This window comes from Stegodyphus dumicola, chromosome 3, assembly GCF_044657685.1.
Source record: "Stegodyphus dumicola isolate Sdum_Otavi_A_Nest chromosome 3, ASM4465768v1".
Classification (NCBI taxonomy): domain Eukaryota; kingdom Metazoa; phylum Arthropoda; class Arachnida; order Araneae; family Eresidae; genus Stegodyphus; species Stegodyphus dumicola.
Genome location: NC_140770.1, coordinates 2888188 through 3032366, shown reverse-complemented (window position 1 = coordinate 3032366; position 144179 = coordinate 2888188).

Here is a 144179-nt window from a genome sequence, read left to right as displayed (position 1 = left end):
TCTTCGAACTCTGATCCTAAAGTCGTTCTTTACGACGTTTAGGTTAGCTCATTACTATGGCCATAGTACGTAATGTAAATAATTGTAAATAGTATAAGACCATGGTCCATTTTGTTTTTAAATGTGTATTTGATTTGTATTTAGTATTTTATTTGTATTTGATTTGTATTTGATAGCATCTGATTTGTTTTATTTATTGCATTTATTGTTCATGTTGTTTATTATTGTAATGTAATGCTTATTAATGCATTTATGCCACAGTTGTAAGTTTAGCTTCCTGTCCAGGGATTGTACTGCCCGAGACGTGCAGTCCTTGGGAAGAGGGCAGTGTTACGAATTTGGTATTTAAAAAGATAATGTTAGATCAATTATAAATTAAATGGTTTTATTTCTCGCGCAGTGCAGCGCGTGACGAATATTAAAAGAAAGCTAAGCTGGAAAATTGAAAATACAAGAGCGCGTGCATTAAATAAATAAATATCTCTTTTTGATTTCAAGAAAGTATTGGAAAATTCTAGCGCGTGATTTTAAAATCTTGTAAAAGGAGGAAAACATCTCAGTTGGTAGGAGTTGCTTAGTTTGTTGTTTCGAAAACTACTGTTGTTGATTGTAGGGAATTCGCGGATTAGCGTTCTTTAGCTGTTTTGAATTACGTTCTATTGGACATTTGAGTAGTTAAAAGAAAATTACTGTGAGATATTGTAATACTGCGTGATAATTTGAGAAAATTTAAGCATTTTTGTTGTGATAATAAATTTTTGTTCATTTTTTCATCGGACTTGTACATTCATTTCATAACGAACCCGTACGCACGCAACAGTATAATGGATGATTAACACATTATTCTTTATACCGTTTATCAGTGCAAGTTCGGCAAGAAATCTTTTAGTTTTTCTGTTTGAGTTAAAAAAAAAAAAAAAAAAAAAAAAAGTTCTGTTATCAGGACCGGGTTCAGAAATGTTGGTGTGTGTACATACACATACATACACACGTTCATACATTTCTGAATCCGGTCCCGATAACATAACAGTACCAAACTTCATTCAATTTAAAATGTTAAGCTATCATAATCAGGAAAGAAAATTAATGTCTTTATATTTTCACTACGAGAGAATTTTAGTACCTTAAATCTAATCATCGGAAGTGCTAGTTGAAAACAAAGTTAAAAAACAATGTAACTACGAATATAACCAGCGCTGAATTTTGGCGAGTGTTCATTTTATTGTAATTATTTCTCCTGAAAAAGCTCATTTTTACTTCCTGGTACGAAGTAAAAAGGAAGTATTGTAATCGCGAAAAGTTTCAGGCAGCGTATTTCAACGAAAATATCCATTTTGACCGCTATCGAATGCAATTTTAGGATGTTTTTGCGTCATATCTGTACATAAGGACAGGATAAAATACTCTTTTCCTTAAAAAAAAATGATAAAACTGCTTTAAAATTAATTCTGAAGAGTGGCGTCTGTATGTACGAACGTATCTCGCAACGCTCAGAACGTTGAAATTTTGTATATAGGACTGCTATAACATGTAGATGTGCACTCGTATTTTGGTTGCAATCGGCCGCACCAAACGTATATAAATATATTTATATATATATCCACTCTGTTACCCGGCTCAGTGATCTCAGTTTCTTTACTCTTATATCTTGGTAAATTGTACATTTTTTGCTTTAAAAATGATTGAATTATGTTTTTATTTTCCGGTTAAGGATTTTATGCCTTTAGTAAATTTGTGTGCAATATTTTTAGAATTATCAGCAATTTTAAAGTTGTTTAATTGCCGCTAAGCCTGTTTTTAATGGCGGCCATTGATGTTTGCATTTGAAACAGGAGACTAGTGGATTTGTTGCCAATCTAGAGAAACTTAGCTTCGCAACAACAAAGATTACGTATTCATTTATTATTGCCAATTAAAGCATGCTTAATTCTTTCTGGAATTTTTTCGAGGAAATAAGCGTTTGAGATTTACTACGTAATTTTTAATATAGATATTTTCAGTTTTTATGTATTTTTTACTTCTCGCGAAGTGAGAACTGAATTAAATGAGAAATACTCAATCGTCTGTGAAAAACTTTCTGTTTTGTTTGCTTAATTTCTTTTATACATAGTTCTAGCTTTATTATAGTATTTGAATAGAACATGTGGCAACGATTAGATAATTCTTTAAATGATATACATTTTGTGCATTCTGAGTTATAATATGAATGAAATATAATACTGTTAAGTAAACCATAGCGCCAGAGTGTCGCTATGGTAAATAAAGTGAATTTTAAAGATTGCATTTATTCTATTGTGGTTTATGCGCTGTCGGCGAAGTAGGTTTAATTCAATTTAATAAGTTTAAATAAAAGGCAAGAAAAAATGCGTATAATTTAATATTCCGTACAAGGAGGTCATGTGGTGTACACATCAGATTTTTTGTGCAACAAAATATTCAATTTTAATAATTTTCAAAAAGAAATTACATTTCTTTTCAATTTTTAACCAAAACCTGACTAAATTTGATTAAGAATTTAAAATTTTTTTTAATGCACCGTGTTATATAGAATAATTTTCATTTTATGTAAAGTTTTTTGTCATATATACATCATTTGAGTAATACCCTGACCCAACGGCAGAGCGGTAAGTTCGCTGAACACTGGTAGTTCCACCCGAATTCGATTCCAGGCGAACGGGTTGGTGCCTGGTCGTTTTTCATGGTTTTCTCATGTGTAATGCGAATACGAGCGAAGAACGAAGTCCTGACCGAAGGTCTGTCTCCCTTTGATCAGATAGCCCTAGCATGTTTTGTCGCAATCAAATAAACTAAACCGAATAATACACTGATGTTAATACTGGTAAGATAAGTTCTAAATATGGCACACGCAAATACATTTCAGTTTTATAATCGTTAAATTTTTATTTACAGTAAATTCTTGAATATTCTTGAACTCTTAACTTTTAATTAAGCATTGTAGGAAATTCCAAATGCATTTGAAATGCTGTAATATTAAATTTATCTTAGCTCAAAACATGTATTTAATTTCTGCTATTTCAGGGGATACAGTACCTCGGTTTCGTTTAGTTGTCGCATACCACGAGAGGGCTATCTGCCTAAGGGGAGGGTGGTGGTGTGGTGTATTTAATTATGGCAAAGCACACGAGGGCTATCTGCCTAAAGGGAGGGATGCCTTTCGTGGAGGACTTTCTAAGGGAAACTGGCTCGTATACACGTTACACATGGGGAAAACCACGAAAACGCCTATGCAGCCAGCCCGTTCGCGGGATTCGAACCTCAGACCGAAATACCAGTGTTCAGCGTCTTTACCGCTCGGCTGCTGGTGGGCCCCTAAGGGGAGGGATGCCTTCGTGGAGGCCTCTCTAAGAGAAACTGGCTGGTATACACGTTACACATGAGGGAAAAACTACGAAAATGCCATTTCATCCAGCCCGTTTATATCAGTGTTACTCACACCCAGAATCATCACACATCATCAGTGTTACTCACACGCAGAATCGAACTGCCAAGTGTTCAGAGATTTTACCGCTCGGCTGCTGGTAGGCCCTACTGTACCTTGTACTTCTGTTTAGAAACTTACCACAAGTTGAGTTTCGATAGTTATACTTTCGAATAAAATTAAGTTGAATTAAAATATTATTCTTTACATATTACTTTTATATATATTTTATTACTTAAAACTGAGTTTTTATTACCATATAGTTGCTAACAGCTTTCCCTCTAAAAATTTGAATTAGTACATATTTTTGCAATTTTAATTTTTCAGTTATTTATTACGGTGCGAAACCTGCAAATGTAATAAGTGATAATTTGTAAAAATTATTTTCTGTGTTCCAACTTAAAATTATGATCCTTTGCTTTCCAAAGTTATGATATTAAATATTTATTATATACTAATGTTTTCTGTCGGAAAGTGTTAAGTCAGAGAAATTTCAAGTGCACTGTTAGAAATTACTAAGATAATTCTGTTTTTATTTTCATAAGTTGAGAAAAAATGCACGTTAATTATATTTGTTATGTTAAAAAGTTTCGACACCAAGGTTAAATAGTTTACTTCTAGGTACCAGTTATATCTGAAATTCCTATATTGTTAAATGTTAAATATGAAACTACTTGCCGTTAAAGGGAGTGATCGTATAGTGAAACGTGTACAGCATTTTTTGCGTTGTAAAAAAAAAATGCATTCCGAGACCGCGCCGTGAGAGGATCGAAAACATAAAACATATACAAGATATAAAGGAAAAGTTCATATTAAATATATAAAGAAAACGTACTGTAAGAGGTTCCAGATTAAATATCAGTTTATTCAATTACAACACAATAAGAAAAATCTTAACCTCATCTGAGAGTCTGTTCCTTTAAATTCATAAAAAAACTTAAGGTTTGTCTGGTGATTTAAAAGAAAGGAAAGGGAAACAATTTATGGCCTGAGAGTTAAATTTTAGATTCGACGTTGTTTTTACTGCTAAGGACGTTTTTGGAAAAACTTGCCTAAAGTTCCAACACACCAAAAAAAAATACTTATCTTGAGTGGACATCTTGAAGTGGAGGAGAGCTCATATCTTAGCTCTATCCTTACGTCACTTGGCAAATCCGCAAGACAGACTCGAACGGCACGACAATAAATTACATCAGCTATACCGTCAAATCTTACGCCTGCTACTGTTTTCCATAGAAGAAAATTATTCCCACTGGAAGCAAGAGAACAGCTTACACCGCACGGCTGTCTGCCCAGACTCTCAGCTCCACCAAGGAAAACGTAGACAATTAAGCTAGGCATTTTAGAGAACGGCTAACGCAGGCTTCCAGTTGACTAAGGTGACATAATTCCTTCTGTTTTCAAGTCGGAGTTCAGAGGACATCGTCCTGACTTTTGCCGATACAGATAGAGACCCAAGTCTCTGTTAATTTTTTTGTTATTCGCTCAACAGTTTTTTTTCGCATTTTTGAGAAAACCCGCGGCCGGGGAGCATAATTGCCGCTCCCCGCCCGAAGCACTGCTCGATGCCGACTAAATCTTTTCCTTTCTCCTTCGCAACACCCACAAGTTTTTTCTCAGTCTCCGTCAACAAGTCCGTCAAGCCCGAAAGTCAGCGAATCCAAGCAGTGAGTGCCTAAGCGAGTCAAGAGTAAGTGTGTCTCGCCTCTTAACCAAACGCGGCCGGGGAGCATATTTGCCGCTCCCCGCCGGAAAACATCCCGCTTCGTAATGACATTTTGTCTAGCAAGCCCGAAATTCAGCGAGTCAGTCAGAGAGTGCCTAAGCGAGTCCAGAGTAAGCGTGTCTCGCCTCTTAACCAAACGCGGCCGGGGAGCATATTTGCCGCTCCCCGCCGGAAAACATCCCGCTTCGTAATTACATTTTGTCCAGCAAGCCCGAAAATCAGCGAGTCAGTCAGAGAGTCAGTCAAAAAGTAAGTGTGTATCCAACTCGAATTTCCTTCGTCTCCTTCCCAAAACGGGCTCCCACTATGGCTTCACTTATCGCCCCCTTAATTATGGCAAAATCTTCGTTTTCAACTCCAGAATGCGGAAAAAAAGGTGATCGCGCATGCGCGCCCTTCTTCACTTAGCCAACAACCGGACCCTCAATCGCCAAAAACCTGAATGACTTACATTGAAAGACAAGTAGCAACCTTTGACCTTTCCGTCACGTACTTTCCTCTCTTAAGGTCAACTAACAATGAAAATTCTTTCTCGAACATTCTAAAGCGCGCGAAATCATGACTTGGCGAAAATTGCCTCCATTTCCCTGCTTCTTTCACAATGAATAAAAGTTTGTACAAGATTTACAAATAGAGGAAAATAAACAATACTCTTTTAAACTAAATAATATTTCCAGAAGCATCTGTTTTTCCCCAAAATTAAAGCCTTAAATTAAATAATTCAGAATCAAAATAAAATTTAAATTTCCATAAATCAAAATCATTCACCTAATTTTTTTATAACGCTATCAGATAATTTCTCTACATAACATTCCTTTCCCCTAAGGAATTAAATTTTGGTAAACCAAAATTTAGCAGACAGACACTTCTTGAAATACCATGACTCATACTGTGCAATAAGGCTAAAGGATAACATAATGTAACAATATTTCACACGACTCCTTGGTACAGTGACGTTACTGACACATTAAATTTCAAGTCCAAAATGTGCAAGTAAAACAACAAGATTAATCAAAGCAATTACTAATTAAAATACTCAAGGAAGATCATCAAAACAATTGATCAAAAACATCAATTAAATCACTTAATCAAACCTAGAAATACTCAGAACACATACAAAAATAAAAATAAAAATAAGGCGTTAATCACAAACAAAATATGTCCAAGATCAATCAATAATGACAAAAAGAATTTCTCTTTTTTTCAGTTCATTACATCACACTAGTGTTGTAGTCTCTGTGTGGCCACATTCCTGAACGTTTATTTATCCATTCATTCTCTTTCAGTCCATTAATGTAAACAATTTCACCTGAGTTCGAGCACATTCTACTATTGCGATAATTTCTGCTGAGCACAATCATGGAGTACATTAAATGAGTAAGGAGTTGTCAATGCAATCAAGGGAAAACCCTGTAGTTAGAAATCATTGTGTTAGCAACTCCCCCCTGCAGCCTTCAACGCGAGAAAATGAAAGCAACCAACCCCGGAATGTGAACTCAGCACCACAATACTCCTTAGTAGAGGAACTTGACCCTAAAAGAAACCACATTTCACCCTCCTACGTCTCACCTTCGACCAAGGAAGAACAATCACTCTTTCAAAGTTGAAGAAGACTTTATCTTTCAATTTTTCCCTTACGATAGATAAGCCACTGAATGTGTTCGAATACACACACCTGAAGAAAGAAATAATCTAATCCAATTGCTCACACCACAAAAAAAAAATGAAATAAATAAAAATAAGATAATTAACGCGCCGCAGATACATCAAATACATTCCTGAGAAAATAAACACACTAATAATTCAAACAATTCCAAATAAAATATGTCACATGAACGTATTCAAATAAGGAGTAAAGACCCCCTTAAGTACTACGAAATTGAATAACTTCCAGGAATGAATCCCAAACAATCACGTTTAAGAACAAAAGCGGCCTGATCAGGGCCAAGCATTAGAAAAGAAAAGAACGTTACAACACAAGGAACCTCGGAACCAGCCGAAAATACCCCACACAAAAATCAGAAAGAAAGAAAACGTGATTGTCCAAAAATTCAATCCAACTAAAATCAATTCCGAGAATGAACATAACGAATACGCTGTGCAAATACCAATTAGAATTTTATCCAAAACACACAAAAATAATAGTAATAATACAACCTAATGCATGTACAAAATAACGTTTGGCCAAAAATTTACAAATACTACCAAGATACACATATACACATAAAATGAAAATACAATTAAACTGTAAAAATTTCGTACATAATTCAAATGAGCAATGAGATCAGTGATACCTAAACAAAAAAAATTTTAAATTGCAATACCTAAACAAATACACAAATAGTCATTACGTTAAACCATATCAAGTCAAAAATATTTCACAGTAATTCAAATCAAGCCAAAAAAAATCAACCAGCAAGAGTGAAGTGCCGCTAAAAATTTCAAACCTCACGGTAAACACTAGTAACAACACCAAACTTAAGTCCCCTTAGTAAGACAACACCAAAAAAAAAAAAAAAAAAATCCAGTAATTCTAAAAATCCCTTAAGTCCACGAGAAAAAAAAATCAACCTAGTCAAAGAAATCAATCAAAGCTGGACTGAAGCACGTTACTAGAGCACTAAATAAAATATCACAAATAAAAAAAAAGTGTTCAAAAGAAACCCCCCAATTTTAGGCAAAAACTGAGATCTATTCTGCATCAGACTTCCAAAACGTTGTATAGTAACCTAAGTAGCAGCTTTCAACAACACCTCCACCCAAACAAAAGAAACAAAGTAACACTTTACCGCGTCCATGTAAGCTGAGAAAAGCGCTGTATTAAGAATGACAGACCCAAACTTTACGTATCAAGCAAACCCCCAGACACGTTGAAAGAGAACATAAGATCTCCTGTCTCGGAAAGAAAAGTGCGCTGACTGAAACGTTACAATCCTGAACCAACACAATGAAAAAGATACAACAATAGTTTTCTCAGATAACAAGTTCCTGTTTCTCCCGGTGTAAGAGGTCAAGTGCCACCATGAAGTGCAAGTATTTACAAGAAAACGAGCTTTCAGGACATTACAACTTCACGCAAGACGTAACTGCAAGCAACAAATGCAAAGTTCTCAAAAGTGCTAAACTAAAAAAAATACTCATAACTCGTAACTCAAAATCCCTAAAAATCACACAAATGAAATCCATAACTCAAATTCTACTATTTTCCTATGACCACAGAAATCTCAATTCTTCCACAGAAACCAAACATCAGAGAACTTACATTTTACGGACCTTGGCAGAAACCACCAAAACAAAACAAAAACCTGATACAACTATCTTGATACTACCAATTCAAATACAAAACTTAAGCCAAAACAAGAATTAACCCCAAATTCAGCAACAAGTCCAACCAAGAAAGAAAATTCAATAACTCAGATCAAATCTATTACGATTCACTAGCAAATTCAAGACAAACTACTTGTAATCAACATAAAATTCCCACACATGAGTACAGAGCATAAGTAACTAATCTTCTCAAACTTATTTCAAACATTTTCACAAAACAAATTCCCGTTCAAAACAAAATTCTCATTAAATTTCACTTTCTACAATTCACAAGACTAACTCTATTTCTACTGTTTAAACAATTCTCACATGACAACTCTTCACAAACTTAAACTCAGAAGATAACTAATCTCAATTACTCTGACTCATTAACTAATTAGAACTTCACTCAAGCTGAAGAATTCAATCCAAAAAAAAATTAAATATGCAAACATCACTATTGCTGATCTCAGGCAAGAATTCAAATCTAACCCATGTTAACCTTAAAACAGAATTTGGCAATTGAAAAACAATCTACAATTTTTACTCATTCATTTGTATCATTATGCCTTCAGAACTTATAAAATTCGTTGCTCAATACTAAATTAAATTTTCTAACACATTACACAATATACTGGAATCATATCAAAACAATGTAATCAAAAAAATAATAAGATACTTGGTAAACTAGATAATCATGAAAACATTACATACATTTCACAAAATATTATTCAATTAATTCAAAAAAATCAAAATTTCTCTAACGTTACCCCTCACAATTACACATTTCACAAGATTCTAGGTTAAATAAGTAGCAAAAACACAAAAAAAATTATTAGCTACGCATAGCTATGGCTTGTCTCATTCAGTAAAATAATTAGTCTTTAATCTCTTTCTCTTAGAAGTGCTCAAAAAATGAGTCCAGTTTTTAAAGACAAGCACTCGAAACTTGTTACAAGGATATACAAATAGCATAGGATTATCGTGAAATAATTCATTTTCCATCTTGTATCAGAAATCAAAAGTATACATCCAGAAAACACTCAAGGATTTTTTACAGTAAAAATATACAGTATCTATTCTCCTACATTAAAAATATATATTTTTCCTAACTTTAAAGTTCAATTCTGTGTGCCTAACGTTAAAGTCCAAAATTCCTGAAATTCACACACATTTTCAAACTTTATCACTCTCGTATTAACAAATAAGCAAACACAAATCAAAAACTCTAATTAATCCTAGCACCTAAAATTTAACACCTTCTTAAAACAGTAAGTTATACGAAATAAATAAATTCACAAAATCAGTTACTGATTCGATCCTTCACTAAGCAGAGGTCACGGCACCAATGTTATGTTAAAAAGTTTACTTCTGGGTACCAGTTATATCTGAAATTCCTATATTGTTAAATGTTAAATATGAAACTACTTGCCGTTAAAGGGAGTGATCGTATAGTGAAACGTGTACAGCATTTTTTGCGTTGTAAAAAAAAAATGCATTCCGGGACCGCGCCGTGAGAGGATCGAAAACATATACAAGATATAAAGGAAAAGTTCATATTAAATATATAAAGAAAACATACTGTAAGAGGTTCCAGATTAAATATCAGTTTATTCAATTACAACACAATAAGAAAAATCTTAACCTCGTCTGAGAGTCTGTTCCTTTAAATTCATAAAAAAACTTAAGGTTTGTCTGGTGATTTAAAAGAAAGGAAAGGGAAACAATTTATGGCCTGAGAGTTAAATTTTAGATTCGACGTTGTTTTTACTGCTAAGGACGTTTTTGGAAAAACTTGCCTAAAGTTCCAACACACCAAAAAAAATAATACTTATCTTGAGTGGACATCTTGAAGTGGAGGAGAGCTCATATCTTAGCTCTATCCTTACGTCACTTGGCAAATCCGCAAGACAGAGACTAGAACGGCACGACAATAAATTACATCAGCTATACCGTCAAATCTTACGCCTGCTACTGTTTTCCATAGAAGAAAATTATTCCCACTGGAAGCAAGAGAACAGCTTACACTGCACGGCTGTCTGCCCAGACTCTCAGCTCCACCAAGGAAAACGTAGACAATTAAGCTAGGCATTTTAGAGAACGGCTAACGCAGGCTTCCAGTTGACTAAGGTGACATAATTCCTTCTGTTTTCAAGTCGGAGTTCAGAGGACATCGTCCTGACTTTTGCCGATACAGATAGAGACCCAAGTCTCTGTTAATTTTTTTGTTATTCGCTCAACAGTTTTTTTTTTCGCATTTTTGAGAAAACCCGCGGCCGGGGAGCATAATTGCCGCTCCCCGCCCGAAGCACTGCTCGATGCCGACTAAATCTTTTCCTTTCTCCTTCGCAACACCCACAAGTTTTTTCTCAGTCTCCGTCAACAAGTCCGTCAAGCCCGAAAGTCAGCGAATCCAAGCAGTGAGTGCCTAAGCGAGTCAAGAGTAAGTGTGTCTCGCCTCTTAACCAAACGCGGCCGGGGAGCATATTTGCCGCTCCCCGCCGGAAAACATCCCGCTTCGTAATTACATTTTGTCCAGCAAGCCCGAAAATCAGCGAGTCAGTCAGAGAGTCAGTCAAAAAGTAAGTGTGTATCCAACTCGAATTTCCTTCGTCTCCTTCCCAAAACGGGCTCCCACTATGGCTTCACTTATCGCCCCCTTAATTATGGCAAAATCTTCGTTTTCAACTCCAGAATGCGGAAAAAAAGGTGATCGCGCATGCGCGCCCTTCTTCACTTAGCCAACAACCGGACCCTCAATCGCCAAAAACCTGAATGACTTACATTGAAAGACAAGTAGCAACCTTTGACCTTTCCGTCACGTACTTTCCTCTCTTAAGGTCAACTAACAATGAAGATTCTTTCTCGAACATTCTAAAGCGCGCGAAATCATGACTTGGCGAAAATTGCCTCCCTTTCCCTGCTTCTTTCACAATGAATAAAAGTTTGTACAAGATTTACAAATAGAGGAAAATAAACAATACTCTTTTAAACTAAATAATATTTCCAGAAGCATCTGTTTTCCCCCAAAATTAAAGCCTTAAATTAAATAATTCAGAATCAAAATAAAATTTAAATTTCCATAAATCATAAAATCATTCACCTAATTTTTTTATAACACTATCAGATAATTTCTCTACATAACATATTAAGCAGCATTAGATATAATTTCGATGCTAATGTTATAAAAGTTCATATGAAATTTGAATAAATTATATTCATCAAAAATAGTTATCAAGTAAATTTTCATCACTGAATAAGCTGTATTATATAATAATCAGCGAAGAATAAAGCGTTTCTAAAAGGGCTTGCGTGCGTACGGTTTCGTAATAGATTGAATGCACACAGGTCCGCGGATAAGTTGATAAAATTTATTTTATCAGTAGCATTTCATAGTTCGAGAACTTTCCACAGAAATAGTCTTAAAACTCTTCACAGTATCCCAGAGTGCAATCAGCTTTTATACTTTGAACTGCTAAAAACGTTAAACGCATTTTAACACGTTGAGCTCGGGACCGGCACTGGAATTTCCGTGTGGCCGGCGTCGGTCCCTCGGGACCGGCACTGGAATTTCCGTTTGGCTGGCGTCGGTCCCCAGGACCGACAGTATTAAAGTTAAAAAATATAGTCTCAATGAAATGTGATCAAATATAGTCTTAATGAAATGTATTGAAACATTCTAAACAAAAATGCGGTTTAGCTCGCTGCCGGCTGAACGGAAAGGACAGCAAATTCCGCCCCGCGCTCAACGTGTTAAGAGCGAAGCTAACCCGTGAACTATCAACTCTTAGAACACACTTTCTTCGGTCTTGTATAGTTTTCAACGAGCCGCCGAGATATTTCTAGTACTTTCTGCTTCTCGAAGTTACTGGAAGGGCATATGAGGGCGAAGTTGCGATTACAGCTACATAACACATCAAATATTGATGCATTAGTTATACAGCCCCCATATCTGGCCCTGTTTATCTAATTTTAATTTAAAAATTTATATTAAGTTACATTACACAGCAAAATACAATAATTTCACATACAAGTGCACTAAAATCGTCTACGTACAAAATTCGTAACAATGTAAGCTGAATATTGTCATTTTTGACAGAATCTTGCGAACAATGACCGAAACTTCATAAGACAAGGAAGAGATACTGTCAAGTAAAACATTTTATAGATTTTGATTCCATTTAAAACCCTTTGCGGCATGGTGGGTCAATATATGTCCCACCTAATTAATATTTATTTTCTCAGTTAGCAATTTCCGTTAGAAATTTTCTAATCTTTTAAAAATAATCTATTTTAGTTATTATTTTTCTCAGTAGATGTCATTACTATACCAGGGCTTAAGTTTATAAGCAAAAAATATTCAAAATAGGATCACAAGAGTGATATCCATGTATCTCGCATTTTTCAATATTTTAAAAATTTTGGTATACAATTTATGATATGTATGATTATTTTTAATATTCAAAGGTATTTTATTTTCAAAAATCTTAATTGGATTCAATATTTTATAACATTAATTTTGCAGTTGAAATAAGTGGGTTAAAATTTGTTCCACCACACACTTGAATTTCCGCTCAATGGATGGCAGCACTCACGATTATTTTTTCTTTTCTTTTTTGTATCTACTTTTTTCGTGATTGCGCGCACTTTTACATCCGTTGTATGCTCTGATGTGCTAAAATGTCTAGAAAAAAATTAACAACTCAGGAAACTTTAAATCTTTTTGTTGAATTGCCATCCGATTGCGACTCAAATGCTTCAGATGTCAGTTCTGATTCAGATGAAATTGAAATCCAAGAGAGAATAAGTGAGGTTGAAGTTATTGCTGAAGAAGAAAGGGAAGTAGTTATAATTTGTTTCACTTTTTAAAGACACAGACCCATCTATGCATGTGGCACTGTAAATATGAATCGGAAGTATCTACCCACAAATATATGTTAAGAGAATATATAGACTTTTCAGTTAGTGATGATTCAATTTATTGCATAAAATGGAAGGATAAAAGATCCGTTTCTATCCTGTCTTGCTTGGAAAAGGCAACTGAAATGAAAGAAATTAATAGGAAAGAACGAGATGGAAAGACAAAAAAAGTACTGTGCCCAAACAGCATTCATACAATAAGAACATGGGATATGTCGACTGACTGATCAACTGAAAGGACTATATGAAATATACCGCAAAAGCAAGAAATTGTGGCACATGATTTTTTTTTTTTTTTTTTTACATTTTAGATGCAAGTATAGTAAACGCATTTACTCTATTTAAGTTTGTTCGTGAACCCGATCATGATGTAAACACAATGAAAGATTTTCTTCTCTCAGTTGTAAAAGGTCTAATGGCACTTGCAGGCAAGAAAGAGCTGAAAAGAAAACTGAAATCCCCAGTTCAAATAAAAACTAAAAACCCGTTCGTACAACCAGAAAAGAGACTAAAAAATGTAAGTCACATGCCAAAGAGAACGAGCAGAAGATGTGCATATTGTAGCACATCGAAAGAAGAACGATCAACATTTTGGATGTGTGAAACATGTGAAGTGCCTCTGTGTTTACAAAAGAATGAAACATGTTTTTCAAAGTTTCATGAAAAATGACTTTTTTTTCAATTTTAATCATATATAAATGTTTTTGAATCAAGTGCCAATTTTAATATTTTATTTAGTATCATATGTACGTGTATCAAATTTTAATCTTAAAATAATATTCAAGAAAATATTTTCTTTTGTTCCTAAAATTTAAAAATATTAAATATATATATGTGCAAAATGTGCATATGCAAAATTTTACAAGTCATGCATATATGCAATAAGTACAAAATGCATTTTAGTGTGTTTATTAATATTTTAGAATGCACGCTTTATTTTGTTTATTCATTCCACATATTTTTTTTTCCTGCTATACACCAATATGCTATAACACATGTGCTAGCTGCATGGTGGGACAAACGGTATCCCACCTTTCCACGTAAAAAATAAAAGCGCAGAATTTTTTTCAAGCCTTAAAAGCACTTAAGTCCATCTGACTTATTCTAAGGCATTTTTTAAAGATTAAAATATATTTTAAATATGCGTGTCGCAAAGGGTTAAACAGAAATTAGAATAACTTAAGAGTGTTGTGAACTACTTTAATCTATAACTGTCTCTAATTAGTCGATACTATTCAACATTCATTCATTAAACATTATACTATATCCACACTATTCAAAATTTCTCAGGAATGGTTCCTGATAATCCTTCAGTATTACATAAAGAGAAGCCTGGTGATCTTCTCATGACATATGCATATTCAAGATCTATTTATATAAATATATATAACCACCTTTTGATTTGGCTTATGGTATAATATACTGTTTATTGTACTGTAGATTATGATAAAAGTATTATTTTCTCAGTTGCACAAGATTTTAAAACGTGCAATAATCTGTATAAATGATGTGGTGTATTTAATTATGGCAAAGCACACTAGGGCTATCTGTCTAAGGGGAGGGATGGTTTCATGGAGGACTTTATAAGGGAAATTGGCTCGTATACACGTTACACATGGGGAAAACCACGAAAACACCCATGCAGCCAGCCCGTTCGCGGGATTCGAACCTCGGACCGAACTACCAGTGTCCAGCGACTTTACCGCTTTGCCGCTGGTGGGCCCCTGTATAAATGAAGTATTTCGAATAACTGTTCTGAAATGAGCACTGGTAAAAGGAAATAGCGTCTTCTTGACTTATGTATGTGTTCCTATTGAAAATCCTTTTTAGAGGCCAACATACCCTTTTCAGTTTCACTCACTGATATTCAGATCTCACAGAAAACAAGTGAAAGTTGTGAACAAGTTGTGAACTACTTTAACCTAGAACTATGTCTCTAATTAGTAACAGAGCTTTTCGGTTTGCGTGCAACTTGGTGCGTAACTCAAATGCAGTTGATAAAGATCTAAATGTTCACAAAATTAGACAGAAGAGTAGCCATACATGTGTGCGTTTAACATAAAGAAAAGCCTGGAAAATTTACGCAGCCAAACATTTCGGTCACTGAGAACGGAACTGGATCCAAATGACCGCTCTTTCGCGACTTCGGCTGCTCAAAGAGGGGTCAGCCTAAAGAAAATATCTTTATCAAATTCTTTCGAAACTCGAAGAAAGTTTCTTTGAAATGCTTTAACGCAAAACTTTAAATAATATTAAATCTGTTTCGTTACCTCTCTTATTTGCTACTGCACTTTAGAAGTTACGTTTATCTTGTTAAATATTACTACGGTAGAATGTTTTATTGCCGATATTTAGTATAGAAACGCGGATGCAAGTGTGGGTGAATAACATTTTGGCTCTTTCTTGCTATACGGAAATTTGATTGGTTAACCCAAAAGCATCATGAACTGTATAGTAATTTATGGGCATGAATTACACTGACATGTACACGAATTCAGACATACACAACCCTCCTTTATTTCAAGCGCATTTTTGAATAGAAATTCATAGCTTTGTCTATGACAAAAAAAAAAAAAAAAAAAAAAAAAAAAAAAACACTTCACAACTGAAGAAATTGTTCATCACTTAACTACTTTCCACTTAAATAGTACTCGTCAGAATATATAAACAAATATTAACTGAAATCTGTTTATTCTAAATTAATAAGTGTAAAATGCTAAAATGAAACACGCGAATGTAAATGAAGTTTCAGCTTTATAAGCCTTTCTTACGAAATATTAATGCAATTTTTTTTAATCTGAAAGCTTCCATATTTTATATTAGGCCCCCATGGGCGTGTTTCTTCATTCAGACATTTATTTCCAGAGCATTGGGTCTAACGCCTCTTTGGGTTAAAAACATTTAAAAACGGCAGCACAGCTTTACAATTCCCGATACAGTCTCGCAAGCTGGAAATAAAAATGTTTTATTCCCTAAAGTTTGGCACTGCTCACTTTGATATCGTTCAGTTTCTTAACCAGAAATTCGTTAAGATTTACAAAATATGGAATAGACAATAAAATATATTCCAAATTCGGATTTTCAGGTGCCCACGTTCGGATGGAGGACTGATATTCAAAATTTGATTACTCTAGTTACCGTCGTTTTTCCATAGTGAGAGATACATACACACATTCATGCAGATTCTTCATTATTTAATTTCCTCAACTATAATATAGGGCGATAACAATACAGGCGATTGGGTGGCAACAATTTGAAAAGTGATACAACCGTTTATAGTGATTCGAAACTAAATGTTTAGAGATTACAACTATAATACAGGCGATTGGGTGGCAACAATTTGAAAAGGGATACAACCGTTTATAGTGATTCGAAACTAAATGTTTAAAGATTACAACTATAATACAGGCGATTGGGTGGCAACAATTTGAAAAGGGATACAACCGTTTATAGTGATTCGAAACTAAATGTTTAGAGATTAAAAGCCTTTCTGAGTTTAACGCCCTTTAAGATAAAAAAAAAATAATCAGAGATCAGTGGTTATTTTAAAAATCTATGATAAGAGAGATGTTTGAATAAATTCCCAAAGTTTGAAGAAATTAATTTAAGATTTAATCAGAAGAATGTGAAAAGAAAGACACAAATCTCAATTTTACTAGCTAGAATAACTGAAATTTACATCGTTTAATCGAAAAGCAACTTTCGATACGTTTCTTATGTTTCTGGCATAAAAACATCAAAAGACTGTGTAATAGAACACAAAGTAAATAACCAGAAATCTACGAAATAGGATACTCCTCTGTTCTTCTAATTTCTAAATATTCTTAAAACTCAGTTTCCTAAATCTAAATTTTCAAGTCATGGAGAAGAAAATTTTTTCCCATCAATAATTACTAAGGTGATTTTATTTCCTATGATCCTAAGTATCGCGGACCAAAAAGTGGAAAAAAAAAGATTTCCTTCCACCTCAAGCTCAGATTTTTCTGGCCGCAAGCTACGTGTGATTTATACCTTCTTTCCTCTTTATCTCAGGTTAAGTATTGTTAAGCAACGTGATTTTAGAATTAAGAAATTTATTATAAATACTAAAAATATTGTGTGAATTCTGCCATCACATTAATTAAAACTGAACACTTTGTGAAATTAAAATATGATTTTGTTTCTGAAAACATATTTGCTTGTAAAATTAAAACATAGATATGCTAAACCATTTTTCCAAAACTTTTGTTCACATTCGTAGTCTAATATGTTATCCTTAAGTTAATCTTTAAGTTATACTTAAGATTATACTGTACGCTTTGTATTAATATATAGAAAAAAAAATTCTAAGACTGTCCAAGAAGAAAACCATTCTCTTAAAATGGGTTGATGGAAGAAAATATTTGGGATTCTTTGCCTTAAGTTCTAATTTCTTAAGCAGACTAAATGATAGTTCCCATACAGTTATTCCGCCTGCTTTTACTGATGATTATTCTGCAGAAATTACACCCATTATTGAATTATATTTATTGTTCTCGTAACATTTAATATCGTTATTCAACTTAGCTGTTGAAGAACTAAAATAGAATGAAATTTTCCATGCGGATGTTTCTAGTGGTCTAACCAACTTATGAAATACATTTAATCGACCTTCTGTTTGTTACTATAATTTTCACGTGAATTGAGAGCAGTTGTATTCATGTCGGTTGCGATTTTCATTGACATCATTCAGTTGGGATTTTGAATAAGATTACTAATCTCTTAGGCATGATGCGGTACTACAGTGGCTCACTCTAGTGCATCGCCGTTTGACTTAAATGACTATTCTCTTTTGTTGTATTCAACACTTTTCTCTTTACAATGTCCTGGAACACTGTTAACAGTGTACGGAAAAAAGTATCCAGTTATCATTTTTGATACGCCAGTGCCAGGTATGAATTGTTGCTTTTCATGCGTTGTACTGCTGCATTGTTTACACGTAATTCGCGTTGCAGTTTACGTGTACGACGTAATTCGGTTCGACATTCAATAGGTTTACGTGTACGACGAAATTCGCGTTAAAGTTTACACGTAATTCGCGTTGAAGTGTGCCGTATTTTCCATGTACGGCAGGAAACTTATTTTCTGTATAAGCGGTGGCCGAGAGGTAAAATCGCTACATGGGCGTTTTCGTGGTTTTCCCCATGTGTAACGTGTATACGAGCCAGTTTCCCTTAGAAAGTCCTCCACGAAGTAATCCCTCCCCTTAGGCAGAAAGTGTGCTTTGCCGTATTCTCAATACACCACACCACCATATAAGCACCATATACGTATTTCTAATGTACGGCAGGAGTCGTGATGACAAATGGCTGCACCGAACTGTATATCTTTCAGCGAAGTTGTATAATCGCTCAAAGGTATGTGGACGAGGTACTGAAACTCTAACATAGACTGTTTAGGTGTTCTGTTGGCCTAGAAAGTTTGTTAATCGATAACAATGTTCGCCATCGTCGAGCATATGGGGTATCAAAATATCTGCAAACGTAAGATGTTATTCGAATGGATTGACCACCTTATTCGCCCAACTGGAACCCGATTGAGCATGGCGCTAAATTTCTTTCCGGAACCTCCAGGAGCTGAAAAGTGCACTTTGAAAACAATGGCATGCAGTTCCAAGAGTGCTAAAGTTTGTGAAATCGAGACGCGAAGTATGCAATATCTGTCCGAGGTGACCATACATCATATTGTTGCGTGAGTACGGGTTCGTTATGAAATGCACAAGTCCGATGAAAAATGAACAAAAATTTTTTATTACAACAAAAATGCTAAATTTTCTCAAATTATCATGCAGTATTACAATATCTCGCAGTAGTTACCTTCCAACTACTCAAATGTCCAATAGAACGTGATTCAAAACAGCTAAAGAAAGCTAATCCGAGAATTCGCTACAATCAACAAGAGCAGTTTTCTAAACAACAACAAACTAAGCAACTATTACGAACTGAGAGGTTTTCCTTCTTTTATAAGATTTTAAAATCGTGTACGAGAATTTTCTAGTACTTTCTCGAAATCAAAAAGCGATATTTATTAAATGTTTAATGCACGCGCTCTTGTATTTTCAATTTTCCCGGCTTAGCTTTCTTTTAATATTCGTCACGCGCTGCACTGCGCGGGAAATAAAACCATTTAATTTATAACTGAACTAACATTAGCTTCTTAAATACCAAATTCGTAAGAATATTTAAGAAAAATGTTTTCCGCAAGAGGTGACTCTTTTTTCCATCATTTTCCAGTTTCCATAAATTTGATTTCAATATTTTGCGAATAATCAACTGCCAAAAGTTTTAATTTATGCTAGCTAATACTTTTATACAAATTTCTATTCATAATGTTTAATTAAATATCAGTTACGCTTTACATTTGTCAATATACTTTTATTTTGATGACCACGGTGCAATAGTTTTCTTTCGCGGAAGGGAAATAATTATTTTTATTTCGGTGGAACTCTTATTTATGAAGTTTATGGGACTCAAAGTTACGTCGCTTTGAACCAGTTTCGTGTGTATAATTCCATTTATTAAAACAGGTAATTCAGATGCGCCAGAATAGTAGTAACTGTTTTTAGAATTCTCATTGGGAACAGTTTTCTACGAAGAAATGATTTTTTAATTATAGTGGTTGGGCTTATGAATCCAATCTTTAATAAATATCAGTGTCAATATACTTTTAAACGAGTTGACAAATATCAATATACCTTTAAATGAGCGCAGAGATTCTCTTCATAGTACATGTGTCGAAAGAATGTTGCAAATGGGGATTAGTTTATCTTTACAGCATAAGATGCAGAAAGGAAACTTACTCACGTTATACATATTTTGGTTCAACTGATGAAAGGTCTCACGTTTACCAAATTATATAAAAGCTAAAATTTAGCAATCGGCCTTTAATCACCATATTTATATAAATTTCTCTCAGAATTACTATAAACTTCTTTGTTTATTTTATTACTAGAGGAAGTACCCGGTGGCAATTAAGTTAAATTGAGAGCAATGCATGCAATAACAAAGAGAATGATACCGCTGTAATCCTTCTCTAATAATAATGCAAAAAATACTATTCTTAGTGATACGTTTTTCACTCTGATGCGATATGGAACCCACATAAAAATAAACTAATTCCCTCTCATATCAGCTATAATGTCATGCAGTTTTTAATGATTTTCTTCTTCCTAATCAAATGGTCATAAAAGCTCAAATTTCATCCAATATTTCACTTGCATTCAATTTTAGTCGATTAAATGTGGCATAACATTTATTATAATTATTAATCAAAAATCAGTAACGCAAACAAATACATTCTTATTTATATATACAAATTTTGCAAAACTAACAAATTTTTTATTAACAAATTATACGTTATGAAAGCGAGCAGTAGCAACGCTTTCGAAATAAAGAATTTTGTATCTCCAACGCGCACGACTGTTGCCAATCGAAGAAATGAATGCGAAAATTAATGTTTTCGGAGTTTTTAATTAATATCTCTGCTTCCCACGAATTTTTGGAATCTGGAATAATGTATTTAATGTTTGGAAATGCTATTTTTGCATTAAATTGCTTTCTATTTTTATATTTTATTTAATGACAACAACTTTCGAAATAAAGCAGATTGTCCTATCCAGCTTGCCAGACTGTTGCCATTCGGAAAAATGAAGGAGAAATTATCGTTTTTCCGAGTTTTTAATTAATATCCGACTTTAGCTACTTTTTTTGGGGAAAAAGTGGACATCGATTTTTTCCAGGACCCAGAAAAGAATTGTAGAAAGCTTGATGACGATAGCTATAGTAGTGACTGAGTTATTTGCGAACGAACCCGCACACAGACATTTTTCTTTATTTATATAGATGGATACTTTATTTTACAAGTACTTTAGAATTTTAACAAATTTATAATTGCCTGAGATATTTCTATAATATACAACATTACCCTCTTACATGGATAATTATGTTTTTGAGTTCTTTAAAAATGCCATTTTTTTTTCTCGCAAAAGCAGTCTGTTTCAGTAATACGGTATTTAAGACCAGTTTCGAAGTAAAGTCTGTAAGCTATGCAGAACAGCTCACTTTTGCAGATAAGATTCTGCTGCGGAATATTACAATCGGCTACCAGTTTTTCAACTGGCCTAGTCAGAACTGTTTCCAATTCCGTTGAACATCTCAATTAGTAGTAAAAAGCATTGGTGGGGAATACTGCATATAGTATTGAGAAGTACTGCTACAACTATTTTGTTAAATCTTTTATGTTTCAGAGGTTTAAGCTTTTATTACGGTGAAATGTCGGCAAATGCAGTCATATATAAACGATTCAGATTTTACTGCAGATAGGGATGTAAGTCATTCAGAGTCTCTGGCGGCAGTTTACCTTATGTTACCGAATTCATTAAAAGTCAATAATTGTTCATCTAGAATGTGAAATAAATTAGCCCATCACGCTTGAAAGTTCATGCGAGTCTTTAGATTATTCCGGTGCATATAAATTTAAAGAAATGAATTCTAAACAAGATGAATTTATTCACATCGCTGGTGTAACAACCAGCACTTGTCTGGACTATCAGGTATTTATAGTAATTTTCACCCGGTTTAGTTCTAATACAAGTATTATAATAAGGCACCAGGTTTTTTTTTAAAAAAGGATGTTTTAAAATCCTCAGTTTTCTAAAATTGTTTAACATCTACCATTTCTTAATTTAGATAAAGTAATAAATAACGTAGTGACAGACACAAACTAGGTATTCGCCTTTGTAAATTGCTGACATTAACTTTGAACCTTTTATCGACTACATCTTAATAAACCGGAAAGTGTACCATCTTCAATTAACTTCATATCTTCCCACCGACTTCCTTCGAAAAATGTTCTTTCAGCTGTTCTCACGCGATCTTGAGTGAACCTAACAATACAGTACTTTTCTCCGAGCAAAGTGAAAAAAAGATTTTTCATCAGTATTCATCGATTTATTTTTGCAACTTATTAATGCAAACTTGCGCCGTTGGGGTATCTCGGGGAAAATTAAGCTGCCATTATACAGCTTAAGAGAGCTCATGAAGCGGACGATGGTCGTAAAGTAATTTAAATATTCGCACTCAAAAGCGGTTCCTTCTGGGACATATGCAGTCATAAACAATCCAGATTTTATTTCAGACAGGAATATGAAAGTCATTAAGTTAAGAGCCCCTGGCGGCAGCTTACTTCATGTTGCCGAATTCATTAAAAGTCAATAAATGTTCGCCTAGAATGTGAAGTAAATTAGCTCATCGCGTTGAAAGTTAATGCATGGCTTCGGAATTTTCCGGCTCATTTCGAAATGCATTTAAAAAATGAATTATCAATATTTCTACATTCTAAACAAGATAAATTTATTTACAGTACTTCGCTGCTGTGACAGTTGTCTGGACTTGGTAAGATTTGTCATAATTTTCATTCTGTTTAGTTCTAATGCAAGCATTTTATTGATAGCAAATTGTTGGTTATTGGTCCCAGTGTTTAAGCCAATCTTTCGCAACCTAATTAACTCGTGGAACCAGTAATTTATTTCAGTATTATCGCGGATCGGTAAGGTTAGTAATTTGGACTATTGGCATAATCTTTACATGTACAAACTTCTGGAACTTAAACACAGTTGAAAAGACAGGCGAATAGTCTTTGCGAACCGGGAAGTTGAGAACACTGGCTGTCACGGATTCGTGCCAGCAAAGAAATGCACTCATTTCCTGGCCGGCACTTTGGCATGCCAGAGCTTTGTAATGTTCGCCCCCGGCCGTCACACATTCGTGCCAGTTTCCTAAATCGATTTAAAGACCACTAGATGGCGTTCTGTTTCCATTACGTTTGAACTCGATATAGTTTTAGGATCCTGACCGTCAATTTGATCATTCTGAGTAACGTTGCTGTCAAATATTGCGGGGGGGATGTAATTATAAACAGCGATATAAAAGAATTAAGTTGATACTCCCAATATATTTGTCTTTCGAATTTCCTAAACAAACTCAGCAATTGAAAAATAAGTTTTGCCCATTGACCAAATTAAAATAATTTCATCTTCCACTCGGACGTGTTTTATTGCTCAGCAAAGCATACAGTATTGAATTTTTCCTTCAAATTTATTCTATTATTAATTAACAAACTAAGCGATTTAAAGGTAATAAACGGACATCCGAACCCGTGAAACATCAGTAGCTGAGTACAAAAAAAAATCTTAAGAAAGAATGTTCTTTTTTTATTTATGTGTGTGTTAGTCTTACAAATCTACAGTTTTATTCCGATATTGATGAAATTTTGCACATCTGACTTTCAAAATAAGAGGAAGGTCACTGTTATAATATGTCTAATAACTACTCCATGAGACATTTAATTCAGAAAGCTGTGTTCATGTCATCTATCTCAGGTTCACGTCACCGTTGTTGCTTTCTTGTTATTAGTGGGAGTTGGGAATTAAGAGCAAGGAATTTAGAGCTTTTTATAAAAAAAGTAAATAATATCTCTACACAGTTTCAATTTTAAAATCACAACTTCAATTTTGAAATTTTCAATTTTGAAATCATCGTTGTTGATTTACTGCTATCAGTTCTTGCTAAAACCTTCAGATGATGCCGAGTTAATTTACTCAATAAAATGTGCAGAGCTTTCCACAACAGTGTAAAACCTTTACAGCAGGATTTAAGTGAACTGTCAGATTTTCACGAATATATGGAAAATGCTGGAAAAATCTGCGAAAGTGGATGGTAATTTTACGGAAGCTCTTTTCTTGATAAATACATAATAAAGAATAATGCTTCTTATTGAAACCGATTAATGTCGCCAAATTAGTTCTACAGTTTCATTCCAGCTTGGAAAAATTTTACACAATTAACTTTGAATAAAATAAATCTGCCTGGTATTTCGATAACAATAACTATGTGAATACTCTTCCTTTTGCGTAAAGGCCAGTTAATTATGGGTCCTTCAATTAGGGTGGCGCACTACAATGCAACATGGTACGTTTAGTCCGTCATCGGTATAGGTGTTGCAGGAATGGTGAAGTACGGGGGGGGGAAGAGTGCTTGAGAGTGAACAGGTGGTATTGAGATAAGCTCAAGGAGGAGCCAACAAATTCTTGTTACCAGAATTAAAGATGTGGTTGAGATGATCTCGAAAGGGGCAAACGTTAACGTCAGTATGCCCTATAACGTTCTATGTTTAGGTTTCATTTTTTGCACGCTGTCCTATTCCATTGTGCCTTGCACCATTATTCAGGCGTCACGTCTGCTTTGAGCATTCAAATTTTTTGAAAGTAAACTTGCCGGTCACCCAAGAAAACCGGTGAAGATCATAAAAGGAAACCGGCTGGCTGTTCAGCTCAGACAGTAACCACCGGTAGGCGGACCACCCATCAGGAACTGAGATCCAACTACGAGCTTTTTAATTGCAACAACTTTAATATACGCTATTGAAAGTGGAATTACTGAAGTTGCTGGCACCAGATTTGCTCTCCAATTGATCCTCCTTAAAGGGTTTAGGGTGGACTCATTACAATCACTGGGCCTCAAGAGTCGCTTATTGTTATTTTTCGTCACTACTTCTCGTTCTGGGAGTGGGTAATTTGCGCGACTGCTGCCTTCCTTGGATGTGTAACCGTTTCTCGAGCTCCCTGAATCGAACCCTGATTCCCCGTTACGACCGTCCACTTTTGATAAGGCAGGCACTTGAAAGATGTTGAGTTTGAGTTCCAGTTAAGACAGTTATTATAAAATTTCTAAAATCTAGGTAATAATAGACAATAAGATAAAATAATTTCATTCCAGTGAAATTTTTATATACAAATTATAAGATTCTTCTTATACAAATTATAAGATTCTTCTTATACAAATTATAAGATTCTTCTTATACAAATTATAAGATTCTTCTTATACAAATTATAAGATTCTTCTTTTATATATACAATCAAATAAATTAAGTGCTTACACATTACGACTTCCATTACAGACCACAGTTCATTGCCGGCTCTTATAAATGTAATAACGAGGTATCTTTCATTCAACGGTCCCTTCTGACGGATCTTCGAATAAAAGTGAGTTAATCCACTTCATCTATCGAAAATAGTTTTAAAAGTATGGGCCAGTGCTTTAAGGAACTGATGAAGAAAACTCCACGTGTAGCCGATCGTATTCAGTGTGATAATGGACGAAAATATGTTTAAGACTAACTAGGCTATACAATTCCACATATTTGAGTGACACATCTGTTGCTATGTCCAATCTCATTGGAATTTAGTAAGTTTTCCATCGATAAAATAAAACTCTGCTGCATAAAAAAGATTGAAAAGTCTCTAAAATACAAATGTATATTTCTCAGTCATTACTTTATTGTTTCTTTAACCTTCTTTAGTAACTATATTATTTATAATGGCGTTTGTTAAATGTGAGTAGACTTTTTCATTGGTCATCATATATTGACTTCCAATTACAAAGTATCTCAATAGGTCAGAATTTTTTTAACAGTTCAAATTTGATAATTAGAAAACTCAAACCTTTTTGTATGGCTTATGTTTTAATATGGCTCTTAATATTTTTGCACGGATCCTTAGTTTAACTTTGTATAGCTCTTAACCCTTTCCTATAGCTTCTATAAATCCCTTTGTATTCCTACTTTTTTACGGTTCTTAAACTTGTGTTGCTTGTATTCATATTTCTGTATTCCTTCTTAATTTTAATTAGTAAATCTTAATCTTTTTAAATAGTTTAACTTGAAAATTTTGTGTGGCTCTTACTCTTGAGTGTAAATTAAGTTTTCAATCACTAACATGCAAAATTAACGGAAATATTAGAGATTAAAGTTACCCATTTAAATTATTTTTCAGTGTTCAGCATCTAGACATACTGACATTTCTTTACACAGATCTCCAAAGAAAGTACAACACAGAAGTCACTCATTTTGGTGATCAATGGTTCCGTATTAAGTAAAATAGTATACATCGCTGAGTAACTGGTCCCATGAAAGTTTTAATTACGCATATCTCTCCTATTTTGGAAACATAAATATAGAATATTTTGCGCTTAACATATTAAAGCGCTTAAAAATATACAATAAAGCTTAAATTGGCAAAAATCCATAGATTTCAAGAACATTAAGACATAGGCTCCTTTTCTTCAGGAGCAAGTAATTTTTGCTTCTGAAGTTCAAAAGTTTTATTACTCCTGTAGAAGAGACCTTTTCTGACGGCCCTCGAAATGCATAAAATTTTGATTAAAATCTATGCCAATCTAAAGTTTCTTCTTAGCCTAATTTTGAATTTTGCACTTTCCGTCAAGATCGGAAAGTGGTTAGTGACTTACTACCGTATCGAAGGGCCCGGGTTCGAATCCCGGAGAAGGCATGGATGCAGTATGTTCGCCACTTCATAGGCAGCAATGGTGGCCCACCTGTTAGGTGCCTTCCTAATGAAGAGACCACAGCTTCCGGCCAATATCTATAAATGGCTAGAATCAAGTAAAAGGGTCCCACAAAGATAACTCTCTTGCGAGGCAGTCCACCTCCTATGGCGGTAGTCATTAAACTTAGCTTTGGACCCGACACCTCCCTCTTCTCATGATGCATCAGGGAAATGTATACTAGGCACCTCAATGGAGGTACGAGACAACTTGGGATTTCAGAAGTTTCAATTCAACATTTTTCTGCGATTTCACACCACTCAGCACAGGGAAGGAGGGCGAACCTCCCTCCCCGGATTTCACTATTTTTTTGTTTTTTTTTTGCCAGACGAATCTGACCATCGGTAATGATCTTTCCGCAGGTTCAACCTACGAAAATCTTGTTCCGACTTTTACTTCCTCTAAATGATCAAGTTATGTCATCTTTCCGGGACGCCAACGCGAACCGGAAGCCGGTTCGAGAGCCAGTCCGAAGACCTCACTAAATCATTCAATCGGTAGTCGCGACGGTTGGTGTGTACAAAGGGCAGGAACATAATCAATACGAGTATGAAAAATGTGCATCAATGTCTCTCGCATTGTGAAAAAACGGTGCCTTTAACCATCCAATTTTGAGTAACGTAGCCCTCCAACCGAACATGGAGACTTAAAAGCCCGAATTTCGAATTTGTTTTATTATGTATTTCAGATTTTGCAAAACTTTAACGAATTTTTTATTAACAAACTCAACGATTTCAAAGTGAATAATGGCAGCACTGTACAGAAAAAAAAATATCTCCAACGTGAGAGACTGTATATCGGAAGTTCTAAAGATAGGCTGTTTTGAAATATTTTGTGATATTGCTGTGGAATTGAACTTTATGTCGTTTAAGTGCGAACATATTTGATAAAGCACAAAACATTAAACGCCTTCTTGAGCGTAATATAAAATCTGAACTTTCAGTGTTTCTAATTTCTCCCGTTTTCTTTTTTCTTTCTTTCCCTTTTTTCCTTCCCAGAAGACTCTCTCGTTTATTCATATAAAACACCTGAAACTTTTGGTTAAAATATTAAAATTTTAGAGCATAAATGTGATTTGGGTTCATAATAATTCAATTACATTTTAAAGTTTTATAATCATTATCCTGAAAGTTTTGCATAATATACAAATATTAAACACTTATTTACGAAACCTGCATTTCTATAACTCAGTTTTTTGGTGGAAGAAATATCTCAAAAGAATGTTTTCTTTTGTTTCTCTAACAGTTTCTATGCAAAATAAGAATTTATTAAATTTCCATCATGCAAACTTAACGTGAATAATGAATTAGTTAATACTGCAGTATTTTGGGAAAAAAAAAAAAAAAAAAAAAAAAAAACGCATTTAGTATTCAATAGTTGATTAGATAAGCACATTTATTTCAAAGAAATCGTATTATAAATTTATACAGTGGGGGCCAAAATTGTGGACACTTTTGGGAATTTTTGTTTTTGAACTTTGTATACTTATAGAAAACGTTACGTTTCACAAAATGCAAACTTTTATATGTATCATTTTAAAGAGAATTTATACAAATTCAATACAAAACACAAAATTCAATTATTTGTAATACAAAAAAGTTAAACGATAATAGTTATCGATATACATTAGATAGTGGTGATTGCAGTGAGTTATCAGTACTTAGTAGGGTACCCTTTATTTTTCATTACAGCTTCACATCGACGTTTCATTGAGCTGACAAGAGTTTTAAGCTCTTCTTTCGTTATTACATGATGCCAGGAAACAATTATAGCCTCAATTAGTTCCCTTTTATTTGATGGGCGCCTCATTCGGACAAGGGTTTTCAAACGGTGGCACAAATTTTCGATAGGATTGAGGTCAGGACTGTTTCCTGGCCATGACAGCAATTTAATGCTCTTTGTACGAAACCACTCTTTCGATATTTTGGCCGTGTAGCAAGGAGCAGAATCCTGCTGAAAAATAAACGAAGCATTGTTGGAAAAGAGATCTCTGATGGAAGGTAGAAGTTTTGGTTCTAGAATAGTGTCAATGTATTTTCTGGCATTCAGTGTCCCATCGATGACATGAAGGCGACCAATACCATCTGCTGACATGCATGACCAAATCATAACACTAACTGCGTTCTTCACAGTTGCTTGAATGCAGTCAGGATGTAGCTCTTCTCCATCTTGCATATTTTTGCCCATCACTACCGAATAACGATATCCTAGTTTCATCACTCCATATAACTTGTGACCACTGATCATCTGTCCAATTAATGTGTTCCTTTGCCCTCTGTAGTCTTTTTTTTCGTTGCTGAAAATTAAAATAAGGCTTTTTTCATGGAATTCTACCTTTCAGTCCAACATCTGTTAATCTTCTCCCGATTGTTCTTGAACTGACAGAAACACCAGCATCATTCAGATCATTTCTGATGGCCGCTGACGACATTTTTCTATCTTGGAGACAGTCTTTTTATTCTTCTGTCATCAATAGATGTGGTGCACCTCTTTCAGCCATTTACTTCTTTGTTGTTAATTGAATTTGTCTCCTAATATCGTAAACAAAACTTTCGGACTCCAGATGTAGTCACTGAACCACCTACCTGACTTGCAATTTCAGCATAGGAAAGACCACTTTCTCGTAACACAATAATATTACATCTATTTCTAGGTATCCAATCTACTCTTTTATTTGATGTCATTGCTTCTTGACTAAATATTAAACATTTTTACAAAACTTCCTACTTGTAATTGCAGTGTATGAGAAACAGGTCCTCCTACAGAACAAAGCAAAATAATGAATAGTTTCAAGTGTAAACATGACGTCAGCTTCTACTGGCAGTTACTAACATTTGATTGGTTCTCGGAACAAGAACAGTGATTGGCCAGGAAAGCTAGACATTACAAACCACTTCATAACTGTGTTTTTTATTTACATTAAAGTACATATAACATTTTTGTATTGCAAATAATTAAATTTTGTGTTTTGTATTGAATTCAGTAATAAATTCTCTTTAACAAGTTGGCATTTTGCAAAGTTGGCACATATACAAGTTTTCATTTTGCAAAACGTAACATTTTCTATAAGCATACAAAGTTCAAAAACATAAAAATTTCCAAAAGCGTCCACAATTTTGGCCACCACTGTATAAATATCCTCTGTGCAGAAAAGTTTCTATTGTGTTAATAATTAATGCCTTGAGCTGCAATAATTTATAAATGTAGCTTTGGAGCTAATAAATTTTCACGCAACGCTAGTTACTAGACTCGTAAGATTTTTTCTGCAGTAAAATATGTATTTTAATGAACGTATATAATGGTTTTATTTGTTATCTTTGAAATGATTGCAAAACTATTGATAAAACTTCTGAAAGGAAGTTTAATTCTTCTGTTAATAAATGTAGCTTTGGTTTAAGGCTTCGTAACAGTTTTCCCTTTACGAGTTATATTTGAAGGTTTAAACAAAGGAGATTAATACATGTTTTTTATTCTGTATTTTATTTTCAAATTGTTATACGTATTTGAAGTTTTTAATTTTATATCTACTCCTTTTGAGTTGAGATTTTTATTGAAAAAATTTGTTAGGGCTTTTATAGGGAATAAATTATAATCTATCATATAATTCCCAATTTTCCTTTTAATCTTATTGTTTAATCCAACATATATATCCAACACAGGCATTTTTGTGTGTTTAAATGAAATTAATTTTAAAAAAATGTGTTTTTTCTGTTCAATGTTCCTTATATATTCTATAGTTTTAACAAATCATCCTGGCTTTTGCTCAAGCAGAAATAAAATAAATATATATATATATATATATATATAAATGATCACATGCAATCATTGCTGAGACATTTGCTTCTTGCAGTATATCTACAGTACCTACAGATTTTAATGTAGGTCCGGCAAAGGCTTGATCAAAATCGTCTTGGAAAAATTTCGGATCAGAAAACATGAAAAATTTGTGTCCTCTCTCAGATTCGAACTACTGATCTTTCAGTTCTTAATTGGAAGTCCTAACCACTTGCACCTGAAAAGCACGCATGGAAGATGTCTACTTATGAATGTCCTAGCCACCATTGCAGAATCATCTTAATTTTAATTTTTCCGTGCAGTTGTTCAACTAGGCGTGTATTAAAGTTTTCGTCTGTTTCAAATAGCTATTGAACATATCACCAGTTTCTTGGATCATGAAATTTCATTTGTACTTTTTTCCCTTTTCTTCTCCTTAGGCCCGAAAATAAAGTGGCCGCAATTTGAAGCGTTTCAACCCTTAGAAAACCGAAGCCTTTGCTAATTATTTGCTTCATGTACCGTGATTGGATATGGCTTCTCATGACGTAATTTCTTCTACGCTAAGGAATGCCTTGCTTGGGTTTTAGGGTACACCTCCATATCATTTGTTTACATTTTGATAGCAGTAACGAAAAGATTATTACGTGCGCTGTATTTTTGTTGCTATAGTATTACACTTCTTACAACACTGTAGTGTGGTGAATTTAATATAAAAATGTAGTGTTTTCTCCTAGAGAGAAAAAGCATCATTTCTTGTGCTAACTCCTGAAATGTATATTATGTGCACAGATTTTAATAACTGTATTCTTAACCCTTCAATGCATGGTGATGCATATATGAATCGTATCAATTTTTATTGAATTTATCATTAAAAAAATTGAAAAGCAGACGGTTTACTGGGCTGTTTTTTGTTAGTATATCCATATCAATGTTTACTTGTTCTTTTATCTAGTAGATGCTAGCATAAAACTATACTCTTTATTTCATAAATTAACTATTGGAGGCTCTAAAAGTTTACTCTATATAGATGAAATTATGTGCTTTTCATTTCTATGTTAAAATTTAGCCACAGAATTGTTTTAAAATTAAATATTTCAATTTTTCTGTTTGATTCATATATGAATCGCTATACATTTATGATTAGGCTTCACTCTAGAGTGTAGTTTTGATGCATATGTGGATCAGGTTAAAATTTAGATTGGATTTTTAATTATGAGGCTTCATAATACCTTTTCTTGCTTATTTTTGTATCAGCAGTATCCACGCAATATTTGCACGCATTATTGTTATTTAGTCATAAAATATTAATTTTCTGTCTCTAATTATGTAGTATCTATACTGTTTGTTTGTAATGAAAATTACTTTGATTTTTTTAACTTACGTTCATTTAGTGGGTAATTGTTTTCAAACCATTTTTTATATGGACTCGGTGGATTTGCTCAGAAGTTTGAGGTATACTCAGGCCAAGAATATCTACCTCACAATCACTTAGCAAATGAGGCAGAATTGGGCGCCAGTGGAAATGTTGTGATTAGACTTTGTAGAGAGATTCCTCGAAATCAAAATTTCAAATTGCACTTCGACAACATTTATTTTTCATTTGACATAAGGAAGTGTTTAGCTGATGAGGGCATTCTTTTTTTGGGAACTGTGCGTAGGAACAGTATTCCAGGTTACGAGCTCTCTACATATGAGCAACCGAAGAAAGAGTCGAGGGGGAATAAAAGTTGAATACGTTGCAAACTGTGGTGGAACTGAAATATGTAGTTTAGTGTAGAAAGCACAATAATAATGTGCTCTTATTGTCTGCGTTTGCTGGGAAACACCCATTGAACAGCTATCTAGATTAGACAGGAAGAAAAAAAATAGTTACCGTGGACTGCCCAAATGTTGTGAAATGATACAACAAACATATGGGGAGGGGCGTAGATTTGCTGGATTGCCATATAGGAAAATGCAAAACAATTCTGAGTTTAAAAAAGATGTATATGAGAAAATTTTACCATTTCTTAGACCTTGCAGTCATAAATACGTGTCTGCTGTTCAAAATAGTCTCTACACATGGAGGTAGGAAAGGGAGGAGGGGCCATTCCGCGCTAGAAGTGAAGCACTGCTTTGAAGCTTGGGTCACCAGACGGGGTGTTCTTTGTTTACATTCAGAAGCTCGCTTGACAAGATTCTGATAGTATTTCGACACACGACAGTTCCATAGAAATCGAAAAAGGGACACTCTCGCATGAAAGAAACATTCATAGTGTGATGGATAATAGCAATTTGTATAGTTTACTGACATTTACGCAAAAATCACATCTTGGTTATTTTTCCATAACTAATAACAGCGATTTTGATTAAGAATTTGTTTTATAAAATTCTAAGCTGTTGCACTACAAAAATATAGATTTTAAGAAAATTGCTAAAAGAGATCTGCCAAAATTAATTTTCTAGAAGATTTGAAAAGTTTGAAACTTGATGGCTAAATGTAAATATAAAATTATGTATGTTAAAATATTTGTAATTAGGCACATAGGTCAGATTAAGTTTTTATTAAATAGAGTAACGCATGCAAGGGCTATCTGCCTAAAGAGAGAGATGCCATCGTGGAGGAATTTTGAAGAAAAACTCACCTTTGAGTGGGTATTAAAAATAATACTTATAATTTTCATTCAAATTATATTCATATATATTTTCTATGTAAAACTTTCGGGTGTATGCTAAATTAGTGTAAATTACTTTACACGAAAAATATAGTGAATGCACAGAAATTAAAGAATTGCACATGCCGGAAATGATAAATAGGAAAAATGTACGGGTATTTATGCATGTGCTTGCAAAAAGCATGTATCTGCCTTTGACAAAATACTTAAATATTCATTAAATTATTTTAAAATGTATTTGAAATGAAGAATTTATTCACTTATAAACAACTGTGAAAGTACTGTGAAGAAATCTAATGATTAAATGTATCTAATTTATAATGATTATAAATGTTATCTAAATATATAATAACCTTAATATTGAATTGTAAACATAAATTGAAATCCTGTTGACAAATACGTTATAAAACTATTTAAGCAAGAATTTTTCGTATTGGAAAGCAATCTGTTAAAAGGAATTGTAAAGCAAATGCTATGAGATGCGCACTTAAGAACGTAATAAAGAGTTTTGGAATATGTATTGTTAAAATGAAGGGTAAAAACAAATCTGATAAGTATAATTAAACGAATTATTCCCTTTACATTTTATAATAACTCAGTTACAAGTTTTAAATAATACTTAAAAAAAAAAAAAAAAAAAAAAAAAAAACTTATTTTATTCCCCTTTCAGAAATGTTCAGAGAAAGTCAAATACTATTTAATACCTAGAGAATTATTAGGAATTAGCGAAATACTTATTTAAAGTATTTCGCTAATTCCTAATAATTAAATTTAAAATGAACCGAATAGAGCATTAATTATAAATTGACTTACATTTTTCGATTTAAAAGAAGCCAAAAAATCATGTCATATTTAAGAAAGTATTTTAGGAAGAAGCTCTATAAATAGAAAAGAAATAATGCATAATTTTAATCTTAATAATACAATAAACTTTGATCTTAATTTTTGTACCTTAATGGAATAAAATCGAATTACCTTAATTTTTTTTTTCTAATGTAATTAACGAAAACTTGTGAAAATATTTCATTCAAATTAAACCATTCTGAGAAAACTGTCCTGTGAAAAGTATAGCATTTAATTCCGTTCAAAATGAAATGTCGTTTAAAAATATGTTATTTTCACATACTTAGGACTCTGAAGTGTTGTAGAAAAAGAAAATATATACATTTATATGTATATTTGAGACGTAATTACAAAATATTTACACCCGAACGCGTCAAATCCCATAGAACTCAATGGTAAATGACCCAATGTTTTGGTCACCAGGTAGGGATCGCCGGTGCTTCAGAGCAGGGTACGGAGAAACTTGTTTAGGGAGACTCCATCTTACTTCCTACCTCCATGTCTCTACAGAGGGGAACCAACCCCAATGATTTGTTAAACGTGGCCACCTTTCCGGTTGAGCTACCCGTTGGGCTGTGTAAAATGGGTGAAAGTGGAGAAGACCGAGCGGTGTTTTTACAAAAACGATTACAATGCGAAAAGACGGAGAGGCCCTGTATCAAACATTCCTTCAACCTGCGTCAGACAAGATAAAATTCAACATTTTCTCATATGGAACTAAAATCGCAGTCATTGTAAAATGCCAAATTGCAAATTCCGAACATTTATTAGATGGGAAAAGTGCTCTGTAGCATTATGTCTAGATAAGGATAGAAATTGTTTGAAAATTTCCCATACAACATAAACTGCATAATAACTATACATGTACAAAACATTTGAGACATCATTTTTATTTAAATTTTCGTCACACTTTAAATTTTTATAAAGTCCAAACATGATTAATTAGAATTAAGGTGCAATAAAATTTTAAAGTCGATAAATTCTAAAAACAATAATTAAACTTTTTATGCCAATATTTGTTAATTATATTATTGTAAATGCTTTTTTATGCGATTTACATTTTAGTGCTAAATGCATGACGATGCATATATGCATCAAACCTAAAAATTCAAATATAACCAATAAAAAACCAATAAATATTTTTTTCCGTATTTATTTAAGCCATGACCATGAAGGGAAAAAATTGATAAAAATATAAAAAATCATGCATTTAAGCGTTAATTTTATACCCTTCATATTAAGTGTTGTGATTATTAACTATTTCATTAGAGCGATTATTAACTATTTCATGTTTATTATATATCCATTCTCTGCTGATGAAATCTGCGAAAGCATGAGACAAGTCACTTTTCGGAAATAGCAAAAAATACGCTGGGAGCTAATTTTACACAAGTACACAATAAATTTACAATATTTGTAATCAGTCTGAAAAAATAAATTTATTTTTGAAGTTAGACTAATATAGATTTGAAACAGCGAAAGAGATAAGTGTTTTAAAATGAATAATATTACTTTATGAATATTGCCCATTTTTTAATGTGTAACATTTTTGTAACTTTGCATAAAAATAGTACTTGTCAGGAAAAAAAGTTTCATTTCTTATACACGTGTATTATTAAATTCAGCGAAAGTACTGAATGTACTTTTTCATTCATTTAAGGTAGGGGTCTTAAACCAGTGGCCCGCTGAAGGCATTTTAGTGGATCCCATTTCAATTTGAAGAAACATTGAAGAATTTTAAAAAATTTTGATTTCAAGAAAAGTTGCATTGTCAGATTTTTGTCGTAAAACAAAATACATTTTCTCTTATTCTTGATATTTAAAACATTTTATTGACATGCCTGATATTATCTAAGATAAAATTTTCTAAAAATGACGAGTTTAAAAAAATTATACTTTATTTTATGTTATTTTAAAAATTAAAATTTTGACTACGCATAAAAACTCAATTCCATAAAAAGGGTAGATTCTTATCTCTGTTTTAAAAGTGGTTAATTTCATTCGGTCTAAAGGACTTAAACACAGGCAATTTCAATAGTTCTTAAGTGATTTGGAAGCTGAATATGCTTATGTTGTGTATAATGCGGAAACACGTTGGTTGAGCCGAGGAAAGATGCTTCAGCGCCTGTTTTCTTTGAAGAGCGAAGTTCACCAATTCATGTAATTTAAAGAGAAATGTATTCACGAGTTCATTGATGAGAAATGGTTGAAAGACTTGTCGATATTACAGGTCATTGCAATGATTTGAACTACCGCTTACTACGGAAAGATCTACCTTTTCATAATCTTTATTACTTTGTGAGAGCTTTTAAGACAAAATTAATCCTGCGGGAAATTCAATTCTAAATAAGAATTCCACTCACTTTCCAAAACTGTTGGAGTGTCTGAAGAATTCTACAACATGGAATTCAAATAATTATATATAATGCATTTCAAAGGTGAAAGAGAAATACATTTACAGTATGTTATTATGACTGCAGTAAAATGCAAATTTCTTGAAAATCCTACATTAATTTTATTCGAAGTACATGACTGAAGACAAGTATCTAAGAATTCGTAAACATGCATTTTTCATGTTTTCTAACTTTGGCAGTACTTGCGTATGTGAACAAAGTTTTAGTAAAACGAAAATCGTAAAATCAAAAACACGGCTACCAGACGTCCATTTGAAGAAATCTTTATAAATTGCAGCCACACGGATTAAAACGGGTATTGAAGTTTTAATCAAGCAAAATCAATGTCAAATTTCACGTTAAAACTAAAGTAACTACCAACTCCCGCCAGTAATGTTTTTCTTATTGCAAATGCATTTTGTAACATTGCTCTGTATAATCATCTTTATACTTTTTTTTTATAGTTGAAAACGTTGCAATCGATTTTAATTCGATTTCGGTTTGACGTTTTGGAACCAATGTATGTGTATATATATATATATAAATGCTAATTTTTCGACTTCGTCCTTAATGTTTGCACAGCAGTGTATTTCTGCAATGTGAAAGAAATAGAATGCAACAAAATTGCAATAATAATACACTTACTAGCACACGGTACCTTTAAAGTTGAATCGAGATCATTGTGTTTTTGCACTAAAATCTTTCGGCTATTTCTATAATCTAAGTGCTTCTGATATTAACAGCATCTTTGAAAGATTTTTTTATAATTTTATTATTTCATGAAACAGAAAGCCATCTACGGAATGCTGCAGCTAGATTGTTTCGTTTCAGAGAAAACAAACTATAACTTCCACGCTTCCGTGTAACTCACGCGCGTTGTTCAACGAAAGCAGAACCGTAAGAACCCCGCCTCCAAGTGAAAATGATGCCGTCTGAAAGTATGTTCAATCCACAAGTACGAATTTTGCCCTGTGCGCGTAGCATGGTACAGAGGGCTTATATGCTTTTCGTCCCTTACCTGTCCCATTTGTTTGTTCTCTACCCCGTCCATTAACGCACAAGCAGATGTAAAGCCTTCAAATAACATCTTTTCTATTTCCTGACAAAAAAGGTTTTCATACTTTTAGGATAAGTTATCTGCCATAAACTGATACAATGCATTTGAGGAATTACACTTGCTACTGCATAACTTTCGGGAAAGGGAAAGAAACAATATTGCAGTATGGGTTGTTTCGGGCGGTTGTGGTCGTTTGAATGAAAAATCATGTTGGTCATTTTGGAGATCCGAGGGTTAATTTGGAGTTCGGTTTTTAAAAATACCTTCATCTTCAAAGTAAATGCTCGATACTGCTAACATGAACGAAACTTTGTTAATGACAATTGCGTTATAATAGCTTGAATTAGTCAATGGTTTAAAACATCTTTTCTTTGCACAAACTATTACAAAGGTTTTTCTAAAAGAACCCTCTCCTTAAAGTGTATGTATAATTGCTTTGTCCAAACCACTTAAAACAAAAATTCAAAAAACAACTCATTTTAATAATATTCCTGCAGAAAATAGCTACCAAACCTGTGCAGAAAGGAGACAGTTTTAATAGTGTGAAATTCAATGCTCCGAGTAAATTTTTTCGACTCTCGTGATTTTTGTTTCACCTGAAAAGTGCTCTCCGTTGGAAAATCATGTTGGAAATTAAATTTCCTTTTTAACTCGCAGAAAGAAAAAATTTAAAAAATACCTTAGCTTATTCGCATGGCATTACATTCTACACGAGAGTGAAAAGAAATTTAATGCCGAAGGAACTGAAAAGAAAACTGACAAAAAAAAAGTAAATAAATAAAATAAAAATTGTAGAGTTGCGCGCCTCCAACTTGCACGCAACCAAGAGGTGACTGTTGAAACTGGATAAATGACAGAGGCTTGCTAAGGGTTTAAGTCCCTTTTTATTCAACGTAATAAACTACAAGTGCGTGCTCTTGACGCTCACAAACTACGCCAACTCGGCGGTAAAATAAAAATAAGAACTTGAAAAGAAACTTATAACAAGACTCTCTAAAAGTCTAACTACGAGGCTCTCTAAAAGTAACTAACCTCACCGCGTTTTACAATACCGCTGCTAATTCAGCAAACTTTGAATATCCCTATGAACGATTAACAATTCTCCAAGGCAAGCACACAGGCCGAAACGCGGGGTTCTTCAATTTCTGGCTAACTACCTCCGCACTCGTGAAGTAAGAACAGCACGCCTCGAACTCGTTTCCTTTCTATTTAACTCAGAATACTTCCGCTGATAATTTGAATCCTTGCGCGTTCTACTAAAATTTACATATTCTGGCATTGGCAGTTCCAGGGGAAAGTAAGGCTTGACAGGAAAGATAGTTTAAACTTAAAATAAATGTTAGTTAAAATAAATATAAACCCTAAAAAATAAATAGACAAGCAAAAACAAAATTAATCTTAAAAATAATCACTTCGTCGTTCTATAACTAGTTTATTGATTTTCTTGTTTGAGATTGCCGTTGATTACACGAAGACTTTACGTTTAATTAAAATCTAATTTTCTTTTTCATCGTCCTTGCTTCTCTTCCTATTTCCCTTCCTCTGAAATCGTATTTCTAAATATTGCGAAGGTCTTGAGCTTCTTTTATTATTCTCACGGGAATCTGGTTTAATTTTAATTATTCCCTTGCTCTTTTCAACTCTAAAGTAATGGTACGAAACTGCTTTCTCTTTTATTGGTGAATCTTATAACTCGATACCCCAACTCGTGTTTTAACTCAATTAAATGCTCGCTTGGGAATTCTGAGGTTACTTTATAGCCTGCAATCTGACTTTAACAGCGCGCAGAAGTGGAAAACATTTTACTTGACTTTCAATATAAATGTAATAGTTAAAGAAGGCACAGTATCCGTGAAAAGGTACTAAACATGTGATATTTGTCATACCTATAAAATAGGGGATGCTGTACTAATGCAATAAAATTTTAACCCTTTGACAACGAATTTAAAAAAAAAAAAATTACCTCTGTCTTTAGTCGGGTGAACAAACCCGTAATTAAGGTAATTTTAGCATTTGGGATTTTTTGACAAACGGTTTTCAAGCTAAAAACTGGGACACATATATCCCAGCTGTAGTTAACGGTAGGATACGTCTGTTCCACATGTAGCGATCGACTTACTACAGAGTATGTTCACACACTTTTCTAACATATTTTCAAAGATTTATCTATAAACAAACCTCAGAATTTTATTTTCTAATATGTTCAGTCTGATAGCCATTTTGTTGAACTATCGTATTACATCTTCATTTCCGATATAAAAATCATTTTCTTAAGGAATGAAGGCTGAATTTATTTTACTTTCTTCACAATCTTCTTTCTATTCAATGTTTTGGGATGCCGCTTATAAAGAGCTAGTTTTAAAAGTTTATATGCACGGTATTCCGTAGGAGACGCATCATTTGGGTGGAATGCATTCAAAAGGAATAGCTTCTATTCCGATTTCATTTCTCATTTTTTCAAAAAAAAAGGAAAAAAAAAAAAAAAAAATAGGGCAGTACATTTAGAGGTACGGCTTGGAGCCTGATCCTGAAGTGAAGACTGTTGGGATAAAGAGATGGAATTTATTCCTTAAATAGGTGTTAAAACATATTTTTGAGAGTAATCCGAATTAATTTTGACATTTTTTCTATATTATTTATTTTAATTTTCCGTTATAAAAGAATTCACCAATAACCATAAAATCTTTAAAATAAACTTTACTTGTTTTCTCGGAACCAATATATTAAATCGTTTTCGATGATTCGGCTGTTGGTCTTCTGGTTCTAAGCGGTGATACTTCCAGTAGCTGTTCCAATCTAGTAGGCGGACAGAGAAGCGTTTTATTTTTTTTTATTGCGATTTCTAGTTGTGATTTAGGTACTCTCGGGTACACCAAAATGTCCCTTTACAGGACACAGGCTGACTCCACGGATGACGAAGGAATGGATACGAAGAGGTCAAGGATATCAACGAAATCTCAACCGCCAAAATGGAATAAAGATTATTTTGTAAAGATAGGGAAAAGAAGACTTGCACAGATGAAAAGATGGACATTTCTGGTCCAATCGAGGAGGAAAAAGGGGAGTATTTGATAGTAAGTTTAAGGAAGCATGGAATGGATCACTTCATGGGACTTATGAAACCATGACGAGGTGAACTAGTGACGGCTCCATAGAGCATACAAAATGCTAAGAAAGCTAAGAAACTAAGCACGTTTTAACTACAGACAACAATTGCGAACGCCGACGTAACATCTTAAGCCTAATCATGCTAAAAGCATTGGGCTTCGCAGCGGTGCCTAGGGAGTTAACTAATCTTAACTAATCTTAACTAATCTAGATATAGCCGAACTTATCAAAATTCTAACAGAGTTAGCCCCTTAACGCTAACTAACGGCGAAGCTATCAAGGACCTAAAGTACGGCCGATTGTAAAAACTTTAGAGAGAGTATCGCCAAAAGGCTAACGCGCGCTGATCAGAATCTCTGGTTCTCTAACGAAGTCAGTAGAACTTCACTGTTCAACACTTCTCCTCATTTGCATTCAACCACGATTCTCAAAATGCGTTCTGGCCGGAAGTTGTAAGCTGAAATTAAGGAAAACAGGAAAGTAACTTTTAACTAAAAATTAACTGTTAGAAAAATTAAGATAAACTTGCACCTTGTTAAAACAAAGATAATTTTCGCATTTGTCACATTTAACTTGAGTAAATATTCACCTAGGGCATACGTGGCATCATGGAATTATACACTGGCCAGTGATGCACACCATCAGTTCTTTGATCCTAAAAGTAATAAATAATTGAAAAACAAATATTTTCGGTTATTATATTTGTTTGCATAAATATATATTTACCTTCGGTTGTTCATGTGATCGAGCCTTTTTTTTCACTGGTGCTTTTGGACTATGCAGGGTAGGTCTATCTGCTTTTTTTTTGCCTACTGTGATAAACATGCGATACTGTATGTGTGTTATTTACTAATTCATTCAAAAAGTTGCGAAAACATGAGTTTGCTCTTCAGCTGGTTACAATGTCGTCGATGCAAACGGCCATGAATTGGTTGTAGCCATAAAAATTGTATGCCAAAATATATATACATATACCACCGATCTGTTTATATGGGATACTTGAATTTGAATGACATCTTGTCATTTAAATCAACCCTTCCTATATTTCTGTTATAGGAAGGAATAAGTGCCGGGCATTGTATTTGACGTCGCTATTTGTTGATTTTATTTTCATTCTCCCGGTAGTCAGTGGTTCCACGCTTAGAGTGTTCGATACTAAAGTACAACATCTACTATCATGCCATATCACAGCTATGATATCCCCGTTCTTTACAGTGCTACGGAATAATCAATGTGTCCTCCGCCTTCCTTTTTTTTCAATTCCTTCTCGTTCTTTAATTTACATTTCATCATCCTGTTTTCTCTCAAAATCCCAACAAATCCTATTCTTTTCTTGGATAATTCACATACTAATGATATTCCAGAGAAAAAGTTATTCACAAAGATAAGTTTTTTGGGGTTATTTAGAGTGCTGCATAACTGCATCACAACACCTGCTTCTAGACCTAATGCGTAAGCAGTTTGACCTCCATAGTAACCTTCAGATTTTCCAGTGTGAAAATCAAAATCGTAACAAATACCTGATTGTCCACACTGGGCCTACATTTTTAAACCCCATTTGCTAGGAGGTGTTTTAGTCATATATTGTTTTATGTGGATTCTCCCACAAAATGGAATCATTATTTCGTCAATAGACTACTTGGTCTCATCTGGAACGTATAGCATGTTTTCTCAGAGTTTAAACAGCCCCTGTCACACCTTCCGACATTTATCACTTCTAACATCATCAGTTTGTAAATTATCGGCAATATGCAAAAATCTTAAGATTTTTCAAATCTGTTTTTAGACGTTACTTCTGCAGTTGGTTCATACTTGATTCCCTCTTCCCAATATCCTCTAATATGAGGTAATCCGGACTAATCCCATTCTGATAATCGTTCCTATTACTTGGTCTATTTCATTTGCCATCACCATAAGAGAAGTTCCTGTTTGTTGAACACTATACAGATTTGTTTGTTCAACTAATAATTTTATCATATCTGTTGATATGAACATCTGGAAATATGCAACAGCAGATGGAGGAGGTTCTGTAGGATCAGGAAAGTTATCAACATTTGATAAATTCATAAGATTTTTTTCCTCCAGACAATTTAAAATTTTTTGTAGCTTTTGTGTAGATAGACACTTTCTCCAATATTTGATGCATTTTGGTCATTTTCTAAATCTTCATTATGATATTGGTCTTCATCATCTGAGCTTTCTTCATGGAAGATATCAGACCTTTGTGTAGGCATATAAGTATTCATCATGAGAGTTGTCATCAGATACATCGGATAAACCACTTTCCAAATTCTTCATATATTCTATGGCATCTTCTGAAGTTTTAAACGCATTTCTTCCTCTGTGAAAAAAGGGACCTGAAGTGCATGGTTGAAAAAAAAAATTCAAGATTTTATTCAAAATTGAGAAAATTTAATTAAATTATTAAATTTTATTAATTTTTTTTTAAATTTCATTCAATAAATAAAATGCAAATACATTAAAAAGAACTTGATTTAATAGAGGATTAAATTTATTTTTCAACTTAAATCTCAAAATGAGTTTTCTAGAGACTTTTTAACAGGAAAAATATCTTAAAATATTTTTAATTAAAATTATCAATTTAAATTAATAAAATTTAAATCCATAAATTGTATTTAAGGACAATTTTTTAAATTGTATTATCTGTAAAATTACAAGGATTAAAGATCATTAACTAAATTCAGTGTAAAACCATATTTTCTTCAGAGAACTGCTAGGTGTAGGTACACGAATGCCCATGGTAGCAGATTTATTACCATGATTTTAAAAAGAAATTTTAGCATTAAATCGATAATTTTGTAAAGCATATTTTATACTGTGTGATAGATTAACTCTTTTATATATAAATAGTAATTATTAACTATTTTATTAATAAAATGTTTGTAAAACAACTTACATCTGAAACGAGCTTGCATTGTTTGCTGCATCCATGCTTCTTCTAATTTTTTTTCTTAAGGTGTTGCCACCGTCTATGTCTAAAGTTTGCTAATAATACATGAAAAAGGTTCAATTTATAACATAAAAATTACATTTATGCCCTTCCTGCTATAAAAGCATGGCGATTCACATCTTTTTCAATAATTGAATAAGAGCATTTCTCTTCGAACACAGCAAACATACAGCCTTCGATCCATTTATTTTTCAACGATGTTTTTACGAAAATAATATTTTTAATGCTGCAGACGATAATTAAATATTATTCCAATTTGATGCCAGTCCCGTTTTTATTTTAAAGTTAATATTCATGGATGGAATTAGTCTGTACAAAATTTCATTCATGGAGGGAATTAGTCTGTACAAAAAATGTGTAAACACAGTCTGTATAAACCCACCTGAAAAACATTATTATATGAAACAGATTTTACATCGCATGGCACCAATGTGTAATGTTGGGTTATGTTATGTAGAAGTGGAGGGGCCACTTAATATTTACTCTAAGTATTTAGCAGCCCCACACAATACCTAGTCTAATGTTGGGTTATGCAAAGAAAGCATTACGCAACTAATATTTGTTCTTTTCTCAATTTAACGAGAAATGGAAATAATTGACTCATTTTTGCAATTAAAAATTCGGTATTTGGCTAATCGAAACTCCTACTTATTGTCCTCTTGACGTTATTATCAACTAATATCTCTACAAACTCTGTATGCTTTGAAGTTTTCATTAGATATACTAAAGCTAAAAAATATACCAAATTTTTTCAGGTTTTTATATTTGTTTGTCTTTATATGAATCTATAATTCTATTAATGACGAGTTTTTCAATTGAAAATGAAGTATAAACCTTTTTTTCTAAATTATTGTTTTTCACGTCAAAATTAAGCTGTTTCATATTATGGAAAAAGCCTTTTTTTGGGGGGAAGTAATATGTATCCCACGATATTTGAAAATTATTGGTATCTAAACTTCTCATGGCCGCACAAAAGTAACATTTCTTACTACCGATATGGGTCCGATTTACAACTGTTAGCCATTAAAATTGCTCTCTCATAATGAAGCAGTGTAGAGGAAATTTGCGTAAAGTATAGTAGAATAAGAAAATTGTTAGCAGTAAGCAGTGTAAAGCAATTCCAAATATGTGATGCCTTGTAGCCTCACCTAAAAATTAGGGTTAACATGTGGATTTTCTATTTATTAATAGTATTTGCTTCTTAATTGCATGACTTATACCTCGACCGAGTAAGTAGTTAAAATGTGTAACGTCCGTTAATTTGCGTCCGAATTCAAACTGCTGCTACTTGCGTTAATCGAAATCCGATCATTAATATGCAGACGTGGAACCCATGAGGTCGAAACAGGACTTTCAAAGAGACGCTAAGTTCACAATTACTTTTATGCACCCTTAAGCAAAAGGATAGAGACGGCAAAGAACCCCACAGCCACACGATGCATCCAACCCAAGAAATATCAAAGTACCCCACATACGGCGAGTTGCCTTGAGAGTCAAGACTGTCTGAGCGGCGCTCTTGTTTTGCCTACTTCTAATGGCGTCTGCGCCTGCAGTGTTCTTGTCCAACAATAACATCATAAGAAACCCACGAAATTCATCGTAGTATATGTAACGAAAGTTCTAGATCAAAGTCGAATTACTCATAATCCAAAAAATGAGATGCATGGCCTGGAGGGTTTTCCATAAATTTTAATTAAACTTAATATTTACATATATACAATGTAGGCTAAAATGCCTGAATCGAATATTTAATTCTCAAAAGGCAAGAACTGAATAGTTCCAGCTAAAATCTAAATCGAATTCTATTGCGTAGTGCATCGAAATTCTACCTTCAAGAAGAAGAATATTTTTTCAAGTCACGTGTTCAGAAAGGAAAAGGTTAAGTAAGCCAATAGATGGACTCCTAACGCCATCTCTTGGCGATATCGAAGAATATTCCTTAACACACTCCCCACCTGAACTCTGACAAGAGTTCATCTAACTCAGTTATACATACAATCAAGTACATAAATCACTATTCTATAAAAATATTAAAAAATACTAATTAGTCAAACACTTCAATTCCAATACAGGTTATACACTTCATGTATCAAATAATAAATGTTATAACTAATAAATGAACTAAATTTTAAAATATTTTCCACTTAACTGAACAAACTTAACTAACGATATTCAATTTAATCATTAATAGACAAAAAAGGAAAAAAGCATAACTAAATCGTTAAAGTTCAAAATATCAAGTTAAAGAGGATATAGATGTTGAACAGTACGTTTTAAAGTCCTATTACCAGTTTTTAATTCGAATGATCGGACTTTACCATCACGTCCAGGAATAATTTTTATGATTCTACCAAGTTTCCATAATAGTTTGTTTTTATTATCTCCTTCAACTAAAACATCTCCTACTTTTAGTTCTGGTTGAAGTTGCGGATTCTTCAAGAAATGGGCAGTTCTAAGATCTAATAAATATTGTTGCTTCCATTTCCACCACAACAGTTTTAACAGCAATTCTTGATAACGCTTTCTTTTTAACAGCGTTTCTCTTGTCGTTTCGCTACCGATGATTCTAGCAAAGGTCAAAGGATACTTCAAATCAGTTTGTCCAATGTTTAAGAAGTGCATTGGAGTCAACGGTTGCGGCTCGTCATTGACGTTGTAAACGTAACTTGGAGGTCGTGAATTAAGAACTGACTCCACTTCGACAAGTAGTGTAGACATTTCTTCGAAAGTCAACAATGCTTTTCTTACGATTTTTCTTAAACATTCTTTAACAGATCTAACAAGTCTCTCATAAAACCCTCCCCACCATGGGGCTCGTTCGATTATAAATTTCCAATGAATTCTTTCTTTGGCAATAAAATTCTTGAATTTTTCATCTTTTAAAACTTTTGAAAAATTCTCAAGTTCTTTCTTTGTCCTCTTAAAGGTCTTGGCGTTGTTCAGAGTAGATGATTACGCAGTTTCCTCTTCTGCTCAAAAATCTACTAAATGCAAGTAAAAAGGATTCTGTTGACATATCTGATACAAGTTCTAAGTATACAGCTCGGGTTACTGCACAAACGAACAAAACAATATAGGATTTTCGAGTGTCTTTAGAATTCTTTACGTAAACTGCTCCGGCGAAATCAATTCCACAGACTGCAAATGGAGGCGATTCTTGGATTCTATCCTTTGGTAAGGGTGCTGTCATCTGCTCTGCTGGTTTAGCTAAATATTTTTGGCAAATTATACAACCATTTAATGCTTTTTTGACTAACTGTCCTCCTTTAGGAATCCAGAAGCGTGATCTGACTTTAGCTAAAGTTGCAGCAATTCCTCCATGCATTATCTTCTCATGTTCTTTGCTTACAGTTAGAATCGTTAGTCGAGAATTTTTAGGTAAGATTATTGGATGTTTATTATCTAGTGAGAAGTCAGAAAATTCCAGTCTTCCTCTCAACCTCATGATTTCCTTTTCATCAATGTAAGGAAGAAAATTGTACAAAGGAGAATTTTTTCCAACTGGATTACCTTCTTTGAGGGATTTATATTCTTCGGCAAAAAACTTCTTTTGCTCTGATCTTATCCAGAAATTTTCTGCTTCTTGTAACTCTTCAGCTGTGAGAGTTCCTTGAATGTCGCTCGTTTTTCTTAATTTTCTAATGAAACGTGTTGTTCAAGCAGTGACACTTAACACCTTCTCTAATTTGCTATATTTTGATATGTCGAAAAGATCATCTGCACTTTTTTCGATTGTACATTCAAGTTGATGTATATCACCGGATCCCTTTCGGTATTCCAGCTTGTTTTCATCTATTGTTTCTTTAATATCTAATCTTGGCCAAAGTTCGTGAGGGAGTTGATGCCATTGGGGACCTTGCGTCCAAATGGTCTCATTTATTAACTTGGAAATCTTCGTGCCCCGAGATACGAGATCTGCAGGGTTGTCGACACCTGGGCAATAATGCCAATCTTGAGGTGAACTCAATTTTTGTATTTCTTCGACACGATTCCTGACAAAGGGTTTGAAGGCTTCAGGTTGTTTCTGAATCCAAAAATAAGTAATTGTTGAGTCTGTCCAAAAATAGCACGGAATTCTCAATTTCAGTGCTTTCAGAATATTGCTGACTAACTTAACTGATAACAATGCCCCCATCAATTCTAACCTCGGTAAAGTAAGGGATTTTAGTGGGGCTACCCTATTTTTAGAAGAGACAAAGGTCGTTTTGATTTCTTTATTTTCTGTCGTGAGACGTAAATATGCGACTGTACCATAGGCTTTGACACTTGCATCTGGAAAGCAATGTAGTTCGAGATTTTCGACATTAATGTTTGAGTGCATGAAAAGGTAACGAGAGATGGAGAATTCAGCTATTTGAGGTAGCTCTTTACACCACTTTCTCCATTCAGAGGACAAATCTTTAGGTAACGGTTCATCCCAATCTATTTGTGACAACCAAATCTTCTGTATTAAGCACTTTATTCTAACAGTGAAAGGTCCTAAAATTCCAATCGGATCGAATATCCGATTCAACACTTGTAGAAGAAATCGTTTTGTTTCTATTGGTTTAGATGTGAAAGACAATGAGTTCCGAACATCAAAATACAGTAAGTCCTTTGAATTATCCCATGCCATACCTAAGACTTTAAATGGGAAATTTTCTCTATTAAAATCTTCAGGATTTTCATCTGGAACGATACCCTGTTTTACCCACAATTCATGTAATTGTATTGAGTTACTATGCCATTTGTGAAGCTGCATGCTTGCTTCCTTAAATATTTGGACCGATTCTAGACTCGTGGTTAATGCTTCATTGATCGTTGGTTGGCTTCCAATCACATCATCTACATATACGTTCTCATTCAAAAAGTTAACCGTTGTAGGATAAAGTTTATTATATTTTTTCAGATGATGTTTAATGGTAGCGGCTAATAGAAATGGCGTACTATTTATTCCGAATAAAACTCTAGTGAACCTATATATGTAAGGAGAAATGGTTTCATCATTAGGGAAATCGGAAAACATAAACCTGGTTGCGTCTCGATCTTTTTCATGTATGAGAATCTGTAAAAAGGCTTGTTTTATATCTACGGTAAAGGCTATTAGATTATACCGAAATCTTAACAATATTTCGAATATTTCAGGGTATAAATTTGGCCCAACATGTAGACAGTAATTTAAAGAAATGGATCCTGGGGCATGCGATGATGCATCATAAACAATACGTAATTTACTTGTAGCTCGATGCTCGCGTATAACTTCCCTATGTGGCAAGTAAAACACGACATCCTCTTCATTTGAAATTTCTGAAACTGGTTCGATAATATTTTGTTTTAACTGATCTCTTAATACGTTCCTGTATTCGGAAAATAGATTAGGATCTTTTTTAAATCGTTTTCTAAGTCGATGAAATCTTTGTTCCGCGATTTCCCTATTATTATTTAGATTTGATGTGTCATGTTTCCAAGGCAATCTAACTTTATAGCGAGAATTTTCATATGTTATATTTGATTCGAAATATTCGACGACTTCATTTTCAGTTGAATCGAAGTTTTCCCTCTTATCAATAAGTCCTGAGTTTTCCAAGTCCCAAAATTTTGTTATTTGTTTGGAAATCAAATCTTCCCCTACAACTACATTGAAAGCTAAAAAGACATCACCTTTTCGTCCATGTAGGCACCAGCCGAAAATAGTTTCCACTGCAACAAGATTTTTGCTTAAGCATTTAACGTGTCCCATTACTATGTTGTAATAATAATCTGCACCAATTAGAATGGCAATAGGTTTTTTACAGTCGGGAAAATCTGCGAGCAGCAAATTTTTTAATTGTCTGTTTTGATTAATTTCTTCTGATTTAGGAGGAGGAATATCTGTACCTGATATATGATCAGTTACTAATAATTAAACTTCTATTCTTGAATCGGGAGAACTTCTATGTTCTAAAGTTAATTTAACTACGTCATAATTTTTTTGGATGGGAGAAATATTCCCAAAAGTGTAGACAGTCAATTTTTCTTTTCTTATGACTTCGAGGTTTAACCTGTCCGCTAACTCGCGAGGTCTAAAATCCCTCGTTCCCTACCATTAACCTCTCAAGAGGAATTTCGGCTTGCCACATATTTAAAGTGCCTCCATGCCGCACAGAGACCATACATTTACATACATGCCTTCTCCGGGATGCATAATGGCAGACCGCACATTGAGTTGAATAATGTTAAGCGAATTTCGCTTACTGCACATGCCTTTGGCGCGGGGAGAAATACTGGCGACTAAGCAACGCTACGCTAGCTTATTCGTGATCTCCATGGCTGTCGAGTGATGTTTACAAATGCAATGCTGTGAAACTTTGTTTATTGGTCATTTTTACGTCCGTACCGATTGCACTTGCTTATTTTTCTAATATATTGTTGCGTGCGTACGGGTTCGTTATGAAATGAATGCACAAGTCCGATGAAAAATGAACAAAAATTTATTATTATCACAACAAAAAAAAATGCTTAAATTTTTTCAAATTATCATGCAGTATTACAATATCTCACAGTAGTTTTCTTTTAACTACTCAAATGTCCAATAGAACGTAATTCAAAACAGCTAAAGAACGCTAATCCGCGAATTCGCTACAATCAACAACAGTAGTTTTCTAAACAACAACAAACTAAGCAACTACTACAAACTGAGATGTTTTCCTCCTTTTATAAGATTTTAAAATCACGCGCTAGAATTTTCCAGTACTTTCACGAAATCAAAAAGAGATATTTATTTATTTAATGCACGCGCTCTTGTATTTTCAATTTTTCCGGCTTAGCTTTCTTTTAATATTCGTCACGCGCTGCACTGCGCGAGAAATAAACCATTTAATTTATAATTGAACTAACATTAGCTTTTTAAATACCAAATTCGTAACAATATGTTTCATTTTAATTTGTCAATAGCAGTGCATTTAATATTTGTTAACATATGTTGTGCGTAATAATTCGTTATTTAGATGTAATTCGCTTACATGTTATAATTCAGTAATGTAAACTAGATTTCCTCGCTTAGTTTGTTAACGTATATTCGCGCTTTTATTTTCTTATTTCAAAGAATTAAAGAGTAAAGTGCAGAATCGCCTACTTATTTTTTTATGTTTGTTTGGCGCTTTTTACAAGAGTAAGAAAGGTTGGATTTTGTCAATTTTCTTTGACTTTTTAAGTGAAAATAGGTCGATGTGTACATGGATAAAGTCAAGGAAGTGCGCAGTGCCATTTTTGTACAATTCTGGGATTTTATTTACGTGAAAAATGGTCGATGTGTACATGGATACCGAGTATGTGCAATTCTTAAAAACGCCCCAAGCAGTTCGTGATTCTGCACTTTCACCCTTATTTTAACACAGTAATTACTTTACATTGCACATATACTCTACGAAGAATTAAACGCCAGATTTGTTTACAATCAGACGGCTGTACATCTACCATATACCGTATTTATCTTCTTTCCAACATAATTACGCCAAAATTTTGTTTGGGCATGCGCAGTATGCAACGTTCGTTTAACAGTGTTCAACTCAATGTGCGGTCTGCCATTACACCTCCGGGATTCGAACCCGGGCCCTTCACGGCAGTCAGCGACGCTAACCGCTATATCGGTTGGGCGGCTTATGCACTTATATAAATAGGAAATAAATACGGCAAACTATTAACCCATTAACTGTCAATTTTTTCTCTCAATTTACATTTATTTCTGGATGTCTAGATTATTATTAGATTGACATAGAGACTGGAAATTGAAATATAGATGGAATTTGCTGTGAGCCCCAAATGGGGATCGACATTCAAGTAGCCCTCACCGGAAAATAAAATTCACACTGACAATAAATAGTTAGGAAATATATTCTAAAACCATTAGAGAACACAGCAGTACACAGGAGTTGGAAATGATGTACATAATAATATGACATATCGCGTTTTGAAAGTGTTGAATTTTACTTCTTCTCACAAACGATACTCTCCAGCTCATTCATTTAACAACCCATGCAAAAGCTTAAAAAGATTTAAACAACAATGTAAAAACGTAACCATTGTTGCCAACCTAATTCAAGTTACCAAATTTCCTCTACTAAGACAAATCCTCAAATGGGGATCATGGCAGTTAATAGGTTAACCATTCTATAGGTTTTCTGTAGAAATTCTTTTTAGTAAGCATTAAGCATACATACAAAATTCAATTTAGAGCAGGGGTTCTCAACGGTGGTGCGCAAGAGAAAAATAGCTGGTACGCAAAAAAATTTAACTAATTAAATTAAAAAATTAAATGATAAAACTAAATTCAAAAATTAAAGCCCCAAAATCCTGATTGAGATTTTTCTCTAAAACTCGTAAATTTATGCAATTCGAGCTTTGTTCAAGAGTGGTGGTGGTAGTAGTAATTTGTTGTGGTGGTACAGAGTGTTTTCAATTTTTGTCTAGATGGTACGCGTGAGTCAAAAGGTTGAGAATAGCTGATTCAGAGAAACTATTTTTAGTTCCATTATTTAAATTCAACATATTTAAATATTTATTTAGTATGATTTTATTTTCTTTCCCCTATCACTTTTAATCAAGTAAATGATTCCTTTATAATTTGTTCAGTGACCAAAATTAAATTTATTATTTTTATCATGTTTCCTAGCTCATTATTATTCATAATAATAAATCAAATAACTTCGAAACTTTTATCTTCCCACTTGCAGCTTCACTTTGCGAAACTAAAAACATATTTATACTAACATGAACACATAGCTTTCGGGTGTAAAGTGTAGCTTAGTGAAAGGCAGCGGACGTAAAAATCTGTCTCAATTCAAAAGGTAGCGCCTAATTCCTACTTCTTCCTTTTGTCTATTATTAGAGCTTCCTTCCCCCCCACCGCTTATGCAGCCACATGCTTTTCAGCGAGAAAACTCTTAATTCTTCGTTCGCATCTACCACGCACCTTTAATCAGCGCCTAGCCGAACAGCGGAGGATAAGACATTTATATTGTTGGAAAGAGATGAATTTTTTACCTTATACGGTGGATTTTAAGGATGTGAGATAATTCTTTTCCTTAATCTGGATGCTAATTGAGCTGAAACTCATTTTAAAAAATAAGAAGTGAATACTCCGGAAGAAGGTAGACGTGAAAACGAGATTTACCTCCCTGACAAATAGAACGGAACATCAGCTATAAAAGATACTTCAAGAAATAAACTCTTTACAGTAAATAATTATCATAAAAGGGTTCCGGAAAAATGTAGCAGTGAGATAGGTGAGAATTCTTTCTGAAGAAACATCACAAGATATTAATCAACAGTTTTATTTGTTAATTAATTCTTAATTCGCATATAATGAAAATCTCTGTATTCACGAGTTCGTTTCATGATAGCAACAAAAGAATAAAATACGTTTCTGCTATGCTTAGAAAAAGCGTTTCGTCATTCCTTTTTAAAAGCTATTTATATTTTTCAGATTCCTTTTTAAAAGCTATTTATATTTTTCAGTAGGCTGACTTACTTGAAACCTAGTAATAATGTACTTTATCGGAGAGTCTTTGTCGTATTATTTCTACAAAATTATAACGCTTAGGAGCATTACTTCCTTGTACGAAGTAAAGAAGAAATTGTCTTAGATGACGATAAATGAATCTCCTTTTACGGCAGTCATTTAAATACACCCAAAATTCATGTATACGACATGTTTTCATTTCTGTCCTGATAAGTTTCTCAAAGAATTCTGCAGCGCGTTCTGCGGTATGTTGGGGAGAAATACGACGCACATTATGTTTTTTCTCCATTTTAGGATTCAAATCGGCATTAATCGCCTTGTTTACAGGTAACTCTGTGCAATTTGAGGATTTTGCAACTGTTCTGTCACTTGGCGGATTTTGTTTAATATTAAAGACCGTACCTTTGCAATATTCGAAACATTCCGTGTTTTACTTAGGTATGTATTTGGAACAATGTTTCGTTTCTTGTAGACAATATTAACTATCGCAGTATTTGAGATTAAAAAATCATGGCTTTCACAGCGTTTTGTTAATAACTAGATGCGAATAACTTTCTTCGGAAAGAACCACTAACAAAGCTTTCCATCCACTGCTGCTTAAAAGTGCTATTTATCATGAACACAAAATGTTAAATAGTAACTATAATTCATACTTTCAAAAAAAAGTTTCGGTTAAAAAGATTTTCAAGCAGACAATTTTTTTATAGTTAACCAAAATCGTCTAAGAAATGTGCGAAGAGCCTTTGTACATCAGGGTAAAAGATCCTTTGTCATGCGGGTACGGACATATACCACATCTGCAATAACACCTTCATTCTTTTAAGCCTATCTTATTGCATTACTTTCCTGAATCCATCCCTTGTATTCATGAATTTGTTTTCACTTGTTCATCGTTATTTACCGTATATACCCGCGTATAAGTCGAGATATTTTGGGTAAAAAAAAAAGACTTCAAAGTGGGGAGGGGGGTCGACTTATGCGCGGGGTCATAAAAAATTAAAAGAATCGGAAGTTCAAAAATTTCTTTATATAATGTAGTTGTTTTCTTCCCGCACTCAAATTGGACGACTTATCAAATAAGTCACTTACTTGAAGTAATTTCATGACTTAAATTATGTGACAAACTAATCAGAGTTTCATACTTTAACTAGAGTAAGTTTCGATAAAACGTACGTATAAGTCTTTATAATAGTTATTGTTCATTCATGAAATACTTTTGTTAACAGGCGTACACGTCAAAATTAAAAAAATAGTCCACGCAATAACTGAACAGTTTTGAATATTTCTTTTAACTTTTAAAAAGGGGAAATGCAGATAGATTTTACGTACGCGAATCTTTTCCGGAAAAAATTCTAGAATTCTAGAATTTCCTGAACAAATTCTAGAAGAAGGATTTTGATTTTGTTTATTTACCAAGGTATTTTTATCGTATATTTACTTTTTTTTTCTCAGATGATTTAGAATAAATGTAGTACTTAAAAAATTTTTCGAAGTTTCTCGATCGATTTCGGAAGTGGGGGGTCGACTTATACGCGGGTTTCTAATTTTCTACGAATTTTTTATGTCGAAGTGGGGGGATTGACTTATACGTGGGTATATACGGTAGTTTTTTATGTGAATAGATATTATCTGAAGGAACGTCGATTTTGCATGAATACACATATGTGTGTGTGTGTGTGTGTGTACCTTGCACAAAAAAAGGGACAGTTCTTGTACCTCCCGTTCTACTGGACTGATTGTCAAAATTTAACTTGCGTTTTCCTTGCCTTCATAGCGCGACTTAAGATACAGGGGTTGGACAAAAATATGGAAACACCTTTAAAAAAACATGTTTCTTTGCTTAATATGGTGTAGGAAACCCTTTGGCATCCAAAACAGCTTGCAGTCTTCTCGGAATGGATAAATACAGTTCCTGCATGTTTGCCAAGGGAATATTATACCATTCTTCCCATAACGAGAACGCACTTTCCGTTCCAATGTAGACTACAAAGGTTCGATAATATTCAGGTCTGGTGACTGTGGTGGCCAGGGAAGATGGGACAACTCATCCTCGTGTTCAGAAAACCAGTCCTGGACAATGTGAACTGTGTGAACAGGGGCTTTGTCGTCTTGGAAGACACCATCACCATCGGGGAACAAAGTTTGTACCATGGGATGAACTTGATCGGCCAAAATGTTCACATAAGTCTTGGCAGTCATGTGCCCTGACACATTTGTCATGGGGCTAGCAGAGAACCACGATATGGATGCCCAAACCATAACAGAACCCCCGCCATGTTTCACTCTTGGCAACAAGCAGTGTGTATTATAAGTTTGAGATGGCGTTCTCCAGACGTAAACTCGGCCAGAAGTGGGAAACAATGTGAAAGAAGACTCGTCAGACCATATTACTCGCTTCCACTGCTCTATAGTCCAGGCTTTATGACTTAAACACCACCTTTTCCTGTTACGGGCATTAGCATCACTGATGAGTGGCTTCTCAATTGCAGTACGGCCAGCAATTCCCTGTTTATGAAGCTCCCTTCTAATTGTTTTGGTACTCACAGGGTTCGGTAACACAACATTCATTTCAGCAGTAACTTTTGCAGCTGTGGTCTTCTTATTTTTCGTCACAATTGCCCTTAATGATCGTCTGTCACGATCACTCAGGACACACTTTCGTCCGCTCTGTGATTTAGCAGATGATGTTTTTCCGCTTTTCAAATATGCGGAATAAATCTTCGATACAGTACCTCTTGAAACACTAAACACCTCGGCTACCTTGCTTACGGAAGCACCTACCGTACGTGCTCCAACAATTTGCCCACGTTCGAAGTCTGGTAACTCTGACATAATGCAATGACAATCTCACATAGCAGACTCCGACAACAACTGTTTAGCACATTTACGAAGTTGTATAGGTGGCGTCAGTAGTCAAAAACGCTGGCGCCACCTACATATTTCATTAAAATCAATCTTTCTTTTCAAACATGCATTTCACAAGGTGTTTCCATATCCATCCACTGTAGTAATACAAGGGAGGAAAGATTTATATTTATTGTAAAACGTTTTCACGGCATTGCACGTCTACAGGCAGGTAAACTTTCCATTGCTAAACTAACTACGCTTGTGGATGTAATTCATTAAATCATTATATTACTTGCGCTGTTGAAGTTTAATAATTTTATTTCAAAGAAAGGTAAAGTTTGAAGAAATGTAAACCGAAAGGGAATGAGAATTAGAATAATTATAAGACGTCACAAAGAAGAGAGTATTTTCATCAATCAAATATATTTAGTTGATTTTTGTCTTGCAAAAATCACTCGCGATTGTCGTCTGTATGACAATATAAATTATTATTTTTAGAGTTGTACCGAAAATGAGATAAAGAACTGAAAATTTCAGTTGTTTAGAAAGAAAGAAATGTGGCTGTCCATTTACTACAAACAGTAATCTTAATACAGGATGAGCCAAAAGTTCGATAAAACTTTGAAAATTCATAAAAAGAAAGAAAAAAGTATGAGATGTTAATAATTAACAGGACGAACCAACGATAATTTTAATTATAGACACTTTACCAACAACTTTTGTAATCCAAGTTTTAGAGTTTGCAATTTAATATCTGGGAATTTTTTATAGTTTGTGACCCATTTTATCAGCTAGCAAGCATGTAAATAATTTGGAGTAAATCTTCGGTGAAAATACCAAAAACGTTTCTAAATAATTCTGATAAATGACACTAGGAATTGTATTACATACGTAAGTTGTAATGCTTACCATCATATAGATGAAAATTTTTCGCTTATAAATGAAAAAAATCATATATATATAGTTATTTATATGTGGAATTTTATATCATTTTAAAATTTGTAATCGGATCTTATTCATATTCAAAAAGGGCTGTTAATCTGATTTCTTCTATGGTAGTTTTTCTTATAAGGGCTTTGCAGTATTCAAATAACCCAAAATAACAATCGCAGTTCTAGATATTAAGGGAAAGGTTGGTTTGGTTTATGTGATTGCGACAAACCCTTGCGGGAATATCTGCCTAAAAGACTTTGCCGAAGACTTTCGAAGGAAAACTGGTTTGTATATAGGTTACACATGGAGAAAACTACGAAAGCGCCCATGAAGCCAGGCCGTTCGCAGGATTCGAACTACCAGTGTTCAACGACTTTACCGCTCAGCCGCCGGTGGGCTATTAAAGGAAAGAGTCGAGCTTGCTTTTTTCCATACTTCTGCTTGCGAAGTAGTGCCCGTTTTCAAATACGGGCAATTTCCATTTTTTTTAGTGTAACGCTCTCGTGAGTAAAAGTACGTTTTAAAGAGAATGCAATGTACCTTTAAGAGATAATATGTATAATCATCAAAGTATGGAGCGTCGTTTTTTATCATCTTCTAACTCAGTTGGTTCTTAGACCTTTTCACTCGTAGAGCTTTGTAGAATCAGCTTCTCTACCTTAGGCACGTCCTTTATGTTACAAGTTAATGATGTTTAAGAATTATATTCCATGGGTAGATTAGGTGTTTTGAATATGGCAAAACGTACAGTTGGCTTTATTACCTTGGTGGGTAAAAGGTACAATTAGTAAGGGAATATAAAGTAAATAGATATCTAAACTCCAGTATCCTTGAAACGAAATTATATTTTCAACTGTACTCTAATATCTCAATTTTTACTCAATGTCATACTGTCCAAATTTAGCCGTACATAAAGTTTCTTCCAAAGTTCAATGAAACGCGACAGTTTACCGTTTCAACAAATATTTGACACAGCCCCTCAGAACATTATTAATTTTGTTACAATAAATGAACCGAATCAATTCGGTTGCTGAAATTGTATGGAGTTCAATTCAAACACTTCGATATTTACATGTTATTTTAAACTATTTTTACTCATTAAAGAAGGCTATTTACATTTTAATTTTATCATTATACAACTGTAGGGCACTGTAAGCCTATATTAAGACATAACGTAACGTTTAATGAGACACCAGCTGTCGCCATTTTGTGCCCATGTCAAAGTCTGCACACAACCAACCTACTTCAGCGTGCAGCTGGAAGAACACATGAAACCATTACGTAATGCTTTCCGTTTTCATGGTGGATTCACATATTAGTACATAGAATCTGCTTTTAAGAAATAGCAATTTTATATCGTTTAGTGTTTTAACTATCAGCTTTATTAATGAAAACTTTCTAGTTACACAACTAAACTAAAGAAATCAAATTCGCCGAAGTCTCAATCAATCTTTAAGTTATTATCATTTGCGGTTTTGCAGCTGAAGATGGTGGTTCGGTAAAACCATCGAAACTAGTCCTGTGAAAATTTTGTAAATATAACGCTGATTTTTGTTGTTTGACTTCTGAATTAATATTTAAAGAAATCAAATAATGAAGAATCTGCTAAATGTATGAATGCTTCTCGTATTGTGATAAAACAATGGTACCTAGAACCATCCAGTCTGAATAACGTAATCCTTCTGCGAATATGGGCAATCTGGAAGCCTTAATTTAGAATTTGTTTTATGATCGATTTCATATTTTGTAAACCTTTAACGAATTTTTGATTAACAAACTCAAGGATTTCAACGCTATCCATGGAAACATTGTGCAGAAAAGCATTTTTATCTCCAGCGCGTCAGACAGTGTATCGGAAATTCTAAAGATAGGCTCATTTTATAATTATTTTGCGATATTGCTTCTGAACTGAATTATATGGTTTCAGTGCGAATAACATGCTATTTAATAAATAAAGATAGCACACAAAAGTTTAAAAAAACGGCCCTTTGGACGTAATTTAAAATCTGAAGCATTTGATTTTTTCCTTTAATTTTCGTTTTTTGTTGAATCATTCGTTGAATCATTTCGTCCGTCTTATATTTTGTATTAAAACTGCATTAATTTACAAAATATATCTGCATACTTTATATTGCCTAATAGAAATTGAGCACAATGAACTAAAGTTAACGCAAAATGTTGCTCTGCAAGTGTTGGTGCATATACATGTATAATTTCGGTTCAAGTGTCACATTAGCGTCATGAAGCAGTCCTGGCAGTCGAAAAATGTAACAGAATCAACGGTCCTTATTTTACAGTGTAACAAAAAAAAATGTTTGAATGTCAAGGTTGTAATCGTATAGTGTCTGCGCGGCAAAGGGGTAATCAAAGTGAAAATCCTCTGTAAAGTTTGGTGGTAGAGTAACAGGAGTAAGAAACCCTTCGATCGCCCTCCTCCCAGAGTGTTCTTTCGCGAAATTCGAAGCTGGGGTGAAAGTTCGTAAGGTGTATTCGATATGCCTACATATGATATACGTACAGGTGCCGCCTTGCTTCAACGTGTATCTGTTTACAAATTTCAAGGATGCGTTCAAGTAAGTAAAACAAAATATTCCTTTATTTAACACTTTAAGTCATTTTTTTTATACTTAATACCAAAGCTTAATTTCTAAAATGAGGAGTGCCGGAGCCCTATGGAAGATAGTCGGCAAAGAGGAATAAAAGTAAATAAATAAATAAAATGGCTATTAAAATCAATAATATTCATCAGTTATTTATGGAAGATGGTCGGCAATGAGGAACAAAAGTAAGTAAATAAATAAAATGGCTATTAAAATCAATAATATTCATCAGTTATTTATGGAAGATGGTCGGCAATGAGGAACAAAAGTAAGTAAATAAATAAAATGGCTATTAAAATCAATAATATTCATCAGTTATTTATGGAAGATGGTCGGCAATGAGGAACAAAAGTAAGTAAATAAATAAAATGGCTATTAAAATCAATAATATTCATCAGTTATTTATGGAAGATGGTCGGCAATGAGGAACAAAAGTAAGTAAATAAATAAAATGGCTATTAAAATCAATAATATTCATCAGTTATTTATGGAAGATGGTCGGCAATGAGGAACAAAAGTAAGTAAATAAATAAAATGGCTATTAAAATCAATAATATTCATCAGTTATTTATGGAAGATGGTCGGCAATGAGGAACAAAAGTAAGTAAATAAATAAAATGGCTATTAAAATCAATAATATTCATCAGTTATTTATGGAAGATGGTCGGCAATGAGGAACAAAAGTAAGTAAATAAATAAAATGGCTATTAAAATCAATAATATTCATCAGTTATTTATGGAAGATGGTCGGCAATGAGGAACAAAAGTAAGTAAATAAATAAAATGGCTATTAAAATCAATAATATTCATCAGTTATTTATGGAAGATGGTCGGCAATGAGGAACAAAAGTAAGTAAATAAATAAAATGGCTATTAAAATCAATAATATTCATCAGTTATTTATGGAAGATGGTCGGCAATGAGGAACAAAAGTAAGTAAATAAATAAAATGGCTATTAAAATCAATAATATTCATCAGTTATTTATGGAAGATGGTCGGCAATGAGGAACAAAAGTAAATAAATAAATAACATGGCTATTAAAATCAATAATATTCATCAGTTATTTATGGAAGATGGTCGGCAATGAGGAACAAAAGTAAGTAAATAAATAAAATGGCTATTAAAATCAATAATATTCATCAGTTATTTATGGAAGATGGTCGGCAATGAGGAACAAAAGTAAGTAAATAAATAAAATGGCTATTAAAATCAATAATATTCATCAGTTATTTATGGAAGATGGTCGGCAATGAGGAACAAAAGTAAGTAAATAAATAAAATGGCTATTAAAATCAATAATATTCATCAGTTATTTATGGAAGATGGTCGGCAATGAGGAACAAAAGTAAGTAAATAAATAAAATGGCTATTAAAATCAATAATATTCATCAGTTATTTATGGAAGATGGTCGGCAATGAGGAACAAAAGTAAGTAAATAAATAAAATGGCTATTAAAATCAATAATATTCATCAGTTATTTATGGAAGATGGTCGGCAATGAGGAACAAAAGTAAGTAAATAAATAAAATGGCTATTAAAATCAATAATATTCATCAGTTATTTATGGAAGATGGTCGGCAATGAGGAACAAAAGTAAGTAAATAAATAAAATGGCTATTAAAATCAATAATATTCATCAGTTATTTATGGAAGATGGTCGGCAATGAGGAACAAAAGTAAGTAAGTAAATAAAATGGCTATTAAAATCAATAATATTCATCAGTTATTTATGGAAGATGGTCGGCAATGAGGAACAAAAGTAAGTAAATAAATAAAATGGCTATTAAAATCAATAATATTCATCAGTTATTTATGGAAGATGGTCGGCAATGAGGAACAAAAGTAAGTAAATAAATAAAATGGCTATTAAAATCAATAATATTCATCAGTTATTTATGGAAGATGGTCGGCAATGAGGAACAAAAGTAAATAAATAAATAAAATGGCTATTAAAATCAATAATATTCATCAGTTATTTTTGGAAGATGGTCGGCAATGAGGAACACAAGTAAATAAATAAATAAAATGGCTATTAAAATCAATAATATTCATCAGTTATTTATGGAAGATGATCGGCAATGAGGAACACAAGTAAGTAAATAAATAAAATGGCTATTAAAATCAATAATATTCATCAGTTATTTATGGAAGATAGTCGGCAATGAGGAACAAAAGTAAGTAAATAAATAAAATGGCTATTAAAATCAATAATATTCATCAGTTATTTATGGAAGATGGTCGGCAATGAGGAACAAAAGTAAATAAATAAATAAAATGGCTATTAAAATCAATAATATTCATCAGTTATTTATGGAAGATGGTCGGCAATGAGGAACAAAAGTAAATAAATAAATAAAATGGCTATTAAAATCAATAATATTCATCAGTTATTTATGGAAGATGGTCGGCAATGAGGAACAAAAGTAAGTAAATAAATAAAATGGCTATTAAAATCAATAATATTCATCAGTTATTTATGGAAGATGGTCGGCAATGAGGAACAAAAGTAAGTAAATAAATAAAATGGCTATTAAAATCAATAATATTCATCAGTTATTTATGGAAGATGGTCGGCAATGAGGAACAAAAGTAAATAAATAAATAAAATGGCTATTAAAATCAATAATATTCATCAGTTATTTATGGAAGATGGTCGGCAATGAGGAACAAAAGTAAATAAATAAATAAAATGGCTATTAAAATCAATAATATTCATCAGTTATTTATGGAAGATGGTCGGTAATGAGGAACAAAAGTAAGTAAATAAATAAAATGGCTATTAAAATCAATAATATTCATCAGTTATTTATGGAAGATAGTCGGCAAAGAGGAACGAAAGTAAATAAATAAATAAAATGGCTATTAAAATCATTAATATTCATCAATTATTTAATTAAATAAAAATTAATTACTTAAGTAATTAAAAGATTAAGGTAATTAAAAAAATGCAAAGAGATAAACTAAAATTTATTAAGAGATTTTTAATATAATTTTATTGCAAAAAAATTAATTTTAGAAGTCAAATGTCTATTGAAATTGATGTTCAGTTACATAAAGAAAACACCGGAGTCTTCTTTAGTGCTCCGTTGCACTTTGCCTAGAATTATGATTTATCCCAAAAAGTAAAAAGTACTGGCTCCGGTGTTCTCCGGCGCAATTTAAGCTTTGCTTAATGCAGGTAAAAAATCTGATGTGTACACCACATGACTTCCTTGTACGGAATATTAAATTATACGCATTTTTTATTGCATTTTATTTAAACTTTATTGGATTGAATTAAATCTACTTCGCCGCAATTTAAGCTTTGCTTAATGCAGGTAAAAAAATCTGATGTGTACACCACATGACTTCCTTGTACGGAATATTAAATTATACGCATTTTTTCTTGCATTTCATTTAAACTTTATTGGATTGAATTAAATCTACTTCGCCGCAATTTAAGCTTTGCTTAATGCAGGTAAAAAAATCTGATGTGTACACCACATGACTTCCTTGTACGGAATATTAAATTATACGCATTTTTTCTTGCATTTCATTTAAACTTTATTGGATTGAATTAAATCTACCTCGCCGACAGCGCATAAACCACAATAGAATAAATGCATTCTTTAAAATTCACTCTAGTATTTGCTTACCATAGCTACACTCTGGCGCTAGATTCACTTAACAGTATTATATTTCTTTCATATTATAACTCAGAATGCACACAATTTATATCATTTAAAGAATAGAATTATCTAAGCGTTGCCACATGTTCTATTCAAATACTATAATAAAGCTAGAATGATGCATAAAAGAAATTAAGCAAACAAAACAACAAGGAAACAGTTTTTCACAGACGATTGAATATTTCTCATTCAATTAATTCAGTTGTTACTTTTCGAGAAGGCAAAAATACATAAAAACTCAAAATATCTGTATTAAAAATTACGACGGAAATCTTAAACACTCATTTCTTCGAAAAAATTCCAGAAAGAATTAAGCATGATTTTATTCGCAATAATAATTGAAGGCGTTATATCTTTGTTGCGAAGCTAAGTTTCTCTAGATTGGCAACAAATCCACTAGTCTGCTGTTTCAAATATAAACAAGCAACGGCCGGCATCAAAAACATTTATAGGCTTAGTGGCACATAGACAACTTTAAAATTGTTGATAATTCTAAAAATATTGTACACATATTTACTAAAGGCATAAAAACCTTAACCGGAAGATAAGAACAACATAATTCAATCATTTTTAAAGCAAAAAACTAAGAATTTACAAACACTGAAACTGAGATCAATCAGCCGAGATCTGAGATCAATATATATAAATATATTTATATGCGTTTGGTGTAGCCGATTGCAACCAAAATACGAGGTGAACATTTACATGTTATAGCAGTCCTATATACAAAATTTCAACGTTCTGAGGCTACTCGTTTTTGAGTTATGCGAGATACGTACGTACATACGTTTGTATAGACGCCACGAAAAATTCTCTTCAGAATTAATTTTCAAGCAGTTTTATAATATTTTTGGAGGAAACGAGTCTTTTATTCTGTCCATACGTACACATATCACAAAAGACATCGTTAAATTGCGTTCGATAGCGGTCCAAATGGATATTTTCGTTGAAATATGCTGCCTGAAAGTTTTCGCGATTACAATACTTCCTTTTTACTTCGTACAAGCAAGTAAAAATTTTTAAATGTCACGCAAACTGGACTGACAAATATTGGTCTGGTATGTAACCGGCTTTATTTTTTATGTAAATTTCTCATCTGTGTTTGAACCCTTCAATCAGCTTATAAAGAGTAGCAGAGAGTAAAAAGTGCCCTTCACGTGTATTGCCAATTTCCAGCTGTTTTAAAAGTACTTGGGAATGAATATGTAAGGCTGTGGACACAGGTCTTTCGAAGTCCAACTAAACAATTTCAGTAAGTTTGATTTGCGAACTATGGTTTGACCACTTCTTGACAGAACGACCTTGGCTTCAAAAAGAAGTCTACCATTATTTCTGTTCTAGTTGGTCCAGCTGTATATCATCCACTGTTAATCTACACTCATGGTTGTAATATGTAGGATCGTGCTTTAAAATTTCAAGCACTTGATTTCGAAACCTTTTTGTTCTGTGAATATGTATATTTTTTATATCCCAAAGTAAATCGAGAACGTAAAGTTTGCATTGCCACGAATAAACACGTGAAGTTACGGATGCAATTTGGTTGATCGCATTGCTCATCCTTCTTTTGTTCTATTATTCCTTCACATTTATTATTTAAGCTGCCAGCAAATGCCATTTATTCATTAATGAACAGTTTGCAAAATCCAGTGCATAAATTCGCTTTTGTTTGAGCCCTATGCTAATGATATCACTTTATATCATGCTTTTAGGGTCCTACAGAGAATGTTTGCCCATTTTTAGACGATTTTTCTTTGCTACAAAAAACAGCCGTCCTCCTGGAAATTTTTAGTCATTGCAGCTTTATTTTTGAAGGCATAAATTATCGTCTGCTGCTTGACAGTTTTCTTTTCTTGCGAAACAGAGCGTTACAAAAAGCAATGGATGGAAGGCTATGCTTGTGCAGTTTCCAAAGAAACTTATTGGCATCTAATTAATAACAAACGCTGTGAAAACTGTGCGTTTTCGATAGCTAAAGCTACGATAGGTAATATCGACAATACCAAAAGCGGGGATATCAAATTTGACTTCAAGTGGAAAAAGTGTTTCATATACATATCCGAGGGAAAAACGGAATGTTTCGAATGTTGCAAAGGTAAGATCTTTAAAAGAAAATCCACCCAATCAAAAGACAGTAGCAAAATCATTAAAATGCTCAGTGTCAACTGTAAACAAAATGATTAATGCCGATTTGAATATTGAAAAGGCGGAAAAGGCCTCTTGTGCCTCGTTTTCCTCTACAGCACATTTCTCAACGCTGAAAGCGCTGTATAATTCATTATAAGAAACATATATCCCTGCAAAAATGCAAAACTATTGGGCCAATAGACGAATCTTGTTTGTGTAAATAAAAAAAAAAGAGAAAGAGATACTGCAGAAAAATAGGATAAAGCTTAATAGCTTTTTCTCTACTGAATTAAGTGACTTTTTTAGTAGATTTTTCATGTTTTCTTTTACCTTTCGAGGAGAAATGCAAATTTTAACTTTTTCGGAGCCTAATAATGCATTAAGCTACGAAATTTGTAACTGTTCTGCAAAGAAAGAAGCTTTATTTTTCGTTTAGTTGGGTTTAAATTGAGTAATATATAGGGAAGATAGCCTAATTTGGACTGTAGCCTTATTCGGACAGCTATGATATACAAAGACTGATGATATCTGCGAGATTTGAGATAGGTATTTTGTTATATGTAGATGTAAAAAAGGTTAATAAAGAAACGCCTCGTGGTTACATTGAGAGAAGTGTTATCCGTTTGGCTAAGTAGAAAATCTGTTATTTCGACATAAGTGTGAAAGCAGTTAATTCGTCTAAACGTAGGTAATTGCATGTCTTATTATACCGTCACAAAACTTGCTTATTTATCTACAACTTGAAATTATAATTTTGGGAGGTTATGTTAGTTTGACGTTTCTGTACAATATCGAGCATTAAATATTCAAGTTTCCCTAGTTGGACCGAAAACAGTTGCCGAAACTGAACCGGCCCGATTTCGGCAACGTCATTTTTTTCATGGATAAATTATAATTAACCCTAGAATGCTACACTTCGAAAAACTTACGGCAATGGCAACCATTCGTCTGCGAGACGAAGTATGCGTAAGCGTGCTAAAAACTTATTTTAAAAGCTAATTGCAGAAATATTTCCGCAAGAAGGAAAGTTCTTATCTGTAGTATGCAGAAACATAAAAAAGAAACTGGTGATACATGTTATTGTATATTATGTGAAGAAACCAAGGAAGAAGAAATGATACAATGCATGAAATGTCACGCTTGGATACACACTCGGTGTGGTGGAGTTAATGTTGCAATTAAAAGGTTCTTTTGTTGTAATTGCCGTTGAGAAAGCTCACGGTTCAATTTAGGAAACTAGCGGACCAAATATGGAAACCGGTTTCCTAAATTAAACCGATGACATGATTATTTTAATTCATTTTTCACCTTTATAAATGATTTTTAAAATTTAATAAATGGTTCTATTTTGCAGGTACACTTAGTGAGTTTATTTTCTACTAAATTTTTATTGGCACTTCTTCCGTCCTTCTATATAGTGAAAAATACAAAATTGGTGCAAATTAATCTACTCTCAACTATATGTACTTTCAGAATTTAAATGATATTGTAGATTAGTTCACAGCAATAATTAATCACTTATTTGTTTGCAATTAAATTTCATTAACTTTTAATTTGCTTTTTACGAATAGAGAATGTTTGTTAAATTATATATATATATCAGGATTATAGAAGGTAAATTGAATTGGAATTATTTTTAAATAATCTTCTAAATTTTTTAAGCGACATTTGTTAGTAAGGAAGGGAAAGATTATATGTGAAGTCATTAATTTCACCTCATCACATTTTGACTGCAATTTTCCTCTTACGTGCTTAACATATTTACGTTATAATCCAAGGTATAAAATAAGGCCTTAACATTTCTCCCTTGCTTTAGAAGGGGGAGCGATATTTATGACATTTAATAAACTTGATTACATATTCTTTAATTCTTTCTGCTTATTCTTTCTGATATACCGCTAACCAAAGGTTGACCGGTAAAGTTTCTGGACACTGGTAGTTAGGTACGGGGTTCGAATCCCGGTGAACGGGCTGGCTGATTGGGCACTTTCGTAGTTTTTACCATGTGTAACGTGGGAAACAGTCGCTCTTACAAAGTCCTCCAAGGAGGAGTCTCTCGCGTGCTTTGCCGTAATCAAACAAACGGGAAACTTTCTGCTTTGCCCAATCAGTGGCCAAATGGTTCAAGATGATTGAATGCTAGTAGTTCGATCGAGGTTCGCATCCAAGTTAACGGACTGACGTAGGGTAGTTTTTCGTAGTTCTCTCTATGTGTAACTTGAATATGAACTAGCATCCATTAATCTTTTGATGGTTATTAAAGTGATTAGCTGATATTAAAGGTACTCGCTATAGTCGGCGCAAACGAACACAGCTTGCGTTACAAAATTACGACTGACAGATATCGCATGTATTTGTGAAGAAAGAACAGTTTAATCTATTAGTTGCCGATTTCCATTTTCTGAAAGATAATATATATACAGTTAGTCACAAAAGTCTGCGTACAGCCTAAATTTTAAATTAAAAAAAAACACTTACAGCATAGAAAAATGTATTTTATCATTGCATTTTTTTTCTTCTATTAGCTAAAATTGTAAGCTTAAATAAAAAGTAAATAATATCAGTGTAATACTTTTCACATTTTTTCAAAAATATATTTTGTCAAAAATACTCAGAAATTCCCTCCAATAAGTCTGAGTACACTTTAAAAAAAAGCGAAATATAAGTTTTTTTACATTACTTCAATACTTTGTAGGATATCATTTATCCTTCAAAACAGCTTGCAGACGTCTGGGCATTGACTGAACTAGTTTTTCGGTGTCATCCGACGTAAATTTCGCCCATTCTTCCTGCAATTAACTAATTAGCTTATTTCGCGACGTAATATTGTTTTCGAATTCGTTTCTCCAATTTTGCCCACAAATGTTCGATTGGATTGAGGTCTGGTGACTGTGGAGGAGTACGCAACTGTCTTGGAGTATGATAGAGGAGATATTCCTTCACAATTTTAGCTGTATGTTTCGGGTCGTTGTCTTGTTGGAAAATAAAGGTATTAGAAAGGTTTAAATTTCGGGCATTGTCTCGTAGATTTTTCTTCATAATATCCAGATAAACATACTTATCCATGACTTTATCAATAATGTGAAAATTTCCAACTCCTTTCGACGACATACACCCCCATACCATCACACCGCCAACTCCATGTTTGACAGTTGGATTTAAATTTCTCAGATTCAGTTCTGTTCCTGGTTTTCTCTATACAATAGGGTGGCCATTAACTTGAAATATTGTAAATTTACTTTCATCTGACCAAATTACATTGTTCCAGAAGTCCTGCGAAGAGTTTAAATATGTTTTGGCAAAAGCAATTATTTTCTTTCTATTTGTCTCGGAAATGTGTGGCTTAGACCTAGGTTTGCATCCATGATAATCGGACTTTCGCAGCACTTTTCGTACAGTTTCAGGAGAAATTTCCTTGTTGCTAGTTAAAAAAATGTCTTTTGCAATGCTTGCAGCAGAAAGTTTAGGATTTTGTTTAATTCGTAAAAGAATTTTTCTTTCTTCTCTCTGAGTTAGCTTCTTCGGTCTCCCACATCTTGGTTTTACAGCAAGACTACCAGTGTCAAGATAGTTTTGAATAACTATTTGCACACTAGAAAATGTTTTTCCAATGGTTTTACCAATATAACGAAGAGTTTTACCTTCATCTCTCAATTTGATAATTAGTTGTCTCGTAACTAAAGGAATTTCTTTATTGGTTGTCATTTTCGTCAAAGAAAATAGAAATAGCGACTTCCAATCAGCGTGAAATTTGCTTCGGAAGTCAATGACCTTCAAAGCGTAACCTACTTTGCATTCTCAAATTTGAAGTTTAAAAATTAGATAAGAAATCCCCCGTCTCCTTCGCGTTGTACGTAAACTTTATTGGCTTTGATTTCTGGCCATTTATCTTTTAAAAATTAGTGTGCATAAATTATTAGATTGAAATTATTGAACTGTAATATTTTCATAAGTCCCTTATTGAAACTAAACATTTAAAAAATAAAACTTTAAGAAACTACCCTTTTCGCACTTTAAAATTTGGATTTGATATTACTTTTCTTGATGTACGCAGACTTTATTGACTAACTGTATATAGGCATGTCTCTTTTCATTATGGTTTGCAGATATGGTCTTTTTTCCAAATCGAAAAACGCGAGATATTCATTCGTCGGACCATCGTACGTAGTGAGTTTATTGGTTAACTAGCGAAGTTGTACCATTTATAGAAATAAATGCACTAATTAAGTAGTTATAATAACCAGGTGATAATTTTAATTACTTTGTCTTTAGAAACAGCGATTCTAGTTTTCAGCAATGGAAAAAATCAGTCACGGCAGAATAATATTTCGAATGCTAAACGTAGTACTGCGAATGACAAGAACAAAATTTGTAATTTTGGCAGGATAAAATAGTTTATTAGTCCAAAGGGGCAATTTGCCCAGAAGTACTATTCATTTCGTGTTGGCATTCTGATAGTATTTAGAAGCAACTTCCTGATGACCCACCAACGGGTGCGTGGTAAAGTCACTGAACACTGGTAGTTTGGTATGAGGTTCGAATCCCGCGAACGGGCTGGAATAGGCGTTATCTTGGATTTCCTCATGTGTAATGTGTATGCGAGCCAGTTTCACCTCAGAAAGTCCTCCACGAAAGGCATCCCTCGCCTTAGGCAGCTAGCCCTCGAGACTTTGCCATTAGTTAAATAAACCAAATCATCTTCCTGATGTTTTTACCTGAGGATCTTCTGTTGATTAAAAACTGGGGTAATCACTGGCCGGCTGACACTCTTATGCAACTGAAAGAAAACACATAGAAGAAATTCGTTAAAATTTTAAAATTAGAAGGAATTTAGATGGCGTTTATTTATTTCTTTACATATTGACAGTTTTCGTATTCGTTTATGTAATTCTTAATGAATCTTTTGTTTTATATGGAAAAAAACGTCTTGTGTATGCTACAAGGATAAAAATGATCGAGTGATAAAAGAATTTGTTAAAATATTTGTAATTGTAACTGTACACTTATTTTTAAAATCTCAAGTAAACAATCTCGGAAAAAATTGTTATGATTTCAAAGTTAATTTCTGTTGACCGGATTTTCAATTTTCGATGGGATTACAGCTTTTGTTACTTTCATGAATCCAGGTTATACTGTACTTTAAAGCAAGATTAAACAACATTATCCTCAGGATGTCCTATTTAAATCGAGACGTTCGGGATATCCTGAAAGTCTAGTTTCTCATATGTACTGAGAGTCCGTAATTTAAAATTCTGATGATGTATTGCTTAAGTCTTTCCCAAGAAGCACCGGAACGTTCCGAAAACGTTCAAAACCCGTGTCATACCGTTCTATAACTGTGTTAGGTTATTTAGGACATTCTACGTAACGTGCTAAAGTGGTGCGTGTAACAACCGTGTGTTTTAGAACGTACATTTCGACGTACAACACTGGTGTTTTTTGAAACGTTCTCAGAATGTGTTATAAAATGCGTTCGACATAACGTGTGTGTTAGAAGTGTGTGTTAAAACCATGTTCTTTCGTCGTACTTTCGGACGTACATTTCAACGTACAATACCGGTACTTTTCGAAACGTTCTCAACATGTGCTATAAAATTTTAACGTTTCTAAACGACGTGCTAAAGCGGTGCGTATTATAACCGTATTCTTAAAATGTTCATTTCAGCGTACAATCCTGGTGCAATTCGAAACGTTCTCAGTATGTACTATGAAAGACGTTCTAAACGACGTGCTAAAGCGGTGCGTAATATAACCGTGTTCTTAGGACGTACATTTTAAAATACAACATTGGTACTTTTTGAAACGTTCCCAAATGTGTTATATAGTACGTTCTGCATGACGTGCTAAAGAGGTGTGTGTTACAACTGTATACTTATAATGTACATTTCAACATACAATACTGGTATTTTTCAAAACGTTCTCAATATGTGCTATAGGGCTCCACAGCGGCCGAGCGGTCAAGTCGCTGAACACTGGTAGTTCGGTCCGAAGTTTGATTTCGACGAACGAGCTCGCTGCATGGGTGTTTTCGTGCTTTCCCCATGTGTAACGTATATATGAGCCAGTTTCCCTTAGAAAGACCTCCACGAAAACATCCCTCTTCTAAGTAGTGCTTAAGAGCGTAAAAACGCAAATAATAATAAAAAAAAAAATGTGCTATAAATTACATTATACAGAACGTGCTAAAACTAATTACACGGTGTTACTTAGGATGTTCTTTTTAGAGCACCCACTGGTAATTTTCGAATAACTCACAGCATGCTATCAAGTGCATTCTACGTGACGTGCGTGTTTCACCTGCTTTCTTATGTACATTTTAATGTATAACATTGCAGTGTTGTTAAAACGTCTTTGTTAAAAAATGGTCTTTGTTAAAACGTTTGGAGCATGTGCTTTACATGCTACTTGGGTTACAATTATGTCTTGTTCAATTATGTCAGGTTATAATTATATCCCGACATATAATTGCTTCTTGGGATATGTTCGGACAATTACGTGTACGTGTATTAGAGAAAAATGAGTCATTGGTTCTTAAAAATTATTAAATAATTTCTCTTATTTATGTAACTTTGAGTAAAATTTTATTTAAATAGAAAACTGATTTTACAGTTGAAGGTGTGGGCATAAATACATTTTGTGCTTATCGACAGATTTTTTTAGTTATTGAAAGATGATTTTTTTAAACTTAAAATTGAGAAACTACAAAGTTTTTCCCGTAGTCTGTATTTAAGGGTAACCTTTTCGATGATCGTCAATTTGTTATTTCATTTATCGCCAAGTTGTTTCACTTATGGTAACCTGAGTATTTTACGGTGAATGTTTTAGAAACCCTATCATAACGTAATTGGTTGAAATGCATAATCGCGCTGATTTTGGATTTGGGTGAATATTTCTCAGGACTTGTTTCTGCGTTGGATGTTAGCTACAAAGTACGTCGTTTATTTTATGCTTTACACTGTAAAGTGGCTGTCGGTGGTAAGATAATCTGAAGTTTCAGTGTACTTTAGAACGATTTGGAAAAGGAAACAAGTGAAAGTTAAGGATTTTGAAACCGGAGCTCATAAAAAAAGGATTTTCGAAAGAAACGCCACCGAAACATTTTTTGGATGCTGTAAAGAAATTATGTTTGCAACACATAGGAAGATGCAGAAACTTCTGAATAAGGTAAGTCGATATCTCCTTTTTGTAGTGCGCTGATTAAATGAAATGCATTTTCATTTTTATGCTATTTCCTTTTTTGATTTTGATTTAAAAGCCAGTTGATTGAGCTTGTGATTTTTTTGTTTTCTAGCATTATGTTTGGACGCTTGGGAGAGCGTTACGCGAAATAACTTTCGCTTATTTTAAAATTTTCAGCTAATTTTATAACCAGAAATATATTTTTCCCGTTTCTCCTAGTAACGTTTTGTATTGTAGATTTACTTCAGTTTTGTGCGCTTTTGTGAATATAAACTGAATTAGAAACTGGAATTCAAATTAAAGAATCTAAAAAATTACTTAAATTATCGCACGTTCATTAATGTTTCATAGTAATCATATGAGGAGTATTTGAGGGTAATCCTCGAGTTGAGTTGGTAAATTCAAGAACTTGGGTTGGTAAGTAGGTCTTTAAATCTTCCTTGTATCCCCGTACACAGTAAAGAAGTATTCGCGGATGTCTTCAGGATATCTTAAGTAGGAGTGGCAAGGAAGTCTAACGAGGACCTCTTCTAAATATACCGAAATGTGCATTCGGCGAGGTGATACATTCGAATGTCTGAGAATATGTGCTGAGGAGGAACAATACTCTGAGAATACCTCGAGCAGTTATCTGTATTATGTGATTAGTAATCGCTTACAAGTATTCTTTCCTCTTAATATATTGCTATGTGCTAGGTCTGCGTTCATGGAAAGAAAACTTGGACCTTTATTTCGGCTTGAGCCAATAATAAGTTTTACGAGTTTTCTTTTTAACGACCTGATTTTACACGTTAACTGAAAACAGCAAGCTTTTCTCGAAATGCTGATAAGAAATCTACTACGCATTTCTATAAAATGAGATAAATTTTAAATCTTAAAACATTACAGGTTACAATGTATCTCCAAACGTCAATGGCGCTTTTCAGGGGGTAAACCTTTTTAACGTGTTATTTAAAGTGAGAGGAAACTTATTACGCAACATGCTTTCGCGGTTATTGAAAGCTTTTGAAACTTCTATCAGCTGATTAACTTTACTGGAACGAACTATGAAAGGCAATCTGTTGCGTTTGGCGGTTTTAAAGAAAATGGCAGTAGTAAATCGAAAAAAAAAAAAAATTACGCAACATACAAAGTATATATTAGTTGGATACCATCCTATCGGACTGATACACCGCCAATCGATCTATTGGTAAATTTTGGTCTTCAAGTATATTTCGGATGTCGTCAGATTTATTAATTTTTAAATCTTCATCAGATATTGTTTCACAATAGGGTACTTACGTATTATCCCGTGAATCGTTGACAGTAATTTCACCAACGGGAGTCATTACAGCGAAATTCTAAGGGCCATCCGTATTTGGGGCTAAATCGCGCTACTTGGCTGGCCAACGTAATTCAAAATCGTATTAAATAAATTAAATAAATTATTCTATATTTTCGTACGAGTTGTGCTTAATGAAGGCGGGTGAAATTCCAAGAATGAGTTCTCGTTACAGTAGTTGTTAAAATTACGTTTCTGCAGTACGTGCTCCGTTACGCACAGTTTAGTTGCATAAGAATTACACTGGTGTGCAAAAATTAAGGACGAAGTCGAAAAATTAACATATCAGCTGAACGAAGAGGCAGAGCGGACAGAACGACCAATCAGGAGATTAAGTAAGGCGATGTACGGTAGCACATGCGCAGATATGCAGGTAGACGTAATGGGGGAGTGTCTGAGTAGTATAAAGCATGTTGTCGGTGTAAGATCAGTATTTCTGGCAAAGAGATTGCACGCCGTATAGCAGCCGAGTTGCTGCCTCAGCGAGAAATGGCGAATAATCAATCTGTTACACGACATCTGGATGCTTTTACCCGAGGTCGAATCATTGGGAAGTTGGAGGAAGGCCGCAGTGTGACAAGTGTGGCTGCAGAGTTCGGAATTGCCCACAGCATCGGTTCAGGACTTTGGAGACAATTTCAAACTACAGGAACAGCTATCCGGGGGTTTAGTAGTGGTCGTCCACGAGGAACCACACCCGCAGATGACCGGTACGCAGATGACCTTACAGGCCAGAAGAAACAGGCGGCAGACAGCGGGAGAAATCGCTAGACGCACGACACAGGCGACTGGACGACCGATATCGCGCTTTACCGTGGCCAGAAGACTGCACGGTGGTGGTCTGTTTGCACGACGCCCTGTATACCTCTAACGCTTGCCCATCGGAGAAGGCGTTCTCTGTGGTGCCGGGAACACTGGAATTGGAGAGACAATGAATGAGGACGAGTACTCTTTACAGATGAGAGCAGATTCAGTCTGAGTGGCGATTCTCATCGCATACTCATCTGGAGAGAGCGGGGAAGCCGCAATCATCCCTCGAACATCATTGAAAGGGACAGGTATGGAGGTGGCAGTGTTCTCGTTTGGGGAGGCACCATGCTTGGTAGTCGTACAGACCTTCACATCTTCGACGCAGGTTCAGTCAACGGGACCCGTTATTTTAACGAGATTCTTCTTCCATAAGTGCGTCTTTTTAGAGGCGCTATGGGTCCACAGTTCCTTTTCATGGATGACAATGCACCAAGTCATCGCACAGTAGCTGCCGAATAGCTCTTAGAGAGTGAGGATATTGAACGTATGGATTGGCCGGCACGATCTCCGGATCTCAGTCCCATCGAGCATGTATGGGATTTTCTAGGCAGACGCTTGGCAGCTCGTACCTTACCACCAGTAACGATTACGGAGCTTCGATTGGCGCTGCAAGACGAATGGGCAGCAATGCCTCATCAAGTCATTGACACCCTCATTCTCAGCATGGGCAGACGCTGTGAAACCTGCCTAGCAGTCAGGGGAGTAAAGACCGGATGTTTCTTGCTGGACACCCATCGCAGGGATGTTTCGGCCTTCGGTCGCATTGCGCTCCATGCTACTTTTTCAATAAAGCTTCTTTTTATCCCTCTGATTTCACTTTTAGTAAGTGTTGCTTACATTACTCATGTCCTTACGTATTGGGGATCTTACGGTATTAAATGTGTTGATTTGGAAAGCTTTTGTACAAAGTTATATTTAAAAAACCGTCTCGTCCTTAATTTTTGCACACCAGTGTATATCGGTAGCGAGTTTTGCAAACTGCGAAATGTCTGTAAATAATGGAGTTCGTTTCCTTCATCTTGGCATAGTAGAAAACTTGTTGCGATATGTAGTAAAAATTAACACGAGGCACACAAATTTCCTTTTCTAAGTACTGACTGCATTTTAAAACGGTTATCTCACAAAATGTAACAATCCAAATCCGCGCTAGATCTAGGGTTTCAAAGTTGACGTTAAAGTAAAAAAAAAAAAAAAAAAAGTAATCTCACTCTCTTCAGAACCTGAAAAGATGAAAACTCGCATCTATCCAGAAACTCACCAGTGGCAAAGTTCGATCTGGGTTCGATTCCATTCCTGGCGCATGAGCGTTTTCGTAGTTCTTCCCATATGTAACGTGCACATGATCCAGATTTCGTTAGAAAGATCTCCCCGAAGGCATTTCTTCTTTTAGGCCAGAGTTTCTTAAACTGTTGGTGGCGACCTCCACGGGGGTCGCGGGATTTGCAGTAGGGGGTCGCAAAAATTTTAGCAGTTTTGATATTTCTTTAACTTCTTATAATAATTTTACAGTTACCAACTATTTTTACACAATGTATCTTAAAATAAAGATAAGACAATACAGACAAAAGTGGTGTGGTGTGGTGTGGTGTATTTAATTATGGCAAAGCACACTAGGGCTATCTGCCTAAGAGGAGGGATGCCTTCGTGAAGGACTTTCTAAGGGAAACTGGCTCGTATACACGTTACACATGGGGAAAACCACGAAAACTCCCATGCAGCCAGCCCGTTCGCGGGATTCGAACCTTGGACCGAACTACCAGTGTTCAGCTACTTTACCGCTCGGCCGCTGGTGGGCAATACAGACAAAAGAAAAAAACAGAAACGTTTTGACACACTCTTTTTATAATATAAACGTTCATTTTACTTGCTTTGCACGTGACACTGTCCTTTCGTCGTTACTTATTTAAAATTTTCACATTATTCGGTGTCTTAAAATTCGAAATTAAAGTTAGTGACCTAAAACTGCAAAAGTATATTACAGTACAAGTGAAAAAATTGACTGTTTCACTCACGCGTGTGTCGGATTTGCGCAATGCTTATGGGGTCAAAATTTTCGTAAATATTATGGGGTTCCGGGGTCGTGACTGAAAAAGGTTTAAGAAACCCTGTTTTAGGCGGATAGCCATGCTTTGCTTTAATCTAATAAACCAATAAAAGTCTTTCCAGAAAATGTTTAGAACAGCATTTCCCGTAACGCTTTCGCGAAAGCAGTCGTGGATTGTTATGCTAGTGGTCTGTTGGCACATACCGACACGGTAAGACAGCTGAACACCTGTGTTTTCCCGGCGAACGGGCTCGCTAAAGGAGAGTTTTCATGTTTTCTCCATGTGTAACGTGGGTACGAAACCATTCTCTTTGGAGGTTTTCCTTGAATAGCATCTCTCGTTTTAGACAGGTCGCCCTCGCGTACTTTGCATAATACAAATAATTCTAATAACTCTGTAATAATTAAAAACTGCCTTCCGTAGGTAAAAACAGCATTTGTTATACAAGTAGCTGAAACATACAAATGTTAAATTATATTGTATAAATCGTTTTAGAAAATCCTTCACGGGGTTACTCTTAGGCGTGCTTCGTCATAACCAAATAAGCCAGTTATTGCACTTTTTGTTTATACATTAATATAATTTGGCTTCGAATTTTATTTAAAATTCCATGTAACACGTATTTACAGGTGTCTGTGCAAAGTATTAAGTTGTAGAATTTGCAGAGCTTTTAAATCCGAAATAAGTGACACTGGAATTGAAGGGATAACACTAATAGTATGTAAGATATAAGTTTTCTTTTCGGCAAGCTGGAGACATTTGAAATGTTTCGCCAACTTAATGAATTCCCAGTATATTTTATAAAACGCTTAACGCTTGGTCCTTCACTTCTGTATCCCTTTCGTCCAAAGGTTCACCTTCTAGAGTAGGGGTTCTTAAGCTTTTTTAGTGTCGTTACTCCCTTAAATCTAAAAATATATTCTTCCGCTTGAAAAACTCAAGAAATTACATTTTTTGCAATTTATTATTGAAAATAAATGTATGCATTTATTGAAAAATAAGTGCATACATTTACGTACATACGCAAAACAATATATCAAATTTTAATGGCTACGCTTTTGATATTTATTCATAATACTTTTGCAGTGAGGTTCCTTTTTTTTTTTTGAAAGATTCATACGTGTGTCAATATTTGCACGCGAAGATTTCTAGATTTTGTATGCGCGAAATTGATGAAAATCCTGTTTGACGGAGGTTGTGGGGAGTTGACGGGCTTGTGTAAGAATTTACAATGCTGCTTTTGCAAGGTTTTAACCGTGTGAACGAAAATTATTCTAAATCCAGTGTTTCAAATTCCATTTGAATACGTCCGTTGACTCATATTTATGCAAGATCGTCTTTCATCGAACTGATGTCAACAAAAATTAATCCACCGTACAACTCTACAATTTTCTAATATTTCTCTTGGTAAAGTATTCACAAAACGAGTCATTCTGTGTTTGTAAATTTATTGCAATTTCAGGTATAATTAATATTTTCTCATTTCACAGAATAATCTAATTAAGCATGGAAAAGTTTGCAAATTTCCCCCGTTCACCTGGAAGTTTCAAAATTTTGGTTTTACTCTCCATAATGTTTCGCTGCTATTGTGTCCTGTCAAATAAGTTAGACTTTTCAAAAGCATTAAGTAAATTACAGTTTTGGTAATTAGGGAGCTGCAGAACGAAAGATACGATGTTTAAACTCTCGTCCTCTGATAAACTTCATTGTATTTGCTGCAATATTTGGATGTTGTTTTAAATCATCTGGCTCAGATTTTGATGTCAAATTTGTGATTAGGCAAAAGGTTTGAGTCCAGACCTTTTGCCTAATACTGCAGCACTTGGAGACTGGCCTTTTTATCTTCTAATACTTGTAGCAAAATCTCAGCACTGCAATCTGACTCCATCGTTCGATAACGAAATATGATGATTTTCTTTTGTGCTTCAGACCAAACGTAATTTTGAAAATTTAACACTATATTCCTTCATGAATTCCTCAGCTACTGTGTTACTTTCTGCCATTAACATATATAGTTGCCAGTTTATAAGAAGATTCTGATAGGGCTTTCGAATTGCTGCAACGTCAAAGTTTGTGATTGCCGCTCGTACTAAATTCTGGGTACTTTTCCATTTCGCCTGCGCAAATCTGGCCAAGCAGAATTTATTGGCGACAACGTATAGTATACACATAAAAAAGTTAACAAATGTTAGTTCTAAGAATTTTTTATTTTGATGGCATAAACATTTTAATATCGTTTAAAATTTTGTAAAAGGCCAATAAATAAAGACAATAAATTTGTAAAAAGACATTACTTTAAGAATTTACTATGCTTTCACGGTTCTACATCCTGATTCGCCGGTTCATATCAGGTTATCTCAAGTGATCTCACGTAAACTACACTACAAAAATCTAATTTTCTCAGTAATTATCTACATTAATTTCAAGTTAAATCTTAATTAGGAATAGAAATTTAAATGCTAGAATTATTTCAATTCGTACGAATAGCTTACTCAGAAATTATGTAAAACCGCAATGCTTTACTTCGCTAGTGCATTCTCATTAGAACTGATGGCCTTTGCCTTTTCTATATTTCCGCCTTCGGGTGAGCGGTGTGATTGCATCTTTATTGATTTAATTACAGCGAATGGATGAACTATGTGGTAAACACTCTATATAACTGTATGCCAGTATTGAAAGAAACAATCAATCTGATGAGAAATGGCTGAAAATGAGGTGTAAAAGGTTACGGATTATCCGTCTGGCATCAGTTGTAGCATTATTGGCGACTTTATCGCCTGCGCCGGTAAAACGGAGAAGTACCAAATTCTGCTTATTGCTGTTGCTAGTACTGAAATGTGCTGCAAGATGTTAAGTCCTGCAGATTCACTATTATGCCGAGTTCAGAAAAGCTCTAACAAGTTCGAATCGGGATTTGAAAATATCTTGCAACGTAAAACTCATTGTGATCGCTCTGCAAGCGAAACCGTGAGAAACATAATCATCTTTCGACCTTGGAGAGTTACTGTAAACAATAATTACAGTTTTCCGAAATTTGCAAAAAACCTCTTATGTTGTAGACAGTAGGTATTTTTAGTAAAGGTTTGAAGAAGTATTTTTAGTAAAGGTTTGAGAAAGCAGGTGTGATGAAAATGAGCAACGCCTTCGCCTGGAATCGAACCACGGACCTCTGGAATACGCTCCCAGCGTGCAGACCACCACACCACGAAGGCATGCTAAGAAGTCGGGGAGAAATACCTTATATACTCCCCCTTTTAAAGGGCGACTGGGGTTTTTAGAGGACCCAATCTACAAATCCTGGATGTTGAGAATCAGCATCCAACACCCTTTTAGTTCGTGCGCCACTGTAGAGATATTAGGTATGTTTTTGGAAGCAGGAATCATGAAAAATGAGCAACGCCTTCGCCGGGAATCGAACCACGGACCTCTGGAATACGCAAAGCGTGCTGACAGTTACACCACGAAGGCACGCTAAGAAGGCAGGAGAAATACCTTATGCAATCAATTGTTCGCATTGAGAATCAATGTTGAACTCTTCACGAAATCAAATTCGTACATAATTTCGGTTCTTCTAGTAAGGATACACTAACAAGGAAAAAAATTAAAAATTTCGCTGTAGAAATACAGCAGTTAAAATGCGATACAGAGCAAGAAGAAAACAAGTCTCCAAAACGAATGAGGAAAATGACCGCAAACCACAAAACCTATACATCGGTAACTCGTCGCTCATGGTATTCAAATTGTTTTCGGAGACGCAAGAGTAGAGTATACATTGAGCTCTATAAATAAGATATGCCCCAAGGAGGACAGAAGGCATGACTTTCTGTTTCCTTCAATCACACATAATTTACAGTGTCGCATTTCATTTCTCTTTTTCTAAATATGTTATTTATGCTTATCAAAAACGCGTATGATTCTTTCTACTCTTATCTTATAATTTGGTAATTTATATTCCCCGAGACGGACATAACCCCGATTAATAATCTCTGCTGTAGAGCAACGGTATTCTGGAACAGAGCCATCGGATTCAAACTCGATGTGTTGTTATGGTGGCTTGTTTTGCTTTCTTTACGTTTGTACTCCGTGCAATTTTCTCACATGTTAAATAGGTTTTAGTTCATCTATGCATTCTTCTCTTGGTATAATTTTTAGTCCAAAGGTGCTTTGTTCCTGAAGGACTATCGTTTTCGTTTTGCGTTGAAAACTTTAAAAGGCTGTATCACTCTTCAAACTGTTGCCATCCAAAACTATCGCCCTGTATTATATATGAAGAAATTAAGTAATGAACAATCTGCATGAATGTATGTATGTTTCTCGCATTGTGATAAAACAACGGTACCCAGAGCCATCCAGAATGACGTAATCCTACTGCGAATATGGGCATCAGAAAGCCCAAATTATAAATTTGGAATTTGTTTTATTATCGATTTCATATTTTGTAATACTTTAACGAATTTTTGATTAATAAACTCGAGGATTTCAAAGCGAGCAATGGCAACGTTGTAAAAAACATTTTTTTTTTTTTTTTTTTTTTTTTTTTTTTTTTTACATTACGTCGATTTATTTTGGTATCATTTACTAAATCATTAATTTAAATTCAAATTGTTCTAAGAAAAGAAAAAAATGATTTCTCTTTATATCTAATAGAAATGAAAGCATCACCTCGGTTCTACAGCGTCGTACAAGGCTGTAATATAGTAAGTACAGTAATACAGTAAGTGAAATTAAGGCAATATAGTAAGTACGATTTTCCCGAAATTAGTACGAAGCGAAAATTAGTACTGGACAAAGAAATAAGCATAAGTAACTAAATGGCATGAAAATTAATCAGAAAGTATAACAAGAGTAAAACATGAAAAAATTGATTTCGTAGTAAGTTACAAATTTTATCGTTTTAGTATAATGAAACGAAAACGTAAACATTTCTTAAAGAAACACACATTTCAGTCATGTATCTTTAGTTGTTCCCTTCGAATATGATAAGACTTAATAAGAATATGATAAGACGAAAACGATAGTCCTTCAGGAACAAAGCACCTTTGGACTAAAAATTATACCAAGAGAAGAATGCAGAGATGAACTGAAACCTATTTAACATGTGAGAAAATTGCACGGAGTATAAACGTAAAGAAAGCAAAACAAGCCACCATAACAACACATCGAGTTTCAATCCGATGGCTCTGTTCCAGAATACCGTTGCTCTACAGCAGAGATACTTAATCGGGGTTGTGTCCGTCTCGGGGAATATAAATTACCAAATTATAAGATAAGAGTAGAAAGAATTATACGCGTTTTTGACTCATTAAGCATTTTGACAAAACAATGATTTTTATTCTCGCAGTAGTTTAAATCAAAGCAATCTTTTTTTTATGAGGATTACATATTTCTTATGAAAGTAGGTACAAATGTTTTCTTAAAGTCAATGGAGTTTTTTCTTAAAACAAGTCGGTGATCATGATTAATTAAAAAAATAATTATTCAGTGTCTATATAGCTGTGTTAAAAATCTCCGTTATCGACATGCGACAGAGAAGATTAATTTTTCACAGTAGTATACTATGATAATATTCCATTTCTTTTCTAAATCTCTCCTTCAAAATTGCAATCTTGTTGATGTTGAATCTTTAAAGCATGTAACAAAATAACATGCAAGTAAAATTTGTTCCCAACTCTTCAGACGACACTGTAAAAGAGAAATTGAAAAATATTTGAAAATTGAATGATTTGCAATGTAAAAAAAGCTAATGTATTCAAAGTATTCAAAAGTTTCTCCATAAAGTTCTTCCCAAACACAGTTTATAAAACACGATAACACCGCATTTATCCGCAGATAATTTGGGTCATAACTGAAAATTTTAAGTCCACAAATTTACTTAAAATGAAGAAAAAAAAAGGTTAAGAATGAAGATACTCGTGTAAATTTTCTGAAATGAAATGTACAATACTTCACTTACCTTTCTAATTTCTTTGCAGCTTTGTTAAGATGTCATTGTAATGAGCATATGTTAGAGAGGAAATGCATCCGGATTCGAAAAATAACAAACATTTTACTATTTGAAAATGAATCGAATGACACTGGGCTTGAAATTTTACGAAATGTAAGAAAGAAATATACCTACACGGAATATTTTGAAGATAATTTCTGCGTTATTTCGTACAAAAAGAAATAGGTAGTTTCCCCGATTAGTAATAAACTAGTGAATCCCGTCAGGTTTCATTGAAAACGCAATAAAAAGTTCTGCTTACTGCTAAAATATTATTTAAATTTTCCAGCAATAGTGATAGATGACTCGCACATTGGCAAGAGCAGATTCTGTCCAAGCAATACAGGATAACTATGCGTTTAATTGATTACTTCGAAGCATTAAGGAAACAACGCTTGGGAAATAATATGGGCATTTAAAAAAAATGTTTTTATATTCTAGTACGAATAAGTAAAATGCAAAAAATGAGTAACTACTTGGATAAATCTTATGAAAAACAGTAAATGAACAGGAAAGGTTTTTCTTTTAAAAACATTTTCGATTTATAATGTGAATACTTCTTTTCTTTAAAATAGAAACTTTTTCTGAAAAATAAAAACGTTTTTTAGAAAGTCAATGTAAGTGGCAAGCGGTAATGTAATAAATTTTAAATAAATGTTGGTATGAAATAGATTGTAATTTTGACACCGATTTGCGTATTCATAAAAATCAGAAAAAAATGTAATTTATCATGTTCGCTTGTTTACTCTATAGCAGCGGTTCTCAACCTTTTGAGTAACGCGTACCATCTAAACAAAAATTGAAAACCTTTAGTACCACCACTACAAGTACTACTACGACCACCACTACTCTTGAACAAAGCTCAGATCGCATAAATTTACGAGTGTTGGAGAAAAACCTCAATCAGGATGTTGGGGTATTAATTTTTGAATTTAATTGTTAAAAATACTTTGCTTCTTTGCGTACCACCTATTTTTCTCTTACGTACCTCCAGTGGTACGCGTACCACCGGTTGAGAGCCCCCTGCTCTATGGAGTCATGAAGTGTTCTTGAAGCAGGAGAAATATGCATTGCCCTCGCCTGGACTCGAAGAGTGCACCTCTCGAATACGTATGCTTCCAGCTAACACGCGGAAAGTAGGGAGAAAATACCTTATAAAATCTGAAGCTAAAGAAAACAGAATCACTCCGATTTAGGAATCTCTACCTAAATGCAAAAAGGAGTCCTCGAAACGAAAGATTTTAATATAAATAAATGTGCTATAAGCCGAAAACTTCAGATTAAAATGTGCAGAGAATGAAACTGATGAAGGTTCTTATCCCCGTTTTATCTCATTCAAAATATAAGCAGAAAAACATTCATATTTTTTTTTTTTTTTTTTTGCTTACACTGGGACGACGTTTTCTCATAGATATTTCATTAATCCTCCTATACGTCTAGAGATGTTTCAATGATACATTGTTTACATATATCTACATTTGAATTGATATGGCTGGTTTTCGATCACGGGTGTATTTTAATCGATGAATCGAAAATGAGAAACACCGGCACCGAGTGGTTCCGAAATGCTCATATTGACGGTCTTATTCTTAGGAACAGAAAGAATTCTTAATGATCGAAAGAGAAGCTTCGTACTATACTGTAATCGTACAGCACTGATTTAGAACCTCGTTGTTAAAATGATTAAATATGATTGGGTGTTTGACCCACGTATGACAGGTATTGACATGGATATTTAATTTAAAATTATGCAATTTTTGATGTCATTTTAAACTTATCTGAAGACATCGGTTAATTAAATTAATTCGAGGAAATAAGTCAAATGAAGTGTAGCCCCCCCCCCAAAAAAAAATGTGTGTAATTTATTAGGCCGTTTAAGGAAGTGTACATTTGCGTACTTTCCAAATATTAGAATCTTTTGAAGTGCTGCCAAAAATGGCACGTTATTTCTTTAACAAAACATACCATTTATAATAACGCTCATGGTGCTAAAGAATATATATAAGTTTCGTAAGGAATTCCAAAAATACGAGATTTTTACAAATTATAAATAAGTTATTAATTAAAAGAAGGCCACGTGTTCCATAAATTTGAACACGTTAAAAGAAACACTTATGAAATCAAGAAATTGAAGAATCAAGAATTAGAGTATTTTTCCATACGGTATATTTTAGTTCATATTTCCAATGACAGATGGTGCTGTTCGGTGGTGGAAAACATTTTAATATATATCCTTTTAAAGGAAGACTTGCAAGGGATAGTTCATGCTAAAACTAATTATTCAAATTACTGTAATAAGCCTTGCAAAGGAATAAATGCAGTATAATACTAATTCTAGTCTTCTAAATTTGAAGTCTTTCACATATCGTAACTCTGTAATTAATATTAGAGAACACTACCTGAAATTCTTAACAGAGTAGCACTTGATAACCAATCGTTCTTTGGTTTAAAGAAGTACCTGAAATCAAATTTTATGAAAAGAACATCTAAACTGTGAAATGTTTAATTAGACTTTAAAGGTATTATGTTAACTTAAGTAATTATTTCTTGTTACTAATCTTTGTCACTTCTTTTCCGTTTTCCCGCCGAAACGTAAATTTAGCTCGCGTGTATTTAAGTGACGGTTTCAGGTTGTTTTAGTCGATGCGTATTCTCGGCTGCTGAAGGCCAGACTACTAGTTGGTATTTTATGATAGCATTCGCGAATACCTTGTTGCTTTATTCTTGCAGACTGTGCTGTTACGCCGCTGTAGGGTAAAAGTCAACTTTTGTACTAAACACTTCTGCGTAGCGTTCCCGCTAATTAAGCCTTAGATTTCGTTTTAATTTTAAATTCTACTTTTGGGTTTACGCCATAATTGCTGGCTGGTTTGCAAACGCCGGGAGTGCTTTCTGTTCAACTTATTTAAATTTCATTTCTTAATGAAAGTTCCCTTGGTATATTTCTGGCTGCTTAGCTAGACAAATGGATAAGTCGCTTAAGTCTACATCACAGTCCTTGACTTAGAGTTTATGTTACTAAAACAGTGAGGCTGTACAAGTTTTAGTGAGATTGTGCATTTAGAAAGATGGCATCTGAGAAAAATAGTACAGAACATCAGAAAACTATCGCGCCACGACATTAGAACAACGATTTACTTCCAGTTCCGTTGCAAATGCTGCAGAATGCCTCCAAATCATATGTACAGCTTTAGGTACTAATGTTGTATCATACGACACTGTGAAGGTTTGGTACTGAAAGTTCAAAAACAAGGACTATGGCATTCAAGAACCAAAGCACTCTGGCCGGCCTACTGATTTTAATGAGGCCCGCCTGCGAGAATTTGTGGAAGAAGTTTGGTACGTAAACACTGGAGAGAGTTAGACGTTGGTGCCATGTCCTTACTAAGGACAAAACGAGCACCAACGAGGTTGGTGCCATGACCATTAGTCGCGCTATGCATCGATTAATGTGACGTACAAGTTCAGTCGCTGGGTGCCGTATGAGAAGGGGGTTGGTCTGTGCCCGACGGCAGCGTCCCAAAGCGCAGTTTGACTAAGAAAAAGATCTTGCTTTGTATATGGTGGGATTGCCGTGGTATAATCCACAAACAGTATCTGGAAAGACTTAAAATCTTCCACAATAGGGTGCAAAGCTAGGTGCTAGTTCGTGTTGACGCTGCTGTTAAGGAAAAACGTCTAACTGAATTCCGGCGTAAAAAGTTAATTTCCCATCAAGATAATGCAAGACCACGTGTGTCTGTGTTCAGCGACTGGAAGTCGAATGGGAAATTTTGCCCCGCCCATCATGTAGCTTGATACTACTCCTTCGAGCTTTTACCCTTTTTCACACCTGCAGCTACGATTTGCTAAAGCTATCTTCCCTTCTGCACAGGACGTCCAAAAAAGAGGTTGATCTGTGTTTGGACTCGCGGCCACCAAGTTTCTGGTCTTTGAGAAACAACTAAAACGTTGGCAGAAAATCATAGATTTGGGGTGGTGATTACTACCCGCACTACACTTGTTACTTGGGCACTTGTCGCTTCGGTACAATACTTTTTATACTAGTTTTTTCAAGATCTGAAAATGATCTCAAACGTTTTACGATACGCATAAAGAAAAAGATCTGACAAAAAAGACAAGTTTTAAATTGATGCGTTATCACGTTGTTTTCCTAACTTTATTAAAAACGTTTTTTTTTGGGGGGGGGAATTTAGTTAGAGATAATTTTTTATCAAGTATTAGAGATTTATAATTCTATACTTAATCACTTTATATTATTATTTTCCAAGAGAATGATACAATATAGACATTACTAAAAACTCTAAAAGATATATATTAATACAAAAATCTTCCCATTAATTTCAGATAAAGTGTGAACAAAGGTCTCTCACAGTTAAAGCTATTCATAGCTTCCAGGCATGATAGTAACTTATTTTTATTCAAACAAAGGCACAAGATGTAAATATTTAACATTCTCGAACTAGTTGAATCGGAGTTAATTTTCAAAATATGAAGTTAATTTATCACTGGAATATAATTTCTTCAATCATGAAGCAAAAATATTTACTTATAAATTATTTTCTTACTATATTTCGTAAGTAAAACGTTTCTTAGTACGACAAAGGGGAAAATAAATTCAGTTGACGTTCAACATTGAGTTAAGTTGCATTAGTTTTTTTAAGAATTGTTTTTGTGTTTCCTAGTGTCACTAGTGAATGATTCGTAATCTTGTAGGAAAAAGCAATTCGGAATAAAATTTCAAAACGTAACAGAAAAAAAAGTCAGTTAAAAATTTAATTTTAACTATTATCACTAAACTACAAATATAATTAAAACATTTTGATGTATTATTAATGTTCCGTATTGTAAGGTATAAATTAGGAAGTGTTTCTAACAAAAATTAACTCTATTCTTAACCTGAAAATTATTTTAATAATTTATAAAATAACCAGATTTACTTTTTGATAGTTTTTGCTAGTTATTTTTAGGCACAGAAAAGAAATGGTTTTAACTATTAGCCATCCCAATTATAAAACTTAGTTGAAAGTACTCTCGATTTTTAAAGTCGTTTAATTTAATGCGAGTTTGATATTTGTGCATCCATTTAAAACTTGACTTTTTTGTCAGATCTTTTTCTTTATGCGTATCGTAAAACGTTTGAGATGATTTTCAGATCTTTAAAAAACTAGTATAAAACGTATTGCACTGAAGCAACAATTCATTAGGATTATTTTTGCAGCAGTATTCGTATTTTGAATTGGAATAGTTAAATAATTGAACTGAGTGACAAAGAAAAACTTTTAATATTTTATACATAATTTTTTATCTGATTGTTTTGACTGTTTTCCTTCCCATAACAGCACAGCTTCTGAAAATGGGAATCATGATGCCATACTAAATTTGATGATGAAATTAGAAATCATAACAAAACTAAAAAATTTCTGGACACGAACATCTGAAAATGAATTCATACCTAGCTTGGCTATTGTTATAGTATGTGTATGAGAGTGCAAAGTGTGCGTGTACCATCTCGCAAGCTGCACCTATTCACTGCGTCCCTCCATGGTACATCCGTACGATGATGTGTGTCGTCATTATTTTCATAGTATTCAGGTGGTGGTGTTACTTATACTTACTTGTCTGAGAATAACATCAGTCCAAGCCCACGAAACACCACGTGGCAAGGAACGCAAGTGTACGCCTGTCGTTGGCCACAGCCTTGAGCACCAACCATTAGGCAGTGCAGTTTGGCTCAGTTCCGCCTCCAATTTTGATGGACAGCACCCCGGGCTGACGGATACGACGATCTCTTACACCTCTCCCTTTCCATCAAACCACATGAGAGGACTGTTTGTTTGCTGCATATTTAGATTGCCGCCAAGTCTACACATTTGCAAACGTCCATACCTTCTCCGGGATTCGAACCCGGGCACTTTGGCACGGCTATCAGCGACTATACCTGTTGGGCGGCCATAAATATATAGTTACAAAATATTATTGGAAATCTGTTAAATGTAAAGTTATTTGTAATCTTTAAGAAAATTAATAATATGGTTCATATTTATGACATCATGAATAAAAAAAATGTTTTACTTTCTTAAAAATATGTACGATAGATTTTTAATATTTTTACTACATACATTTATAAACATCCGTGCCTTCTCCGGGATTCGAACCCAGGCCCTTCATTATACCAGTCAACGAGGCTAGCCACTGTATCGGTTGGATGGCTTACTAAGGTGTAAAAAAGTAATCATCAATGCCATTCACACCTGTGGAAACGGGTTTTGAGTAGTAGTCTTTGAAGATACATGACTGCGCAGCCTACTCTGCGCAATCGTAGACCGAAAGTCAGTTCACGTGTTCTTCGTTGTGAGTAGTCGGTTTTTAGACCACGTTGGCATTGATTCCATGCCTGAAACAGCTGTTAATGAACCTCTCCAGAGCAAGAATCTGCGTAGTAACCAGCGGACTTCGACTGACCAGGCCACTTTCAACAACACGGAACATTGGATGACTGACCCTACAAGCGAACAGCAGACTGCGTCGGCGGCTCGAGGTCTAGCACACTGGCAATTTCGACTCCTGGAATGAGTTCGTCCAGAACAGACTGTCTGACTTGGACAAACGAAAGATAAGTGAAAATGACTCTATTTGGGTATTTAGTTTTACTTAATTTTAAGTAAATTGTGCTAAAAGATTTTCTTTCAGTCGTTGCTTCGATCAAGGAGAATCGTATTTTAGAACTATACAGAGAAAGATGCTCTTTAACTTAATTTTTTGTAATTATCACAATATTTTAAGTTTAAAAATGAGAAGGAGATGTTCATTTTTAGTCTGAGAGACTGACTGCAGGAAGTTTTGCTGAGGTTTCTGTTAAATGAATCGGCAAATTCGTTACTCATTAAACTAAAGAATTTTATTCAATGTAAATAAATGATTTAAAACTGTTTTCAGGAAATTGAATTTAAGTGACTGTAAATGTAAACGTTTTTGTGACATGTGTGTTAAAACTAAAATTATTTTTGCGATGCTAGTAAGACAGAAATGTGTGTATATATGAAAGAGTTAAAAGTCAATAGTGAAATTTAAGTTAAAAATAAAACTAATTTGAGAATGTGTGAGTTAATTATCAGAATATTTTAAGTTTAAAAATGAGAACGAGATGTTCAGTTTTAATCTAATTAAGCGAGTTTAAGGGTTTTGGAGTGCTTCCAATTAAGTGAAATGCTCTTAAATTACACTTTAAACTAAAGAATTTTATTTAATGTGAATGATTTAACATTGGTTTCAAGAAACTGAATTAGAGTGATTGTTAATGTAAACGTTTTTGCGAGTATATGTTAAAACTAAAAGTACTTTTGTGATGCTAGTAAAACAGAAATATGTGTTTATATGCGAAATAGTTAAAATTCAAGTTAATAGGAGAACATAAGTTAAAAATAAAAACTAGTTTGAGAATGCATGGAATTTAAAGTTAGCCTTTGTAATTATCAGAATATTTTTAATTTAAAAATGAGTACGATATCTTAATTTTTAGTCTGAGAGACTGAGTTCCAATTAAGTGAGACGAATTCGTTACTCTTTAAACTAAAGAATTTTGTTGAATATAAATTATTTGAAATTGTTTTCAGGGAATTCAATTAAGGCGGATTGTAAATGTAAAACTTTTTCTGAAATTTGTGAAACACAAAAAACTAAATGTACTTTTGTGTCTGCTAGTAAAACGGGAATAAGTGCGTATGTATGAAAGAGTTAAGGTCAAGCTAACAGTAGAATTTAAGTTAAAAATAAAAACTAGTTTGAGAATGCATGACATTTAAAGCTAGGCTTCACTTGAATTAGCACCTCAGGATTGAAAATTTAATGTAGGATTTATTTTTGAGGTTAAACTTCTAACATGCAGGCTGTTGGTTAGGCAGTAATGTTGAACACGCTTTACATTAAACCGTTTTTGAACCAGTTTACCACAAGAAAGTTCGCGTATTGTCAGACAGCAAAGGATACTGGTTATAAGTTTTGACAAATTTTGCATGTGAAAAATAAGTACATGTGTAAATAAAACATTTAAGAATGTTCGCATGTGTATTTGCTAAATCTGTTTCTAAAAGGTTTGGCAAGATTCCAAGTTGTAACTGCTAAGCCTCATGTCTTGATTTCTTTTTAAAAAGCGATTCGTAAGTTATTTCGTAAGGTTTTGAGTTATTTTCTACGTGAAACGTTTTTATGCTATTCACCTCATAAAAGAACGGTTTTTAATTGTGTTTTCAAAACTATCTTTTATAGCTACTCGTGAAATGTTCTGCGTTTTCCTTTATGCGGTCTCTATCTACCGCACAAAAACAAGTTTGAGTGTAAATCTATTTGTGTTAAAGTGAAAATTATTTGTTAGCGCTCCCATTTGAAGTGAATATGTTAAATCACTTGCTCTAAACTATTTTCCAGCCAAAAGACAGGAAAGAAAGAGTATGGAAACATATTAAGAAGTAGGATGTGTATGTAGAGGAAGTGGTAAGATATTTCAGCTGTGAAAAGTAGTTTAAGAAATTTTAAGACTTAAACTTTGTAAAGGTTAACTCAGTGTTTCAGTTAGGATTTAATTACGTTTATCGAGGTAATTAGACCTCTTGGCTTAATCCTAGTATACGGTGCACATGAGATTTGGCGAAATTCGGGTTTAAGAGACTAATAAGCGCGCCAATTGTGGTAACCACGCCGATTTTGTACGCTCTGGAGGAGAGTGCATTTGGGAGCATTTTCGCGCATGCTGAATATATATTTTAAATTGAGAAGTTTTGATTGGTGCAGATGGAAGAGAAGAATTATTTCAAACCATCGTTTGAAGTTCTGTTAATCTTCGGTCTTCGGCTGAACTGAATGAGAAAGGATAACGTATGTTCAGGTAAAATTTATTTATCTTTTATTTTTTGTATTTTTTAAAATAACAGTAGTGGTTCCGCCGAGTTTCTGATTGGTTAATATTTTTTAATTAATCGGTTATTGGTTTTTGGTCAGATACTGAACATGATTTGAGGTTGATAACGTCTTTTATTCTACAGTTCGAGTTGCTAACGTATTTTGTTCTAGAGTTCTATTTATTAACGTATTTTGTTCTAGAGTTCTATTTATTAACGTATTTTATTCTACAGTTGGATAACGTTACTTTTCGATTTTGATGTGGAGTGCTATGAATAGCGAATATTTAAACACGAAATTTTTTTGGAAGTTAGAACTGGAAGGAAAGCTTGCTGTAATTCAATGGACAGTAGATGCCGGATTGCTGCCGAAGGCTTTCCGTTGTCCCAAATGTGGGAACGAAATGCAACTTGCCCCACGTTCGGATGTATCTGATGGGTTTAACTGGATTTGTCGGAAAACAGGAGAAGGTTCGCATCACATAAAGCGATCTCTGCGAAAAGGCACTTGGTTCGACGGATCAAATTTAGAAATTTCAACTATTATGCACTGTAGTGTTTTCATTATTGAGTGTGCACGTTGGTATTTACGTACTATATAACAACCATGGAAGTAGGAAGTAAGATGGAGTCTCCCTAAACAAGTTTCTCCGTACCCTGCTCTGAAGCACCGGCGATCCCTACGTGGTGACCAAAACATTGGGTCATTTACCATTGAGTTCTATGGGATTTGACGCGTTCGGGTGTAAATATTTTGTAATTACGTCGCAAATATACATATAAATGTATATATCTTCTTTTTCTACAACACTTCAGAGTCCTAAGTATGTAAAAACAACATATTTTTAAACATTTCATTCTGAACGGAATTAAATGCTATACTTTTCACAGGACAGTTTTCTCAGAATGGTTTAATTTGAATGAAATATTTTCACAAGTTTTCGTTAATTACATTAGGAAAAAAGAATTAAGGTAATTCGATTTTATTCCATTAAGGTACAAAAATTAAGATCAAAGTTTATTGTATTATTAATATTAAAATTATGCATTATTTCTTTTCTATTTATAGAGCTTCTTCCTAAAATACTTTCTTAAACATGACATGATTTTTTGGCTTCTTTTAAATCGAAAAATGTAAGTCAATTTATAATTAATGCTCTATTCGGTTCATTTTAAATTAGGGAATAATTAAATAGTATTTGACTTTCTCTGAACATTTCTGAAAGGGGAATAAAATAAGTTTTTTTTTTTTTTTAAGTATTATTTAAAACTTGTAACTGAGTTATTATAAAATGTAAAGGGAATAATTCTTTTAATTATACTTATCAAATTTTTTTTTTACCCTTCATTTCAACAATACATATTCCAAAACTCTTTATTACGTTCTTAAGTGCGCATCTCATAGCATTTGCTTTACAATACCTTTTAACAGATTGCTTTCCAATACGAACAATTCTTGCTTAAATAGTTTTATAACGTATTTGTCAACAGGATTTCAATTTATGTTTACAATTCAATATTAAGGTTATTATATATTTAGATAACATTTATAATCATTATAAATTAGATACATTTAATCATTAGATTTCTTCACAGTACTTTCACAGTTGTTTATAAGTGAATAAATTCTTCATTTCAAATACATTTATAAATAATTTAATGAATATTTAAGTATTTTGTCAAAGGCAGATACATGCTTTTTGCAAGCACATGCATAAATACCCATACATATTTCTTATTTATCATTTCCGGCATGTGCAAATCTTTAATTTCTGTGCACTCACTATATTTTTAGTGTAAAGTAATTTACTCTAATTTAGCATACACCCGAAAGTTTTACATAGAAAATATATATGAATATAATTTGAATGAAAATTATAAGTATTATTTTTAATACCCACTCAAAGGTCAGTTTTCTTCAAAATTCCTCCACGTTGGCATCTCTCTCTTTAGGCAGATAGCCCTTGCATGCGTTACTCTATTTAATAAAAACTTAATCTGACCTATGTGCCTAATTACAAATATTTTAACATACATAATTTTATATTTACATTTAGCCATCAAGTTTCAAACTTTTCAAATCTTCTAGAAAATAAATTTTGGCAGATCTCTTTTAGCAATTTTCTTAAAATCTATATTTTTGTAGTGCAACAGCTTAGAATTTTATAAATCAAATTCATAATCAAAATCGCTGTTGTTAGTTATCGAAAAATAACCAAGATGTGATTTTTGCGTAAATGTCAGTAAACTATACAAATTGCTATTATCCATCACACTATGAATGTTTCTTTCATGCGAGAGTGTCCCTTTTTCGATTTCTATGGAACTGTCGTGTGTCGAAATACTATCAGAATCTTGTCAAGCGAGCTTCTGAATGTAAACAAAAAAACACCCCGTCTGGTGACCCAAGCTTCAAAGCAGTGCTTCACTTCTAGCGCGGAATGGCCCCTCCTCCCTTTCCTACCTTCATAACAACCATCTTAGTGAAAGTAGAAAAATTTTCCGGAAGTACCGAACTCTGGCAACCATTGCGCATGACCATTCTTCCGGCAACCATGCTCACAGCAATCGTTTCAGTCAAGCTACGCTCCCGTTTTCGTATGCGTTCTTGTTTTGTTGTATTTAAAGTTCCAACGATTTTTGTACACAAATTGTGATATTTTTTGCCTTGAACTTAGTTTTAAAATATCAGCTTATAGAATTCACCAGCGATGGAAGAAACTACGGTAAAATTTCGGCAGTAATAAAGTATTTTGCCGAAAGTTTATTATAGGGAACAACGAGGAAATGAGTTTTCCACATTCATTATTCATTCATTATAAGGGAACAGTCTCAGTCCGACAGAAGCCGGCCGTATTTTTAAAAAATGGGACTGACCAGAAAAAAATAAAGTTCAAAATCCGAGTCTCGGTACTGAATTAGAAGTCTTTGTCCGTATTTATAATATTCATTATTGTCTCTGCAAAATCTTTCAAATTTGAATAGCTCCTTTTAAAATCTTTCTTAAAATTCTTTCTATATTTCTCCCTTGCACTCTAGGTAAGCGTACATTCATCGACGAAGTGCCTGGCATCCCCAAACTTATATTAAGCATTTATCATTCTATAGATGGAACCGGAAAACGCCCATGATTAGTCAGTACCTGATTTATATCAGCATTATTTATAATATTCATCTTCTTGTTTAAATTCATACGTTTCATTAAGTCTTTTTTTTTTTTTTCTTGTTAGCCGACTCCCAGTAAAAAGTCCATTTCAGCAAAGGTTTTTATTCTTGAATCCTGGATATCAAAATTATCGGTTCCATCCCCCAAGTGCCGCCATTTTAGCAAGGGTGTCTGCCCTTTCATTTCCGACAATTCCATTGTGTGCTTTCACCCAATATAAGTTAACAATACGTTTTCTTTGAGCCTTTTTAAACAAGTCTTTTATTTCATTAATCGGTCAATTTTTATGATTTGTTTGGGTGAGTGTGCCTGTAGAATTTTTTTTTTTTAGCGGTGTTGCAGAAGATTGCACGAAGCCGAGTCTCAGCAATTTTCTAATTTTTTTAAGTGAAAAAAGATCGCTGTGTATCTCGGAAGAATAGTGAAAATCAAATTGCAGAAAGTTTGGAAAAGGTACGTAAGCATTTTATTTTTTAATGTATGAAATAATCGTTATTTAATGATTCAAATTTGTATTTTAAATTCCTAAAGTATATTTACTTTTCCTACGTTGATATCGTTTACCGAACTTACTACAAATACTGATAAACTGGGAACCGTTCTAAGAACAGAGGCCCCAAAACTAACAATTTGCACGTGCTAAGTAACGTTTACATTTTCATCCGTAAAAATCCTGCTTATCGCCAACAGGCCATGTTTACATTCACCAGTTCTTTTGCCTACGCATTGTAAAATACTGGGAAAAATAGAATTCTATTCATTTTTCCCATCCTCTTTGCACGCTTTTGAACAAGATACTTATGAAGGTTTGAGATAGATCCCGGGTGTAATTTCGCCCGTGGTTTGTAAAGAACAGTATAATTCATGCAGAATTGGGCATAGCATAATTTCGTGCTTAATTCCACAACTGGCAAACAATTTCCATTTAAATATTAGGATATCAAATAACAGCATTATTCTTATCTATAATTATGATTACACTTCTCGTAACTATGTGAAGCGGCCACTCTTAAGTAATAATTCACAATGCTTCTATATTTTGTTTCCTGCACCATACAAATTCTGTAACTTTATTTTTTAGCCCAAAGGGGATGTAATTCCGTTTTGGCATTCTGGGTCGAAAACTTTAAATGTCCGTTTCACTTTTCAAACTGGCCCCACCAGCGGCCGAGCGGTAAAGTCGCTGAACACTGGTAGTTCGGTCCGAGGTTCGAATCCCGCGAACGGGCTGGCTGCATGGGTGTTTTTCGTGGATGAAGAATCTGCATAAATGTAATATTTTTGCGTGATTATGATGTATTTTCTCGCTTAGTGATAAAACAACGATACCTAGAGCGATCCAATTTGGAATAACGTAATCCTCCACCGAATATGGGCATCTTGAAGCCCCAATTTGGAATTTGTTTTACTATCGATTTCATATTCTGTAACACTAGCTCAGCGATTTCAAAACGAGCAGTGGCGTCACTGTACGGGAAAAGAAAACGCTTATCTGTAGCGCGTGAGACTGTGTATCGGATATTCTAATGAATGCTATTTTAAAATTATTTTGCGATATTGTTGTTGAATTCAATTTTATGGTTTAAATGCGAATAATATAGGTAATACACAAAACGTTAAGAAAACGCCCCTCTGGGCTTAATGTAAAATCGGAAAGGTTTCAGATTTTTATTATTTTTTTGCTTCTGCATTAAACGTCTACATTACGATGACATTGCGTCGGTCATAAATAAATTAACCGAATATACAATATCTGTAGTGTGGTTTCAAACCTAGAATATACCGCTATTTCGTCTTCCGAGTCTCGTTTTAATGTAATGATAAGTCTTCTTTTAGCCCAAAAAGGGCATTATTACTCTCAAAACGGCATTATGCGTCGTTTCACTTTTTGTATTCGTTTACTTTCCAAGCTGTTGCCACTAATATAATTCCCATGTATTATATTTAAAAGAATCCGCATAAATGCGTGAATGTTTCTCGCATTGTGAAAAAACAACCGTACCGACAGCCTGCCAATTTTGAATAACTTAGTCCTCCAACCGAACATTAGCCCTCGGAAGCTCAAATTTCGAATTTTTTTTATTATCTATTTCAGATTTTGTAAACTTTAAAGACTTTTTGATTAAGAATCTTAACGATTTCAAAGCGAGGAGTGGCAACACTGCAAGAAAAAGAAATTTTTATAGCCAATGCGCGAGACTATGTATCAAAATTTCTAAAAATGTGCTTATTTGCTGCTTTAAAATATTTTGTGATATTGCTGATGAATTGAGTTCTGCGTGGTTTAAGTGGAACATGGTATTTGGTAAATAAAGATAACACACAAAACGTTAAAAAAAAAAGGTTTTTTGGGCGTAATGTAAAATGTGAAAGCTTTCAGATTTCCTTTTTTTACGATCTACTGTGAAATTATTAGCATGTATTTAATTTCGTATTTCCTGCTCTTTTTTGGAAACCACTTCTTCTTTAAAGAAATATAAAGAATGTTTTCTTTTGTAAATTATAAATGTCATGTTATTAGATAAAAACTGATTATCTAAAATTCGGAAATTTCCAAATTTGCTGCTTGTTGAAGTTTCGACTATTCCTTAACGTGGACTTTGTACTGTAGTTCCAGTACAAAGTCAGAAGTTTCAGAACTCTTCTTGACTAGATGTCTTTTCATTATGCACTCCATTTGTTCTATGGGTACTCATCTATTATCAGCACCGGACTCACAAATATACATATATATACGTACATACTCCTGTATGTGCGTATGTGTACTAACATGCGTACTAACATGCATACGAAAAGAATATATACATGCTTAAATGAGCACCAACATATATAAATACATGCATGTACACATGCGTTTCTGAATCCGGTCCTGTTACTAGAAAAGTGCCCTTTTGTATGAGAAAAAGATGTATTCTTTTTAGACTATTGGGTGACTGTCTATTTTATAAAGGAAAATATACTTCTGTTTTCCCGCAGTTTTGCTGGCTTCTTTTGCCACATTATCCTTGTTCTGCAGGGCAATTCTCAGAAGCACTTTTCTCAAGGAAATGTTACATCTTAGTAGTTTATAATTTTATAAATTTCTGTACTGTGCAGTTAATTTATAGAAAACTACATATATACTTCTACATATTGCTTTAAATAAATAGTGGCTCTATTGTTGTGACTTATCTCGCTTGTCTCACAGTTACATCAGCAAAAGCCCATGAAATTAATCGGTGCAAGGAGTGCAAGATTTCGCCAATGGTTGGCAACAGCCTTGAGTACCATATAAGTGACTTAGTGACTGTGTTTCACCCCCCCAGTTTTGATGGACAGCACACCGGAAATATGGTTTCGAGCGTCTCCAACCTCTCCAGAAGACTTTCGTCTCGCCGCATATTTAGGGTGCCCCATGCCGCACAGACACTGTACATTTACAAACATCCGTACCGTCTCCGGAATTCGATCCGGGCATAATGGTATGGCCGTCAGTCAATAACCACTACGCGTTTGGGCGGCAATTCTGACTTTGAAGCCAAATAATTTGGTACATTTCCGTTTAGCAGGCGATAGTCTTCAATAATGGTACAACTGATGCCAAACTGAATATCCTCGCTGGTAACCTTTTACGCTTCATTTTCAGCCATTTCTTATCAGACTGATTCTTTCTTTCAATACTGGCATGAAGTTAATTACATAGAATTTTTACCAGATAGTTCAGTTTTATGTCATTAGGCCATTCGCGGTAATTAAGTCAATTCGGATGCAATTACACCGCTCACCCGAGAGCGAAAATATAGAAAAGGCAAAATCGAGGGTTAAATTCCTCAATTCTAATGAGAATGCACTAGCGAAGTAAATCACTGCTGTTTTACATAATTTCTGAGTAAGCTTTTCGTACGAATTGAAATAATTCTTGCCTTTTAACTTGTATTATAAATTAAGATTTAATTACTGAGAGAATTACATTTTTGCAGCGTATTTACGCGAGATGAGGGCACTTGGGGTTACGTGATATGAACCGGCAAATCAGGATGTTGAACCATGATAGTAAATTCTTAAATTAATGTCTTTTTACAAATTTATTATCTTTACTTATTGGCTTTTTCAAAATTTTAAATTATATTAAAATGTTTATGCCTTCAAAATAAAAAATTCTTGGAATTAACATTTGGTAACGTTTCTTATGCGTCTACTGTATGCTGTCGTCAATAAAGTCTGCTTGGCGAGATACGGAAAAGTACCAAAAATTCTTTACATTTATCTGCTAAGAACTTATACCTGCCTCATTGCCACTTAGGCTAAGACGTCAAAATATTACCATAGCTCTGTACAACCTTGTTTTCCTTGGAGTCAGGCGGCGCGTTAGGTTCAGATTGAACCCACGCACTACTCGTGCGTTTTAGAAGCTGCTTTCATTCATCTGTCTAAACATCAACCGAAATTAAACATTCTAAATTGGAAACGAACATTTTGTAGCAGAATGTTTTCAAAGTTTCATACTGACGATACAAAACTGTGATATTGGAAATGTCATTAAAATTGTTTTAACTTCACATTAAACTTTAAATTTTCGACTTTGAATTTATCATATTAAACTCCGACAGTCCTAATGATAACAGTACAAATATTTCGTACATAATCTTGACTCTTAAGGGCTATGAAATTTGATGAAAGTTTTTTAAATTTAATTCTAATCTTTCATTTTAATGTCGAAAAAATTGAAGGAAATATGAATGAAAAAGTATTGTTTAAGCATTCCTTGGAAGCGCGCGGAAACAAGGTAACATTTATCTAAAAAATAATGCATTTTTTACGAATTAGATTTTATAATGAAGCACGCTGGCAAGCGACGCTTACAGCCGTACCGAAGGGCCAGGGTTCGAATCCCGGAAAAGGCATCGATGTTTGTAAATGTATAGTTTGTTTGCGGCAAGTAGACACTCTAAATATGAGGCGAGCCGAAAGTTGTCTCGAGAGGCTGATGATGGTAAGGAAAAAGGTAGACTCTCCGACCGGTTCTTCAGAAGTGCTCTCCGTCAGAATGGGGGGGGCGGAACTGAGAAAAGCCGTATTGTCACTTGTATGCTGCTGTTGCCAATGACAGGCTCAATCTTGTACTCCTTGCCACGAAGAATTTCGTGGGCTTGTTCTGATGTTGCTGTTAAACAATTAAGTCACAACAACAGAATAAAGTACAGGAGGGTGTATCCTTCTTGTATACAGAGGCTCACCAGCGGCGGCGCGGTAAAGTCGCTGAACACTGGTAGTTCAGTCCGAGGTTCGAATCCCGCGAACGGGCTGGCTGCATGGGCGTTTTCGTGGTTTTCCCCATGTGTAACGCGTATACGAGCCAGTTCCCTTAGAAATTCCTCCACGAAGGCATCCCTTTTCTTAGGTATTCTTAAACTTTTGTTCTGCTTGTAATTTCAAAGTATCCCGTGTAAAAACGCTGGGGGTTGAAGACCATGTTTCTGCACTTTCCAAAGAGAAATATTCCTACTGCGTAATTAAAAGCCATTCTGAAATGCAATCTATTAAAATTTCCATTACGTAACGTGACACAGTAAGGCAAAATATCAACGTAGTGTCCTATTATGAAATTAAATAAGCACCTATTACTAGTTATAACATTATTTTATGGATCTAGAGTTTCAGTATATGAAGTAAGTACGAAATGTTTGTCACCAATGACTATTGTGTACCAAAATATAAGCGTATATACGCTTTTGTCTATATATAATTGTGTATGTCCTTGTTTATATGTAATTGTACCCATGTATCTACTAGTGTTATCACATATCTTGGCACTGTATAGTTAATATACATCTATTACGCACTGAATAATCATGTACCTAATGTGTCTGTATATATGTATATGAATTTATGTTCTGTATATATGATAATGTAACTATGCGTCTGCACATTTTATCCTGTAACATGGCACCGTATCGCAAAGAACTAACTAGAGCCCCACTCTAAAATTAATTGCACCAAAGACACTGTACTACACAGTACTAATCTAGGGTCTAACTTTTAATTCACTGTACTAATTACTTATTCCAGCATAACATTGCGCACCTAATATTTCAGTATGTACATGTCTTCTGTAATCTAATGATAATGCTTCAAAGGGTCATAGTGTACTCAACATATGAGTACACACGTTATGTATATATGCTGTCGTATCCATGCTTTTGCATACACGTTGTAACATGGCAATGTATTATCCAGTGTCTAACATTAATTAGCTTTAACGCCACTGTATGAAGTACCAAATTTGTATGTATGTTTATATATTAGTATATTAGCACAATGAACACGTATGGTTATCTAGATAAAGGTGGACGTGTCGCTATACCGATTAACCGTATTGGTAGAGGGGTGGTGCCCACGTCCTCCGTCGCATGTCGCATGCAAAATAAGCAAGATTGTTAATCGGAAAGGAAGAAGTCTTCAAACATTCATTCTACCTGAAAAGAAAACTTCAAAAGCTCTTCCGTAAACGAAAACCACAGAACAATTTCTTAGAATCGGGTATGAGAACTACTTACTAGCAGCTAATTGTGAGTATATTGTTACCCTTTATAAACAATGGATATACCCAAATGACTGCAGCAAAAAAGAGATCTATTTATTATTGAAAGCGAAGTCCAAAACATACAAACCTGTTCCGTCAGTGCAAAGTTTCAATAAAGGGTTTAGGATTATTGCAGGATTATGTTACAATGGGAAATAAAAATTAAGAAGGGTGGAAAAATATGTTTAAATCAACTCTTCTTACTAGCAAAAGAAAGCTGTACCTAATATATTTGCAGAAGAATTTCCATTTCTTTATATCAGTGACTTACCAAGACTGAAACTTTATCAAGATCAAGCCATACTTCGAAAAGCGCCCTCGTATTCCTTGAGAAAATTAAGATAGGTACAGGTATTGTTTACATACCTTTCAACGTAGTCCTGCAAAATACATTTTTCACCTGTAGCTTTACTCTCTTGAAAGAAATCCTTTCTAAGCACAAACCTACCACGATTTATGGACTCTGGAAAGTAGCGGAAGAGGAATACTCCTGAAAATTTTACGGAATACACTTCTGTCATGGAAATCACGATGCAGACGTTCAGAAATGTATTTTTCTGCAGACGTTAGTTTTCTGATCACGGTTCAGAAAATATTAGATCGAATATTTAAAACAAATACTCTTTAAATTTTAGATATTTATTAGACGGCCCTGAAATTCTTCTAAAATTGTGTAAACACCCTCTGTAGTTGCGTCGGTGTCTGTACAGTTGGTAATGACGAGAGAGAATACCAGATTTTTATTAAAAGGTAAAAATCATCGTAATGAATGTATCGAATTTACTCATGACATAATCCATCGGAAATACTCTGGCAAAAATATTTCACTGCATTTAAGTGTTTTGATTCTTATGCTGCTGTCTAAATCATCCGTTAAAACTAAAAAAAAAAAAAAAAAAGTTCCTCAGCAGTCTTTTATTCTCGAACATTTGCAAAGATATGAATTCCGATTACTAAATCCAATTGCTACACGCAGAAATACGGTGACTCGAGAGGAGAAAATTTTGTACAGATCATAATAATTTAAAGATGAATCGATAGATTTAACGGAGGAGAACTTGTCGACTTTTTTCACTGTCAGTCACTAAATTTAAGTAATTTCTTTAATTTTAGTAACTAAAATTAAACTTTAATTTAATTTTGAATTTTATTTTAATTTCGAAATTAGTTTTAATTTTCGAAAATTAATTTTCGAAGTTTGGAAATTATTTAATTTTAGTAAATTTCGAAAGAAAACTTTAATTTTATTTCGAATTTTAATTTCAAAAATTAAAGTTTTAACTTTAATTTAATTTCGAATATGTTTCAAAAATTGAAGATTTAAACCTACCATTTCAAGGAAATATTTGTAGTGTTGATAATGGTAACTGAAAAGTGAACATATGGGAAAAGAGACATGAAAGTGGATCTTTGGAAATGTTCACGACTGTAGATGCATTTGTAATAGAAAATAAGGAACTACTCTGATATGCGCCCTCAAGTCGCCAAATTTCTCGCCAAATATTTTTGGCGAGAAACTTCACGCTGCCATATTACTATCTAAATTTTTTGTCTACATTTTGAACTTTTAACCTAAAATGTCTCCAAAAACGCGGTTTTCGCACATGCAAAAACTGCGTTTTGAACACACAATTTAGCTAAAAATCCGAAACAAAAACAAAAAATTTAGATAGCAAAAACGTAAAGTTTCTAACCAAAAATATTTGACAAGAATCCATGTACACAGCGTATGTTTTAACTTAAAAAAAATCTACGAATTACACAATGTAGGCAACGAACGAATCTACAAACTACGCAGACCTCGCTTTAATAAATTAACATAACAACAATAAATTTCAAAGAATACCATGTACACAGCATCCTGTTTAAACTTATAAACAATTCTACGAATTGCACAATTTAGGCAAGGAAGGAATCTACGATCTACGCACTGCTTGCTTTAATAAAATAACATAACAACAATAAATTTCAAATAATACCATGTACACAGCGTTCTGTTTCAACTTTAAAAAACATCTACGAATTGTACAGTCTAGACACTAAACAACAAAATAAACTAAAATAAATTTCAAACAATTTTAAAAAACAACAATAACAACAGAAATTCGTATTAAAGAACCAATGAACATAACATTCTACAAAATAAGAACAAAAATAAAATAAAATGTACTTACCATGAATTAATGCGTTTTCGAATAGCAGAAATATAAATTTCATACCGCCTTTAACATGCCGCCACGTAATCACTATCGTATTTACATAACAGCCAGACACACTATCCAGAAAATTTATACTATGGTTCACAAATAAATAAAATTACAAATCCCTCCTTCTATCATGCACTGCCATTAAAAATAATCTCCCAGACCTTCTTTCCACAGTTCCAAATACCCACTACCCCTCAACAGGATAGCCACAATCATATTTCCTTTTGCCGAACTTCAATTCAGCAACTACCATTTTATCTTTCCCTCCCATCTTCTCAGACACAGAGGCGAACCAACGAGCTCCAGCGAAAGAATTTTCAACGTCAACAGGGTTGCCATAGAACACGCAATCGCGCCAAAAACCAGCGCAGAACACATATCGCCACATTTGGCGAAATTAGGGCGTATATTAGAGTTGTACCGAAAATAAATTCTCCAAAGGTTTAATGTTAAAGTTATATATATGTATATTACTTAAAACGTGCTCCGCCTTAGGCACTTTACGGAAACTGGGGGATGCCCCGTAGATGTCTTTTTAAGGGAAATTGGCTTGTATCCACGATACACCCGGGAAAATCCAGGAAAGCGCCTACAAGTCCACCCCGGGCTGAATTACCAGTATTCAGCGACTTTTAACGCACGGCCGTTAGTGGGCCCGAAAGTTACATTTGTTCATTTGAATTGCCAGGAAGCACAAGTTAAAAAATAATTTCTTTCAGGTTTTTATGTTGAAAAAGAAAATCGTAGTAGATAAACCATACTCAGTTAAAAGATTAACACAGCCTGCTCAATTGCAGAAGCGACACAAGCAGTTATTTACGGCGTCGATTTTCTGAGGATGCCAGCTAAGTTGTAATTACAAGGAATGACTGAATTAAAGTACATTTCACTTTAAATTCTTAATACGTTTACTGTATACTCGACGCTGATAATACTGATCCCCTAAGTCTGCACAAACTGCTAGAGTCAGGCCTGATAAGTTTATCGTTTACTATTAAACTCTCAAAATAAAGTTGCCAAATTATAAAGCGACGCTGATTTGGCCAAAGTTTGGATAAGTCCTGCCGTAAAGGGTATTTTTCGCATTTCCTGCTCGTTCATGTAACTAATAATTTACTTCTTTTATATTTCCAACCCATGTCTCGTATATCCAGTAAGGACGGCAACTCCCGGCTTTCTGGCTAGCACCTGTATCTAGACATTCTCGACTGGCGGGGTACATGATTAGTCTTCAAAATCTCTAGAACCATCCTATATCCGGTGGTAGGTTCAGGCATGGCAGAGACCATATGGTGCTGTCTCGTGTGGTCTGGTTTATGGAGAGGCTACATGGTTAGATTTCGAAGTTTGGCCTTGGAGGTTTGACCCCCCCCTTTGATCAACACTTGGGGATGAACTACCTTTTGCATCGTTCTTCTCTTTGTTGCGTGGCCGTCCACTTCTGACTTTGCTTAAATATACCCAGACTTGTGTGAATCATATAAGACTCCTGGGTTGACCGGAGGGTTATGCCTCCTTTGTTTTAATAGCTTTGTACATTGGTTAATGTACTTAGGAAACAGTACAAATAATTCAGTAGCAAGACACTGTACCACACAGTACTAATCTAGGGTCTAACTTTTAATTCACTGCACTAATTACTTATTCCAGCATAACATTGCGCACCTAATATTTCAGTATGTACACTGCTCAAAAAAAAAAAAAAAAAAAAAGGGGGACAGTCCTATATCTCCTGATCTACTGTCGTGTCTCGAAAGCGCGACTTAGGATATATATTAGATTTATATATAGCACTATTCTAACATAGGTATTTTGATACAAAATCGGACTTTTTCTGAAATAACATACCAATTTTTTTACGTATTTCGATTCTACGACTTTTCTCCCATCAAAAGGACAATAAGGTTGTAAAGAGCTGTAGAATGATTTTGGCGTCTAAGTGGTAAATCAGGCAGGTGTTAAGGGGTTTGCGGTTAAAATATAGAGCATTATTTGGTTTCATAGCCGAAAGTCCTCTGGAGAGGCCGGAGACCCTCGCAACCGTCTTCCCGGGGTGCTCTCCATCAAAATTGGGGGCGAAACTCAGCAAAGTCATAATGTCACCTATTTGGTGCTCAAGGCTCTTGCCAACCACAAGTGCAACCTTACACTCCTTGCGGTGATTTATTTCGTGAGCTTGTTCTAATGTAACTGAGACAAATGAGATAAGTCGCAACAACAAAAGAGCTACCATTTATTTAAAACAACTTAGTTTTCTATACATTAACTGCATAGTACAGAAATTTATAATATCCTAAACTACGAAGATGTAAAATTTCATTGAGAAAAGTGCTTTTAAGAATTTCCCTACAGAATAAGGATACTGAGGCAAACAAAGGAAGTAAAACTGCGGAAAAACAGAAGTATTTTTTCCTTTATAAAACTGACAGTCACCGAGTAGTCTAAAAAGAATAAATATTTTTCTCATGTAACGGTAATATTCGGATTCGGAAACGCATGCGTACATGAATGTATTTATGAATGTAGGTGCTCATGTAAGAATGTATGTATTCTTTACGTACGCATGTGTGTCACACACAGATATACGCACATACATGGATATACGCGTGCTTACATATACATATTTATGAGTCCGGTCTCTTGATAACAGATGAGATAAATTAAAAGGTAACTAGTGAGAAGAGTTCTGAAAAGAAACTGCAGTACAAAATCCAAGCTAAGGATTCGTCGAGGCTTCAACGATTTAGGAAATTTCTGAAGTTTAGATAATAACTTTTTATCTAATAACACGACATATATAAATTACAAAACAAAAAATATTTTTTATTTATATTTTTAAGAAAAAAATAGTTTGCAAAAAATACGAAAGCTTTCAGAGTATATATTTAGACCAAGAGGACATTTCTTAGCATTTTATGCCTTACCTTTATTTATTAAATATATTCTTAAACCACATAAAATTCAATAGTAATAGCAATATCACAAAATATTTAAAATAGCAAAATAGCATCCTTAGAATTTCCGATACCCGGTCTGTTTTTTTCTCGTACAGGGTTGCCATTGGTCGCTTTGAAATTGCTGAGTTTGTTAATCCAAAATTCTTTAAAGTTTTACAGAATTTGAAATTGATAATAAAACTCGATCTTAAAAATTAGGGCTTCCAAATGGCCATGTTCAGTCGGAGGACTGCGTTATTCAAGAGTGGATGGCTGTAGGTACCGTCGTTTTTTCACAGTGCGAGAAACATTCATTCATGCAGATTCTTCATTATTTTGTTTCACTAAATATAACGCATCGTTCAATAAGTCCCAGAACTAACCAAAAGATGGTGTTAGTAATATCAACTTGACTTCATTGTTCGAAAGAACTAACTTTCAACCTTCTTCACTCTCGGGTAGGTCAAATAAAGCAGTCGCTCCGGAAAATGTGAAACAAGTGTTGAAAATCGTGATGAATGACCGCAAAGTTCGTGAGATTGCTGAGATGGTAAACATATCAAATGGAAGTTCGTGTATGATTTCACATGAAAAGTTGGGCATGTAAAAGTGTTTCCCAAATGGGTGCAGCGTGTGCTTTACAATCCAACAAAAGCAACAACAAGTCGATGATTCACAGAGCTGTTTGTCACTGTTTACTCGCAATAAACAGGATTTCTTGCGTGGATATGTGACAATGGACGAAACAGGGATCCACTATTTCACTCTGGAGTCAAAGCAGCAGTCAGCTGAGTCGCGTGTAGCCGGTGAAAGCCATCCGAAGCGTCCAAAAATGCAGCAGTCAGCTGGCAAAGTCATGGCGTCTGTGGTTTGGGATGCACGAGGAATAATTTACATCGACTACCTTGAAAATGGAAAAATCTATCGATAGCGCCTATTTCAGTGAGTTATTGATGCGTCTGAAGAACGAAATCGCAAAAAAAAAAAAAAAAAACGACCGCACATGAAGAGAAAAATCATCTTCAGTCAAGCCAATGCCCCGTGCCACAAGTCAATGCAAACACTGGTTGCATTGACGAGTTGGGCTTCACTCTGCTTCCCCACCCAGATCCAATCCCCAGTGACTACTGGCTGTTTCCTGATCTCAAAAAGATGCTCCGGGTGAAACGATTTGGCTTAAATAAGGAAGTCATCGCTGCCACTGAAGCTTATTTTGCGGACGAGGACAAACGTTTAACAAGTATGTTATCGAAAAGTTAGAAACGCGTTGGAATGATTGCATAGCTCTTCATGGTGATTATGTTGATGAATAAACGTGAACGTTTTGTAATGGATGTTATTTTCTTAGTCCCGGGACTTATTGAACTATGTGTTATTGTAATACATAGAGATAATATCTGGTGGCAACAGTTTGAAAGGTGAACAAACGCAGAAATTGAAACGACGCAAAATGCTGTTTAGAGACATAATAGCCCTTTCGATTTAAAGCCCTTTCGGGCTAAAAAAAGATTCATCACATTAAAATGCGACTCGAAGACTTCAATCAAGGAAGTCAATTCTTTATTTGAAACAGTACAGTACATTATTTGAAACCACAGTACAGTATTCTACAGTATTCTACATTCCGTTAATTGATTTATGACAGAGGCATTGTCATCGTAATGTAGTTGTCTTCTCTTGACATTTCCTTTCCTAATTTCGCTTTTTCTTACTGTAAGAAATGTGATTTTAGTTTTAAACTAACCAGTTTTGTTACGTTAATTAGCTCTTCTGTCTTTCCCCATTTCCTGCCAGAAGAAGGTTTCGCGTCATATAGAAAGATACTATTTAAACTGGTGTCTGAGTTGCCTCAGACAGCGTGTTCTGCCATGTTGTTTCTCTGATTTAAGCTTGTATTTTACGGACGTGCATACTAATTACCAATTTATCTACGTCAATGGTAGGGTTAACAGCCAGCTCGCTTTAACTACCTCTGTGCAGCTTCGGCCGATTATTTAACTTAGGCTTAGTTTAAATTTTTATTTTGTAGTTACAGCCAAAAGAATTGGCTTCATTTTTACGCACCAGGAATATCGAGTCTAAATTCATTCTTAAGTCTAGTAAATGACCTTTTTACACTTGTTATTGATACAGTTTTGAGCTTATGGAATATTCGCTTCACAGTTCAGGTAAGATCGAGCTAGCAAACTAAAGTTAATTTAGCTAGAGTATTACAATGTGATATCTTTAACTCTCATCATCATCATCTATTTGAAATTTGAAAGCTAACTATGAAAACTGCGCCAAGCACTTAATATTATTTTTTTTTATTTTCTTGTATAGAAGTATTGTAATTGCAAAAAATTCTGGGTATCATATCTCGACGAAAATATCCATTTTGACCGTTATCGAATGCAATTTAACGATGTTTTTGCGTGACATCTGCACGTAAAGACGGAGTAAAGGGCTCTTTTGCCCCAAATAGGTTATAAAATTGATTCAGAAGAGATTTTTTTCCGTGTCGTCTGTATGTGTGTATGTATCTCGCATAACTCGAAAACGAGTGACCTCAGAACATTGAAATTTTGTATACAGGGCTGCTATAGCATGTAGTTGGGCCATGTCCCTTTTTGGTTGCAATCTGCCACACCCAAAATATATACATATATATATTTATTCTTATATGCTTGTAAATTGTGCATTTTTTGCTTTAAAAATCATTGAATTATGTTATTCTTATCTTCCGGTTAAAGTTTTTAGTTAATCTGCATGTAATATTTTCAGGATTGTCAATAATTTGTTTAAGTGCGACTAAGCCTAATTTTGCTTTACCATAGCAGTCATATTTGTTTAAACTTGAAACTTAACAGAATAGTGAATCAAGACAATTATTTCATTTCAATTTTTTTTTTTTTTTTTTTTTTGCTTGCCAAGTAGGACGAAAAGTAAACTTTTCAGTTTTGTACACCGAAAAATCCGCTTTTTTGCCTGATGGCCGAATTGCTTGTTTTTGCGTAGAAACTCTAATTGTAAAAATTGTGTTTTAGTTGTAATTTGGTGTTTTATTTTTCTATATATTTCAATTTTTAATGAGGATATTTTGACGTTTTATGCATTTTTGCCTAACCGCGAAGTATGAGTTGAGTTAATTGAATGAGAAAAGTGAAAATTGAGTTAATTGAATGAGAAATCTATCTTTAATAAAATTCGAGTACGTACATTTAAATGAAATTCAGGAAAAAATGTGTTTAGTTTAATATTCCTTATAAGGAAGTCATGTGGTATCGGCATCAGATTTTTTTAATATCGCGATTTTGAAGGACTGCGTTTCTAGTTTTGTTGTTTGTATCATCAAATGTTACATTTTCTTCTGGATCCTGTTTATTTACTTAAAAGATTTGTAATTAATGTCATGTGAAGTATTTACAATGAACACTGTATGATTTCAATCATTTTGTTGTATGACTTCAATCATACAACGTTGTCCAAAAACTATAATGCGGGGTTTCCCGTTTCTTGAGCAGCTCTCACGTAGGAATTATGTATATTAAAATTGATTGGGATTCTGAAAGTCATCGGCAAATTTTAGTTTAGATGTAAGAAAACTTCATTTTCACTCATCAACTAATATTGAACAAATTATTTAAAATCATGCAAATTCATATGAATAATATAGAAAATATACAGAGGGTGTTCACATATTTTTGTAACTATTTTACAAAGATTTATATATAAACAAATCTTAGAATTTTTATTTTCTAATATGTTGATTCTGATCGACCTTTTGTTAAATTCTCATATCTGGATTTCAAAAATAAGTCTTTTTCTTAACACATCAAGGTGAATTTTATTCCATTGCTCTTTCACAATCTTTCAGATTCCGTCCAAAGTTTTGGGATGGCACTCATAAACAACTTGTTTTAGAAGTACAGATGCACAGTAATCCATAGAAGACGCATCGGGGGGACTTGAGTGGAATACATTTAGCGCGTTGACGGTGGCGCGGATATTCATTGCTCTTTTTAGTTCAGGGTCGCTTGAATTAGCGTCCGTTTTTGTGAATCCCCCTAGTGAAGTAATAATAACAAAAGACTTTTTTTTAAATTTCGTATGAAGAATCCTCGAAGAAGATGAGAAAGTGATGCGAAGAATGCTATAAACGCTTAGCAATCCTAAAAGCTAGTCAGCACGCCAGGACTAGAGCAAAGAAAGTAGCAATATATTTCAAAAATTGTAAGGGCAAGCCAGCTCTTAATTTAGCCCGCTTTAAAAACTTGCACAGAAAAAAATTAATAATTATATTTAATTTAGAAGTTACCGTTATGTATTAATTGTTATTATTTTTCAAGCTTTAAGTCATTTGGTTTCTGAAACACAAGAAGTCTGGGAAGAATATATATATACATACGCACTCTGTTACTGCTCGGTAAGCTCAGTTTTTTTATTCTTATATGTTTGTAAATTGTGCCTTTTTTGCTTAAAAATGATTGAATTATGTTATTCTTATCTTCTGCTTAAAGGTTTTAGTTAATCTGCGTGCAATATTTTCAGAATTGTCAATTTAAGTGCGTCTAAGCCTAATTTTGCTTTACCATAGCAGCCATATTTTCGTTACTTTTAATTTTAGGGACTTAAAGTTTTATTTGGGTTTGTAAAGTTTGTTTAACCCTTAAGGTTATGTAACTTTAAATTATTTTAAAACTTTTTTTTAATTTACAGTTTGGTTAACATTTACCCCTCTTTCTGTTAACGTGTTTTGAATCAATAATTTCTGGTTGTAAGGTGGGAGAAATATAATTTTTTAGTAATATTAATTAATGTTTTAATCAGCTTTTGTGTTAGCTGAATTTTATTATATTTTTAAGTAAAATTAATTATGTTAGTCAATTTGTATAACTGTGGTAAATTTGGATAACTCAAAATAGGTCTCTTGGGTTTGATTCTGTGTTAATGAGATTTTATTTTCATGTATTTCTTGAGATTTATCTCTTTAAAAATAAAAATTATGAATTTAACTACTGGAAATTTATATATTTTTGTACAGAAAATGTGTGCCTTTCTGGTGGAATTATAGGTTTTCGCTTAGCTTAATTACTTGAGAAGTTATTCGTAATTAATTGTATATTTTTAACAGCAATGGCGAAGATTTCCAGACTTCGAAATGTTCACTTAGAAGCGCAGTTTTTAAGCTTTTCAGAGCTGGGTTTTGACAGGTTATTAATGTTTACAATCACCCATTTCCGGAGGGGTGAGCCTTCCCGTGAAAAGAGTTAGTAGCCTTGGCATGTTTTTTAGCGAGAAAATTTAAAAGGTTCAATTATTCTTGGAAAAATTTAGAAATTTTTATATGGTTTTGTTCTTGGCGTGGTTGCAGATTTTTCTCATCTCTTTTGGGGAGTTTTGGGGAAGTTTTCCGGTTTAAAAACTCTTGCGCGTCTGTTAGAAGCAGAGCCCTAGCGAGCCACATGACCTCATGTTCGCCTTTTATAGTTTCCTATTCATTTCATGATTATATCGCAAGTTTAGATGATTTTCAAGTGTTTCAAAAGACACAGGACTCTTAAATTCACAGATAGATGTTGCTTTTACTATATCCGAACTTTATTTATTTCCAAAAACTACAAAAAACTTCATTTTCCGAACTCTGACTCCTCGACCCATCTTAATGCCGGACGCTGATCATGTGTTTCTGCTCTTCTAGACTCACCAGAAGCTTAGACTTTCATTTCGCCTCTCGCCGCTATTGATATAATCACTCATGATATGCCATGATATGTAATTTAGCAAAACTTATTTTATGAGTTCTCTCATTTATTGATCTCGCCTTCGGGCACGGTGTATTTTTAAATACACCTCTTAAATTTTTAACTTTATGGCCTATGGTGTAATGATAATATACTGGTAAGAGTTCCTAGTAGCTAAAGCCAGCAGTAAAGATATGATCCAAGATCCAAGATAGAGGCAGATTTACCCGACAAAAATTTCTGAGACGGAGGAGTGCCGAAGACGAGAAGAAATGTTGTTGCGAATCTGTTTTCACTCTTACCGGTTCCAACTTAATTTAACTCCAGCTTATGGAGTTCACCACCGAGAATTTTTTTCGACCTCTTCAGATTCCCAGGATGGAGCCTATTGCCCCGAGTCATCTGTCACCTATAGAAAACTCTCTGCGCGAGTTCCAGTGAAGTTCGCCGAAGTGTCACCGCCCCCCCGAAGTAGGCTTGGATGGACGAAGCCTAAAATTTCTGATGTTTCCTCCAGCGCAACGGCCGTGCTACAGCTAGCGCGGCAATATAGGTCAGCGAGGATACCCGTCGTCGAATGCAGTTGATTTGAGCATCCTGTTTCAGGAAAGACGGTACCAGAAGATGTCTACAGACCGGGAAGTGACATTACTTAAATTTTCCTTGAGAGATGAGAACACTTAGCAACCAGCGCCGACCTCCTATTTCTCGGTCAACCACTAATTTTATTCTTTTGCTGTGAATTAATATTAAGTGTTTGTTTAATGAATTGATCATTATTGTTAATTTAAAATTTAAATTGATTTCTAACCTCTAGTCCTCCGGGGGAATATCCTTGTCTAATTGAAATGAATTATATATTTAATAAATCAGCATACCTACTATTTTTTGTGATAATTATGTTATTTATTTCTCCATACACTTTCTTAACCAGGGTTGTAGCACATTTTGATCACACAACGCAAATTTGGTTTAACTTTTACTAGTTCATTTTTATATTGTTGTTGGTGTTCTTCTAAAGATAATAAAAGGGCGGATTTTTCACCTCTTCAGTTAATTTATTTTATTTAAAAGTGAGGAAAATTATACACCACAACATTAAATTTTAAATTTTTTATTTTGTATTGAATGTTTGATTATAATGTTGAAATGTTAATATATACTGTTGAATAATTAAAGTAAATAAAATTTTGTATTTTTTTTATATACAAGCGTGACCCATCGGTGAGTCATGCCGGCCCGCGGAACAATCAAGAATGATCCACCGGTGGGTTATGCCGCCCCACGAAACAGACAAGTATGCCCTACCGGTGGGTCAGGCCGGCGTCAACGTGTTAAAAGGGAATAGCTTCCAATTCCGGTTTCATTTCTAATTTTTTAGAGGTATGGTTTTTAGCCTTATCCTGATGGAACTTAACATAATGAAGATTGTTTCGATAAAGAAATGAAATTTTTGTTCTTTAAACATAGGTAGTAAAACATATTTCAGATCGTAATCCGAATTCATTTTGACCTTTTTTTTCCCTACCTTCTTATTTTAAGTTTTTATTTATTATTACTCTACTAAAAATGAAAGTGTAGTTAGAATATTTGAATCAATGAATATTAATTAATGTATCTGGAACGGGGATGTTGTGGTAACAAAATTATCAGTTTGCTTTCTAATAACGTTTGTGATTAGGAATAGGATATCGCCACTTGCTGATGGATTATTGTAAGGAATTATCTTATTTTTCTCTTTGCGTTCTCAGGGTCGGATTCAGACTTGATAAGGCTCTAAGCTATTTGAGACTATGAGGCCCTTTATAAGTAACCCAGATATTACTATATGCCAATGCCAAGTATGATTTTGGGATATCTAGAGGTTTTTTGGGGGGGGCTAAGGAATAGCTTGTGTGGGTTATACATAAATCCTGGACTGTGCGTTTAGCTGGTGGTTGTGGTTAGCATGTTCAGCTAGGAGCTGAAAAATACGAAGAGCTCACTATAAATGTTTCATGTTTCTTCAACTGATAAATCTAACCACTTCTACATGTAGCAAATATAAAGTTTCAATGGTATCATATTTTACCCCTTCCGTCCTCGTTACGGCGTTAATCTTTGGATATTCGAGAAAATCCACTAACAGCCTAAATTGTGTTTACAAATTAAGAGGAGTAATAATTACCTATCGAGACGAGCAATAATTACCATGGAATGTAGGTTCGCGTTCCACTCTGAGAGGCAAAATACGCCGCACGATGGATCGGACTTGGCGGACCTGTGGCTTGGCCTCGTCGGTTACCGGACATCAAACCCACGGACTGTTTCCTTTGGATAGCACATGAAATCTTTAGTTTACGGGACCCCCTGATGACTCGATTGAAGATGTTGCAGCGAGAATCGTTGTTGCTGCGGAGAAAGAAAGGATCCTCCAATAATTCTTTCTTCTGTGTGAAGTGTGCAACAACAATCCGCTGTTTTGAGCACTTGCTGTGGGTTTTTCTCTGATCAATAAATCGGATTGTGAAACTTTCGCTTTCCCAATACTGTTTAAGTTTCGTGTTGGAGATCTAATTTTACTCTTTTCTGCCTCTCAACCGCCGAGGTTACAAGAAATTATCGCATTCCCTCAGCCTCGAATCCTGGCGAAACCACAGTTGATTTCCGGGTGCGAAGCTACTAATAGTACCAAAGAAAGGTTAGCAAATAATCGCTTTCCTACCGAGTCGAATAGATATTTTCTGTGCGCTAAACTGACCGGCGAAACAAGCTCGCGATAGCACTACTACAATTTTTACTTCCTTATACGAAGTAAAGGAAGTATTGCACTCGTTAAAAATTTCGGATGCGATAATTTAGCCGAAAATTTCAATTCTGAACGCTCTTAAGTCCATTTGAACGATTTTTTTCCTTGGCTTCTGTACGTACGGACAGAATAAAGGACTCTTCCCCAAAACGGACTGTAAAATGTATTTCGGAAGAGATGTTTTTCGTGACGTCTGTACGTATGTATGTATGTATGTATCTCGCATAACTCAAAAACGAGTAGCCTCAGAACGTTGAAATTTTGCGTATGGGGTTGCTATAACATGTAGTTATGTGCGTAGCCTTTTCGGTTCCAATCCGAAACCAAAAGCATATGTATATGATCGGTTTTGTTTCTCCCAAAATATTGTAAATTGGATTTTTTGCTCTGAAAGCGTTTCGGTTAAGGTTTTTATGCCTTTAGTTAATCTGCATGCAATAGTTGTAGAATTATCAACAATTTAAAAGTGTTTTAAGCGGTACTAAGCCAAAAGCCTGTTTACATTTGAAACTCTTAGTACAATAGTGAATTAAGTCAGTTTCTGCGCCAAATGCAGTGTCCTTTTTGCCGAGTGGGTCCAAAAGTTAACTTTTAGTTTTGCGCGTCAAAAAAATCTGTCTTCCTTACCGGTAGTCGAATTGTTTATTCTTGCGCAGAAATTCTAATTTTAATTGTAAACATTTTTAACTGTTTTTAACTGCATTCAGTGTTTTGTGTTTTTTTTCTGTATTCGACAATTTTTAATGAAGCTCTTTTCAGTTTTTGCATGCTTTTTTCCTTTGCCGCAACGGGAGAACTGAATTGATTGAATCTCTAATGAAATTCGAGGAAACAATTTTTAGTGAAATTTAGGAAAATATGTGTAATTTAATAGGCTGTACAAAAAAGTCGTGTGGTGTACACGTCAAAGTTTTACTGACAGAAAAAGCAGGATTATTCGTTTAATTTATTATTGTTGGGTGGTAAAATATACGTGCTAAAAATACTCCACTTTTCTCGAATGGCCAATGCTCATTTCTCAGGAAATACAAGAGGTACTTGTAGTACTTTCACAAGAGGTACTTGTAGTACTTTCACAAGAGGTACTTGTAGTACTTTCATACTACAAGAGGATTACTCGTTTGTCTCCCACGCTGGAGATAAAAATCTTCTTTATTTCGAAAAGCGTTGCCATTGCTCGCTTTCAAACCGTAGAGTTTGTTAAGAAAACAATTTGGAAATTTTATAAAATATGAAATAAAAATAGCATTGCCAAACATTAGGTACATTATTCCCGATTCTAAAAATCAATGGGAAGCCATTTCGAGAATTCTTATCTTCGTAAGACTTTAATCTGCCGAGATATTAATTACAAACGCTGAAAATGCTAATTTCCGCACTTGTTTTTCCTAGTGGCAACAGTTTCAGATAAATGTCGAATCTGCTTTATTTCGAAAAGTGTTGCCACTGCTCGGTTTCAAATCGTAGAGTTTGTTAGTAAAAAATTTAAGTGTTACAAAATATGAAATTTAAAAAAAAATCTGAGGTTTCAGATTTTAAATTACAACCAAAGGAACTTTTTTTAACATTTTGTCTGATACCTTTATTTGTTAAATATCCTGTTCCAGACATGACCAGACATGACCAGACATGACATGAGTGGACATGACTGGACTAGACATGACCAGACATGACCAGACCAGACCAGAGATGACCAGACCTGACCAGACATGACCTTAAAAGACATGACCTGACCTGACCAGACATGACCTGACCAGACCAGACATGACCAGACATGACCTGACCAGACATGACCAGACATGACCTGACCAGACACGACCAGACCAGACATGACCTGACCAGAAAAGACATGACCGGACCGAACCGGTCGGGACCAGAGGGGACAAGACGGGGCATGTCGGGACAAGACGGGGCATGTCGGGACAAGACGGGACCTGTCGGGACAAGACGGGACATGTCGGGACAAGACGGGACCTGTCGGGACAAGACGGGACCTGTCGGGACAAGACGGGACGTGTCATACAAGACGGGACATGTCGGGACTTGTCCGGACTTGTCGGGACTTGTCCGGACTTGTCCGGACATGTCGGAACTTGTCCGGACGTGTCGGGACTTGTCATCGGGATTTGTCCGGACATGTCCGGATTTGTCGGGACTTGTCGGGACTTGTCCGGACATGTCGGAACTTGTTGGGACTTGTATGGACTTGTCCGGACATGTCGGGACTCGTCGGGTCTTGTCGGATGTCGGTACTTGTCCGGACATGTCGGAACTCGTCGGGTCTTGTCCGGACATGTCGGGACTTGTCTGGACATGTCAGGACTTGTTCGGACTTGTCGGGACATGTCGGGACAAGACGGGACTTATCCGGACATGTCGGGACGAGACGGGACATGTCGGGACGAGACGGGACATGTCGGGACGAGACGGGACATGTCGAGACGAGACGAGGACCACTCTTGGTACGGTATTTTTTGGTTCCGTGTTCCCACACTCTTGGTATGGTATTTTTAACTAATTCAGTTTCTCAAATTCCTTTATTGGAAATCTCACATACAAATAAAATCCAGCTCATTTTTTCTATTCTTCCAACATACCCTCCTCAGATACATCCTTTATTATAGCTATATTCTGTAATGAAGACGTTAAAGCAAAACTCTTTAGAACTTTCAAAAATACGTATATTCAAATGCATCAGTACAATTTGCAAAATATTTCAAAGAGCAATCTCATAATCACGCAACATTTATACCCCTCATTACAAAATGCATGAAATAAATTAATTCCTAAATTATTTTTTATCCGCACACGAGCAAGAACCTTTGGACACTTCATATCAATAAAAGAATTGACGTGGTGTCAAATATACTCACCCAAAACAACACTTGTCAAAAGCAGCTCTAAACAGCTAAAGTTTATTTACTTTGGCGAACAATTTTCGACATACGACGTCACATGCAATCGCGTTTTTCAAATCAGAATATCACCCTATATAAATACTTAGGAATTCATTGTTCCTTCCAAAGAATGAAACAATTTATTCATATTTAAATATTTTATGCAGTTTATTAATTGTGTTCTTCGCACTTAAACCCTAAAATTTTATTCAACAGCAATATCCCAAAATAATTTTAAAATGAGCATATCTATAGAATTTCCAATATACAGTATCGCGCGTTCGAGATATAAAGTTTTTTCTATACAACGTTGCCACTCCTTGCTTTGAAATCGTTGACTTTGTTAATCAAAAATTCGTTAAGACAAAATATGAAATAGAAAATAAAAAGCCTCGTCATCTCTTCCTCAAAGTAAGATATGATCGTAAGTTCCAAGAATTGCAATTGGGGTTCTTAACTAAAACACAAAGATTTTTTTTTTCAGACTGAAACGTCTCTAGCAAATCTAATTCACCAATGGAAGATATTTTTGGAAAATTATTCCAATCCTTCTTTACCTTCAATCTTTCGGGAAATTCTTTTATTTATCTTCTTTCATTAATAGATGGCGACAATAGCTGAACTTCTGCCTAGCCTTTCTTACCTTATCTCATTCATTTGCACTTAGGCAGCAAGGGAGATGATTCTCTAGTTAAACCATCGAAATTAGCGCTGCAAAATTTACAAATATCACAGTGATTCTTGTTGTTTGATCTCTCCAAACTATAACTGCAATTAAACACTAATATTTCTCATTTTTTGTAACGATTAACACATTTATTTACACTAAAAAGAAGTCACTTCTTTAAAACCAATACCTACTTAAAATTCAATCACCATCTGTAAGAATCCTAAGTTTTACTAACGTTTATTTTCTTTTAAAACTGTACTATCACTTCTTATTTTCTACTTCAGGCCAGAATTAAATGCTTTAACTTATTTATGCAAATTGTCTTCCTAACACCAAGTACTTAAGTTGTGGCTTTTTGCCAAGCAAGGGAGAGGAAGGAGTTATTGGAAGCAAGCCGCTTGCCACCGTAGTTTTACGAGTTTTCTCTCTGTTGTTGGTTGCCTTGAAGGCCAGAGGTTTAGCCCTCTTGATAATTGCAGACGTATCGTAGTTTTAGCAGCTCGCCGTACTACATTCGTACCTTTCTTTAAATAAAGGCCAATTTTACTGCTAGGTACTTGTACACTAATTCAAGGTTAGTTTTAGTTAGAGTTTTAGTTAGTAGTTTTTATATTCTTACGTTCAGACCGCAAGTGGTTGGTCTTTGCATTCCGAAGTTTCGGAAATTCCTGTAAATTACAGAAAATAAAGGGTTTCGTATAACCTTCCTGATTGTCTACTTCACACATTCTTGAACATAGCTTGAGTAAGCTCACTGTTCCTCTTCAGGACTATTCATGTTTCCAAAGCAAGTCAAAAGAAACACTAGTCCTGATACATCTATTTCTAAACATATCATTACTGAATTTAAAGTTCCCATAATATTAAAAAGCAATTATTTCTGTTCCTAATTCAATGAATTATTTGTAAACTTATTTTTTAGCATAATATTATACGAGACTTTCTGAATATCTTCTATACATCATATTAAATTTAAAAATTAAAATATTTTAAAGCTGACACATCTTAAACAGCAGTAGCTTTTTATCCTATCCATTACAAAATTAATTTATAGCAGAAGTCTTTTACTAAATGCTACGAAATCAATAAAAAATAAAATGAAACATATTTACCATTTCAATATATGGTTTACTGTCTTCTAAATCTTCTATGTCCATAATTTTTCCTTCGGATTTTTTAATCAACTCTTCATTGCTATGTTGAAGTTCAGGTAATAATTTATTAACTCAGTCTAAGACTAAAATAAAAAAAAGACACTAAATTTATAAAATACCGACAGACATATAATAAACTCTGACATTAAATTCAAAAACATTTCACAATACAACTGCATTAGCAATAAATAAATAAAAATACACAAGCAAAATTTACTATTAATTTCCAAGCTGAAAGTGTTCATTAATCAATTCTGAGCATTAACAGCTTACATGAAATCTACGATTGTTCTAAATTCGAAATCCATTATCTGAATTAATTGTTGAAGCCAATTTAGAATAAAGTTCCCTGTTAGATGTAAGAGAAACATGCCAATGTAACACTTCAAATTACACAAAACAGAAACCTTAGTATGGCATAGATTATAAGTTTCATTTAACTGACATTTACATTATAAATTTCACACATTTATTAACACATTTTAGCCCTCTTGATAATTGCAGACATATCGTAGTTTTAGCAGCTCGCCGTACTACATTCGTACCTTTCTTTAAATAAAGGCCAATTTTACTGCTAGGTACTTGTACACTAATTCAAGGTTAGTTTTAGTTAGAGTTTTAGTTAGTAGTTTTTATATTCTTACGTTCAGAATGCGAGAAATATACATACATTAATGCAGGTTTTTCATTCTTTAAATTCTTCAAATATAATGCAGGACTCTAACGTTTGGTGGCAACAGTTTGAAAAGTGAAACGGACACTTATAGTGAACCAACGTAAAATGGCAAAATGAAAACAATAGTCAAATTATTGGACAAACTACTATTTTGACTCTGGATCCACTACATTCATGACTCTTTTACTAACAGTACGAAAGAAGATTTCACCAGTATTTTATTCGTAATGAATTCAATTGGTTCAGCTAAATAACCTTGCTGTTATATAATTTACAAAATTGCTTGCGTTCTCCAAAAAAATCAACTTTCAGGTCATTTGCTCATCTATCAGCAAAATTCGTACTTTGATTTAAGAATCAAAATTTCTGATTTTAAATATTAAGGAATTTACGATATATTTTGTCACTCTGGTTTGCCATACATCAGCCAAATTAAACAGTATTAAGGGAAGTTAGAACTCCAAAATCTTCAAAAAACTGTGATTTCGGATTTTTGCATTTTCAAATTTTCTACACTTTTATCTTTCTAAAAATACCATTCTTTAATCTCTATGAAAATTAGAACTGTAAAAAAATATAGTTTTAATTTGTCATCTACTGCTTTGATCAATGAGGATTTTTACATAAAAACGCGTTTTTCTCCAAACGTGATTTTTTTATACTCGATGAACCTTTTCTCAGGAACTACTGCTCACAGGTATTTAAACTTCTTATGGTTTATTTATTTCCCTAATATTTACTGAAATGAGCTTTTTGTAATAAACTTAGAAAAAAAAATTAAAATTTTTTTTGTGTGAGAAAAGTGCTAAATTTTACTATGCCTAACAAAATATCCTGTAATTTACTCTAAAATTCAAATTGTTTCAATAGCTCATTTCACTATAATCAGATAGGTATACTTTAATTACAGATAAAATGTCAAGTTTGTATCTACAGCAGATTTTGAGCAAAGGTACATCGAAAATGGCCAATTTAACATTGTCGGTATAGGGGTTTCTGATACCCTTTATAATTTCATGTTAAGAAGCACGAATCTTATGTTGAAGAGGAAGAAATAAATAAATCTTCAATACCTAATCATACTTCGACACTTTGTCACAATTTTGACCCCATTTTAACAAATTTACGCCTCCCCCCCCCAAAAAAAAAATCTGAAAGGCTTCAGATTTTAAATTACGTCCAAAAGGGCGTTTTTTAACATTTTGTGTGTTACCTTTTTTTTTAATTAAATATCATGTTTTTCGCACTTAAACCATAAAATTCAGTTCAAGAGCAATATCGCAAAATAGTTTTAAAATGATCATATCTTTCTAATTTCCGATACAGACACTCGCGCCCTGGAGATAAAAATGTTTTTGTATAACGTTGCCATGGCTCGCTTTGATATTCTGGAGCTTGTTAATAAAAAATTCGTTAAGTTTTAAAATTAGGAAATCGATAATAAAACAAATTCCAAATTCAAATTGCGTCTTCGACATGCCTATATTCGTAGGAGGATTACGTGATTCGAAATTCGACGGCTCTAGGTACCGTTGTTTTATCACAATGCGAGAAATATACATACATTAATGCAGGTTTTTCATTCTTTAAATTCTTCAAATATAATGCAGGACTCTAACGTTTGGTGGCAACAGTTTGAAAAGTGAAACGGACACTTATAGTGAACCAACGTAAAATGGCAAAATGAAAACAATAGTCCTTCAGGGACAAAGCGCCTTAGGACTAATAAAGCTTCTTTCACTGGTGAACAGAAGTTCAATACAAATTTAGATAGAATTTTAGATACAAATTATATAAATTAAAATAGAATTTCCTATACAAATGGCACTACATTTGGGCTCGCTTTGCCAATTCCTTGCATTTTCAGATTAATTGAATTCACAGGCATTCCTTTTACAATTTTGCAGAAGCAATTTTGTCTCTAAAGAAGAGCCACATGGACCTCAGTTCCCTAGAAATCGGCTGAGTTTCATTTAAAATCTACGCCCAACGAAGGTGGTTGTTTTGCTTAATTTTAAAAGTTAGCTGTTAATTTATTTACATGGTTTTATTTTTCCACTGGTTTAAATGACAAAGAAATACATCACTATAGTACAGTGTACATTAAAAAAAATTAACTCATTCCACATGAATGGCTATGACATATTTATTGGCTTATAGTAATTAAATATGCTAATTTATTGCAGACCAATAAGCAAGCACGTTATCTCATTCAATCCCATAAAATATTATTACCCACTTCTAATAAATATGCAGCTTAAATTCTTTAGTAGGAAAACAAAAAGATATTCTTCATAGTTCTTAGTTACTCTGTAAATCATCACCTACCTATAGCAGATGCTATTTTTAACTCCTCCCCCCAAAATAGACTAAAAGTTGCAGTTATTAAGATTGTGCATTTAATTTTAGGGTTTGCATAACTAAAAATTAATTTTACTGTTTTATTTCACTTGAAGAAGAAATTGATAGCATCTCCAGCCAAATCAAAATAATTTCATGATTCAATTTTAAACACAATGCTTAATGGCAATCAAAATATTTTATTCTTTTTTACTACATAATATTTACTGGAATACAATATGATAAATGAAAAAGTAAAATTACCCCGTTTACACATTAAATGTTATCTTCCCCCCTGCTACAGAGAAGAAAGCTGAATAACTGAATTTTAAAATTAATTCATTGTCTTAGCTAGACTGCCAGTTGAAGTTCTATAGTATATTCAATGTAAAAACTACCTAAATTGAATCCTATTTTTCTTTATATTCCCCCCTCAAAAAAAAGCGAGTTTATGATCGCTAATGTTATTCTTTTAACAGGATCCTAAAATAAAATTCCTAAACATGTAAATAAACATTTCATAACATTTAAAGATTTTGATAAAGAGAAACATTTAGCGCTATTACCAAATATTTGCATTTTATGCGGCTAAAATTTTATCCTTTGAATAAAAAGTCTGTTGGCAACAAAGTTTGACATTTATTAAGCAATAACAACTAATATGCATAATCAAAATTATATAAAAAATGTAATTTCTATATTGCATGTAGTTAGGAAACAGCACAACCAGCACAACTAGCACAGACGCAATACTGCTGAAGACACTGTCAGAAAAACTTTGTAAAACAAGAACAAATTCTACAGTTATTGCTAAAAATATATACTAAAAATAAGTAGCAGATTTAAATGAAAACGCATTTCAATCAAATTCTGAAAATAGTTAACACTGACAAGAAATACAGAAAATATATCATAATACAGTTATGTCTTTTCTAGTGAATCAAGAACAGATTTCATAAAAACTAATCAGTAGTACAAGTTATTTCCTTAATACACAAATTTCTGCAACAAATCCCCATTCATTACAAAGGTAAACAAACACAAAATAACAAAACTACACCCTGCTACCAAAAAAAAAAGTTACGAAAACTTCAGAAAATTACTTCATTTCAAGATATTTTATCTATTCAATTTTGAAATCACATTCCTGTAATTCTACCACAATTACTTTCTAGGCTGCAAACATTAAAAGTTGTAGATAAGAAACATGAAGCAATTTTTAATGTTAACGCAAATAACTAATAAAAATCGATACTAGGCACACATAAAAACATACTGAACTACTATGGTATTTTTATCTAATATATTTTTAACGCGACATATAAAGTAAGTTTTCAATAACTGCCTCTACAGTCAGTGCACATGACGCTTTTTTTTCACGGGGGCGGGTAACTAGCAATGGAGGGGAGGAAACAGATGAATACAAGTTTTATTCAACGCTTTTTACTTCACCGCTTTCTTATATTATGCTAGGCAGGTGAACAGCGAGATCACATAAAGAGTACAAGGATTTATTATAATACTCTACATAATATTTTAAGATTTTGTTCTCTTTTTTACTTCCTTGTACAAAGTAAAGGAAGTATAGTAGTTGCTAAAAATTTGGGATACTAATATTCCAACAGAAATATATATTTCCACCACTCCTGAATCCATTTGGACGATTGTTTATACAACATCTGTGCATATAGGAAGAATAAAGGGCTTCCCCCCCAAAAAAAACAGATTGTAAAATGGGTTCAGAGGGGACTTTTTTGTGACATTCCTATGCACATATAAACATATGTATGTATGTATGTATCTCATATAATTCAAAAACAGTTAGTCATCGAATGTTGAAATTTTACATATGGGACTGCTATAATTCACACTAAGGTACACTACTAGTGTATCTCCATTTTTTATTGCAAACCACAGTACACCAACTCTCTTAGCCAATTTGGCAAAATATCAATTAGGAATAAAGGTTAACACACAGACGAAAACTAAAATAGAGGAGGTAATCAGGCTATGCTCAGCAAGGTACTTGAGAAATTCTCCCCCTCCCTTGAGAATTGTATCTTCGCACCATAATTTTAATAGCAGTTCAAAATACTATAACAACCGAAAATCAACATTAGAAAAATAGCTCACCCCGTAGAATAGTAACAGGACTGTAAGAGGAAAACTATTGTAATGTAAGCATATTGCTATCCAGTTTGTATGTACTTGATAAAAATAATATTGTAAAGCAATTTAAATGATATTGAAAATCCAGTCAATATGTAAATGAATTACAAGTTTACTTTGATTATCTCAGTAAAAGTATTGTAAATATGAATTCAGATAATGTTTAAATGTATACATAACTGTCGTGATTTTATGTAACTATCACATGTAACTATCACATGTAACTTGTACAAGACAATGTATGTAATCAACATATCTATGCTTATACACAGGCCTTGTATGCCCATGCAATATTTATATTTTTACACGGAGGAAATATTCCCTTCTGCCAGGATGACTATTAACACTGTAAAACTTTTACAACAAAGTCAGGTAGCTGGTTATCTCAGGCAGCGCTCAGCCTGCCTTTAGTTTTGCAATCATTGGTCGTCGTCATACACTTCCAGTTACAGAAGTGTTTTAAATGACAAAAATATGTTTATGAGTTACCCATGTCACTTAAAAAAACATTCAATTTGCATCTCCCCTTTTTATTGCAATCAGTAGAACCCAATGTGTATGTATGTACGTATAGATGGAAGTAATATGATGACTCGGAATAAGCTGCACAGAACTGACTATGCTTCTCTGCATTATAACTTAAACATGACCTTGGACACCTACTAATTATCGAATATATATTTTTCATCACACATGATCATGGATGCAATACACACCCCCCACACTTTTATACAGGCTACCACATTTTAGATAACGGCGAAGTTAGCAGCACAACAAAGTAGCATCTTAACTGCAACAGAGCTCAAAATAAAGGGGACAGTTATCCAATATGCAGGTTCAACAAGACAAGTTTCGGGTTTAGATTATAAAGGTTTCAATTCTCGAAATTTTAAGTTAAGATTCCGAATTACCTACATCATCAGCATTATGTACGATGCCATGCAAGATGGACTGATCTACAAACGATACACTTCAGAAAACTTATTAGAATAGAGACAGGGGATTAATGGGCTACTACTAGTTTAAATTACAATTTTGATAGATATATATATAACTAGTGCAAAAATCTAACACGCCCCCTTCAAAGACAAAAAGGCTTGCCAACAGAAAAAACCCTTGAGAAGAAAGCAATAGTGTGGGTAAAAGAAGACAAATTTTGGAGAATATTTACAGTATTTACAACTGCAATGAGAAGGGACATAGTACCCTGCCATTTGTTTCATAAACTTTCTCACGTTTAACTATAGAATAATACAATAGCAAAATGTTATACAATTTGGAAACGGAAGGCAGAAATAGATTTGGAATTTCAAAAACTCTAAGATATAATTTCGTTAAATTCTTGATATACTGCTGAAACGTTTTTTCCAAATGTCCTGAATTTGGAGCATCAAACACTAACGTTCTTGAAAAGTCAATCGAAAGTCTTATAAAACCATGTGTTATAATCAACACGAAATCAAAATGTTTCTAAAATTATTTTTATGATTATATCTTAGAAACATTTTGTAGCACAAAACAAATTCAGGTTATGTTACTGTACAGTAATTTAATACTTAATATATAAAAACGATATAATAATAAACTCAGACAAAATAAAGGGCAGGTCTACCAGCAAATTGGCGTGACTATCTGCTAATGGCTGCGATATATTTAATTAGGACACATAAAAACCTCGTTCCTATAAAAGGTTATTCGTTTTCGTGATTGTATGATAAAGCTTCAATTTAGTCTTAAAGCCATTTTTTTTTTTTTTAACATTACATACTTCTAATACAAATGAATACAAAAAATTAAAATTCTAGTTAAGACAAATAGCTTGTATTCTCAAGTTATGCTATAGAAATTTAATAAAAGGAATCTGACTTTACCTACAATAATAATAATAAACAATTTAAATTTGTATACTGTGTGTGTGTACAGTAGCACTTGTGCTGAAAGTACGTGGTTTTCGATATGGAAGATAAAATCCAGTTTACGCTGGAGTCGTGGCCAAGAAGGTTGTTGCTTAGATGATGACTAGTGCGAAAATCTAACTGGCTTGATAGTTAATACATAATTTTTTTTCTTCACAGGAACAATTCTTTAGAAATACGTCTTTGTCTGACACTTGTACAACACTAAAGATATTAAACATGCTCCCAGAATTTCAATACGTAAATCAAATACGTAGTTCAAATTTCAGAAAATGAAGAAAGAAGACAAAGCGAAAGACATGGTTTACTCGGGCCACAGCAAGCAAGAAAAACCAATATGTATTCACTTCACACTTATTTATTGTTGCAAAGTCATTGTGTTAATCTAAGCAACAACACAGTAAAGGAAGGCGTAGAGCTGAGAGAGTGCGGGGGGAAAATTAACATAATATGCTAACAGATGGATGAAAAATAGTGCAAAGTGTATCTTTAAAATTTATGAATTTCAAGATCTACTGCCAGTTTATTCTAATGAAGTTTAATGATTTAATTTCTTGTTTTATACTTTACATACAATTAAAATATTCATGTTATAAAAACTTCAAATTTAATTTTGGACAAAATCTAACTTTTCATGCAGTCTTCCTGTTTCAATACTTATATTTGGGAAAGTTTAAAATCAGTAGTTTGACCCCCACATCACAAAAATTGACTGGGATATTTTAGTTTCAAAATCTACAATTTTTAATGTCATTTTCAACTTGCCTTGAGAGATCGGTTAACTAAATTAGAATAATTCAAGAAAATAAGTTTAAACGAAGTGCAGCCCCCCCCCCAAAATGTGCAAAACAATTCATATCTCATCTTAGAACTTTTTTCTTTGTTTTACAGAACTCGTGAGTTTTGCCTTACTTAGATATGTAACTTTAACATACTGATATTTTTTCTCATTATCAAGTATAATTTTTCAAATATTTCATGAACTTTAAAAAGTGTTAAATATATATAAAAGCATATCAGTATTGCAGTTAAAAGCTACAGTTACTTTTCTTATGCATAAAATGAGTGACATATACGTTAAAAGTCACTAAGAAATATTTACCGTTGTTTAGAGGCATTATGTTTTTTTAAGCAGGAAGCATAAAAAATGAGCAATGCCCTCGCCAGGGCTCGAATACGTGCCAAGTGTGCTACTCTTACACCACAAAGGCATGCAGAAAGGAGAGAGAAAATACCTTATACCATTATAGTCTTTTGGATTACTCCTGATAGTGACAGGGAACTTTAAAATGATGAAGACTGTGAACTGAGCACTGATGAAGTTATTTTATGTCCCCAAAGATTTAATTATGAAACTATTTCCACTGATGCCAAAACAATTTCTGATAAATGTGCAGAAGAACTGTCTCTAGTTGATAATCTACCAATCTTAAAAATGACTGTAGTTTGTTTATCCCAGAACAATGATAAATGTAGTGAATTACTAAATTGTAACTGAAGCATTGAATTTAATTATAGGTATTGTTCATGAATTTTGTCAAGGAATCAAACAAATATTATCACTAAAACACTTGAAAAATGTCCAAAATATACATTATTACGGATTTGGAATTTGAATAGCTATTGTTAGTTGAATTATAAATAAAATTGTTTTATTCCGGTGCAGTGCAGCGCGCGACGAATATTAAAAGAAAGCTAAGCCGGCAAATTAAAAATACAAAAGCGCGTGCATTTAACATTTAATAAATAAATATCTCTTTTTGATTTCGAGAAAGTTCCAGAAAATTCTCGCGCGCGATTTAAAATCTTATAAATAGGAGGAAAACCTCTCAGTTCGGTGATTTTAGCTAGTTTAATGTTGTTTTAAGAGTTTCTTTAGAAAACTCCTCTTGTTGATTGTAGCGAATTCGCGGATTAGCTTTCTTTAGCTGTTTTGAATTAACTTCTGTTGAACGGTTGAGTAGTTAAAAGATAACTACTGTGACATATTATAAAACTGAAAGAATATGAGGGAATTTAAGCATTTTGCGATAATAATAAATTTTTGTTCATTTTTCATCAGACTTGTGCATTCATTTCATAACGAACCCGTACGCACGCAACAACACGAGTGACACACGAGACACACGAGTGAGTCAACAATTAACGAATGAGGAGTTTTTAACTTTAACTCTACAAATAGAGGGAATGCTAAAGTCTACACCTCTGGTTCCATCGACTGCTGACATGGAGGATTTAAATACCTCTGCCCACTTTCTCATTGTGAAATCAATTGAACCAGATTTAATGACTGTTGAACTATAAGAACAGGCTTAACCAATGGAAAAAAATAACTAAATTATTTCTGAACATTTTGCAAAAATAGCATTTGGATTACCTAAGGGTTTCTTCACCTTTTTTCAGTCGCGACCCCTTTCTATCACTGAGAGATTTTTTTTTGCAACTCCCAGGACCTCATAATATTTACAAAAATTTTGTGGGACCCTATAAATATTGCACAAATCTGACACACGAGTGAGTGAAAATGTCAATTTTTTCACTTGTACTGTAATATAGCATTGCAGTTTTAAGTCAGTCATTAACTTTAATTTTTAATTTTAAGACATAGAACAATGTGAAATGTTAAAATAAGTAACAGATGAAATGACAGCGTCACGTGCAAAGCAAGGAAAATAGACATTTATATTATAAAAAGAATGCGTCGAAACGTTTTCGTTTTTTTCTTTGTCTCTATTGTCTTATCTTTATCTATTTTCAGATACAATGCGTACAAACATTTGGTAATTTTAAAATGATTATAATAAGTTAAAGAAACATCAAAACTCCTAAAATTTTTGGTCACTCGCAGTTTAAGAAACATTGACCTAAGCCATTTACAACAACGAGTGCCTTTGAACTTCGAGAAAGAGAATGTTAAAATAGGAGACATGGTTGTTTAAAAAGAGGATAATCTGCCTCCATGTGAATGAGCTTTAAGAAAACTCATTGATATTTATCCTGGGAAAGACCAAAAAGTACAGTAAAAATTTAAGAGGCCTGTAACCAAATTATGTATTTTACCGTTTAATGATTAATGTAGTTATTTTATTATGCATGTACTTATAATTGTGAAGTTTATTGTATAACCAGTTTTTTGTTATTGTTTGAAAAAATGTAAAATTTTTTAATATTTTATTTTATATAACACATTTTACGTATGTTTTATGTGGGTTTTAACCTCTCCTGCTTCTTATTTACTCTAAAAATTTATGACAGACACGAAATAAAAGAGTGATATGACCTTTTAAGAGGAATTAACTACTGTTAACAAGACACATGAAGAAATGTATTTTTAAAACAAAAATTGCCTCCTTATGTTAGGTAAAAATTAATTCAATTTTCATTTTCCAAAATATATTGAAACTGGACTTGATGAAAGATCAGGAAATTTATATGCAATTGTATTTGAAATCTGATATGTTAATAGATGAAATACTTCAATTTAGTAAATAGTTTTTAGTATTATATGTCTCCTGTAAATTCTTGTTTTTATGACCCAAAAACTTAAATAAACGAAGTACTATTTTTAAATAATTTAATATCAAAAATCCACTAAGAATAATTCTCAGAAGTTTTTACAAGACAGCTTCACGGCAAAACACTAAAGTAGTACTGAACTCGGCATATTCACGATTCTCATACACTGGTACTCCGCGTACAGTCGGGATATATATATATATATAGCTTTAACTTACATTCGAGAACATTCCAGAGGAAACCCGTTAAGAATGCGTTCTGCAATGTTCTTGCACTCCGTCTATGGCGTATCGCCAATATTGTCGTCTTGCGAGGAAGGTATCTTATCGCAGCTGGACATATTACACAATAGTTTCGAAGCGTCTAAGAGACTATCAAGAAAGCATTTTAAGACATTACCGAAATCACAGTGCCGTCACAAATATGTAAATTTCGTGTAATGAAATTATTTTAAAATATTTGTTTGGAATTTTAGTTGCGATACAGGAAAGTACACATTAAAGAAATAAATGTGGGTATTCATGTACATGTTTCTAAAGAACCAAATAGACAATGTTTTAGAAAAATTGTCCATGTTTTCTATTTGGTAGTAATATCGGAAAGTTAGGAGAATATTCTGTACTAATCACATGTGGCTATGGAATTCTTTGGAAAAACGAAAAGTTAATAATTAATCGAATATTTCACAAGCGTTACAGTTAAGCAGCAATTTGAAAATTAAGAAAGCATACTATAAAATACATGTATAAATTATTGTGCTGATAAGTGACGAACATTTTCCTTTGAGTAGAACGTATCTGGACTCTTCAAAATTAGAATGAAACGTTCAATTTAATCATTAAGATTTTATTAAAGGAACTCCAAAGAAGTTAGTATAATACCAAAATACTCTTTAAAATTGTGCTAACAGAAGGGAAACAAGACATGCCTTTTCTTTAAATATTCAAATGATATCTAATGGAAATGAAAGCATGACCTCGGTTCAACAACGCAATATAAGGCGCTAATTGGTAAGTGGCATTTTCTAGCCTGACTAATTGTCACATAAGAAATGCATTGGGAAAGAGAAAATCAGTAATATATTAGCACTGGACTAAGAAACAAATTTCATAAGTAAGCAAATGGTATGAAAATTAAACAAAAAGTGTAACAAATATTAAAACATTTAAAATATTTTTCGTAATAAGTTATGAACGTTTTCGTTTTAGTAGAATGAAACCAGTAATTGAAAATTTCGATAAGAAACACTCATTCGAATCATGCATCATTAGCTGTTCCCTTCGAATATGATAAAAGTCTAATGTTTGAGTCGAAAAGGAAACATTTTGACAAAACAATGATTCTTATTCTCGCAGTCGTTGAAATCAAAGTATTCTAAAACTTGATGTTTGTTATGTAGATGAGATATTTATTTTTCTTAGACATATTTCTTATGAAAGTAGGTACGAATGGTTTCTTAAAGTGAATGAAATTTTTTCTCAAGTCGGTGATCATGATTACTTAAAAGAGATTTTTGGTTCACAGTAGGTTCCAAATGTTATAAAAGCTATATATTAAATATGGAATTAAATTATGCAACAGAATGTTTTAAACTGTGCGCGCAAGGAGGAAACATGACGAAACATTTTGTCAAAAAGCGGATTAAATTATAAAAATATTTGTGGCAACAAAAACAGTCCGATTACTTCGCTCGAATTTCAACTACCAACTAAAACAACTTGCTTCAAAATCTTGGCAAGATTTGTGGAACAATGCTCCACAGGGAAGACGCATATATAACTTGATGCCCAATGTAAGCTTAGCATCTCTGAACTCGAATCCTTCCCTAAATTACTTTATAACAGGACATGGACCCTTCCCCACATATTTCTACGCAAGAAATTTGGCAAATTCTGACATCTGCATATGTGGGGAACAGGGAACTCCTGATCACTACGTTTTCTCATGCCCCTTAACTGAGGATATTCACATAAAATTCCCAAGAACTGACCTCCTGGCATTCCAAAGATTTTTAATTAAAGATAAACATCAATATCTAAAGTTTCAGAAAATTATGCAACGACTCTCTTCCTACGGCCTAGATCTCTGTCAAGTGTAAATCCACATACAGTTTAAACTTAGTGAACTTTTACATGCTGTAATTATGGACAAAATGGATCCGCTCGTGAACTGAACGTTATAAACTGCAATAAACCAATATATCTGAAATAACCCATGGACACCTACCTCTTTAGCATTATTATAACAATTCATTTAACATTGTGTTGCCAGTACTAATTATAATTATCTCATTATGTTTGTTTATTAATTATGTTTATCTCCTATTTTTGTTGCACCAAATCAGATGTTCAACTTATCTTGTGAATCTCAAATTGTATTCCTACTATTTTGTAATCTACTTATGCCCTACACCATTATTTTTAATAAATACTGGATGCGGGGCGTATTGTGGAATTGCACGATGTACCATAATAGGCAAACTCTAGACCTTTTGAAAAACTTCAGTCTATGTAAATTCTTATAAAACTTGCAATTACCCCCCCTTTTTTTTTCTCTCAAAGAGTTAGTATGGGAAGGCATTACCAGTTGACGTATGGTACATCGCTGGTGTCTCCCTTACTTTACCTTTACCTATTTCCGAAAGCAGCTATATTATATAGTCAGCTGTAAAAAAATGGAAGTAATTGCTTTTAAAATAAATAAGTTATCCCAACTCTTGCAACAGTCACATATTCGAAGATCTTATGGGTTAAGGCGTATAAGTCCCCTTAACACGAAAAGTTTTCTTTGAGAAATGTTTCGATTTATAACATGAATACTTCCTTTCCTCAATATAAAATTTTGTGATAAATAAAAACGTTTTTTCGGACTATGGAAGTGACATATAGTGATGTAATCAATTTTAAATAAATATTGGTATGAAATAGATTAGAATTTTGCTACCGATTTGCGAATTCATAAAAATCAGGTCAAAATGTAATTTATCATGTTTGCTTATTTAATTCGAGAGTCACGAAGTGTTCATGAAGCAGGAGAAATACGCTATTTTCCTCGCCAGGCCTCGAAACGTTGACCTCTCGAATATGTACGAGTATGCTTCCAGTTAACCAGGAAGGCATGCGGAAAGCAGGGAGAAAATACCTTATAAAATCTGAAGCTACAGAAAATAGGATCGCTCGGATTTATGAATCTCTGCCTAAATGCAAAATGGTGTCCTCGAAACGGAAGATTTTAATATAAATAAATGAGCTATCGTCTGAAAAAAAAAAGATTAAAAATGATTCATTGATTTCATGCGCAGAGCATGAAAATGATTAAGGTTTTTAATCCCCATTTTATCTCATTCAAAATATAAGGAGAAAAAATATTCATATTTCCTTTTTTTTTTTTTTTACTTACACTGGGAAAAAGTTTTCTCATGGATATCACATTAATCCTCCTATACGTCTAGGAATGTTTTAATAATTTATATTTATATATCTACATTTGAATTGATTTAGCTGGTTTCAAAGCACGGCTGCATTTTAATCAACGTGCGGAAAATTCGGAACACCAGCACCGAGTGGTTCTCAAATGCTCAAATTGATTGTCTTTTTCTTAAGAATACAGTCAGTCAAAAGAGGAAATTTTGTTTCATACTTTGTAAAATGTATTTTATTTACTAATTATGTAGCACAGTAAAACGGAATTAAAATTTATGTTCAATTAATTGGACTCCAGTGTTTAATTAAGATATAGCTTCTAAAAATATGGCCCTTAAATTAAGTCATACAAGAAGTGTGTGAAAATGTTCAGTTTGTTGGATCGTTATAGGGAGTTCCGGTTAATATTATCTCTTATGTATGACATATATGCATGATTTTATTTCCTACCCATGATAAATTAAATGTGAGTTGTTCAAGAGCTGCAAGAGTTAAATACAGAAAGACAGTTTGAAATGTGCATCTCAGGTTAAAATGAGTTTAACTCCTATGTTGGATCATTTTTTGGAAAAAATGTCAATATATCTTGTAATACGTTATTCTAAGTTATTGCTAAGTATGAAAAATTAAATGACATTCTCAAAAGCCATAATACGAGATCAGTATTAAATAAAATTAGTGCCCATTTGAAATAAATATCTTTAGCTTAAATTTAGAATGAATGTGTTTGAAAGGTTTGAGTCTTATAAAATACACTCATGTCCATAAATTAAGGATAATGCAAAATCAGGCAAAGGAAGAGTTAGAAGCAAAACAAATTTGACTTATTTGTAAAGCTTATTTATTAAACAAAAGGTAAAGAGCAAAATAAGATGCTATATGTTTGATATTATTAAACAAATTAGCGATTTTTTCTCCCTGGAGCAAATTACAAAAAAAAAAAAAAAAAAAAAAAAAAAAAAAAAACTATTTACAAAAAACCAATGTTACGTCCGTACAACGCCTAGGCATGCTGAGTATTAAATTATCGATCTGATCATGGGGCATATTACACCACTCAAAAAGCAATGCTCTCCGAAGTTCCGGTAGACATATAGGAGGAGGTTGACGGGCTGCAACTCGTCAGCCAAGCATGCCCCACACATGCTCTACTGGATTCAAATCCGGTGAGAATGCTGGCCAGTCCATACGGGTGATATCCTCCGATTGAAGGCATTCACTTACGATGTTTGATGACGTCCCGATAGATTTGGCTTGTCATGGTTCCAATTTGAACATGCAGGTCAGTTCTGGAACCCAGAATATTTCTACCCCAAACGAGCACTCCTGCACCACCGTAACGGTGTGGTTCAATGATGTTTTCTTGGTGGTAACGGGTACCTGGAGCTCTCCATATGAAAGTCCGGCGAGAATCAGACTGAAAGCAAAACCTGGACTTGTCGGAAAACATCACACAAGCCCACTGTTGCGGTGTCCACAATGCATGCTCTCAATTCCAGGCTAACCGCAGGCGACAGTGAGTTGCAGTAAGTGGAACGCATCGGACAGGTCTACGAGCATATAGACCAATCTGCCCTAAGCGTCTGTACACGGTCTGTCTTGAAATTGCCGTACCAGTGGCTGAAGAGAGCTCACGAGACAGGTCTGAGGCTGTGCTCCGCCTGTTTCTTTTGGCAGTAACTACCAAATACCGGTCCTCATTCTCGGCGTTGTAACTCTAGGGCGACCTGTGCTGTAACGTCTACTCACATTACCATCATCTTGGAATCGTTGCCAAAGCCTGGAGATGACACTCTGGACAATTCCATGTTCGTCTGATACTTCCAGTTGGGTACGCCCACATTCCAGACGGCCGATAATTCTACCACGTAAAAAAATCATCCAAATGCGTCCTTTGTGTCATAACTATTCGGTTATTGCACTGCAATGCTTATAAAGCGCCTGCGAACAATTTGACTTCTTTGCCTATATTCCTTATATATCACTCTCTTACACTTTCGTCATTGTGACGTACCATCGGTGTCATCTGGTTACTTCCTGAAATTTGTATATGAATCTTGAAGATGTGTGTAGTGATTTAACAGGTGATATATTTATTTTAGAGTTCGATTTCGGCGTGACTCCGGATTATCCTTAATTTATGGACATGAGTGTATAATGACGATACTGTTTGAACCAAAAATTCTCCGCCTCGGGTGAAAGGAAGTAAGCTTTAAATTCTTAAGTGAATATTAATTCTACGGTATTACAGACTTCTTTCTGAAGACTCCATCATAGATCTGGCCATGATTCGAATTTAGATAATACGCTACAGTGTGGATATTGTTAAAAATAACGTCCACGCTGTAAATCAGTTTCCATGTAGCTTGTGAAGAAAGTCAAGAGTGTGATAAGTTTGAATACAGTAGTGGTTAGAGACTATAATCTTTTGGTTAAGAGTGGTGGCATCGTGTTAAGAATCTGTGAGGACTTTTCTTAAAATAGAAATAAAGTTTTAACATACATGTAGTAGGTTAAGGTAAGATGTATACACAATAAAATACTATCACGTTTTGTAAAGAGTTTCAAAGATTTAACAAATGTTATTTAAACAAAATTTACGAGTGTTAGAGAAAAAACTCAATCAGGATGTTGGGGTTTTAATTTTTGAAATAAATAGTTAAAAATACTTTGCTTCTTTGTGTACCACCTATTTTCTTCTTACGTACGTCCAGTGGTACGCATACCACTGGTTGAGAACCTCTGCTGTAGACTGACCAAGTATGTGACAAAATGAGACATAAAAAAATCAGCATAAAGCTATTAAAACGTAAATGTCACTTATCTTCTTTCAAATATGTCCTACCTATTATAAGTGTAAAATATTTAAATCAATCCCTCAGCTGAATAAAAAAGAGCTTTCTGAATATATTCGCGTAAATGTATGTATAAGCATAAAAATAATTAAAAATGAATCATTTTTCTCGCATGCACGTGCGCTGATTTCAGAATACTTGGCAAGAAATTTTATTATTACTGCATAAGATTTGATTCAGTTGAAATCGTAGATCTTACAAAAAAAAAAAAAAAAAAAAAAAAAAAAAAAAAAAGAAACTTGTGTATGTCTGTTTTTGAAATGTGGAATTAGAAACGTAACATAAAGGTGTTTAAAATTAGGGAAAATGTTAAATATAAGGAAAATTGTGTAAATGGAGTATATAAAGAGTAATATTTGACATTTGTCGAACATTGTTTGGTGAAACCTTTGAATGAAAGTAATATGTGTAAAAGAGATTTTCTGTTGTTTTACACAGAGTTTGATGAACCTTTCGAATAAAAGTAAAAGAGAATCCGTTATGTTCTGTATAATGTTTTAAAATGTTACTACTGTCAATAGTAGTTAGTACAATACATTAGAAGACAAAGTTCTGAGTATCTCTGATAAAGTGTTATTAGCATAAAAATGTAACAGTTATAATTTTTTGGTTTTGGATTCCAATTAAACTATGTAGAATGAATTCTGTACTTATTGGTTTAAATTAATTTTAAGGTGCACATAACATTATTCATGAAAGCGTGCAGAGTGAAATGATATGCATGTAAATTCCAGTTTAAGTTTCGAAGACCGAAAAAAATATATGTGTACTTTTTGAGTAATAGAAATGCAACATAAATAAGTATTTAAAACAAAAGGAAAGTATTAAGTGTAAAATAAAAATCGGAACAGAAAATATTTTAAAGGACTCAAAAATTTCGTTTGGGAAAAAATGAAAAGGGAATTAAAATTTATTTTCGATTGAAAAAGTAAATGTAAACTTTTATTTTTGTAAAGAAAAGAGAAAAAAAATTAAACTTATAAAAATAAATAATACTTTTGTAAAATAAATTGAAAATATAAAAATGTTTTTAATACAGAACGCGAAAGAAATGCTCAACTTGAAAAATAAATACAGTCAAAAGTCGTTAATTCGGACACCCATAATCCGGAATGATCTATAATCCGGACCTCAAAGCTAAAATCTTTCTGCGCATGCGCCGCATTGACGCATGCGCATAGGCGTTTTACTCGTGCGCCCAAGACATTTACGACTGCGCATATGCATCTGCGCAAGTGCAGAATACGTTTTCGCGTGCGCGTTTAATGTATAACAGACGCTATAAGCTAAAATTATCTAATTATCAATTTCAGTTAATGTTGATGATTGCGTTGTTCCTTAATCTTCGAATTGGATCCGGCTTATTATTTTTTGCAGACTGTAAGAGCAATTTTCTAAAAGTAAGCTTGAAGTTTTGATTATGTCAAATAGAATTTCCGATGCTGGAGCTTCCAAAGGATCTAGAAAACGAAAGTATGTTTCGATGTCCATCAAACAAAAAACGAATTGCTACAAAAAATGGATAAAGGCATATTCTTTGTTTATCTAACCGTTCCGAAATCTGTTTATCAATTTCACGCTGCTCTGCGCGGGGGGGGGAAGACGTCGCGGCGCGCAGTGAACTGGAAGTTGATTTGTCAACACTATCGTTATCTTCAGAGCAGATGTTTTTATTTTATTCGGCTTATAATTCTTTACTAAATGTAGTATTTAATTTCGATGTACTCCGTCTTTGATATGATTTAAATCAAATTCCTCGTCATTATAAATACCACGAATACAAATCAAATAGTTTTCTGGTTGCAATTTTCTAATTTCGGCTATGCATAAGGTATGCTTTACGCATCCGCGCGTTGAAAGAAATGTTTAATAAAGTAAACAAATAAATATTAGGCTTCTTTTTTGGTAAATTTTGATACCCTTTAAATCATAATTGCTCATTATTTTATAAATTACGGTTTCATATTTTTAATTTTATAATTTCTGCATGCCATCTTACCAGATTTAAACTGATGATCTATAATCCGGAAAAATCGATAATCCGGAATCGCCGAAGTCCCGACGAGTCCGGATTAAAGACTTTTGACTGTATTACCCTTATTAAAAAAAGTTTAAATTAAAAATTTAATTTAAAGTGAAAAAGGGAAAATGGAAAAATATTTAAAATTCAAAATAAATGAAATGTAAAAAATAAATTTAATTTCGTAAAAATAAAAATGTGCAAACATTAATTCGTGAAAATTGAAAGTAAAATGTAAGCTTGGGAAATGTATTAAGACGAAAAATTAATAAATTATATTAATTTATATTACACGTGGTTCAAGAGATAGCTCCCACAAAAATAAAAACTGAAAAACATATCGTTTTCTCAAAATGATGAAACTTTGAAAAACATACCGTCATTCAAACACAGTACATCACTTCCGGTTGCTTTCACGCCCCTTTTCTCTAACGCCACGTCTGCCTTCCGGATAGAGGTGTTTACTATTGATAAAAATTGAGATTTCGTTCTAAAAAATTGAGAATATACCAAGGTATAGCTTAAAGGCAATCGAGGTTCAAAAAGTCAAAATTTGTAACATTGCACAGCTTAAAAAAATTCATTCAAACAATAAATGATATTAAAAATTATATGAAATTATCTGAATATGCAAGAAATGATAAAGTTTAAAAATGCTAATCATGTTTAAGAAAGATCTACTTAATATCATTTACATAATGAAGTAAAATAGCAAAATTATTCATGGTATGATTACTACAGAACGAAAAATTGTAGAATGTGCAAATTAAAATAGTACGTTAAACTATAGACTAATGAAGGGCTGCACAATGAATTGCATATGAATAATAATTAACAGTCGGAAATTTAAATGCTTAATTGAAAACTATCTGCATGTTTAAGAAATTTAAACATGTAAATTTAAGGGATAGTAAGAAAAGTAAAATCAAAAGTGTTATTAGGATTGAAAATTATAAAAAATGAGTTAAAAATAGTATATTGGATACTAAAAGGAAGAAATCGGTGGAAATATTGCAAAAATTAAATGAAGTTTATGTGAAAGTATTAATGTAAGTAATTAGAATATTATTAAGGTTAAACTGTTTGAAACAAGTTGGAAATTGCATCTAAAATTAAAAAAAGGTTCATACATATATATGGTCAGAAAGTGAAAGTAGTTAAAAATTAAATTATATAATGAATAAGAAGGCGTATTTTAGTAATTACTCTCGTAAGATATATTAAATAACTTAACATTGTGAATATTGGTTAACAAGTATGAAACAAATTCTATGTAAATTGAATAAATAATAAAAATTCCTAATGTGATTATGATGGCGGAAATTAATGTGGTATTATGAACAAAAGATTTATTAAATAAGGTAAAATTTAGAATATATAGAAAATTAAAAGTCTTAAAATATACCTTAAAAATTGAATACTTAAATCAGAATTTAATGCCTTGTAAATTTATCATTCAATTCGAAACTAAGCGATGTTAAAGGTACATAGGAATTAATCATTATATACGTAGTAAAAAATCTAGAATAAGAAGAAAAATAGAATGTCTAAAGTTTGATTTAAAAAGGTTACTAACCTCCGAATCATCAATAAAAGGTAATCTCTCATCAAATTGTGAGGCCATTTTATCAACTAAATTAGAAATCATAGAACATTCCTCCTTACGCTACGCCTCTAGATCGGCATTTCTCTAGGTGGGCTCATCCGGAACCAGCCTGCGAGTTTGAAATCCTGGCGTAGAACTGTCACGTTACTACTGCTTAGGTTGGGTCAAGTTAGATTATTTGAGTATGGCAGAGACACGAAAACTATCGACCTGAAAGGATCGATGTCATCGTAGAGGACATTCTGAAACAACGTGGCTCATAAGAGAAAAACAATTAAAACCAACCCCGCAGCTAGCCCGTTTTTCGTGGGATCGAACGCAAATCAGGTCGAACTGCCAGTATTGAACGGTCTTAAACATTCATCCCCAGGTGGGGCTATGACGGATCTCGAGAAGGACATTTACGACAGTCAGAGTGTTTGTTGTAAGTCCATGTGAAACGCTTCCAGTTCACCATGAGAACTAGCTTCAAATTCACCATATAAAATCCAATTCCGCCATCTGCTTTATTTTAAAACGTTGACTGCCGTGGGGGTCCACCGTTGAACGGCACTTGACCTGGCTACAGCGCCGTGCGTGCCACCGGTGACCGGCGACGCAACCAATAGTAAAATACAGAGTAAATACACTGACTACCAATAATGGACACATGTGATAGAAAAGAAAAACTAACTTTATTCAAAATCAATTGTTGTTAGAGCCTCCACGAGAGGTAATTACAGCGTGGACCCTCCGGGGCATACTTTCCACAATTCTTTGTATGACAGCTAGTGGTATTTTCTTCAACTCGGCTTGGAGAAGACATAGAAGTTCCTTCAAATTCGGCGATGCAACTCGTCCCAGAGGTTCTCGATAGGGTTCAGGTCTGGACTCTGGGCAGGCCAGTCCATTCGATGAACTCCATTGGCACCAAACCAAGCCTTGGTTAACGTCGAAACATGACAACTGGCATTGTCGTCCTGAAAGTAACAGGCGTCCAACACGTAAAACTGCCACAAAGTAGGAAGCACATTGTCATCCAAAATAGTGCAGTAGGCATCGGGGTTGAGCTTACCATGAATGGGGACCAAGGGTCCCAGCCCATACCAGGAGAAACACCCCCCGACCATAATTCCCCGCCCGCCGAACTTGACTGTTGGCTCAATGCATTCTGCCGGGAGACGTTTTCCAGGTAGACGCCAGACCCAGACCCTGCCATCCGAACGGTAAAGGATGAACCTTGATTCGTCACTCCAAAGAACCCGTTTCCACTGATCTAGGGTCCAATTTCGATGTGCTTTGCACCACATTAACAGAGCAGCACGGTTGGACTTTGTGATCAAAGGCTTATGGGCAGCAGCACGACCATGAAAACCAAGCAGATGTGCTTCCTTACGGATGGTATTCATTGAAACAATACTCCCGAATGCCTGTTGAAACTCCTCGCGGATGAGGGCCATCGGTTGGGTGAGGTTCTTCCGAATTTCTCTGGACAGCACTCGTCGGTCTCCTCTGGACAGCACTCGTCGGTCTCTATCTCCCAGTTTCGTTGGTCTGCCGACTCGGGGCACATCCGACAATCACCGCTCACCTTCCACTTCTTAATCACATGGGTCACTGTCGATTTTGGGTATTTCAGATCGCTAGATATGTCCTTTAAGGATCGGCCACATTTGTGATACCCGATAATTATACCTTTCTCGAAATCAGAGAGCTCCGAACTGCGAGGCATCTTGCATGCGACTAAAGCCGATGCTGTTTCCTACACGTTATATACTGGCAAAGTCCGTGACGTACCGTAGGACCGCAGATATCGTCATTTGCATAGGTGTCCAAATACTTATTGGTAGTCAGTGTAGTACCATTATTGTTACTGTAATAGTTTGAAGAATAATAAATAAAAATCTAAATTATAAATCGCAATAATGGTCTCACGAAAAATGCGTTAAGCACGATTATATAACTCACAATATCTTCTGTAGATAATAGTTCAACATAATATACATCGCATAATAAAAATTTTTAAGTTGACGTCATTGGCAAACCACGTAAAATGCGCTCGGCAGTCAACGTGTTAATAAAGTTTGTCGAGTGTCCCAGCTCCAGTGCCAAAGACAGTCTATCCGTCACTGAACCTCTGCGTATACCGATTCTAGAGAAGTGTTTTGACAGTGGGAAACTACGTTAGGGCTATCTGCCTAAAAGAAATGACTCGAAAGACTCGGTGAGAATTTTCTGAGGGAAGGAGAGAGTAGGACTTTCTGAGGAAACTCCTTTCAGAGGAACTTCTTTGGAGGAAGTTCTGAGGGAAATTGTCTGCTGTGCACGTTTTACGTGGATAAAATGACCAAAACGTCCATAGTGCCGTCCATAGCCTTTTCTCCCGGACCCATGCTGAACTACCAGTGTTCAGCGACTTTGCGACTCGGCCGCTGATGGGGTAATCCGCCACTTCCAGTCATCTACTTCGCTATCGGTATTTCAGCTATTTTCTAATTTCATTTCACTCTGTCCATGACTGAAAAATAATTGGTGCCTTCCCTAGAAAAGCTCTCTTTTCTTATGTCAGCGGAAAGGAACTGCCGAAAGCTCAAACTTGATGTTGGTTTCATGTTATTTTGTCCAACGGATACAGAGTAATGATGTTTTGAAGATTCTTCTCCATTCTCTAAACGATCGCTATGGATAACAGAGCAAGGGAGTGCTATTATCAGCGAAGTACAGTTTAGTAGCGTTATTTTATTAAAGGATACCTCGGCTCTATCTGTCCATCCGGCCACAATCGACATACTATTGGATAGCTGGTACCTTTCGCCTGCCTCTGGTACAAGTTTGAATGTTGCAGGATCATCGTGTGCGATAATATATCGTGTTTATTATTAAGTGTCGAAAAGGGCGTATTTCCAGGATATAAACGTTAATATTTCCAGGATATAACGTGTCGAAGAGCTGCAATAATAGCAAGGTAAGCCTCCTTAATACTTTTATTCGGATGTGCATCTCATCTTTTTAGTCAGTTCTAATTGTTCTAATTGTATTGTTCCAATAGTTGTAATTGTTCTAATTATATTAAGTAATCATTGCTATCTAATGCATTCATAATTTATTCGCACCCCTGCCTAACTCCCCTGTTCGTCCTCTAAAACGTAGTAACGCTGACCCGTCTATTATCCAGCCCCCCCTCCACAACAATCCCTCAAAAATCACTTTGGAGCTACTACGCAAGCAAACTCTGCACTGCCATCTAAAAGCCTTTTTGCAAGAACGATTTTCCTATGCTTTACTGTTTATATTAAGGACTTGGTTATATTAGCATTCTTCAAACTCAAATTTGCAGCAGTATTTTATTATGTTTTAGATATTGAAATTTGCTTACATTTGTGCTACTTTAAAATTTACTGATCAAGTAGATATGAAGAGAAACGATAATACATGTTCTGCTAACTCCACTGAATTCAATGTTTACAGAATTTTCACATTAGGGAGATTATTATCCCCAAAACAAATAGAAAGATTTTAATGATATTTTGTACGTACTGATTTTAATGAGAATTTGTACGTACTGCATTCTCAAGCGTGTCCTTATCCTAACCTATAGCAGTTTTGCTCCCCGCACCCTTTTCACTACTGTGCTAGAAGATCATTCCCTCATCCTTTTCAACTCTAAAAGTACATAAAAATTTATTTGGATTTAGATTAAACGTGTTTTATAATTTAACCAACAATGATTAGCAATAATGCTGATAAATATCAAAGCAAGAACCAAAATCAGTTTTAACAAACATTAAGTAAGTACCAATTTCAAAAAATCCGATGGGGATAACCATACGACTTCCTTATACGATCTGTAAAATTATACACAATTTCATTTAAGCTTATTTCCTCAAGTTTCATTAGAGACAGACTTCTCATTCAATCCATTCAGTTCTCATTTGGCGGCAAGGGAAAAATATAGAAAACTTAAAACATCTTCTTAAAAATTGCAAAGTACAGAAAAAGCTAAAACACTAAATACAGTTTTAAAAAAAATTCTGCAATTAAAACTAGATTTCTGCTCAAAAACAAGGAGCTCGTCTA